The sequence below is a fragment of the Pristiophorus japonicus genome, chromosome 2 (genome assembly GCF_044704955.1).
Source record: "Pristiophorus japonicus isolate sPriJap1 chromosome 2, sPriJap1.hap1, whole genome shotgun sequence".
Classification (NCBI taxonomy): Eukaryota; Metazoa; Chordata; class Chondrichthyes; family Pristiophoridae; genus Pristiophorus; species Pristiophorus japonicus.
Window position 1 is genome coordinate 251920838 of NC_091978.1, and position 144179 is coordinate 252065016.

At 46.9% G+C, this 144179-nt stretch overlaps 1 protein-coding gene across 1 annotated transcript; it reads right to left on the bottom strand.

Annotated features, from left to right (window-relative positions):
- Positions 1–40615: 40615 nt before the first annotated feature.
- On the bottom strand, positions 40616–74147 carry LOC139230071 (uncharacterized). The gene is made up of 2 exons (XM_070861866.1): positions 74009–74147; positions 40616–41472 (listed from the first exon to the last, which is right to left on the bottom strand). Exon 2 carries the CDS (start codon positions 41402–41404, stop codon positions 40616–40618), a length of 789 nt encoding a protein of 262 aa, XP_070717967.1. The 5' UTR covers positions 41405–41472; positions 74009–74147.
- Positions 74148–144179: the final 70032 nt, after the last annotated feature.

Below are 144179 nucleotides of genomic sequence, written 5' to 3' on the forward strand. Positions count from 1 at the left end.
AATTCTGAAGGGATTGGACAGGTTATGTAAAGTGCTTACTCTACAGTATGAAACTACTTGAGGCATATTCTGGGGGCAAGGTCACTCTTTGACCTGAACTCCTTATTCACAGGACTCCAAAGACGATGACACTGCATGGCACCTCCCTTTTTATACCTGTGTGATCAGGTAAGGAGTGTCTCCCACAAGTTCACCCCTTGTGGTCAAGGTGTGCATCTAGTTTGAGTGTATACAGTAATACAGTGGTGTTACATTGTGGTTACATACACGACATCACCTCCACCCCCAAAGTCTTATGTCGGGCAATGACATCAACCATGTCAGGACTGCGCCGCTCAAGCCGGCCTCCAATGGCCAGGCTGAATGTGCGGTCCAAATTATTAAGCAAGATATGCTCAAGATTCATAGGTTTCGTCTTTCAGATGGTCTACGCTCCCTCGTGGAGAACCGCAGTTGAGGCTCTGGTTGTTGGACACTGACGTGAGTATCTGTCACCTGTGGTGATTCCGGCCTGTCCGGGCTGACCGCAGGGACTGTGCATTCTTCTGATTGCTCTTGTTGCTCGTTCACTTGCGGTGTTGTGAGCTCCATCTCATGGTCTTCTTCAAGTTCCTCCGTTTCAATGCTGAACCTTGTTTTTACTTGGTCCAGATGCTTACGGCATATCTGACCATTGTTGAGTTTCACCACGATGACCCTATTCCCCTCTTTGTCAATTACAGTGCCCTCAAGCCATTTGGGTCCCATGGGGTGATTGAGGACGAATACAGGATCATTTATTTCTATACATCTCCCCCTCAAATTACGGTCATGGTACTCGTTTTGTGACTTGTGCTTGCCCTCAACTATGTCGGTCAGGACTGGGTGAATGAGGGACAACCGAGTTTTGAGTGTCATTAGTAGCTCTGCGGGCGGGACCCCCGTGAGCGAGTGCGGTCGGGATCTATAGGCCAGCAGGAGACGCGATAGGCGGCATTGTAGGGAGGGTCCTTGAATCCTGAGCATACCTTGCTTAATGATTTGGACCGCACATTCAGCCTGGCCATTGAAGGCCGGCTTGAACGGCGCAGTCCTGACGTGGTAATGCCATTGCCCGACATAAACTCTCGGAATTCGTAGCTTGTGAAACCTGAGCCATTATCACTAACCAGGATGTCCGGCAAGGCATGGGTTGCAAAGATCGCACATAGGCTTTCCACGGTGGTGGATGACGTGCATGAATTCAGAATGATGCACTCGATCCATTTCGAGTACGCATCTACCACAATAAGGAACATCTTTCCATGAACGGGCCCGCGTAGTCAACATGAACACGTGACCATGGCCTGGTGGGTCAGGGCCACGGGCTGAGCAGGGCCTCCCTGGGGGCATTACCCAGCTGGGCACATGCCGTGCACCTGCGAACAGTGCTCCAGGTCTGAATCAATTCCGGGGCAATGGCCTTCATCAGCACAATGACTGGGTGCTCGCTGTGGAGTTCCCTGATGAATGCCTCCCTGCTCTTCTGGGACATAACTACCCGGCTGCCCCATAGTAGGCAGTCGGCTTGGATGGAGAGCTTATCCATCCGTCTGTGGAACGGTCTGACCTCCTCAGGGCATGCTCCGTGTGCGGCGCCCAATCCCCAGTCAGGATACATTTCTTAATCAGGGACAGGAGGGGATCTCTGTTTTTCCAGGTTTCGATCTGGCGGGTTGTGATGGGGGAGCCTGTGCTGTCAAAGGCATCGACAGCCATGACCATCTCAGCGCTTTGTTCCGCTGCCCCCTCAGCGGTGGCCAGTGGAAGCCGGCTGGGCATGTCAGCGCAATTTTCAGTGCCGGGCCGCTGCCGGATGGTGTCGTCATAAGCAGCCAGCGTGAGAGCCCATCGCTGTATGCGAGCTGATGCGTTGGCGTTGATAGCTTGCTGTCTGACAACAGGGATGTTAATGGCTTGTGGTCCTACCTCTAATTCAAACTTCCTACCAAAGAGGTACTGATGCATTTTATTTGCACCATAGACACATGCAAGCGCTTCCTTCTCGACCATCCCATATCCCCGTTCTGCTTGAGAGAGCGACCTGGAGGCATAAGCCACAGGTTGCAGTTAACCCTCAGCATTGCCTTGCTGCAACACGCACCCAACCCCATAGGACGATACATCACATGTCAGAACCAATTTTCGAGGGGTCGTACAGGGTCAACAACTTGTTTGAACAAAGTAGGTTACGCGCCCGATAAAAAGCCCATTCCTGACAGTCCCCACAAAACCAATCGCAACCCTTACACAGGAGCACGTGTAGCGGCTCCAACAATGTGCTCAAGTTCGGCAGAAAGTTCCCAAAATAGTTCAACAGTCCCAGGAATGAACGCAACTCCGATGTGTTGTAGGGCCTGGGTGCTCGTCGAATCACCTCTGTTTTGGATTCGGTGGGCCGAATCCCATCGACAGCAACCCTCCTGCCCAGAAACTCAACCTCAGGAGCTAAGAACACACTATTAGACTTCTTGAGTTGCAGGCCTACCTGGTCCAGTCAGCGTATCACCTCCTCCAGGTGGTGGAGGTGTTCCTCGGTGTCTCGACCCGTGATGAGGATGTCGTTCTGGAATGCGATCGTTCCAGGAATGGATTTAAGCAGGCTTTTCATGTTTCGTTGATAAATCGTGGCCGCTGATTGAATGCTAAACGGGCACCTGTTATAAAAGAATAGTCCCTTGTGCGAGGTGATGGTGGTCAGTAGTTTAGATTCGTCGGCCAGTTCCTGGTTCATGTAGGCTGAAGTGAGGTCCAACTTGGTGAACAGCTTGCCGCCTGCCAGCGTGGCGAAGAGGTCTTCCGCTCTCGGGAGCGGGTATTGATCTTGTAGGGACACCCGATTGATGGTGGCCTTGTAGTCGCCACAGATCCTGACAGAGCCATCCGCTTTTAGTACGGGAACGATGGGGCTTGCCCAGTTGCTGAATTCAACAGGTGAGATGATGCCCTCTCTCAACAGTCGGTCCAATTCGCTCTCGATCCTTTCCCGCAGCACATATGGCACCGCTCTGGCTTTGTGGTGCACTGGCCTGGCATCCGGGGTGATGTGTATCACTACTTTAGTGCCTTTGAAAGTCCCAACGCCAGGTTGGAATAGTGAATTGAATTGTTGTAGGACTGGAGCACGAACTTCGTTCCACAGATGACATTGCGTGAACATCCCTCCATTTCCAGTTCATCTCGGCTAACCAGCTCCTCCCCAACAGTGCGGGATCATTGCCCGGGACAATCCAGAGCGGCAGCCAATTCACAAACCCATTGTGTGTGACAACCAACATTGCACTGCCTAGCACCGGAATGATTTCTTTAGTGTAAGTCCGTAATTGTGTCTCAATACGTGCTAATTTGGGTCTACTGGCTTTAAGTGGCCATAGCTTCTCAAATTGCTGAACGCCCATGAGTGACTGGCTGGCCCCAGTGTCCAACTCCATGCATATTGGGATACCGTTAATAAAACCCTCATCATCATTGGTGGTGGCTTGGTGTATGAACGGTGAATATTCGCCACATGGACCCGCTGAACCTCGGCGTCCTTCGATTTGCCCCAAAAGTCATCCTGCCTCAAAGATCCCTCTTCTGGTCCATCCGCCTCATATTAGTCTGGTTGCAGACTTTCTGCGCATTCGAGCTAAGTGGCCACTGATATTTCAGTTCCTGCAGACAAACTGTTGAAATCTGCAAGATCTAGCTGAGTGTTTTCCCCCACACTTCCAGCATGAATTAAAGTTTCCATTGTTGGGAACAGAGGGACTATGGCCAGGCATTCCATGCTGACTGTCCCTTTGACTGCTCTTAAGTACCCTATTAGTGGGTGTCAATGGCCCCATCCCGGGCCGCATTGTCCACTGTGATGGCGTGAATGTCCGTTCAGCCTGCCATTGTCTCTGTTGAAGTCCTACTCGCTGGTTTGAGGTGCTCCCCGATCAATTTGCTAAGTTCTTCAAAGGTTTTTTCCACCGGCTTTTCGGGTGTAGTAAGTCCTTCATGAGCGCCTAAGTTTTTGGGCTGCAGCTGGTCAAAAGATGAGCCCTTCGCTTGTCGGCCGCTGCATCCCCAGCCATTCTTTCGTAACGAAGCTTTGCTGAAGCCTCTCGACAAAATCATCCCAGTCTTCCCCAACACAGTACCATTCCTCCGTGCTACCAGTGGCCATTCTCATGGGTTGGGAATTCCTGTTTCTCGCCGCCAATTTAAAGTGCTTACTCTACAGTATGAAACCACACGAGGCACATTCTGGGGACAAGGTCACTCTGTGACCTTAACTCTTTATTCACAGGACTCCAAAGACAATGACCCTGCGTGGGACATCCCTTTTTATACCTGTGTGATCAGGTAAGGAATATCTCCCACAAGTTCACCCTTGTGGTCAAGGTGTACATCTAGGTTGAGTGTATACAGTAATACAGTGGTGTTACATTGTGGTTACAAACATGACAGGTTAGATGCAGGAAGAATGTTCCCGATGTTGGGGAAGTCCAGAACCAGGGGTCACAGTCGAAGGATAAGGGGTAAGCCATTTAGGACCGAGATGAGGAGAAACTTCTTCATTCAGAGAGTTGTGAGCATGTGGAATTCTCTACCACAGAAAGTTGTTGAGGCCAGTTCGTTAGATATATTCAAAAGGGAGTTAGATGTGGCCCTTATGGCTAAAGGGATCAAGGGGTATGGAGAGAAAGCAGCAATGGGGTACTGAAGTGCATGATCAGCCATGATCATATTGAATGGTGGTGCAGGCTCGAAGGTCCGAATGGCCTACTCCTGCACCTATTTTCTATGTTTCTATAATGAATTTGGATTGTTAAATTGGCCAATTGAGGACCAATACAATGGGCATTAAGCGAAATGGGGAACAGAGGGTCACAACGGCTAGATGCTGAGGTGATCTTTATGGTACATATGATCGAGATAGTCAGACAATGAACCACGAGACGATGTGTGGTTTTCATGTTATCGATTGTCTAACAACAACCGACACACACTATCGGTATGCAGCGAGGGTGGCAACTGTTAACACATTTGACATAGCCAGTATAGACCAAGTTCAAGACTTAGCCCAACGTTTGAGAATCCTTTTACTAAAGGGAAACGATCGGACTTCACAGTTGTCAGAAACCGGTGATGAGGTCGCCAGACAAATGCTGTAAGTTGAGGAAATCCGAGAGCCACATGCCCAAACTATCAATAAGTTAAGTGTGCAACTAAATGATCTAAACCAAGAAACACATAACGAACTTGTATGTGCAATGTATGGCACATGGTTACTAGGGAACATCCGATTCTATGTAAACCAGATGAAATAGGAAAAAGATACACGATTGGATAAGTAATGATCAATTGTCCAAATGGACTAAGGACGGTATTACCCTCTGATGTTCGTGGGACAATACAACTGTTCTTGTCCCAAAGTAATTGTACTACCAGAGAATTGAAATATGTATGGTTCTAGCTGTCCCACAGATAGAGGGTACAGATGCCGAACCTCAGTGGACAGTACAGAACATAGGCAAGATACAGTGACAATCTCGGGTTCAGTTCCATAATATACCCCCTCATGCGGTAAAACTCAGTGACACATTACAAGGGGTGCATACCGATGGTTGCATGTAATATTTGGATGTGATAGTGTGCGCATACCCCATGGAAGGAGGGCAATGTATAGCGTGCGGGTTCACTCAGACGGTTAATCGCACGTTGGAAATCAGCCCATTAGTCAGGGAGGGACTGAGGTGGCAGCCCGGGATGATGGGATGTACTGCATATCTACCAAGGAAAATGAGTACAAGCATGGTCATGTCATATGTGCGATCCCACAACCTAATTTCTGTTTTACGCCTAAATATGTGGTCAAACTAGGCATTCAACACCTATTCCATGAAGAGAGGAACGCATCAAGAACATCACTTTAAACAACCCGAGATGGGATGATGAAATGGAACAATATGATATACCAAGTTGGCAAGACATTCCCGTCTCAAAGAACATTTGACGCAATTGAAAAAGGACACTGAGAAAAGCATACGTCGTTATCATGAAATTTTGGAAGATTTCATACAGCATTCAAAGGACATTATATAAACCTTGAAAGATGCTCAATAGTGGGAACATGTATGGAATTGGGGAATGAATGTGAATATCCCTCAGTGGATTCATATATTCTCTCACGTATTGGTGACCATACAGTTAGGGCTAGCTGTCAGATAGGGAACTGGGTTATGCATGGCATGCAGAAAGAGGCAACAGAGGAGGAAAGCAAAAGCTTTAATTATTGAACAGCGAAAGTTGTTAGCCGAGTAACCTGAAATAATTTGAGACATAGGTCACATCCCGAGACCCCCAAACCGCGTGGCTGATCACCACAGAATGGAGCAGGGGACATAGGATGAAGTACAATTAGGTTGGTAATCTTGGGCTGGGTAGCCAAGTACCAAAAGGGGGGACTGAAATGGGGCTATTGAGCTCTGTTATAATAAAAAGGGTCAAGAATGGATCTCGGAATTAAAACAAGCTAACATAGGCTTTTGTCGTGGTCAACTTTATAAGGGTGTTTAAAGAGAAATAACATATCAGAATGATTAATTGTTACAAGCTGTATAACCTGAGGACAATTACAGGAGGCCAAACTGTTGAACCACAGGAAACCCAGAGGGACAGATAAACAGGGCAAGGGGTCAAAAGTGGGAAAACTCCATCTGGTCAAGGCAAGAGAGATAAGATAACATTCCAATGTGCTAATTTTGGGACACAGTGAAGTTTATGGAAAAGTACTGGAGATAGGCATGGTCAGGATTGTACTTTTACTTTGAATGACAAGGGTTTTGACCATTCAAATCAATGTATGTCTCATGTATTGAATGTCCGGCCATTATATGCTGAGGAACTGTATAAAAACCCGGTGTTTTCTTTGTTAACTGAGAGCAAGTGAGGACAGGTCAGCAACAGCTTGACTGCAGACTTGACTCTCCCCTTGCAAGAAATTAAAGTCTACTTGAATCTTTGAATCCAGACCTGGTGTTGAGTGTTAATTTTAAATACTCCATTACAGCAACCCCAACACACCATGCAAGTGCCGACCACCTTATAAGAACATAGGAAATAGGAGTGGGAGTAGGCCATTTGGCCCTTCGAGCCTACTCCACTATTTTATAAGATCACGGCTGATCTGATCTTGAGCTCAGCTCCACTTCCCTGCCCACTCCCCAGAAGCCTTCATTCCCTTATCGTTCAAAAATCTGCTTATCTCCAACTTAAATATATTCAATGATCCAGCTTTCACAGCTCTCTAGGGCAGAGAATTCCACAGATCCTCAGAGAAAAAATTCCTCTTCATCTCAGTTCTAAATGGACGACCCCCTTATTCTGAAACTATGGCCCCTAGTTCTAGATTCCCCGACGCGTGAAATATCCTCTCTGCATCCACCTTGTTGAGCCCCCTCAGTATCTTATATGTTTCAATATGGTCACCTCTCATTCTTCTAAACTCCAATGAGTATAGGCCCAACCTGCTGAACCTTTCTTCATAAGTCAACCCCTTCATCTCAAGAATCAACCTAGTGAACCTTCTCTGAACAGCCACCAATGCAAGCATTTCCCTCCTTAAATAAGGAGACAACTGTATGCAGTACTCTAGGTGGGGTCTCACCAATACCCTCTACAGTTGTAGCAGGACATCCCTGCTTTTATACTCCATCCCCTTTGCAATAAAGGCCACCATTCCATTTGCCTTCCTGATTATTGCTGTACCTGCATACTAACTTTTCGTGTTTCATGCAGAAGGACCCCCAGGTCTTTCTATACTGTAGTATTTTGTAATATCTCTCCATTTAAATAATAATTTGCTATTTTATTTTTCCTGACAAAGTAGATAACCTCACACTTTCCCACATTATACTCCATCTGCCAAATGTTTGCCCACTCACTTAGCCTGTCTAGATCCTATTGCAGGTTCTTTGTATCCTCCTCACAACTTGTTTTCCCACCCATCTTTGTAACATCAGCAAACTTGGCTACATTATACTCGGTCCCTTCATCCAAGTCATTAATATAGATTGTAAATAGTTGAGGCCCCAGCACCGATCCCTGTGGCACCCCACTAGTTACTGTTTGCCAACTGGAAGCCTTGGGCCCGAACTTGATGAAATCTAAGGCCCGCCCAACTGCCATCCAAAGGACTGCTGAGACCTGGCGGTACTTTGCCAGGAAGATTCCTCTAAAAGATATGCCAATATTGCCCGGCGGCAAAAAAATGACTTACAGCGTGAATCTAGGCGGCAGAGGCGGGAGCTCCCAATCTCGACGGCAAATGCGATCCTCACCAAAGTGCCGCCAAGGATTGAGTCGAGCCCAGGGAGGGGGGAACAGCTAAAAATTAAAATTTACACACAAAAAAAACCCCACTGGAACACCTGCAGAGGATCCCATCCACATAAATTGCTGGAAAAAAAATAAAAGAAGTTCACTAACATTTTTTTGCCAGTCTGCTTACTTAGCATTGGGGTTAAACCTGCATTCACACAGCGGTCCGTTCCCCTGCTGCCGCCAATTCCCCCCACGCTCCAAAATGGCAGCTCGGCGGGCAGGAGGCCATTTACGTGCCTTGTGCGTGAGCGGCCTTCAGCGGGCGGTTCCCAGTGGTCCTCTCCTCCCGCCGACGGGAGGCCTAGAGGAAACTGTCACCGAAGGACACCGCCCAAAAAACCCCGGCGGCAGTGGGCGGTAAGGCCACCAGGTTCGGGCCCCTTATTTTTAGTGACAGATATCAAGTAGTCCGATTGTCCAATTGTGGAGAGGTGGGACACTTAATTAACATATTTCAATCTGGCTCATGCACTGCAATTGGGAGCCGGATTTAAAATTGACTGTTGCATGCTCGGGTTTCCCAGGGGTCAGGAACCTTGGTAGTGAAAGGGAGGAGAGGGCTGCTGGCTCCACAAAGTGCCTGAATCAGCATTCCATGTGGGCCGGGAGGTGCAGAAGTGCTCCCTTTGGTCCCTCAAGGAAGCCTTTGGCCTCCCCCAGCCCCAATCGCCAGCCTCACCATTCCAGCCCTGACGATTGCCAACTTCCCCCGGCCTTCTCGGTCACGAGCTAACTCCCCCCCTCCCAATCGTGGACTCTCTCCTCCCTCCCGATCGCAGTCTCTCTCCCCCCTCAGGGATCATGAGTTTGCTTTCCAATTCTGATTGCCAGGCCTCTTCTACCTCCTGCCACTGGTGCTCTCTCCCTCCCTCTGGCCAAGCTATCCAATTGGCCAGCTGCCATGCAGGAAACAGAGCTATAAAATGTTAATGATGTTCAGCAGGACCTCCGCGTCCCCAGCCTTGCTGGGTTCTTCAGCTGTTTAGGCCTTCCCGTAAATTTCGGGGCCCAAACTTCCCAAACTTGCTTTTTATTTGCTTCCTTGCTGATGAGTGTGGGAGCAAAGGATTATACTAACTGAGTACCTCAATGTTCTTTCTGGGCTGTCTGTGGGACCAATACACAATGAATTAAAACAGCTTTCTTCTGAACCTGGGATGAATTGTGTAAGGAGGCCCAACGCAAGGATATTTCCGCAGAAAAAGTGGATGGTGGAATGTGTGAAAGTTGCTCACTCCAAGCCTGTGATGGTCTGGAACATGTTAGCTAGGTCATTTGTGTTTATGAGAATGGAAAGGTTTTATGAGGGCAATCACATCACTTGTGGTCATAGTCATAAAATGATCGGTAGGACTATATAACCATGATAATAAAATAATAGAGGAGATTGAGAAGCATTAATTGCATGTTTGTCGGGTTTATGTTGTTATTCTGTTGTCATTTGTCTGTATCTTTTATGTACTATGATTTATTGGTGATTTGCATGGAATGTAGTGATCAAATGTAAAAATGGATAAGACATGTGACTGAACCGCTGTATAACATCTCCTACTGATTTTTAGATAGTATGATGTCTCAACAGCTCATACTGGTTTTGGATAGTATGATAAAGCTCTCATACTGGATTTGTGAAGTATAGGCCCAGAAATTGCGGTTGGAGGCTTCCCGTGGGTGGATGCCTCCGACCTGAAAAATTTCTACAAATCTACCTACTGGTCCAGGAGTTTCGGAGACTTGTAGTCCTGGACCTCTACGTGAAGACCTGTTTAGAGGCCCACGTATTCCAGGGACGTAAGGGTCCCTGGGAACATGTGGGCTGGTCCAACCAATCCAAGTAAGGGTATTCCCATTCATACTTGTGGTGATTAATCACCATAAGTAACAACGGGAATACCCCCAAAAACACACAAACAGTTAAAATAAATGTAAACAAAAACATCTCATATTTAAAATGGAATTCAATTAATTATTTAAAACAAAAATTACATTTTTTGAAACATACTTTTACAAATTTTAAGGGGTCTAAAATAAACTTACCTTATTTCAGCTGTTTAAATGATTGAAAAAATTGTCTTTCTGTCCTTTAAATGTCTTACACTGATAAAAGCAGTCAGTCATAAGAATTTCAAGGGCATTTTCTGGGCAGCGGTTCACTCTCCGCCCGCGGAGACCCTTTACTTTCGGAGGTGGTGATCTGTCAATTGACAGATCGCATGCCTAAACCCGAAACTTGCAGGGGCCCCTACAGGCGCATGCACACTTTGTACGTGCCCATAAGGGCCGCAAATTTAGGGCAATTATGTTTCAATAAAGACCTGATCCTGAATGGCTACAACTGAATGTGTGTGTAATCTGGCATTTAAAGTAATGAGATGAAAAGGAACAAAAAAGCAGTCCAATAGTGTGCCTCTGAGAATAATTGCCATTTAAATTATTCTTAATCCACGAGTGGTTCAAAATGGCCTGTACCACTTACTCAAAGTGCTGGTGTATTTGCCTAGATGTCTGGGGAGCCTGGAAAATTTCAACCCCCTCAGACATGCCCTTAAACTAATGTGTGATTTGAGGGAAGCAGGTGGAAGATTTAACATGGCAGTTGTCAAGGGGCAGTAATCCAGCAGAGACAGATTCTAACCCTGTCCAATATCCAACCCCGCCACTCCCAAAACTCTTGACTTCCGCCCCACAAAGGAGCATAAGTTTCAGTCTAGTTTTTCTTTTAGTGTTACCAAGGTGAAGCTGGAGCAGAGCGAGTTAAAATAAAGTCAAGCAAATTTAAAATTGGTTAAAATGTTTCCAGTGGAAGTCTGCTGTTATAAGAGAAAGGGGTGGTAATATCAAAAACCTTTCCACTGTATGCCCGTCAGTACCTGTTTCCAGTGGCATGTAGAGCCTATGGTCCCTAGCAAGTAAGATGATCCCAGCGTGGCCTGCCAGTAAGTAGTAAGAATAAAATGTCAGTTTAAATATGGCAATGGAAATAAAAAGTGAAGAATAGTGGATTCTGAAGAGAGAACAGTTGAGGATAAATGGGTGAATGATTATCTCTTTGTTCTCTTTATTCTTCCAGAAAAACCTTACACTAAATCAGAATGTGCTTGATTTGTCTTGTAATGATTGCAATGGTGAAGAGTGCAAATATCAAACACCTTATGAGTCAAATAATCTCCTGGTTCTGAAATCACAAAAGGAAAACTTGAAGCATTGAAATTTGCATGAGTATTCCAGCAATATTTTGAGTAACACAATGACCAACTGGGAAACAGTAATGGAAGCAGCTGTACAAGATGCTGAATGCTGGGATCAAGGAATGCATGTTGGAAATAGCAACGACAAGATCTGATAAGAGGACGGAGACATTCAATTGTCTGATTCAACATGTATTTGCTGCTTAGAAGTTTATTTGATGATGTTTTTCAACAAATGCTCCTGAGTATGAAAGGTGCACAGTACTTTGCTATCACAGTAAATCATGCATGCAATATGATTTGTATGGCACAATTGTCTGTTTTTGCTTGTTTTTACAATGGTAAAGCATCTGCTGACAAGCTATTAAGAACTGCTTTTGAAGAATAACACGGTGGAATTGAACTTTTTGAACAGTTGCAATTTTGGAACAGAGGGAAACTTCAACTGAAGGTTTTTCACCTGCATGCCAATAATACTTTAAAGCATGAAGAAAAAAGCATTGAAAATAAATTCTGGGGCAGCTGTTTGAAAAAAATATGTACTCAGCTCTTTAAGCTCTTTCCATTGCTTCATGCAAAACATTTGGCAAGTCAACATATATTAAATCTAATATAGGGCAGACAACACAGTCGTCAAGATGCCCATTGTAAGTGGTTTCTCTTAGGTGTTTTCGACGCACCCCCATGTTATACTAGTTCTAGACCTGGGAGTGATTACTGTACTGAACAGATGAATGAGTCACTGACAAATACCTCGGTCTCAACCGGCAATGCTTTATTAAAGCTAAACACACACCTGCACCCAGTAAAACCACACACACCCTGGTGTGTAAAATAAACAAAATGCAGTACAATACACAGTGTGACCTGTCTAACAGGCCCTTAATGTGAAGTACCCCAATGTTTAAAACTTCTCCCCTGTAAACCCTTAAGAATTTGGTTGGGAGAACGCACGATACCCCCTCACACCGTGGCTGTGATCTTAAAAGATGTGTGTGCAGAAATTCTCACCGATTTCACTGGCTTACTCGCTGCTTCTTCCGATGAAAAGGCGTCTCTTCTGGTTGCTTCTCTCCATCACAATACGGAGGGTTGGATTCTTGTAGGGGCGAAGCAGCAAGGCAAGAGAGAATGCTGTATCCACATGGCATGCTTTTATATCCCAAATGCGTTTGCCTTTTCAGGCTGAATAAAGTTTGTTTCGAGGCTTCCTGTGGGTGTGTCTTCTGCTTTTACCCAATAAAGTTCCTTGTTTTCGAGGCTTCCTGTGTTTGTGTCCAGTGATGGGTTTTCACTTCCAGGCAGTCTGGGTTTAATGGCTCTCTATTGTTCTGGTAGCTCATCCAGATAATTGATCCGATCGCTGATTGATGAGGTCACCTTGCCTAACAATGGACTCCATTAACCCACCTCCTGCCTTATTGCCATTCCAGACTCCCTGCTCATCATTCCAAGTCCAACATGGAGCCGCACCTGGGCCCCTCCCACAAACAGCTTCTCTTTCTGCGGTGAGAAAAATATGACCAGACAATGTCCAATAAATCCTTGGGGGTTCGATGATTCCTTACAGTCCCCCCATGATAGTTCAAGAGTCTTCTGGAACATATCAACGTCCAACCAATCCTATCCCTTTTTACTTTTAAAACACCCGAATATACGTCTCCGAAATACAACCGTGTATCGCACTGTTACCATGTAGATACAGAAAGTTCGGGGCCCAAAAGAGCCGAGGGCCCAGGGCAGCATGGGTCAGCCCACACTGCGATATGTGTGTGCACTAGGTCCGTGCAGCAGAGCAGGTCTCCAGTCGTCCTGGTTAATCCTTGCCACTGGATAAAGACACGTTAAAAAAAATCCACACACAGGCACCTTCCACCCCCTTAATTGGTGGTCAGGACTGGAACATCGGGTCCTTCATTGAAACATCTGCGAACCCATGGAAGCAAGGCATCCTCGTTCGAGGGACCGCCTATGATGATGATGACAGAAAGTTACATTCAAGGTTCGTTAACTCTGGCCTCCCTTTGACTCCGGAGCGCCTGACTTCTCTTTTTACAAGAAATACACAACAGGTATATCACAATCAAAAGCTGTACAATGATGAGAGCAATTGAGCATATCCGGATCCACGGAGGAACCTCCACACTTATACCAAGGTCCCACCAGGGCGGGGAATTTATCCCTTTAATTCTTTCCCCTGTGTCCCGGTTTATCTGTTCCAGTGTGAAATAATGTTTTTAGGATAGCTCAACGGCCTTTAATAATGTTGTTAGGTATTCTGGCAGAAAAGGAATCTGATACCCGAATTGGGTAATGTACTGTTGCAGGTTCTGGATCGTGTCAATTACCGTAATGTGCACTGTGGATGGTTCTGGGATTGGAATAATACATTCCTGTGCCACTTGAACTTCGGCGTGGGGTTTGAAGCAGAAAGTGCTGTCGGTGACCGGACACCAAGTGTCCCTGTGCACTCAATACTGGTCCACACTCGTGGTTACACAGTATGTCCCGTTGCCCACATATGCTACCTGAGGTGGAACGTGGCTCTGGGTCCTCACCTCCATGCTGCAATTGATGAGCTCTCGACTCTTAGATTCAAACCCGCACTCTGGATGATCGAACGCATTCAAATGCCGGGGACACAATATGATGTGTGCACCCCTGCTCTGGCACCCCTTGAGGTCAGTGCCGGTCATGGTGTGTTCCCACTTTATAACAAATAGTGGGACCGCATGATACCGCACAAGCATCCTTTCCCATATGACCCCAATGTTCCTCACCCTGTATACCGGCGCTGATTGTGATGTCCCACCCATTACCGGCATACGCAACACTAGCCCCACGATTGTGTGGCTGAACCGACCGCAATCCACTGGGACTGGGTAGGCTTCGGAGGCTAGACGGAACTGACATGGGTTCATCGAATTACTATACGGGCTGAGCGCTCCGAGGTGCCGGTTGTTGATATATGACGGGACGTGACCTTGTTGGAGGTCCTCTAAATTACTGCGTCCCTCGCTCAGCAACCAAGCACCGCACAACACGCACACTTCGTTTCGTGCTGCCTACACCGAGGCATTCCTTTCCTCCCGTATTAATGCATTTACAGTCTTTGTGCGTGTTTCCAGCTCTGCGATAACCTCCTTTAAATGGAAGGTCATTGTCTGGTCCTCCTCTAACTCCGACCCTACCACCGCGTTCCCTTCGCCCAGGATTTTCCACAGCTGGTCCTTTAAACCACTGATCTGCATCTGCAGCTGTACATCGTCCATACTATTGACGAGAGATGTACCCGCGCTAAACGTCGCAGTGACATCATTGAGCACCCCTTGCCTCCCCGGAGCAACATTATCCCTCACTCCCATATCGTACAATCTTTCCCGACTCACATCCCCGTAACTGAGTTCAAAGAACTGGCAGAACGTTTCTTTAATGAGCGCCTCATACAGCTGCTCAGTTTCTCTTGGACACCACTCGGGCAGGTGTACCCCAGTTAGGTTTAAAATGACTGACGCGACCGCGTAATGCACCCCCTGAAATAAAACCTTTCCAGTCGGAACTAAAACGAAACCATTCCCTGGGCCTGGTGTGGTGGTTGGTCACCTAACTTCCATCGTCTGTACCGGTGGGGCTGTGGACAGGGGTTCCTCTTGTGCGCTACAAGTTCAGTGGCACTTATTGTATTGGGAGGGTCTGGGATATTGCAGGAGTCCATACTCCGATCCCATCTGATCCCAGTCCCGGCATCCTGCCATTGCCTCGAAAAGGCAATCAACATACCTACTGGGCAGATCTGCTCTGACCCCGACATACACGCATAAGTTTCCTGTTCCTCCTTCCACCACTTCTCCCAGCACACTTCCACTCCCTCCTTTGACCCCGTGATCTGTCGGTACATATCTTTCCTCACAAAGTTCCCTGGCCACCAAACATGTGACCTGGCAATTGCCTTCATCATGACAATGCCCGGGTGCTCATTGTGGAGTTCTCGGATGAATGCCTCTCTGCCCATCTGGGGCATGACTTCTCGGTTTCCCCATAGTAGGCAATCGGCCTGAATCGAGAGTTCATCGTTGCGCCTGTGAAGTGGTTTAAATTACTCAGGGCATGCCCCGTACGTGGCTCCCCAGTCCCCATTCAGGACACATTTCTTGACTAAAGACAGTAGCGGGCCTCTATTTGTCCAGACTTTGAGCTGACGGGCTGTCACGGGTGAGCCTTCACTTTCGAAAACTTCAACAGCCATGAGCATCTCAGCAGCATGCTCGGTTGCCCCCTCGGTGGTGGCTAGTGGGAGCCTGCTGAGTGCATCGGCACAGTTTTCAGTGCCCAGTCTGTGCCGAATTGTATAGTCATAGGCGGCTAACGTGAGTGCCCACCTCTGTATGCGGGCCGACGCATTTGAATTTATGGCCTTATTGTCGGCCAAAAGGGACGTTAGGAATTTGTGATCTGTCTCCAGCTCAAATTTCCTGCCAAACAGGTACTGCCGTATTTTTTTTACTGCATATGCACATGCAAGCGCTTCCTTTTCTACCATCCCATAGCCCCTTTCTGCCTGGGACAGACTTCTGGAGGCATAAGCTACCGGCTGTAACTGACCCTTGGCATTAACATGCTGCAACACACACCTGACCCCACAGGATAACACATTGCACGTTAAAACAAGTTTCTTACATGGGTCATATAGCGTTAACAGATTGTTGGAGCATAACAAATTGCATGCTGTGTCAAAAGCCCTTTCCTGGCTGTCCCCCCCAGACCCATTCGCGACCTTCGACTGGGAGCGCATGTAGCGGCTCTCACAGCGTGCTCAATTTGGGAAGAAAATTACCAAAATAGTTCAGGAGCCCCAGGAATGAACACCGCTCAGTCATGTTACGGGGTCTGGGTGCTCTCTGGATCGCTTTCGTTTTACACGCAGTAGGGCTGATCCCGTCTGCTGCTACCCTCATCCCCAGGAATTCTACCTCTGGAGCTAGGAAGACACACTTCGCCTTTTTCAGTCGCAGACCTACCCGGTCCAGTCTGCGTAGCACCTCCTCCAGGTTGTGGAGGTGTTCTTCAGTATCGTAACCCGTGATGAGGATGTCGTCTTGAAAAACCACCGTCTTTGGAATCGACTTGAGGAGACTTTCCATGTTTCGTTGAAAGATCGCGGCAGCCAAGCGAATCCCAAAGGGACATTTGCTGTACTCAAACAACCCCTTGTGTGTCGTGATGGTGGTCAGCTTCTTCGACTCACTCGCCAGCTCCTGGGTCATGTAAGCAGAGGTCAGGTCCAATTTTGAAAAAGGTTTGCCACCGGATAGCGTCGCAAAGAGGTCCTCCGCTCTCGGTAGCAGGTACTGGTCTTGGAGTGACACCCGATTGATGGTGGCCTTGTAATCACCACATATCCTGACCGACCCATCCACCTTGAGCACCGACACAATCGGGCTCGCCCAGTTACTGAATTTGACTGGCGAGATGATGCCTTCCCTCAGCAGGCGGTCCAACTCGCCTTCTATCTTTTCCCGCATCACGTACGGCACCACTCTGGCCTTGTGGTGTACTGGCCTGGCGTCCGGAATTTTGTGAATCACTACCTTGGTCCCCATGAAAGTGCCAATGCCGGGTTGAAATAGTGAGTCAAATTTGTCCAGGATCTGTGAGCATGATATTCGCTGCATAGAGGAAATTGCATTGACATCGTCCCATTTCCAGTTCATGACAGCAAGCCAACTCCTCCCCAGCAGTGCGGGACCGTCCCCAGGGACAATCCAGAGTGGCAATCTGTTCTCCAAATCTTTGTGGGTCATGACTACCGTGGCGCTGCCTAGCACTGGAATGATCTCCTTTGTATATGTCCGTAGCAGTGTGTCAATCGGCAATAATTTTGGCCTCCTGTCCTTGGACACCCACAACTTGTCGAACTGTTTGCTGCTCATCAGGGACTGGCTGGCCCCTGTGTCTAACTCCATTGCTATTGGGATGCCATTGAGGAGCACTTTCATCATTATCGGTGGCGTCCTGGTGTATGAATTATATACGTGCTCCACATGAACTCGCTGAACTTCAGCTTCCAGCGATTTCCCCCAGTGTCCATTTGGCCTCATGGGGTTACATCGGGCCTGTCCTGCTCGTACATCAACCTGGCTGCAGGCTTCCTGCACATACGCACCAAGTGACCGCTGATGTTGCAATTTCTGCAGGTATATTGCTGATACCTGCAAGCTCTGGCTGTGTGTTTGCCTCCACACCTCCAACATGAGCCATTGTTGAAAACAAAAGGTCCATTACCAGGCGATCATCTCTGACTGTCTCTGTAACTGTCCTTAAACGCACCATTGACAGATGTTGATGGCCCCATTACTGGCCGCATTGTCCCTTGCGATGGCATAAATCATCGTTCAGCTAGCCATTGTCTCTGTTGAATTCCTCCTTTGGGTTCGACTACATGCTCGGGCATGTCTGATTGCCTCTATCTGCCTGGAGAACTGTGTGCCGCGTTAACAATGTTGACTCGCTGTCCATTTGCTGCATTTAAACCAAGATTTTTGTCCAACATCATTCTGGTCTCTTCCTCCCCTGAGATAAATGTCTGGGCCATCATCGCCGTCATTTCCAGGGTCAATTCTTCGGTCTCAATCAGTTTCCTGAAAACCCCAGCATGCCCGATGCCCTCAATAAAAAAAGTCTTGCAGCATTTCCGCTCTGCATGCATCTGGGAACTTACATAGGCTCGCCAGTCGCCGGAGGTCTGCCATAAAGTCTGGAACGCTTTGCCCTTCTCGCCGCCGGTGCATGTAAAACCGGTGTCTCGCCATGTGCATGCTGCTCGCCGGTTTAAAGTGTTCTCCGATCAACTTATCGAGCTCTTCAAAAGTCTTGTCCGCCAGCTTCTCCGGCGCTAGAAGGTCTTTCATCAGGGAGTATGTCCTGGATCCACAAACCGTCAGGAGATGAGCCCTGTGTTTGTCGGCCGATTCCTGTCCCAGCCATTCCTTAGTGACGAAACTTTGCTGTAGTCTCTCAATAAAATCGTCCCAATCATCACCAACACAGAACCTCTCATCTGTGCTGCTAGTGGCCATGCTCGCGTGGTTTAAATCCCAGTTTCTCTTCGCCAATGATATGTCCTTACTATACAATACAAATGCACACGAGGTCCATACTAGAGAGAAGGACATTCTGTGACCAGTCCTTTGTTAGCCAGCACTGAAGTGATGAAGGTGGGTGGAGCTTCCCCTTTTATACCTGAAAGTTCAGGTTAGGAGTGTCTCCCACAAGTTCACCACCTAGTGGTCAGTGTTCTCATGGTGTACAACTTAGGTCAGTTTATACATGGTTTACAATGACAGTAGGATACATGACACCATGGGACTGGCCTTATCTACGATGCTGTAGGGTCGAATGTACAAAGGCTCTAATGTGCCCACCCGAGCGTAATTGCCCATGACCTGATCCCTTACCTTCCACTCGAGGGTTCTCCGGGGCTCGAGCAGCAACCAATTGTGCCGGTGCTGCTTCCCTATGTTGCTGGCAACCTGCCAGTGAATCTGTTTCAAGTGCTCGAACAGATTCTTAACAAATTTGTCCCGGTTTACCTCTCTCACCTGCCCCGCTGTGAGAACCGGCGTCAGAACATGGCTGGGTGTGTACATGACCCTACCAGTCATGAGCTCATGCGGGGAATACCCTGTGCTTCTGGAGAGGCTGGCTCGGACCCCCGTCAGGACAAACGGCAGGACCTCAACCCACTTTTTCGGGGACTGTTTCTTTACGCAGCCTTTCTTTGACGGTCCAATTAAATCGCTCCACAACTCCCGACGACTGGGGGTTGTGAGCCACATGCCATTTCCCTTCTATCCCTAGCATTTTCAAGGTAGCCTGCATGACTTGCCCGTGAAGTGGCTCCCCTGGTCGGACTCCACGATCTGCAGCAGTCCCTACCCAGAGAACACTTCCCTCACCAAGATCCTTGGCGCCGCCAATGCTGTGGCTGATCGGCAAGGGAAGGCTTCAACCCACTTCGATAAAACGTCCATTAGGACCAAACAGTACTTGTAACGCCCCCCCTTTGCGGTGAGCAATGGCCCGATGTAATCGACCTGTACCGACTGCCATAGTCCCTCTACCCTTCTGGTGTGTCCCATGGGAACCTTTCTTTTCTGGGGATCGGGGTTGTTCGCTGCGCACTCCAGACAATCTGCGCAAAAATCACGGACATCCTCCACCAGTTGCGGCCACCACCCTGCCTGTTCTACCCTCTGCCAGGTAGGCTCCAGCCCTGGGTGTCCCGCTCCTGGGCCCCCGTGGGCTATCTGGAGGAATTCTCTTTGGTGCTGTTCTGGGACCACCCACTGATCTCCCCTGAAAAGCATTCCCTCCTTTAAAGTAATGCCTGCTACCCCGAACGGGCTTTCTACCTTTTCTCCCCTAGTCAGCTGCTCCAGGACAATCTTGAGGACAGAATCCTGTGCCTGGACTTTCCTCAAGTCCGGGACCAATGCTATCCCTACACTCCCTTGTGTCCCCCCTTTGTTCCGGATTGCTGCTACTGGGCTGGACCTGTATAGGTCCCAAAACTCTCCTGTTTTGACTCCCTCTTTGGCTAACTCATCGGCCTTTTGGTTGCCTTCCCCTCTGGGCTCTGTCTTGGAATGGGCCTTTACTTTATTCTGTGGGCTAATATAAAGTCAGCCCCGAGGACTCCTGACCCCAGCTGCTCCCATTTCAGCAGGACACACTTCCATTTTGCGTGGAGTGATCCTAAATCGATGGCTAGTGGCCTGGAGATTGACCCCGCCTGCTCGTTCCCTGTGAACCCCACCAGACTGTGTAGAACCTTGCTAGACAAAGGTGAGGTAGTTGGATTATTTGCGTGAATCACCGTGCTGGAAGCCCTGGTGTCCAACAAATATTTCCCCACTACCTTCTCCACCCCCATCCTCACGCATGGTCTACTCCACTCATTGTACGTGAGCGAACACTGGTACTCAGGCTGGGTGCGTGCTACTCAGAGTGGATTACTGGAGCGGTCGGGATTTCCCTGCTCACAGCAATGTCTACCCTTCCCTGCTCTGGCACAAAAGCTATCTGAAGGGCAGCCACCAGAACATCAAATTGTTCCGTGATTGGTCCCTTCGCCTTGACAGGTTTTGCCTTAGGCACTGGAGAATCTCCTTTGCCCTGCCCCCTCCTTGGGGCCGGGCAGCCTCTCCTTCAGTGTCCCGTCTTCCCACACCCAAAACACGTCCTAGCCCTCTCTGAGCTACCTCCTTCCTGGTGCCATTCCCTTTTACTACCTCACTAGCCTTTAACTCGTGAACCTTCCCTTTAACTGGTTTGACCTCCTTCTCCACGCCGGCCTTAAATGCTATACTCATGTGATGGAGCACATTGGCCTCCATGTTCTGGAGATTCTCAGGGTCAAACCAGTTCTCGGACTTTACCCTAATCCGGGGCAAACTCTGACACTAGGGTCCTGAGCCAATGGTTCCTTGGCTCCCCCTGCAACTGCGTTCGGTCCAGCACTCCATTACAGGCTTTATTATAGACCAGCCAGAGCCAGTCTGCAAAAGCCTGAGGTTCCTCCCCAGCCAGTTGCAGCATCCTCTTTACCCTGGAGAATGGAGTACCTTGGGTGTAAGCAATGGCTCTGAGGATTTCCTCCTTTAAGCCCTCTATGGTTCCCTGCCCCCTCTTGCTTTCGGCAGATACATCTTCCCCTCTAGGGAAAGTAATAGCAGCTCTGCTTCGTTACACCCATTAATTCCTCCCAACTGTTCCATCTCCGTGAAGTGGACCAGTGGGTCTCCTTCATTGGTAAGCTTGGGCACCCCTGAAATCATATTTTGCAGCTGTGGAGTTGTGTATGGGACCACAAAATCGCTTTCCAGCAGCCCCTGACCATGGCTATGGGCGCACCATATTTTTGCTGCCGTATGGGATGTATGGATCCCGTTGGCGCTTCAAGCGGTGGTCAGATGTCCTTACCCTGCTCCCAATCCTCGCTATCTTCTCCTTCCTCTTCCCAGTCCACCCGAGCTTCCCCCGGGGCCATCAGGCAAACCATACCTTTGGCTTTGGCAAGAGCTTGTGTCAAGCTTTGGATTTCCTCTTGGCAGGGCCCGTAATTTCTACTCTCAAAACCCTTATTGGTGGCTATCCTATACGCTGTCTTAATATCCTTCAGTTGCTCCTCCAGCCCGTTTAATTTTCCTGCTAAACGAGCAGTCTCCTCCCGTGCGACCTGCTCCTTGAGCTTGGCCTCTGTTACCTGACACTGCAGGTACTCCCTTTTGTTACGGGGAGGTTTCCTCCTGAGTGTGCCTCTCCTGCTTTTCTTTGCTCAACTCATCTAAAAGCCTCGTTCCTACCACGGCCCTTGTGGCTGACTGCTCCTCGGACTCCTTGAGCTCTGCCTTAAGTCTACAAACCTGCTCCCTAAGCAGTTGGACTTACTTCTGCAGATGCAGGAGCCAGATGGCCTTTTCTTTTGCCTTCTATGCCCCTTACTCCCCGTCCACTCAGCAGCTTTGTTCTCCGGACTCTCAGCCCACAAAAGGTCTAGTACCCACTGTTGTGTTACGTTAACTTTCCCAAAGATATATGAAGAAATCCTATTGCTGATCTCTTGGCCTTAATATCTTCCATAACTCTCTGTTCAGCACACCCAGGACTTCCTGCGGTCACCAATTCTCTAAGTGGTTTCTCTGAGGTGTTTTTGACGCAGCCCCACGTTACACTAGTTCTAGACCTGGGAGTGATTACTGTACTGAACAGATGAATCAGTCATGGACAAATACCTCGGTCTCAACCGGCAATGCTTTATTAAAGCTAAATATACACCTGCACCCAGTAAAACCACACACACCCTGGTGTGTAAAATAAACAAATGCAGTACAATACACAATGTGGCCTGTCTAACAGGCCCCTAACATGAAGTACCCCAATGTCTAAAACACCTCCCCTGTAAATCCCTAAGAATTTGGTTGAGAGAACGCACGATACCCCCTCACACCGTGTGTGCAGAAATGCTCACCGATTTCACTGGCTTGCACTCTGCTGCTTCCAATGAAAAGGTGTCTCTTCTGGTTTCTTCTCGCCGTCACAACACGGAGAGTTGGATTCTTGTAGGGGCGAAGCAGCGAGGCAAGAGAGCTGTGTCCACATTGTAGTGTCTCTGCACCTTGTTACAAACTCACACGAGGCATGGATATATCAGACATGGTCACTCTGTGACCTTCACTTTATTTCCAGAACTGAAGAGTCTTGATCCTGGATGGGACCTCCCCTTTTATACCTGGAAGCCCAGGTGAGGAGCTCACTCCCTGTGATCAGGGTGTGTATTACAAGGGTACAGGTACAGTATGCATGAGTTACAGTTACATACTTATAGTCATTGCAAGATGGTGAAATACATGACATCACCTCCCCCCTTCGGTCTTTTAGTTTCAGAGGTTAAGTCTATCGGGTGGTCAGCGCACTCTCGTGGAGCGCCGCAGTTGTGGCTCTGGTGGCTGAGCCTCAGCACTTGAGGTGATTCCGGCCTGTCCGGGCTGGCTGCAGAGACTGTGCATGCTGAGGGCTGTCTTTGTTGCTCGTGCGCTGGCAATGGTGTGGGTGTTATCTCATCATGCTCTTCTTCCGGTTCCTCCGTGTCTGCATTGAACCTTGTCTTTACTTGGTCCAAGTGTTTGCGGCATATCTGCCCATTGTTTAGTCTGACCACCATGACCCTGTTTCCTTCTTTGCCGATTATAGTGCCCTCAAGCCATTTGGATCCCAAAGCATGGTTAAGAACAAATACCGAGTCATCTATTTCTATACACCTCCCCCTTGAGCCTCGATCATGGAGCTCAGTTTGGGACTGGCGCTTGCCCTCAACAATGTCTGCCAGGGCTGGATAAATGAGTGACAGCTGTGTCATGAGGAGTTCCGCTGGCGGGACTCCCGTGAGCGAGTGCAGCCAGGACCTGTAGGCCAGCAGGAGGCGCGATAGGCGGTACTGAAGGGAAGGTCCTTGGATGCGTAGCATGCCCTGCTTTATGACTTGGACTGCCCATTCCGCCTGGCCATTGGGGGCCGGCTTGAACGGCGCTGTCCGAACGTGCTTGATCCCATTGCCTGACATAAACTCCTGGATTTTATGGCTGGTAAAACACGGACCATTATCGCTGACCAGTATGTCCGGCAAGCCGTGGGTCACGAAAACCGTACGCAGACTCTCCACACTGATGGATGTCGTGCACGAGTTCAATATGATGCACTCGATCCACTTCGAGTATGCATCGACAACGATCACAAACATTTTTCCCATGAATGGGCCCACATAGTCCACGTGAATACGTGACCATGGCCTGGTAGGCCAGGGCAACAGACTGAGTGGGGCCTCCCTGGGGGCATCGCCCAGCTGGGCACACGTCGTGCATCTGCAAACCCAGTGTTCCAGGTCTGAGTCAATTCTCGGCCACCGCACATGTGACCGGGCAATGGCTTTCATTAACACGATGCCAGGGTGCTCGCTGTGGAGTTCCCTGATGAATGTTTCCCTTCCTTTCTGGGGCATGACTACCCGGCTGCCCCATAACAGGCAGTCGGCTTGGACGGAGAGTTCATCCATCTGTCTCTGAAATGGCCTGACTTCCACGGGGCACGCCCTGTGTGCGGACGCCCAGTCCCCAGTCAGGACACATTTCTTTATCATGGATAGGAGGGGGTTCCTGTTGGTCCAGAGTTTGATCTTGCGGGCTGTGATGGGGGAGTCCGCAGTGTCAAAAGCCTCAACGGCCATGACCATCTCAGCGCTCTGCTCCAATGCCCCCTCGGTGGTGGCCAGTGGGAGTCTGCTGAGCGCGTCAGTGCAATTTTCGGTGCCTGGCCGGTGCCGTATGGTGTAGTCATATGCAGCAAGCATGAGGGCCCATCGCTGTATGCGAGCTATCGCATTAGCGTTGACAGCCTTGCTGTCTGACAACAGGGATGTTAACGGCTTGTGGTCCGTCTCTAGCTCGAACCGTCTACCGAAAAGGTACTGGTGCATCTTTTTCACACCGTACACACACGCGAGTGCCTCCTTCTCGACCATGCTGTATCCACGCTCTGCCTGGGAGAGCGACCTGGAGGCGTAAGCCATTGGTTGGAGTCGGCCATCATCGTTACCCTGCTGCAAAACACACCCAACCCCGTAGGATGACGCATTGCATGTTAAAACCAGTTTTTTACAGGGATCATACAAAGTCAACAGTTTGTTGCAACACAGCAGGTTCCTCGCCTTATTGAAAGCCCGTTCTTGACAATCCCCCCAAGACCATTCATAACCTTTACGGAAGAGCATGTGTAACGGCTCCAACAATGTGCTTAAGTTCGGCAGGAAGTTCACAAAATAGTTCAAGAGTCCCAGGAATGATCGCACTTCCAACGTGTTACTGGGCCTAGGCACCCGGCGAATCGCCTCAATTTTTGATTCAGTGGGCCGGATCCCATCTGCGGCAACCCTCCTGCCCAGGAACTCGACCTCTGGGGCCAAAAACACGCACTTGGCCTTTTTCAGCCGCAGGCCTACCCGTTTCAATCGGCGTAGCACCTCCTCCAGGTTGCAGAGGTGTTCCTCAGTATCTCGACCCATTATAACGATGTCGTCTTGGAACACGATCGTTCCAGGGATGGACTTGAGCAAGCTTTCCATGTTTCGCTGAAAGATAGCCGCTGCCGAACGAATGCCAAACGGGCACCTACTGTAAACAAATAATCCCTTGTGTGTCGTGATGGTGATCAGAAACTTGGATTCTTCAGCCAGTTCCTGAGTCATGTAGGCCGAAGTGAGGTCCAGCTTCATCAACAGCTTACCACCTGCCAGCATGGCAAAAAGGTCCTCCGCTCTCGGGAGCGGGTATTGGTCTTGCAGCAACACTCGGTTGATGGTGGCGTTTTAGTCGCCACAAATCCTGACCGAGCCATCTGCTTTGAGGACGGGAACAATGGGACTTGCCCAGTTGCTAAATTCAAAGGCCAAAATTATGCCCTCTGAGCAGCCTGTCCAGTTCACTTTCAATTTTTTCACGCATCACATACGGCACCGCTCTGACTTTGTGGTGCACTGGTCTGGCATCCGGAGTGATGTGTATCACTACTTTGGTGTCCTTGAACATTCCGACACTGGGTTGAAAGAGTGACTCAATTTTTGCAATACCTGCAAGCATGAACTTCGCTCCACGGATGAAATGGCGTGCACATTCCCCCCATTTCTAATTCATCTCAGCAGCCAACTCCTCCCCAAGAGCACAGGGCCATTTCCCGGAACAATCCAGAGTGGCAGCCAGTTCAGTGATCAATTATGCGTTACCACCAAGTTTGCATTGCCCGGCACTGGGATGATCTCTTTGGTGTACGTACGTAGCTGCATCTCAATGCGTTCCAATTTGGGCCTGCTAGCTCTGTGTGGCCATAGTCTCTCAAATTGTTGGGCACTCATGAGGGACTGGTTAGCTGCATGTGCACCGGGATGCCATTCATTAAGACTTTCATCATCATGGGTGGCGTTTTGGTGTATGAGCTGTGGACGTCAGCCACATGAACTCTCTGAACTTCAGCATCCATGGTTGTTTCCCAGGCCTCATCCTGCATTTCAGACTCCTCGTCTGGTTCGTCTGTCTCGCAGACTAGACTTGCTACTGCCTTTTTGCACATCCTGGCCAGGTGTCCCTTGACATTACAAATCCTACAGGTGTAAAGTTGGAACCTGCAGATTTTTGCAGTGTGCCTGCTCCCACACCTCCAGCATGAGCTGAGATTGCTGTTAACAAAAGGACTATTCCCAGGCATTCCTCTCTGATGGCCCTTTTGGCTGTTTCTAATCACTCTGATGGGGAGTGTTAATTGTCCCATCACAGGATGTATTGTTCCTCGTGATGGTGTGAATTGCTGATCCCCTTTCCATTGTCCCTGTTGCCAGGAGCTTGTTGCTGCCTGGCTGGTGTCGAATTGCCCTTGCCTGCCTGTGGAGTTCTGTGTCATTTTTATAACATAGAAACATAGAAACATAGAAAATAGGTGCAGGAGCAGGCCATTCAGCCCTTCTAGCCTGCACCGCCATTCAATGAGTTCATGGCTGAACATGAAACTTCAGTACCCCCTTCCTGCTTTCTCGCCATAACCCTTGATCCCCCGAGTAGTAAGGAGTTCATCTAACTCCCTTTTGAATATATTTAGTGAATTGGCCTCAACTACTTTCTGTGGTAGAGAATTCCACAGGTTCACCACTCTCTGGGTGAAGAAGTTTCTCCTCATCTCGGTCCTAAATGGCTTACCCCTTATCCTCAGACTGTGACCCCTGGTTCTGGACTTCCCCAACATTGGGAACATTCTTTCTGCATCTAACCTGTCTAAACCCGTCAGAATTTTAAACGTTTCTATGAGGTCCCCTCTCATTCTTCTGAACTCCAGTGAATACAATCCCAATTGATCCAATCTTTCTTGATAGGTCAGTCCCGCCATCCCGGGAATCAGTCTGGTCAACCTTCGCTGCACTCCCTCAATAGCAAGAATGTCCTTCCTCAAGTTAGGAGACCAAAACTGTACACAATACTCCAGGTGTGGCCTCACCAAGGCCCTGTACAACTGTAGCAACACCTCCCTGCCCCTGTATTCAAATCCCCTCGCTATGAAGGCCAACATGCCATTTGCTTTCTTAACCGCCTGCTGTACCTGCATGCCAACCTTCAATGACTGATGTACCATGACACCCAGGTCTCGTTGCACCTTCCCTTTTCCTAATCTGTCACCATTCAGATAATAGTCTGTCTCTCTGTTTTTACCACCAAAGTGGATAACCTCACATTTATCCACATTATACTTCATCTGCCATGCATTTGCCCACTCACCTAACCTATCCAAGTCACTCTGCAGCCTAATAGCATCCTCCTCGCAGCTCACACTGCCACCCAATTTAGTATCATCCGCAAATTTGGAGATACTGCATTTAATCCCCTCGTCTAAATCATTAATGTACAATGTAAACAGCTGGGGCCCCAGCACAGAACCTTGCGGCACTCCACTAGTCACTGCCTGCCATTCTGAAAAGTACCCGTTTACTCCTACTCTTTGCTTCCTGTCTGACAACCAGTTCTCAATCCACGTCAGCACACTACCCCCAATCCCATGTGCTTTAACTTTGCACATTAATCGCTTGTGTGGGACCTTGTCGAAAGCCTTCTGAAAGTCCAAATATACCACATCAACTTGTTCTCCTTTGTCCACTTTACTGGAAACATCCTCAAAAAATTCCAGAAGATTTGTCAAGCATGATTTCCCTTTCACAAATCCATGCTGACTTGGACCTATCATGTCACCATTTTCCAGATGCACTGCTATGACATCCTTAATAATTGATTCCATCATTTTACCCACTACTGAGGTCAGGCTGACCGGTCTATAATTCCCTGTTTTCTCTCTCCCTCCTTTTTTAAAAAGTGGGGTTACATTGATTCCCTGGTTCAACGCAACTTTAAAATCAGGGCTGTGTGCGTAGATTAGCTTGGTCTCCTCTTCCCCTGCCATAAAGGTCTGAGCTATCAATGCCGCCCCTTCTAAAGTCAAATCCTTAGTCTTTATGAGCTTCCTGAAAATGCCGGCATGATTAATGCCCTCGGTGAAAAAGTCCCTAAACATCTACCCCCTGCAGGCATCAGAGAACTTACAGAGACTGGCCACTCACTGCAGTTCCGCCACAAAGTCCGAGATGTTTTGACCCTCCCGACGCCGGTGAGAGTAGAACCAGTGCCGGGCCATGTGTACGCTACTTGCTGGCTTGAGATGCTCACTGATCAGCTGGCTGGGCTCTTCGAAGGACTTGTCTGCTGGCTTTTGGGGTGCGAGCAGGTCTTTCATCAGCACATACGTCTGTGGACCACAGCTGGTCAGTAGATGCGCCCTCCGCTTGTCAGCCGCTGCCTCTTCCAGCCAGTCCTTTGTGACAAAGCTCTGCTGGAGTCTTTCCACAAAGTCGTCCCAGTCCTCACCCATCCAGTAGCATTCCTCTGTGCCACCGGTGGCCATCCTCGTGATTCGGTGATTCCCGATTCTCGTCGCCAGATGTAGTGTCTCTGCACCTTGTTACAAACTCACACGAGGCATGGATATATCAGACACGGTCACTCTGTGACCTTCACTTTATTTCCAGGACTGAAGAGTCTTCATCCTGGGTGGGACCTCCCCTTTTATACCTGGAAGCCCAGGTGAGGCGCTCACTCCCTGTGGTCAGGGTGTGCATTACAAGGGTACAGATACAGTATGCATGAGTTACAGTTACATACTTATAGTCATTGCAAGATGGTGAAATACATGACACACACGGCATGCTTTCATATCCCAAGTTCGTTTGCCTTTTCAGGCTGAATAAAGTTTGTTTCGAGGTTTCCTGTGGGTGTGTTTTCTGCTTTTACCCAATAAAGTTCCTTGTTTTTGAGGCTTCCTGTGTTTGAGTCCAGTGATGGGTTTTCGCTTCCAGGCAGTCTAGACTTAATGGCTCTCTATTGTTCTGGTAACTCATCCAGGTAATCACTGATTGACGAGGTCACCTTGCCTAACAATGGACTCCATTAGCCCTCCTCCTGCCTTATTGTCATTCCAGACTCCCTGCCCATCATTCTAAGTTCAACATGGAGCCGCACCTGGGCCCCTCCCACAAACAGCTTCCAGTTTTCTTTCTGCGTTGAGAAAAATATTAAACGCGATGTCCAGACAATGTCCAATAAATCCTTGAGGTTCGATGCTTCCAGTTCTTACACCATCTTACAACACCACCTATTACTGCTAAATAATTGCATTATGTACCTAATTTCCAGTGCTTTCCAGTGTATCTGACAGGATGGCTGGAATTTTCCAATTGGCAAGCATGTGGGTTTGGGGATTTGGGGCCGGGTCAGCAGTTAAAAGCATAGAAATTGACCCATTGTCATCCCGCCAACTTCCGCATTTAACTCGGGCGTGGTTCGAGGTGCGCCACATACTCGCTTGAAAGAGGCGGGTGACAACATTGAGGCAGTTAACTATTTATGAAGAGAGCCTTAACTGCCTTTTTAACCTCTGGTTTTGGCTTTAACTTGTTGCGCACAGGATTCACACACCTCGGCAACCTCACATGTGAGAGGGAGATGGAAGCTCAGTGGCCATTGTGCGACTCCATCAAGTGACAGCTGGAAAAAAATCATAAATACTCCCAAATTACACGTGCATCCTTGCCTAAGGGAAAGGCTCTGGCTGACTCCATTTTGTGCAGAGATTTAGCTTTCAGGAGTTTGCAGTTCATTTCTGCAACCTCGGAAACCACTCTTACCACATTGCTAGTCACTATTAGAACATTGAAGGTTTGTGCCTCTGATCTCCATTTTAACTGCCATCTATTAGATCAGCATGGGTGCTGCTTATGCTGTTTCACCTTGGACCTCAGAATCAGACCAATATGAGCCCCAGCAGCAGCAGTAGCAGCAGCCACAACACCAGCAGCAATAACACCAGCAACCTTCTCCTCACTGACCTGAAGCTCCACAGGAGATAGGGGATCAGCACAGGGCTGCACCATGTCGGAGGCGATAGCCCCAACACAGAGTATACAGGTAGAGGATGAGCTTCCTCAACATGACTAAGCAGCAGTGCTTTAGGAGGCTCAGGCTATCGTGCCAGTATGCCACACACATTTGTAGCTTGGTGGAAAAGACCTGGTGGACATGCCTTATCAGTGGCTGTCAAAGTCGCCACCACCCTCATCTTCTTCACCTCTGGCTCCTTCCTGAGATCTGCAGCAGACATTTGCAGGATCTCGCATTCGGCTGCCCACAAATGCATCACTGAGGTGACTGATGCCATGTTTCACAAGTTAGACAATTATGTAAACTTTGCCACTGATGACGCCAGTGTTACTGAGCGGGCGCTCAACTTTGCGGCTCTGGCTGGCTTTCCACAGGTGCAGGGCGTCATCAACTGCACACATGTAGCCATCAAGATACCCCTCATTACCCAGGAGTGTTTGTGAGCTGCAAGGGCTTCTACTCCCTCAACGTGCTGCTCGTCTGCAACTATAAAAAGATCATCATGCATGTGTCTGTTTCTCAGGGACCTGTCATGTCTCTTTTGTGCTGCACCAGTCCACCCTCCCTCAGCTCTTCTCACCTCCAAACTGACTTACTGGCTGGCTGCCTGGAGACAAGGGCTATCCATTGAAGACATGGCTGATGACACCCTTGAGGAGGTCAAGCAATAAGGCCAAGGAGTATTATAATGACAGCCACATGTTGACCAGATGTGTCATAGTGCAAGCAATCGGCATGATGATGACGTACTTTAGATGCCTTGACAGATCTGGAGGAGCCCTTCAGTACACCTGCCAGGGTCTCCAGAATGATTGTGTACTGTGCTCTGCACAACATAATGCAGCAGCAAGGATTGGAGCTGCAGGAGGAGCAAGGCTCAGAGTGCACAGCCTCTTCAAAGGAGTAGGAGGATTCTGAGGTGGCATATGAGGGGGAGGAGGAGGAGGATTCTGAGGTGGAGATGGAGCAGCAGCGGTGCACATTGTTGCCTGGGATGCCCGGGCTGGCCTCATAATGGACAGATTTAAATAACTTGCACCAGTTCACCTATATGGCTCCCAGATGCTGTACTAACGTTCCCACCGCCAACCTACCTTGCAGGTCCACCCATCCCTCTCTGTCTATGCACCTACTCACATCCTCATCTGACTAACCACTCCTGACACTCGCCCTCATCCTAATGCAATCACTGGAAAGTAACATCACAGAAGGAAGACATTTAGCATGGCCACGCCACTCCCTCATAGTCATTCTCTACAGATGTAACCCATCCATTCCTTACACTCATTCCATCACTTTCACTCAAAGTTCTCTTATTTCCCTCCTTGCAGGAGAAGAGAGCCACATCAACAGGGAAAGGCAGAGAACCGAAGGTGGCTCTGCAATATCACAAATTTGACTCCAGCAGAGGAGGGAGCACTGGAGATCTTAGGAGTTGCAGATCTGCTGACGGTGGGAGAGGGAGATGGAAATGGAGAGAGGGGGACTCCCAGCAACCTGGTGACAGAATTAAATCTCATACAGCCACATGGCATACAACAGTCACTCATATGGAGCCGTGATGTGTGCGACTCTACAGACAATGGAGGAGTCCATCTCCAACATGCGATGGTGACAATGTGCTGTTCCATGGAAAGGAAGGCCACGGGACGGCCTCACAATGGCCAGATTTACTTAACTTGCGCCAGTGCACCCATATGGCTCCTAGATGCTGTACTAACTTCTCCCCTCCCACAACAACACAAAGCAGTCCTTCAATGACCAAGCCATTCCTGTCACCCAAACCCACATTGTTCGAAGTTAGATAATGTCCCACCATTCACTCCAAGTGACGAAGCCACTTCCCAGGTAGCAGACAAAAATGAACAAGATGGAAAGTTGTGAAAAGAAATACATTTATGTGCATCATAAATATAAATAAAACTTAATATAAACATATTTTTATACATCCCTATGCATCTATTTACAATCTACATTAACGACTTGGAAGAAGGGACTGAGTGTAACGTAGCCAAGTTTTCTGACGATACAAAGATGGGAGGAAAAGCAATGTGTGAGGAGGACACAAAACATCTGCAAAAGGACATAGACAGGCTAAGTGAGTGGGCAAAAATTTGGCAGATGGAGTATAATGTTGGAAAGTGTGAGGTCATGCACTTTGGCAGAAAAAATCAAAGAGCAAGTTATTATTTAAATGAAGAAAGATTGCAAAGTGCCGCAGTACAGCAGGACCTGGGGATACTTGTGCATGAAACACAAAAGGATAGTATGCAGGTACAGCAAGTGATCAGGAAGGCCATTGGTATCTTGGCCTTTATTGCAAAGGGGATGGAGTATAAAAGCAGGGAAGTCTTGCTACAGCTATACAAGGTATTGGTGAGGCCACACATGGAATACTGTGTGCAGTTATGGTTTCCATATTTACAAAAGGATATACTTGCTTTGGAGGCAGTTCAGAGAAGGTTCACTAGGTTGATTCTGGGGATGAGGGGGTTGACTTATGAGGAAAAGTTGAGTAGGTTTGGCCTCTACTCATTGGAATTCAGAAGAATGAGAGGTGATCTTATAGAAACGTATAAGATTATGAGGGGGCTTGACAAAGTGGATGCAGAGAGGATGTTTCCACTGATGGGGGAGACTAGAACTTAGAAACATAGAAACATAGAAAATAGTTGCAAAAGTAGGCTATTCAGCCCTTTGAGCCCGCACCACTATTCAATGAGAGCATGGCTGATCATTCCTTCGGTACCCCTTTCCTGCTTTCTCTCCATACCCCTTGATCCCTTTAGCCGTAAGGGCCATATCTAACTCCCTCTTGAATATATCCAACGAACTGGCATCAACAACTCTCTGCAGCAGGGAATTTCACAGGTTAACAACTCGCTGAGTGAAGAAGTTTCTCCTCATCTCAGTCCTAAATGGCCTGCCCCTTATCCTAAGACTGTGTCCCCTGGTTCTGGACTTCCCCACCATCGGGAACATTCTTCCCACATCTAACCTGTCCAGTCCTGTCAGAATTTTATATGTTTCTATGAGATCCCCTTTCATCCTTCTAAACTCCAGTGAATACAGGCCCAGTCGATCCAGTCTCTCCTCATATGTCAGTCCTGCCATCCTGGGGATCAGTCTGGTGAACCTTCGCTTCACTCCCTCAATAGCAAGAACGTCCTTCCTCAGATTAGGAGACCAAAACTGAACACAATATTCCAGGTGAGGCCTCACCAAGGCCCTGTACAACTGCATTAAGACTTACCTGCTCCTATACTCAAATCCCCTAGCTATGAAGGCCAAAATACCATTTGCCTTCTTCACTGCCTGCATGCCAACTTTCAATGATTGATGAACCATGACACCCAGGTCTCGCTGCACCTCCCCTTTTCCTAATTTGCCGCCATTCAGATAATATTCTGCCTTCATGTTTTTGCCCCCAAAGTGGATAAACTCACATTTATCCACATTATACTGCATCTGCCATGTATTTGCCCACTCACCTAACCTGTACAAATCACCTTGCAGCCTCTTAGCGTCCTCCTCACCGCTCACACCGCCACCCAGTTTAGTGTCATCCGCAAACTTGGAGATATTACACTCAATTCCATCATCTAAATCAGTAATGTATATTGTAAAGAGCTGGGGTCCCAGCACTGAGCCCTGCGGCACTCCACTAGTCACTGCCTGCCATTCTGAAAAGGACCAGTTTATCCCAACTCTCTGCTTCTTGTCTGCCAACCAGTTCTCTATCCACATCAGTACATTATCCCCAATACCATGTGCTTTGATTTTGCACACCAATCTCTTGTGTGGGACCTTGTCAAAAGCCTTTTGAAAGTCCAAATACACCACATCTACTGATTCCCCCTTGTCCCCCTCTACTAGTTACATCCTCAAAAAATTCCAGAAGATTTGTCAAGCATGATTTCCCTTTCATAAATCCATGCTGACTTGGACCAATCCTGTCACTGCTTTCCAAATGCGTTGCTATTTCATCCTTAATTATTGATTCCAACTAGAGGGCATGATCTTAGAATAAGGGGCCACCCATTTAAAACAGAGATGAGGAGGAATTTCTTCTCTCCGAGGGTTGTAAATCTGTGGAATTCACTGCCTCAGAAAGCTGTGGAAGCTGGGACATTGAATAAATTTAAGACAGAAATAGACATTGTCATAAACAATAAGGGGATAAGGGGTTATGGGGAATGGGCGGGGAAGTGGAGCTGAGTCCATGATCAGGTCAGCCATGATCTTATTGAATTGCGGAGCAGGCTTGAGGTGCCATATGGCCTACTCCTGTTCCTATTTCTTATGTTCTTATGTACCTTTGAGCATCTAGGATTGTGTCCTTTTTTCGTTTATATGTGGTTCTATGAGGTGAAACCCCTGTGGCTTCAGCAGAGGTAGAGGCAGCCTGAACACTACTCTGCTTTAACTGCTTTGACACTTTTGGCGACTTCCTCTAAGTTTTGGAGCCTGTGAGGACCCCGCCAAAGACTGCTCCTCCTGCAACTGTGCAGGGGCCGACTCAGCATCTGGGGCTCTGACTGAGGGGGAGGCAATGGGGGAGAAGTGGGATTGGATTGGATTGGATTTGTTTTGATTTAGACAGGATCGTTGTATTTGATTTGATTTGATTTTGTTTGTTTTCATTTTATTTTGTTTGAGTTGATTTGAATTGACTTGTATTGATTTGTTTGGACATCAGATGAGGAAAAACGTCTTCTGTGAAGCTGTCCATCTATAAGTCTCCTAAGATTCAGGTGGGAATTTTAACTGCCGGACAGGAAAGTAGCCTTGTGAGTGGCAGCCTGTCTGGGAGTGGCAGTAGGAGGCCCAACCAATATTAACGGCCGACCTCATTAACATGCCGCTGGCCAACTCCTTGTTCATTTTGGAGAAAGGAGCGGAAAGTCGGATCCAAGTTAAGTGCTGGGACATGGGTTTTGGGGTTGATATTGGGTTAGGGGTTCGCGAAGTGATGAGAGCCTGGGGCAGGTACCTTGTACTCTCCAAATAGGTTACATAGATCCAGAGTCACCTACCTCTAGTTCTCTGAGAAGCAAAGTATCGGAAGACTGTGCTTTCCCAGGGAAGTTGGCACAGACTGTCTCTTACCATAAAATTTTCAACCAACTGGCAATACATTGCTTGTGAAACAACATATTTTTAACCTCCAGTTCCTCCTAGGCTGCAACAGGGGCCATCAGCAATATCAGTCAATCTGCAGTTCTTGCATGTGTTAAGCAGATAATTGATACCATGTTTGCAAGAGCAATTAAGTTCCTCACATTCCTCATGGACAACCCCAAACAGTGGTATAGTTCTCTGGGCTTTTCACAGATTGCAGTGCTCCCCCAAGTTCATTGTCATTCACTGCTCTCAGATCATTATGAGGGCTCCTGCAAATGAGCCCACTGCCTTCATGAACCAGAAGGGATTCCATTCCTTAATTGTGCAGCTGGTATATGATCACCACTAGTGTATTATGCAGGAGTCTGCCAAGTTGCCTGGAAGTTTACATGATGCTTTCATACTGCACCGATCCTCCATCACCAGGGACGGATGGGGGGGGAGCAGATGGAACAGTCACCCGGGGCCCAAGCCTAGAGTGTGGCACATACAAGGTTGGATTAAGAGTAAGGGTAAACAGCATTGAAATAAGTGATGTAGCAAGAGCAGAGCGAAGTCGCGAGGACTCAGGAGCATGTTATTCTTGACTTGATGTAAACAGACTCTAGATACAATTTTCTGGAGATGCATTCTCTAGAAATCGCGGGCGAAAAAAAGGAAAGAGCACCAGCTACACGATTAGCTAAACTGCTTAAACAAACTCAAGATCGTGAAGATGAAGGCCAATACGACACTGTGCTGTCAACTTCAACAACGGAACCACTAGTGGCACCGGATCGGGAGTTGGCCGAGTTGGAGCTCCAAATCCAAAAAGTTGAAGAAGATGAAAACCAACTGGTGCACACTGAGCTGAAAGAGGCACAACTTATGAGTGACACTGGGCTGTGGGGAGACAATATCTCAGAGACAGGCAAAGCCATTGGATTGCAAAAGGTAGTGAGGAGTACCAAAACTGTGATAAAGACTTCCAAAACTCTGGCGTGATTTATGCCAAGGAAGGATATCGCTGATACTGCTCGAAGTCCTTCTTCACATGTGTGTACCCACTGACAGGGGAACATGTGGAGCAAACATGGCTCTGTTATTCACCTTCAAACAGTAGAGTGCTTGCAAGATCACAGCATGAACAAGTAACCAATTTACTCATGGGTTTAATGATTGGAAGCATGGAGTTGAGCGGATTTCATCTCACGAAAACAGCCACCAGCATAGAGAAGCCATGGTAGTAATGTGTACTTGTGTGGATGGTCATATTGTCATGAACGGCAGTACTGGTGGTGCAAGGTACTAGAGCGGGCTGTCTGTGTGATAACATTTCTCTGTGAACGAGGCAGAGACAAAAACGTTGGGTTTCCGAGTAATGGTAATTATCTGGGTGTGTTGGTGGTTCTCGGAAACTACAATGCATTTCTTGCTGAACACATCCAGCGGTCCGCCAACAAAGTCAAGGGGCATACATCATACTTGTCTTCCACCACTTGTGAAGAACTGATTAGTCTGATGGGTGGCAAAGTACTTGAGATTATTATCCAGTAATTGAATTCAGCGAAGTTCTATTCAATATCTGTTGATTCAATGCCAGATGCCACACACTCAGATCAGCTGACCTTTGTCGTTCGCTCTGTTCTACCGACTGGTCCTGAGGAAAGGTTCCTAAAGTTTTTGCCGAAAATCAGACAAGGAATAGCAGAAATAATACTGACCTTTCTGGTTAAGAACGGGATTGACATACAAAATTGTTGCAGGCAATCTTATGAAAATGCTTCAAATATTAGTGGGAAATACATTGGTGTCCAAACTATTATCAAAGAGCAATGCCCATATGCGATGTTTATACCATGCACAGTGCACTCACTCAACCTTGTTGGGAAAAACAGTGGCGCATGCAGCCCAGTGATCATCAGATTTTTTGACATTGTACAAAAGTTGAACGCTTTTCTCTCTGCATCGACGTATTGCTGGCGACTGTTTTATGAAAAACTAAGGCCTTTAGAGCTATCTGTCGTCAAACAACTTTCTGCTACTCAATGGTCGGCAAGGTATGAAGCAGCGTCAGCCCTGCTCAAAGGTTACACTCCCTATATGCGAAGTGTTGGAATCCCTGGTAACTGACGTGGAACAGAAAGTTGAATGCAGAAATTAAGCTCAGTTGATACAGTGTGACGTCAAACATCCGGAAACCTCTGGACCGAGGCCGTTCCGGATTCCAGATATTTCCAGATTTCTGAACATCTTTGCCTGGGTCGAGGGAGGTAGGTAGGGTAGGGGAGTGGGAGTCGGCCGGGCCACCGGAGGTGGGGGATTGGGGTGTCGGGCAGAGGCCAGGGGAGGTCGGGCCAAGGCCGGGGTAGGTCGGGCCAAGGCCGGGAGAGGTCGGGGGCGGGGCGGGGGGGGGGGTCAGGCCAAGGCTGGGGGAGGTCGGGCCTAGGCCGGGAGAGGTCAGGCCGAGGCCGGGGGAGGTCGGGTGGGGAGGTCGGTCCGAGGCTGGGGGAGATCGGTCGGGCCACCAGAAGTCGTTGGGGGAGGTCAAGCCGAGGCTGGGGAGATCGGTCTGGCCGCCGGAGGTCTGGGGGGTCGGTCGGGGGGAGTCGGTTGGGGGGTCGGTCGGGCCGCCAGAGGACGGGAGGGTCGGTCAGAGGGGTCGGTCGGACCGCCGGAGGTCGGGGGAGTCGGTTGGAGGGAGGTTGATCAAGGGGGTCGGTCGGGTCGAGGCTGGGAGAGAAGGTCGGACAAGGCCGGGGGGAGGGGAGGGATCGGCCGAGACCAAGGAAGGTTGATCGGGCCAAGGCCGGGAGGGCCGGTCGGGCCACCGGAGGTCAGGGGGGTCGGTCAGGCTGAGAATGGTGGGGGGAGGTCAGTCGAACAGCAGGTGGTCGAGGGAGTTCAGCCAGAGGTTGGGCCGAGGTGGGGGAAGGTTGGTCGAGCCGCAGGAGGTCGGGGGAGATCGGCCGGAGATCGGGGGGTGGCCAGAGGTTGGGCCGAGGCAGGGCGAGGTCAGGCCGGAGGCCAGGGGAGGTTGGGCTGAGGCCGGGGGCGGGGGGGAGATTGGTCTGAGGCTGGGGGAGATCGGTTGGGCCGCCAGAAGTCGGGGGGATTGGTCGGGCCGCCAGAGGTCAGGGGGGTGGGTCGGGTTGAGGCCGGGTGGGGTGGGTCGGGCCGCCAGAGGTCAGGGGGGTCGGTTGCGCTGAGGATGGGGTGGGGGTGGGTCAGTCGGGCCGCCGGAGGTTGGGGGGATCGGTTGGGCCGAGGCAGAGGGTGGATGGGGGAGAGGTCAGTGGGGCCGCAGGAGGTCGAGGGAGTTCGGCCAGAGGTCGGGTTGAGGCCGGGGGAGGTTGGGTGGCCGGAGGCCGGGGAGGTCGGACCGGAGGCCGGAGGAGGTTAGGTGGCAGGAGGCCAGAGGAGATCAGATGGCTGAAGGCAGGAGGAGGTCAGGGAGGTCGGGCCGAGGCAGGGTTCGGTCAGGGGGAGGAGGTCGGGCCAAGGCTGGGGGAGATCGGTCGGGCCGCCGGAGGTCGGGGGGATCGGTCGGACTGCCAGAGGTCGGAGGGGGGTCAGTCGCAGAGGTTGGCCAGGGGGGGTCGGTCGGGCATAGGCTGGAGAGGGCGGCGGGTGGTCGGCCGAGGCCAGGGGAGATTGATTGTGCCACCGCAGGTCGGAGGGGGGTCGGTTGGGTCGCCAGAAGTCGGGGGGTCGGTCATGGGGGTCAGTCGATCAAGGCTGGGTGGGGGGGAGAGGGAGTCAGCCGAGGCCAGGTGCGGTCGGTCGGGCCTCCGGAGGTCGGGGGGATCGGTTGGGCCAAGGCCGGGGAGGGTGGGGGGATGGTCAGTCAGGCCGCAGGAGGTCAGAGGAGATTGGCCAGAGGTCGGAGGGTGGCCAGAGGTCGGGCCAAGGCAGGGGGAGGTCGGGCGGCCGGAAGCTGGGGGAGGTCGGGCCGAGGCCGGGGGAGTTCAGGCCGGCGGCTGGAGGTGGTCAGGGGAGGCTGGGGGAGGTCTGACGTACAGAGGTGGGGCCGAGGCCGGGGGAGGTCGGATGGCCGGAGGTCGGGGGAGGTCGCGCCGGAGGCCGGGAGAGATTGGGCGGCCGGAGGCCAGGGAAGGTCGGGACGAGGCCGGGGGAGGTCGGGCGGCCGAGGTGGGGAACATTTTCCGGTTTCTGGAACTCCAGATTTTGGACGTCACACCTACACTTGACAAACTGCGTGAACTGGTTTCAGCTATTCTCACTGTTATTTGGAACACAGGGCCCAAACTTGTTGAAGTCCCGCCCACAGCCGCCGAGGTTCCGCCATAAATGAAGATTTTTTCGGCGATTCCTCTGGTGCTGCCCATCTGCGGCCCACGTTCTGCCCGCCGGTAGATTGGTCGCGGAGGTTCCACCGGCGCACCGTCCTGCCGCCCGTCCATGCCAGAAGCTGGAAATCCGGCATTTTCCTGAGCAATGACCGACCAAAATCGCCCTGCCGCCCACCAGAAGGACCGCTGGCAAAGAGCTGGTCTAAACTGGCTGAGAGTCGGGCGACAGGGAGAATCGCTCAGATTGCTGCAGCGCTGCACTTCGCAGATATTGTTCAGATGCAACAGCACTATCAGTGGGACATAAATAGTGAGGTGATGGACCTTAACCCGCACAGAGAAAGTTCAGATATGTAACTCCATATGACTCTGTTGAAGGGAAGGTGTGGTAGAGGAAGCGGCAATGAGTTGAGGAAGATGGTAAAGGCTCAATGGAGATGCCCTGCAAGAGTTTTGAGACCATTTCATGTGGAACCTATTTAGTGACTGATTGTGACTGTGCAGATGGCATGAGCTTATGTCAGTTATTAAGCGAAAGTTGTAAGATGTAAAGCTATGGCAGATTGCTGCTACTGATATTGAGAACATTACATGAGGTATGGAAGACAGTAAAATAAATATAATGGACTGTAATGTAACTGATGAACATGTCATCTCAGGGGCGTCATAAAATGTGGCTTGACCTGCAAGCATTAATGTGGGCCCTGAAAGTAGTTCAAGTGACTCTCATTGAATGGCAGCCTTTCTGCATTGGTGACCCTTATTTGTCGTGTTGCGATGGCCTGATGACAGGACCCATTATACAGTGGAATCATATGTGGAGGGCAATATATTCCTAATACATCAGAACACCTGTGTGACAGCTGTGTGTTTCCCACAAGGCACCACAGATTACGTGGAAATGAGACACTGATTACAAGAGGGTGAACATTGTGACTGTATTTAAAAGTGCATATTTACAAAAGTGACATAACATACTAACATTCACGAACATCTCCACCACCAACACCCACCCTCTAACTGCTACCAACATCTTTCTTTCCCCCCCCCCTTGATGTGAGGCTCATCGTCCTCTTCTTTGTCCCGCCTTCAAGATGGCTTCCCGCAACCCTGCCCCTCCCTGCCTCTGCTTGTGCAGGTTGTGCAGGAGGACAGCCAGATCAATGCAGATGTATCCATCTTGGTGAGAAGGTAGGGGCATAACTGAAGGCACCGGCATCTCTGGCTCCTCGGGATTTGTCTGTCTTGAAGGTGTGGGGTTGGGTGCTTGCACGACCTGCCCAGAAGCCATCGCTTGCCTCATCGCCTCAGCAGACTGGGTATTGTGCTCCACTGCACGAATGAGCCGGTCCATGCTGTCAGTATGGTGCTGAGCGAGGGTAGCGGTGCTGGCAGCTATCCCAGCCATGGTCTGCAGCAGATCCCGACCTAGATCGACACTCGTCCTCGATAGCTGGACTATCTTATGAATAGCTGTGAGCCATCCTGCATCCTCAGCAGCTTGTTCGGCCCTTGTGGGTTCATGCGTCTTGGTTGGTTCAGCTCCATGACATCTGTGCCTGGCAGCACTTGCACGTGTTGCATCCGATTCAAAGCCCATGAATTCAGAGCCCGACACCGAGATTCTCCGAACAGGTGGCGCATATGGCAGGAGGCTGGTGTCATCCTCTTCCAGCTCCTCGACGTCAAGGGGCTCAAACACAGGCCCTTCGCCCTCGTCTCTCTCCTGTTCTTCGTGACTCTGGGTGGCGAAATTGGATGCGATGGATATGGGTGATCGTGAGGGGGGCGGGGGGGGGTGGAGGAAGGAGCCACTGTCTTGGGCTGGAGACAACGTCAGGGTGGGAGACATTGGGGTCACACTACTTTGAGTGCTAGAGGTGGATGGTGTGCATTGATCGGTGCTGTTCAACTCACCACCTGCAAGTAGAGGACAACATTTCAGTCTATGGGCACACCAATAATGGCCGACAAACTGAACGTTAAAACGCATTTGCCTTAACATTGCATGACCTTTCATGTCATGAGCGTTACTCACACTGGAGATTATTATAACCTTACCATGCTCTACCACGGGATCTGCATCACTCTTTGTGCTTGCACAACGGCAGTCACCCACCAATACCAAGGCATGCTCCTCCAGGCTGCTCAACTCTATCACTTCTGCTGGGCCCCATCCCGTGGCACTGAGGCTTGCTGCCTTGGATGTATTTTTCTTCAGCAGAAAGAAACTTTGCAGCCTTTATCCCCTTTGTTCATGCCACACACACACTCCCACACACACACACATCTGGGGCATAACCTTTTGGAATTGTATGGGAGGGGTCCAATAAATGTTTACTCAGTATTGCTGATGCCACCACATCGGTCCAACGTTTCCTACACTGGTCTCCATCCTGCTCAGTGTTGCCCATTGAGGACACGGCCTCACCAATCTCCCTCCAAATGCATCTGTATTAGGGTGGTGGAGGTTTACCATGACCATCCCAGGTGAGGTCTTTATACCCATGTTCCACCTCTGATACAAGCTCCTCCAATTCCTCATCATTAAACCAGGGAGCTCTAGGTCTGGTCTTGACAGTCTTCTTTGATGCTTTTTTTCCACTCATATTAAATCACATAGGAATGGCTTCTGAAAAGTTTGCAGCTCTGTATGTCCAACACTCTCCCCTCTACAACTGGCAGGTGCAAGAGAGTGATCACCATTTAAGCACATGCGCAGATGTCCCAGCAGCCTCAATCACGGCAAAACTGACGTCAGGTTGATAATAGGACTACAAAACAAAAACCCAAATCTCACGCATGCGCGGTGCAGGGCTTCCGAAGTTTTCCGATCCGAGAGGCCCTGCACCTCTCGCCCACTGACGCCGCCGCCCGCTGACGCCCACTCCCGCCCGCCGACTCCCGCTGCCTGCCACTGCCGCCCACATTACCGTGGCGAAATGACTCCTGACTGGACCCAGCGGCAACTGGCGCCAAAAAGGTAGGTGCCACCCGAGGACCGCCCCTTACAGGTCAGCAAGTTCGGACCCACAGTCTTAAAGCACTTTCACCTGACCAATGTCTCGCTTCAAGAGACCGGCTTGAATCTAAATGTCATGGTGTCCTTAATCGAGTCCCTTGTTTATTTTGTCATGACCCAGCGGATAGAGTTTGAGAACTTCGAAGACCAAGGAATTAAACTGTGTGGCCACAGTGAGCACATTTCAGTTCAGAGGCGCGTCCAAGTACGCAACAGTCGCTATGACGATGGAGGTGCTGAAAACACTGTGCTGTCACCCAAAGGAGAAACTCAAAACTGAATTGTTACTTGTCATCATTGATCAACTAATCAGTACCTTGAAATGCCGCTTTGAAGCATATAAGGAAATCAACTGTAAGTTTGGATTCCTGTCCAAGTTAGCCATTCTCTCGACTCAAGAGATCAAGCAAGCCGCAGCAAATCTTGCCCGCTCCTATCCCAAAGATCTGGAATCTATGATTAAAAGTGAATTCATCCAGTTCTCTAGCTTGGTGAAATCCTTAACAGAGCTTCAAATCTCAATTTGTGTCAAACAAACTAAGTCAGCAGAGCTGAGAATGTACCACTTCCATGCCCTCACCCAAACCTTTTCTAACGTTGAAATAGCTATTCGGATATATCTGTCGATGATGGTATCAAATTGCAGTGGTGAGTGATCCTTCTCGAAACTAAAACGCATCAAAGATGAGGTCAGGAACCAAATGGTACAAGATCGACTTAATAGTCTTTCAATCATGAGCATCAAGAGCAAAGAACTTAGAGGACTTGACTTCTCGAAAATCATTGACGAGTTTAACTGACAAAAATCTAGGAAAAGACTAATGTAATGTTATACTTGTAGTTGCCTCTGTGGAGAAAATGGAATGCAAATGACAAATGATAGTTGTCTAAAAAAATTGTGCTGTCTTGTTCTAATTTGTTGTCATTGTCAATTTAATTTCAAAATGTAAGGAGTATTTTTTTATTAAAGCGTTGTTGTTTACTGTTTATACAGGGTTTCATCAAGGTATCGGTTTGATTGTTTGGAAACATAATAAAATATTAAATGAGTGTCGTCATAGTATCAATGATAACATAACCTGAGATGTAGTCCTGACCTGACCTTGACCTGATGCATAGTCAGTATAGTGCCCTGTGACTTAGTTCACTAATCTCATTTACTGCAGGATGTGAATGGGACTGGAGGCCAATGGCCAGGGTACTGCGTCTCTGTCCATCACCAACTCTTAGATCCTGCACAGTAAGTCAGAGACTGGTTTTTTGGTGACAAAGGGCTATTCCTTGCACAACTGGCTCATGAAATATCCAAGGAACCCATACTCACTGGCCAAACTGTGCTACAACCAGATTGACAGATTGGACAGAGCCATTATTGGGTATATTCATGTCAGAGATCAATAGGATTTTGGATACTAAGTGAAGCATGGGATATAATGATCGGGCAGGAAAGTGGAGTTGAGGTCGAAGATCAGCCATTATCTTAGTGAATGGCAGAGCAGGCTCGAAGGGCTGAATGGCCTACTCCTGCTCTTAATTCTTATGTTATTATAAAGCAGACCATTGAAGTGCTCAGTAAATGCTTCCACTGCCTGAACAGGTTAGGGTTCCTCCAATACAGCCCAAACAGAGAATGACATGTCATATTGGTTTTCTGCATGTTGCATGACTTTGCTCTGCAACAGGACAACATATGAAGGCATGAATGGATGAAGACCTTCAAACAGATGACAAAGCCAACACAGATGACATTGAGGACGGGTACCAACACCATCTAGCAGCTAGAGCTCTTCGGCAGCAACTCATTGAAGAGTACTGTATCTAAACATTCCCTTTCCCCTCCCCCTATTAACAATCCTGAACACCACCTCTCCAGTCCTTCCAATCTCCAATAAACTACTTCTGCCCAAAATAACCAACATTGATATTCAGGTCACCAGCTCATCCAGGAACATTATGGCTTACATAAATGCCATCAAATTAGTTAGCACCCAAGTTTTCGCTGATAATGGCTTTCTTAAGTGATCTTTTTCCTACTCTAGTGTTCCTACAAAATGCTTCCCTAGTGGCTCTCACACGAGAGCTGCAAGGGTGCTGTGGCTCAGATGAGGTTTCTTGAGATGCTCATGATTGCCGACTTCTAGGAGCTCAGGCCTTAGAGTGCCCAGCTGTAGACTGCAGCATCTCGATGGCTACTTTGGCAGTCTATCCCAGCTGGCTTCCTGGTACCAGAGGTGGTATTAATTGAAGGGGTGGTGAAGGGTATGAATATTGCTGTCATCCTGAGAGAGGGTAACATGTTCCATTCCTATTGCATTCCCTGCTATGGGGCTGTGGCTCAGAACTCCCACTGATCTGCAGGAGAGAAGACTATAGGTCATTCATAACATGAGTGAAGCCCCTATCTATTCAGTCCTATCTGTCTGATGTGGAGGAGATGTTAAAGCACAAAGCTTGCATGCTGCCAGGCTGAGCATCCCTGAGAGATGCAATGGCTGGTCTCAGAGATTCCTGCAAGGAAGTCCCAACTGCAGTGTCTGCTTGAATGCAATGTTGATATCATGCTCCAGAATCCCATTAACAGTCTGGTTGGTAGCGGACACACTCTCTGACATAATGTGCTAGCTCCCAGGCAGGTAGTCCAATACATTGACCAATTGCGAGTGCATATGAAACATTTTTCTTTTGAAGGCTGGGCCTCTTCAACAGAGCTAGGACCCAATCTTGCCCTCCTGCAAACCCTTTCTCGAACTGTCCTTCCCATTTTTACCTTCTCTTGCTCACTTATGCTGAATAAATTACCTTGTGCAGGCCCCTCCAATTCACTGTCGATACCACCTCAGGTACTGATCACTGATTGCGATTTTTTGAGGAAAGATAAAAGAAAAGGGCAATAGCCAAGCATTCTGCTGCACGTGGCCTTTAGCCTAGCCATCTCAAACATTTCATCTTCTCCCGCTACTAATTATGTTGATGACAGCATCTTTCATTGGAGTGAGGAATTTCAACATGGCTGCACCTCCCTGGTTCTTGCAGTATCTCTTTGCTTTCTTGCCAGCTTGTCCTGCAAGAGGAGCGGGAGTAGCTTTGTGTGAAAGGGTTCTGAAGACTAGACCAATTAGTAGTGACAGGTTCCTTGCTTGGAAGGACATTAGTGAACCAGTTGCATTGGGGTGGATTTTGCGATCTGCGGCGAACGAACGGTGACAGCCATTCATTACACTTACAGTTGCCCATAGATTTTTCAATGGGCTTTTTTAATGGAACTTGTAGTGAATAGAAAGCCACTTCAGCACAGTGCCCTCTATAGGGCATCTGGAACCAGTGTGAACAGGAAAAGCAACTGTGTAGCTCCTTAATCAATCAGATTGAAGAATTTTTATAGAGCTGTGCAGAGCCTGAACCAGGAAGTTTCAGTTAAGAATAGTTAATTCAATGTAAAATCATGTACAGAAGGCAAAATAAAGAGAGGGAAAGAAAGATAGGATTAAGAGAGAGAGATAAAAGAGAAAGAAAAAGCAAAAAAAGTATTAGCATATTTTTTACTTTTTAAAATCTCCAACAATAATTAAACCCTGAAGGAATGAGACTCTACACTTTAAAAGTTAATTTTCAGTGCCAGAGAGGTTGTTTTGGTAGTAATTAAGACATAGCATGCTGTTAAAAATTTATTTACACTGGCATGGACAAGCCCTAACTTTTTCTGACAAGTTTAGTGTGTATCTATCACATAAGTACAGCAACTTCATGCCATTCAATGCCAAGTCTCTTAGCGAGATATTGCTGTAGCAAAGCTTCTGGAGGAGTAGGGCAACTCGGGCAGCAACTTCCTGATTTCCATTTGTATGGTCTCCAGAAATTCCTGTCCGATTTACACTTTAATAACTGTGAGTGCTGATAGTCTCACCGTTGTATCTACTGTAAAATCAGTGCCAGTATTTTACTTTGATGCTATTGAGATAAAATGTGTATGCTGTCAATTGACAACAGTAAGTTTTTTTTTCAAAAGGTTCATGGAGTGGTGTGGGGAAGCTCATCATAGCATTATGAAGTGAAGCAGAGTACCGTTTAGCTCATCCCGCCCTGCTAGAATAATACAAGAGAAATGGCAGATATCCTTCATTCATTTCCTTCATACACATTTTTGTAATAGTTCTAAGAGTAGTGCCAAAGTAAGAGATACTGCAGGCAGAGATTTCTCATTATTTGAAGTTATTAATTTCACATTTTAAACAAGATTATGAGTAAATCTAACCATCATCATCAACGTTTTAAAATGGGATTTTGGCTCTTCAGGTATGAAAATGCAATAAATAGAAAAATATATCAATATAACTATAATTGCAGAAAAATATATCAACAAACAGACATTATTACAACAGAATTAGAGAACTGGACCACTGGAAATAAATGAATAGAAAAATCCTAAGATCTCTACACAATGGTGCAGATTTTTCCCATTTGGTTTGCCAGAAATACTCAGACCTGGACAAATGTAATAAACTAGACATCATTACTGAGTCCTTTCACTCAATTATTTCATGTTATAGTTTTGCTTCGGCAAAATAAATATTTACAGAAAGCTTTTCTTATGTTCGAGGATAGACTTGGTAACAAACATCTTGTGTGAGAGTGGAAATCTGGCCCGAAGCATCAGTCACCACACAATAGTAGGACCAGAAGTTTCTCAACAGCTGCATTTTTCCATATCAGTATAAAGCAAACGTTCAATTTTGTTCACAGTCGGATGAATAAGACCAGTTGGAACCAGTCATCTCTTGTTATCTCAGCTAATGTGGCAGAATAACAGAACTTAATTAGTGGCGTCAGTTGCTGCTGTAAGTGGACAAACTACACTACACAGTCTCTTTGTGATCAGTAGACCATACTCAAATAGTCTACAACAAAATTATAAGATAAGAGAGGTTTATGCCAACTATCAATTTTGTCCCTTTGCTATACAAATTGCATCGTTCAAATTCCTTAGGCAAGATTTTTATCTTGCTTTTACCATTAACTTTAAGTAGATTTTAAAAGACTCAAATAAATATTTCAATTATAATTTGACTCTGCTGGTGCACTTGTACTTGCCAATACTGATGCTTACTGGAATGAGAAGAATGATCACATATAACACTGGAGGTTTAAAGGGTCATTACATCCTTTCCCTTGCTATCATAACCACCGCTACCAACAAAAGCGAGTAAAAGGAAAAAAAGCACAATATGAGCGACAGGGAGGGTTGGGTTATTGGGTACTTATGTTTCAGCAGTATAAGAATAAATAACAACACAGAACACTCCACTTGGCTAAGGCCTGCATATTGCTGAAGATTTTTTTAAATGTGTCATTCACATATTGTATTTTGAGTGCCCATCCCAACTACAGTTGCAATACAAAGATTGTCCAATCCTACTGATCAGAAGATTAAAATTGTATTATTTGTTTGCATATCGTAAGTTGCATTTGCCTCATGCATTTTTAATGCGTTCTTGGAATGTGAGCATTAAGAGTCAACCAAGTAGTGTAAGATTGGAGTCACATGTATAAACCGTGGGCTGAGTCTCAAAAAAATGCTTTTCTGTACTCCCTTCTGTGGAAATACTTCATATTCACACCAATATTAATTTAGGGACCACTTATTAGAAAATAGGCGGGAATCTCATCAAAACCCAGAGTGATGACGTAATTGCGAGTTACTTAAATGACCAATCACAACTGCTGCATTTGTCAGTACCGTAAAATCAGCCAACCATAATCTCTGTACTAGACCAATTAGAGTCAGTGACTGCATGCACCAAAACAATGGCAGGAACCAAAGGCAACATCATTTGTTTTTCGGACTCTAGCTGGATAACATTTTTCATGAGTGTTCATCAATGGTAATTTACTGGAACTAGAGAAGCTAAAATTGCACAGAATGCCATCGAAAGTTTAGATCTGGAGCTGGTTATCGCACCAGAAAGACTCGCAACAATCCCACATTCGATTGGATATCATCAGCAGTGCTATATGCATTTCACTGATAAATTCAAGATCGACAGAGCCAAGTACAAGCAAGAAAGGGAAAATCAGAACTATGAACGTGAGTACACGTGATTTTACGGTATTTCCTATGAAACTGTGTCAGTCAACAAATGCTTATATCCAACTTTCGTTCCTTAGTTCAATGGTTATGCCATTTGACACGTTTCATTTCGTGGGCCTGCTTCAGCCCCATATACTTATTTCTGTGTAGACTGACTGACTCTAAACTTCCCACTCTGGTCAAAACATTACCTCACCATTATTTTGACAGCAAAATCTGGCCCATCAATTTTAAAGTGAATGGCAAATATATATTGTCACATGATGATATCAACGAATTAATAAAGAAGAAAGAAAGGCTTCAATTTATTTAGCACCTTATGATGTTGTCAAGGCAGCAAAAAGTGCTTCATACAATGCTTTTGCAGAGTGGAGTGACTGTTGTTATGCTGGCAAACATGGCATTAGGTTTGTATTTCCTTTCAAATCCATATCAAATTGCATCAGAATTTCTTCTGAGTGCAAACGCTTGTTTTCCCACAATAATTTTCCATGTTGTTCTTATTTCTCACAGGGATTCTCCTCAATACCCACATGCCTGCCGGCAACTCATTACAGTGATCCTGTTTCTCAAAGTGACTAACTGCAATGCACCTGTTTCTCCCAGTATCTCGCTGAGGCTCTTCTTTCATTCACCATGACATCCCTATTATTCACAGGGATGTGTTGTGGTGGTCTTCCTTCTCATTAAATTCCATTGAGAGTTCCAGCGATTCGGCAATCGCAAATTGTTCTTTTAGAATCAGAGATTTATTGCGATTCACTGAAACACACTTGTTTCTTATTGTGAGGCAATATGACTCTTGGCAGTACTCCCATTTGTTAGAGTAATTCTTTGTTCATTTGCATTGCGTGTTTTTCACACTGATTCTGACAGAGTGCTGTTGCCTCCAGCAACAACTCACTTCAATGTCTTTGTTTCCCACAATCCCTCAGGATACTATTTCCATTTCCTGCAGCATGCACTGTGCTCCTTCAGGTTCTCACAGTGATTAACCAAGATGTTCTGATTCCAAAAAGTGACTCACCACCTTCATGTTATGTATTTTGCCAATGTTAACAACATAAAAAGTTGAAAGCTTTGTACCAATTATCTCAATTATCAATCTCTATATAGTAGCATTTCTGTTTCTAATTCACTTTTCCTGTGTTAAAGAAGACATTTAGGTCAAATTACTTTGTGATAACATAATACACACATCAGGAGATTCTATTTAAAAAATTTAAATTATAGGGCTCAATTTTCCCCAAAGCTTTTTTTTGGCGTACTTGAAGAGTTACGCCCATTTTTTGGGGGCCCAAGTATACCCCAAAAGAATGTTTTAAGTTTCCCCGTTGAATTTCTTCATTTTGGCGCAGCCTAACCTGTTCTTTAGTTTTGGGGGTGAAGCCTTCATCTGTGCCAAAAAGATTGGGTTGCCACGGTGACCAGGGACACAATGCGAGCTGAAGCTGCAAAGTGAAACATACAGCCAGCTCCCAACACATTGAAACACCATGGCATCAACTTAAAAACACATTAAAACACATTGCATCAACTTATAAAAACACGTTAAAACACATTGCATCAACTTAAAAATACATTAAAACACATTGCATCAACTTAAAAACACATTAAAATATACTGCAGCAACTTACCTGCAATTATTAAAGCCAGTACCGCTCCCCGCTCCTAGCCCTGGCCGAAGGGCTTGCCGGTCTGCTTGCCTAGCCCGCCCCGAGCCCTTGCCAGTGCCGGTCCAGTTTCCCCCCCCACCCCAACTCCAGCCCCGAGTGCCTTCCCGGTCTCAGTCCTCCACCCCTAGCCCTGGCCGAAGGGCTTGCCAGTCCATTCCCCCGCCTGACCCTGGCCCCGAGTGCCTTGCCAGTCCGCTCACCTTCCCCTAGCCCAGGCCGAATGGCCTCCCGGTCCTCTCCCCCGCCCCATCCCAAGCCGAGTGGCCTCCCGTTCCACTCCCCCGTCCTTATCTCAGGCCAAATAGCTTCCTCCCGGTCCCCGCACTTAACTATACCCGAAAGGCTTCTCCCCATCCCCTCTCTCCTCCCCCCTACCCCACCTCTCTCTCCCACACCACCTCTCTCTCCCTCTTTCGCTTACCTTTCCTACTGCTGCTGTCCGGGCATCTGCTGCACTTACTTGCGCCGATTTCCTTACCTGCGCCGATTTCTTTAACTCTCCAGAAGGTTTTTCTACAGAGGCCACATACACTGGCCTAAGCAGAACTGGAGTAATTCTCAGCTGGCCAAACTTCCCTAAATGGCCAGAATTGGCGTGGGTGGCAGGTTACGCCAACTTTGGCTGAAAAAAAAACTTACCTAAAAAAATCGTAACTAACTGAGTTTAGCTGGTGCAAATTGATTGGGGAAACTGTGGTTTTCTAACTTAGGCCAAAAAAAGCAGCCTGCTCCAAAAAATGGCGCAAATCACTGGGGAAAATTGAGAACCATAGTTTCTTTAGACCAGTTTAATATGGGCCAGATTTTCGTCTTTCAGGTTTTTTTCGGCGAAAACGGTAGCGATATGTGAAAATTAACATTTACTTGCTTTACCGTTTTTAGGCCGAACTTTCAGGTTTTACATCTGCGCCATCGGTAAGGGGGGCGTTGCATAAGGAGTCACGGCGCAAAAACACGAGTTTCACCAAATTTAGTCCGGGGCCAGGAGTGCTGCGAGAGAGGCCTTGGGATGGGGGATGGGGGGTAAATAGCAAAAAAGATCCCAAAAACATTTGCGAAACCCTTAGCTAGCAAATTGCTGAAAAAGACTTTAAAAATATAAACTTTAACTTACTTTATTTTGCAGGTTTTCATACTTACTGCTGCTGGCAGGGCTGCACCAACGGGTTTGACCTCTCGGTATTCTGGGCGTGGCGTACGGGTTGGAAGAGAGCTGAAAGTCTGACGCAGACGCAATCCATGTTGTTGCACGCCCCTCTCCTCAGCGGTACTTGTAAATGCCGCCGCAAGCAGGTACCCGAGGATCCGCCTGGGCTTTGCAACTGGGTTTTCGCCGTGGAGGGTCAAATCGCGGTGAAAACCCGGTCGCAAACTTCTCCAAGATCTGGCCCTAAGGAGTGGAAATTAGCTCACGCCCATTTTGAGGTGTTAAGCCAGGCAGAGCGGTAATTTTAGAGCCTTGAAAAAGTTTGCGCCCCCCCACCGCTGAGGAATTGGAGCAGTTATCTTGGGCGAGCAGTTATCATGGGCAACTTTAATTTACATATAGATTGGGCTGACCAAACTGGTAACAATGCGGTGGAGGAGGATTTCCTGGAGTCTATTAGGGATGGTTTTCGAGACCAGTATGTCGAGGAACCACCTAGCGAGCTGGCCATCCTAGACTGGGTGATGTGTAATGAGAAGGGACTAATTAGCAATCTTGTTGTGCGAGGCCCCTTGGGGAAGAGTGACCATAATATGGTAGAATTCTTTATTAAGATGGAGAGTGACACAGTTAATTCGGAAACTAGGGTCCTGAACTTAAGGAAAGGTAACTTCGACGGTATGAGGCGTGAATTGGCTAGAATAGACTGGCAAAGAATACTTAAAGGGTTGATGGTGGATAAGCAATGGCAAACATTTAAAGATCACATCGATGAACTTCAACAATTATACATCCCTGTCTGGAGTAAAAATAAAACGGGGAAGGTGACTGAACCATGGCTAACAATGGAAATTAAGGATAGTGTTAAAGCCAAGGAAGAGGCATATAATTTGGCTAGAAAAAGCAACAAACCTGAAGACTGGAAGAAATTTAGAATTCAACAGAGGAAGACTAAGGGTTTAATTAAGAGGGGGGAAATAGAGTACGAGAGGAAGCTTGAAGGGAACATAAAAACTGACTGCAAAAGCTTCTATAAATATGTGAAGAGAAAAAGATTAGTGAAGACAAACGTAGGTCCCTTGCAGTCGGATTCAGGTGAATTTATAATGGAGAACAAAGAAATGGCAGACCAATTGAACAAATACTTCGGTTCTGACACAAATACCTTCTGATTGTACTAGGGGACAGTAGGTCTAGGGAGAAGGAGGAACTGAAGGAAATCCTTATTAGGCAGGAAATTGTGTTCGGGAAATTGATGGGATTGAAGGCCGATAAATCCCTGGGGCCTGATAGTCAGCATCCCAGAGTACTTAAGAAAGTGGCCCTAGAAATAGTGGATGCATTGGTGATCATTTTCCAACAGTCTATCGACTCTGGATCAGTTCCTATGGACTGGAGGGTAGCTAATGTAACCCCACTTTTTAAAAAAGGAGGGAGAAAGAAAACGGGTAATTATAGACCAGTTAGCCTGACATCATAGTGGGGAAAATATTAGAATCAATCATTAAGGATGAAATAGCAGCGCATTTGGAAAGCTGTGACAGGGTCATTCCAAGTCAGCATGGATTTATGAAAGGGAAATCATGCTTGACGAATCTTCTGTAATTTTTTGAGGATGTAACTAGCAGAGTGGACAAGGGAGAACCAATGGATGTGGTGTATTTGGACTTTCAAAAGGCTTTTGACAAGGTCCCGCACAAGAGATTGGTGTGCAAAATCAAAGCGCATGGTATTGGGGGTAATGTACTGATGTGGATAGAGAACTGGTTGGCAGACAGGAAGCAGAGAGTCGGGATAAATGGGTCCTTTTCAGAATGGCAGGCAGTGACTAGTGGAGTGCCACAGGGCTCAGTGCTGGGACCCCAGCTCTTCACAATATACATTAACGATTTAGATGAAGGAATTGAGTGTAATATCTCCAAGTTTGCGGATGACACTAAACTGGGTGGCGGTGTGAGCTGTGAAGAGGATGCTAAGAGGCTGCAGGGTGACTTGGACAGGTTAGGTGAGTGGGCAAATGCATGGCAGATGCAGTATAATGTGGATAAATGTGAGGTTATCCATTTTGGGGGGCAAAAACATGAAGGCAGAATATTATTTGAATGGCGGCAGATTAGGAAAAGGGGAGGTGCAACGAGACCTGGGTGTCATGGTACATCAGTCATTGAAAGTGGCATGCAGGTACAGCAGACGGTGAAGAAGGTAAATGGTATGTTGGCCTTCATAGCTAGGGGATTTGAGTATAGGAACAGGGAGGTCTTACTGCAGTTGTACAGAGCCTTAGTGAGGCCTCACCTGGAATATGGTGTACAGTTTTGGTCTCCTAATCTGAGGAAGGACGCTCTTGCTATTGAGGGAGTGCAGCGAAGGTTCACCAGACTGATTCCAGGGATGGCTGGACTGTCATATGAGGAGAGACTGGATCAACTGGGCCTTTATTCACTGGAGTTTTGAAGGATGAGAGGGGATCTCATAGAAACGTATAAGATTCTGACGGGACTGGACAGGTTAGATGCGGGAAGAATGTTCCCGATGTTGAGGAAGTCCAGAACTAGGGGACATAGTCTTAGGATAAGGGGTAGGCCATTTAGGACTGAGATGAGAAACTTCTTCACTCAGAGAGTTGTTAACCTGTGGAATTCCCTGCCGCAGAGAGTTGTTGATGCCAATTCATTGGATATATTCAAGAGGGAGTTAGATATGGCCCTTACGGCTAAGTGGATCAATAGGTATGGAGAGAAAGCAGGAAAGGGGTACTGAGGGAATGATCAGCCATGATCTTATTGAATGGCGGTGCAGGCTCGAAGGGCCGAATGGCCTACTCCTGCACCTATTTTCTATGTTTCTATGTTTCTATGTAAGAGCTGAAGGGGGCACTAAATCGGCCGTTACACACATGACCTGGGGGGGGGGGGGGCGCTAACGAAAATGCTAAATTTTTCCAAACCATTGCGCATGCTCCGAAGTTCGATTCACATCCCGGGAAAAGCCGAATCTTAAAGATGCGGCAAGGTAAGTATGCGCATGCACAGCTCCACCTCCTCACTGAGCTGAGAGTGGGAAAATGGAGGAACAGGGAGGAAGGTAGAGAGCGCACTGTTTCTTGTCCACGGCCCTTGAGGCCTTGCTTGAGGTTGTAGAGAGGCGCAACAATGCACTACATACTGGAGGGGAATGAAAGCCATCACTAAGTGTGTTCAGGAGGCTGTGGATGGAGGTAGCCCAGCACATCTCTGCCCATGACATGGTGGCCAGGAAAGCGACACAATGACTTAAAAAATTCAATGACCTCACTAGGATCATCAGGGTGAGTACCCTTTACATTAATCTTGCAATGTGTTCATGTGAGCCTCACTGTCTTAAACAATGTAAAGGCTTTACACTGCCCAACCCTTCTCTATGTGTACAAGGCCATGCTCCTTGAGTCAGGCCATTGAGGACCTGGATTTGGAGGCTATGTCCAGGGAGTCCATGCAAATGCACCGTAAGTTCATGGGTGCATTGGGGAGGGTGCCGTAGAGCGTGGATGCACTTACTGTGAGTGTGGTGGAGGCTGCCTCAAGAAATAACCAATCTCCTTGTAAAGGATCCCCTTGGAATGAGTAAACATAGCATGGTTGAATTTCAAATTCAGTTGGAGAGCGAGAAAGTTGGATCTCAAACAAATGGAATAAGCTTAAATAAAGGAGACTACAAAGGTACGAGGGCAGAGTTGGCTTAAGTGGACGAGGAAAATAGATTAAAGTGTAGGTCAGTTGATGAACAGTGGCGTACATTTAAGGAGATATTTCATAACTCTCAAGAAAAATATATTCCAGTGAGGAGGAAAGGGTGTAAAAGAAAAGATAGCCATCCGTGGCTAACTAAAGAAATAAAGGATGGTATCCAATTAAAAACAAGGGCATACAAAGTGGGCAAAACTAGTGGGAGGACAGAAGATTGGGAAGCTTTTAAAAGCGCAAAGAATGACTAAAAAAATGATTAAGAAAGGAAAGATAGACTATGAAATTAAATGAGAACAAAATATAAAAACAGATAGCAAGAGTTTCAACAGGTATATAAAAAGGAAAAGAGTGGCTAGAGCAAATGTTGGTCCCTTAGAGGATGAGACCAGGGAATTAGTGATGGGGAACATGGAGATGTCAGAAACTCTGAACAAATATTTTGTATCGGTCTTTATGCTAGAGGACACTAAAAATATCCCAACAGTGGATAGTCAAGAGGCTATGGGGAGGGGGGGGAGGAACTTAACACAATCACAATCACCAAGGAGGTGGTACTCAGTAAGGTAATGGGACTAAAGGTGAATAAATCCCCTGATGGCTTGCATCCTAGGGTCTTAAGAGAAGTAGCGGCAGGGATTGTGGATTCATTGGCTGTACTTTACCAAAATTCCCTGGATTCTGAGGAGGTCCCAGCAGATTGGAAAACTACAAATGTAACATCCCTAGTTAAAAAAGGAGGCAGTCAAAAAGCAGGAAACTATAGACCAGTTAGCCTAACATCTGTGGTTGGGAAAATGTTGAAATCCATTATTAAAGAAGCAGTAGCAGGACATTTGGAAAAGCATAATTTAGTCAGGCAGAGTCAGCATGGATTTATGAAGGGGATGTAACGTTTAACAAATTTGCTGGAATTCTTTGAGGATGTAACGAACAGGGTGGATAAAGGGGAACCAGTGGATGTGGTGTGGACTTCCAGAAGGCATTTGACAAGGTGCCACATAAAAGGTTACTGCACAAGATAAAAGTTCACGGGGTTGGGGGTAATATATTAGCATGGATAGAGGATTGGCTAACTAACAGAAAACAGAGAATCGGGATAAATGATTCATTCTTGGGTTGGCAATCAGTAACTAGTGGGGTGCTGCAGGGAGCGGTGCTGGGACCCCAACTATTTACAATCTATATTAATGACTTGGATGAAGGGACTGAGTGTAACATAGCCAAGTTTTCTGATGATACAAAGATGGGAGGAAAAGCAATGTGTGAGGAGGACACAAAAAACCTGCAAAAGCTCATAGACAGGCTAGTTGAGTGGGCAAAAATTTGGCAGAAGGAGTATAATGTTGGAAAGTGTAAGGTTATGCACCTTTACAGAAAAAAATCAAAGAGCAAGTCATTATTTAAATGGAGAAAAATTGCAAAGTGCTACAGTACAGCGGGACCTGGGGGTCCTGGTGCAAGAAACGCAAAAGGTTAGTATGCCGGTACAGCAAGTGATCAGGAAGGCCAATGGAATCTTGACCTTTATTGCAAAGGGGATGGAGAATTAAAGCAAGGAAGTCTTGCTACAGTTATACAGGGTGTTGGTGAGGCCACACCTAGAATACTGTGTGCAGTTTTGGTTTCCGTATTTAAGAAAGGATATACTTGCTTTGGAGGCAGTTCAAAGAAGGTTCACGAAGTTGATTCCGGAGATGAGGGGGTTGACTTACGAGGAAAGGTTGAGTAGTTTGGGTCTCTACTCATTGGAATTCAGAAGAATGAGAGGTGATCTTATCGAAATGTATAAGATTATGAGGGGGCTTGACAAGGTGGATGCAGAGAGGATATTTCCAGTGATAGCGGAGACTAGAATTAGGGGGCATAAACTTAGAATAAGGGGCCGCCATTTAAAACTGAGATGAGGAGGAATTTCTGCTCTCAGAAGGTTGTAAATCTGTGGAATTCGCTGCCTCAGAGATCTGTGGAAGCTGGGTCATTGAATAAATTTAAGACAGAGATAGATAGTTTCTTAACCGATAAGGGAATAAGGGGTTATGGGAAACGGGCAGGGAAGTGGACCTGAGTCCATGATCGGATCAGCCATGATCTTATTGAATAGTGGAGCAGGCTCGTGGGGCCTTATGGCCTACTCCTGCTCCTATTTCTTATGTTCTTATGTTCTTATAGTCACAGTGGAGGAGGCAGTAGAGAAATTTGATAGAATAAAAATCGATAAGGAGAGGATACTTATAAATTTGGCAGCGCTCAAAGTAGAAAAGTCACGCAGTCTGAATGGAATGTATCTTATGTTGCTGAGGGAAGTAAAGGTGGAAATTGCAGAGGATCAGGCCACAATCTTCCATTCGTCCTTAGACATGGGAGTGGTCCGAGAGAACTGTAGGATTTCAAATGTAACTAAAAGGGGAGAGGGATAAACCCAGCAACTGCAGGCCAGTCAACCTAATGGTGGGGAAACATTTAGGGGGGTCAGCGGCGCGATCGGTGATGGGTCGGGTGGGAAAGTGTTTTTGTTTGACAGCAGGTCGGCACCCCGCCATCACCCCACCACCACGCATCACTTTGAAATGTCGGTTCTGCTAGTGCTGAGCAGACCTGACACGCAGCTTGCATTGCTTGCAGCCACTTAACAATGCTTTTATCCCCAGCTTTTTGAAGTTGACAGGACAGCCACCATTTTACCTTTGTGCCTAGACCTTGTCTGTGAAGCCAAGGTGGGAAGTCACTAGCCATTTTTTCAGCTCATGAGTTGACAGCTTCAAATGTCAAGTCAAAGCTCCCAGCTGATTGAGAAATGTTCCCTTAATCATCAACTTCTCTAAACTGCATTTCCACTACAGATTCAGAATGCTGCAAATCTCCATCCATTCTGAGCTCATTATCTGTCCCACCATTGACAGATCGCTTCTGTCATCTCTACTTCACATGACTTCTATTCCATCAGCATACTCTCTCACCTTGGTCCTCATAATTCCACCACAATCAGCCTGAACACCAGTATCATTAAACCAGCCCTTAGCAACAATAATCCAGGACAAAGTTAATTAGCACTTGGAAAAATATGGGATAATAAAACAAAGCCAGCGCAGATTTGTTAAAGGCAAATCATGTTTGACTTTACTGCCTTCTGGACTCAACATCAAGTTCAACGATTTCAGACCATAATCTCTGTCCCCATTATTTCATTGCACCTGTTGTTGATTCTGCCATTCCCATTTTGCACCTCTTCTAGAACAATCTTTTATTTCTTTACTTGTCCCATTACCATCTTCTTTTGCTTTGTACAATCATATATTGTGTAATTTAAGGGGAGAAATTTGGTACGGTGCCATTTGGGGCGTTAACATTTTATATTTCGAAAATTTAGCACTAGGCGTAAAGGATTCTGAAATTGGGCTCCCCAGGAAGGAAGGGGGCAGCAAATCAAGCACTAATGGCCCCAGTGGCATGTTGCAGGGGTGCTATCATCAGAGCGCTATCGAATTTCAGGTGACTTGCATTCAGCAATCATCCTTGAATCCTTCACACTGGCTCATTCCAGCTCTTAAAGGAGAGGTTCTATAAATCTGCAGCTGATCATTATCAGCATTCCTGCAACTGAGGTCAACCTGAGACCAACTGAAATATCTAATGGCTATGGCTGCTCCCAATCCAAATCCAAGGGAGAGAGCTAGTCAATTCAATGACGGTGCATTGGAGATTTTGGTGGCGGCAGTGGAACAAAGGAGGGAAGCGCTGTTCCCGGAAAGTGGAAGAAGGCCATTGGCTTCAGGACAATGTGGAGGCAAGTGGCACAGGAGGTCTCAGCTAGTAGTGTCATGGAACGCAGCCTGACACAACGCCGTAAAAAGTTCAACGACCTCAATTGGGTGGGCAAGATGAGTAAATGCTTCAACAGGTCCTACATACTAGCATCTGAACATCTGTCTGTGCACACTGCACAAAGCACCACTCCCCCACCACTCGCCCGCCAAACATCTGCAACTACTCAAACTCGTAGCCTCATTTCACACCTTATCTACATTCACAGGTATTCAACGATGGCATGCTTATCTCCCAGACACATAGCTGGACTCTGACTTACACACATTCCTTTCATTTGCAGGCCACGATGGCATACAATAGGAGGGAGAGCAGAAGACAGGCGGGGTGAAACTCAGCTCCAGCAGCTCTCAGACCTGGAGGAGTAAGTGCTGCGGTTCATTGGGCAGCAGGTCGTGGCCGTCGGTGATGTCAGCCCCACTGGGGGCAACAAAAGTATCTTCAACCCCTCTTCTTTTCTCATTCCACTTCCCCTTCACATCCGAAGGCGTTTTCACTTTCCAGCTCCTGATATAGTCTACATTCCTTGCTCCATTCCTGCATTCACCTTAACGCGAGTCTTGTGTCTTTATGTCAGAGACTGGCACTACGCGTTCATTAGCTTAGTAGAGGGGTCTGCACTGGGTAATGCACTAGGAATGAGTATTCCTGATCCCACCACTGCCACTCCACTATTGCACCTGTTGCTGCCTGTCATCCAGTCAGCCCAGACTGCCGCTGCCCAGCCTGAAGTGGTACAGTCTACAGCCGGACCTTCCAGGCCCAGAGCTGGTCGAGGGTATTCTGCAAGGCCATCTGTAATCTCTGGCACTAACACTCAGCAGCTGTCCACCAGTCGTGCTGCACCCATTGGGGGGGACACTACGTATGAGCAATAGAATAGATAAAGGCAGTGTTAAGAGGGATATAAGTTTTTGCACAAGGGTGAAAAGTAAGTTTAATTGTATATATATAGATATATATAGATATATGTGGTTAATGTTTTCTGATAAAAATGTAATTGGAATGTTGCATATTTGGTGCTGTCTCTTATTTCAGTTTTGAGGCTCTGGTATGGAATGAGAAATTGATGTACTGATGGGGAACAGAAGACAAACCAGGAATTAGAGTGAAAATCTATGGAACCAAAGTCTGATGAAGCGGTCGCGGACTGCCTTTGCAGAAATCCGATTGAATGCCTGTCTCCTCCGTCGTTGCTGCTGCAACTCCTGTTCCTCCTCCTCATCATCTTCGTCCTCCTCCTCTTCTTGCTCCTCCTCCTCTTCCTGAGGTGGTGGAGCTATGCCCATCAATTGCTGTGTCCTCATGATGGCCAAGTTGTGCAGCATGCAGCAGACAATGACGAAAAGGTACACCTGCTCAGCCGAGTACTGGAGGGCTCCTCCCGAGCGGTCAAGGCAGTGGAACCATTGCTTGAGCACTCCGATGGTCTGCTCAATGTTGTCCCTGGTGGCAGCATGGCTCTCATTATATGAGTGCTGGGCACGAGTGTTGGGGTTACGGAGGAGAGTCATGAGCTAGGTGAAGAGCAGATAGCCCTTGTATCCGAGCAGCCAGCCGCGAGCTTCATGTGGTGGCTGGAAGAGAGCTAGCACAGCAGTCTGGCGCAGGATGAATGCATAGTGGCTGCTGCCAGGATAGCGGGCATTGACGGTGAGGATTTGGCAAGTGTGGTCGCACACCAACTGTACATTCAGTGAGTGGTAGAATTTGCAGTTACGGAATACCTCAGGATTGTTATGCGGTGCCCGCAAAGCGACATGGATGCAATCAATGGCGCCCTGCACCATGGGGAAGCCCATTATCTTGGCAAAGCCACATGCATGCTCGTGCTGCTTCTATCTGGTCATGGGGAAGGAAATGTAGTCCCTCCTCCTTCAGTAGAGAGCATCTGTGACTTTGCAGATGCAGCAATGGAGGGCAAAGTGGGAGATATTAGAGATGTCTCCTGTTGCACACTGGAAGGATCCACTGACATAGAAATTGAATGCGATTGGTGATTTTGACAGCCGTCCTCACCCTGGTCTGAGGCTCGAGGTCTGGTTGCAGGAGGTGGCAGAGCTCTGTGAACACGTCCTTGCTGAAGCGCAACCTTCGAACACACTGCTCCTCAGTAAAATTGATGTCAGAGAACTGCTGCTGGAATACCCTGGGAGGGTAAAGCCTCCTGTTGAGAGCCCTGTTGGCCCTCCTCCATCTGGCCACATTTGCTGTCTTTCTCTGTGGCTCAGTTGCTTCCGATGGTGCCAGCACAGCCCTATGAAATCATATAAATGTTGAAGTTTCAAATCTGCCCTCAATGCAAGTCACGAATCTTTATGAGCTATAACACTCCTTCAACTGTAAATAGCTCAAATCGGTTGAAACGCCTGTCTGCCTATTTGAAACTAAGAAGGAAATATTATTGCAGACTAAAACATCACCAGATGCTGGTGCCTTTAAATAGCACTCCTCCAGCCGACATCCGACTGAAGCCCGACAGCTGAAGCTGCTGTTGTCAGTCCCAGCCACTAAACCAGGTGACAAGGGCCGATATTTGTTCCGGGGTGATACCATGGTGCTGCGCACGGTGATGATGTCAACATTGTTACACCGCCGCAAAAACCCGCCGAACTTAGCGGGAGGCACTGTTCTCAAACTCATTTGTGTCCCGTTGGAGGGCGCTAACGGGAGGCAACAGTAGCCCAATTTTTCCCCCTTAATCTCTCCTGCCCTCCACCCTATCACACAGAAACAAAGAAACATAGAAAATAGGTGCAGGAGTAGGCCAATTGGCCCTTCAAGCCTGCACCACCATTCAATAAGATCATGGCTGATCATTCAACCTCAGTACCCCTTTCCTGCTTTCTCTCCATACCCCTCGATCCCTTTAGCCATAAGGGCCATATCTAACTCACTTTTGAATATATCCAATGAACTGGCATCAACAATTCTCTGCAGTAGGGAAGTCCACAGGTTAGCAGCTCTCTGAGTGAAGAAATTTCTCCTCATCTCAGTCCTAAATGGCTTACCCCTTATCCTTCGACTGTGTCCCCTGGTTCTGGACTTCCCCAATATCGGGAACATTCTTTCAGCATCTAACCTGTCCAGTCCGGTCAGAATTTCATATAGTTCTATGAGATCCCCTCTCATCCTTCTAAACTCCAGTGAATACAGGCCCAGTCGATCCAATCTCTCCTCATATGTCAGGCTTGCCATCCTGGAATTAGTCTGATGAACCTTCGGTGCACTCACTCAATAGCAAGAACGTCCTTCTTCAGATTAGGAGAGCAAAACGCAACACAATATTCCAGGTGAGGCCTCACCAAGGCCCTGTACACCTGCAGTAAGACCTCCCTGCACCTATACTCAAATAGCCATGAAGACCAAAATACCATTTGCCTTATTCACCGCTTGCTGTGCCTGCAAGCCAACTTTCAATGACTGATGTACCATGACACCCAGGTCTCGTTGCACCTCCTCTGTTCCTAATCTGCCGCCATTCAGATAATATTCTGCCTTCGTGTTTTTGCCGCCAAAGTGGATAACCTCACATTTATCCACATTATACTGCATCTGCCATGCATTTGCCCACTCACCTAACCTGTCGCATCTGAGCATCCTCCTCACAGTTCATACCGCCACCCAGCTTAGTGTCATACGCAAACTTGGAGATGTTACACTCAATTCCTTCATCTAAATCATTAATGTATTTTGTAAATAGCTGGGGTCCCAGCACTGAGCCCTGCGGCACCCCACTAGTCACTGCCTGCCATTCTGAAAAGGACCCATTTACCCCAATTCTCTGCTTCCTGCCTGCCAAACAGTTCTCTATCCACGTCAGTACATTACCCCCAATACTATGTGCTTTAATTTTGCACACCAATTTCTTGTGTGGGACCTTGTCAAAAACCTTTTGAAAGTCCAAAGACACCACATCCACTGGTTCTCCCTTGTCCACTCTACTAGTTACATTCTCAAAACATTCTAGAAGATTTGTCAAGCATGATTTCCCTTTCATACATCCATGCTGACTTGGACTGATCCTGTCACTGTTTTCCAAATACGTTGTTATTTCATCTTTAATCACTGATTCCAACATTTTCCCCACTACTGATGTCAGGCTCACTGGTCTATAATTACCCATTTTCTTTCTCCCTCCTTTTTTAAAAAGTGGGGTTACATTAGCTACCCTCCAGTCCATAGGAACTGATCCAGAGTCAATAGACTGTTGGAAAATGATCATCAATGTATCCACTATTTCTAGTGCCACCTCCTTACGTACTCTGGGATACAGACCATCAGGCCCCGGGGATTTATCGGCCTTCAATCCCATCAATTTCCCTAACACAATTTCCCGCCTAATAAGGATTTCCTTCAGTTCCTCTTTCTCACTAGCCCCTCGGTCCCCTAGTATTTCCGGAAGATTATTTGTGTCTTCCTTCGTGAAGACAGAACCAAAGTATTTGTTCAACTGGTATGCCATTTCTTTGTTCCCCATTATAAATTCACCTGATTCTGACTGCAAAGGACCTACCTTTGTCTTCACTAATCTTTTTCTCTTCACACATCCATAGAAGCTTTTGCAGTCAGTTTTTATGTTCCCAGCAAGCTTCCTGTCATACTCTATTTTCCTATATACACCCTTTGTCCTCTGCTGAATTCTAAATTTCTCCCAGCACTCAGGTTTGCTGCTTTTTCTGGCCAATTTATATGCCAATATAAATAGCCACTGAAACTGCAGAACCATATTAGGTGAAACTGATTGGTGATAATTACTTTAAATATCACTGCTGCAGCCTGCTTCCTGCTGGTAGATGACTGCTCTCCCTGTCGTTGTACTGTGCTGATGGTAAGTACAATGGCTAAATCCAAAATGTCCGATGGATTTTCTATGTTTCTCCTATTTTCTCCTATTTTCTATGTTTCTATCAGAAGAATGAGAGGGGACCTCATGGAAACGTTTAAAATTCTGACGGGTTTAGACAGGTTAGATGCAGGAAGAATGTTCCCAATGTTGGGGAAGTCCAGAACCAGGGGTCACAGTCTGAGGATAAGGGGTAAGCCATTTAGGACCGAGATGAGGAGAAACTTCTTCACCCAGAGAGTGGTGAACCTGTGGAATTCTCTACCACAGAAAGTAGTTGAGGCCAATTCACTAAATATATTCAAAAGGGAGTTAGATGAAGTCCTTACTACTCGGGGGATCAAGGGTTATGGCGAGAAAGCAGGAAGGGGGTACTGAAGTTTCATGTTCAGCCATGAACTCATTGAATGGCGGTGCAGGCTAGAAGGGCTGAATGGCCTGCTCCTGCACCTATTTTCTATGTTTCTATGTTTCTATGATCCACCACCAGCTGATGGAAAAGCGCCGGCCGCTATCTTTTCATCATTTCATGGCAGTAGCGGCTGATGCTAAAGCTTCCAATTTCTCTCCTCCCCCCATGTAACAAATTCACCCTGTAGAAACTGAAGTAATTAATCATTTTGTTTCATGCCAATATAATAAATAAAAAATAACGTGATTACCATTGTAGTATCTAAAAGAAGAAAACAATCCCCTTTACTATTTCAAAATAAATGCCTCCTCGTCTCCAGATTAATCTTAATGATTTTCAAAGAAAAAACATCAAATGTATTCATCTAAATAATATCAATGTTATTTAATAACTCAAATTTATGGTAAACTTTAGACACCATGAGAACATCAATGATGGTGTGGATTTTCATCTTGATCTGAGAGAGCAGATCACCAGTTCGATTTTCAACCGAAATCAATGGAATGAAAATCGGGCGGATTCTATAAAGGATGGACGATCTGCTCCACCAGATTACTGCCCAGGTAGTGAAGACAAAAATCCACCCTGACGTGTGTTACATTCAAGAGTTAACACTGAATTGTAACATTTTTAACGTGAACTGTGTTGAGATGTAACACTTGGCTCCTAGTTTGTGGATTTTCAAGGTTAGTACGCTAAAAATAATCAGTCAACTCAGTGACAAAGTGTTTGTTTCACACTTGGATTGAATATAATTCAGACACTGATGGAAGAATTCATAGATGCAGCAATGTGGTAAAATCATGCACAGTTAAATGTGGAAATCCAGAAATTGCTGTCAGTGACACCCTGCTGCTCCACAGGGTGCGCTGTTGCAGTCTTCACAGTTGCAATCAACACTGAATCAGTAATTTGATGTGAACTTCAACTTTTTACGCACTATTCGTGATAAAAAATCATTGAAAAATTAAGCCTTGTTGAATGAAGTGTATCTCAGTTTACTGCTGAACAACCTCTCTGGCCCTGAAAAACTAATTTTAAGCATAGAGTGTCATTCTCTCCATTCCATGATAAAAACATTTCCATAGATTTTTAAAATAATAAAAGTTAGTTTTTTTTAAGTTTGTTTATGATACTTCAGCATCTACCTTAATCCCATTTGTATATCCCAATCGTTATTTCACTTTCTGTAAAATAATTTAAACGTGCATGATAAAACCCATGTTTTACTCCTGGTTTGCTGTCTTTGAGAATTGTTCAATCTGATTGGCTGCTCAGCCTGCTTGATGACTTCATTGTTGCCAGATGCCACAGATAGATGGTGCTCGACGGAAAGTCACATCAGAAAAGGGGAAACAGATGCCACAGAGCCTGCTAAAACTTTGTGGGCAGCATTCTTCAAGGTCAGCCGCGAGTACGTCACTTCGCCACTGATTGCAAAATCTTGATCAATATTGATTACACTGAGAACTTTTGCAAAGTTAGGAGAAAATTGTTTGCTGGGCATATGTTGAACATGAATTTAATACAGTCTGCCTGTGACAACAGAACTAACAATGAAACTCAACAAAACTAAAGCTCCTATAGGTATGTAAAAAGGAAAAGATTAGCGAAAGTAAATGTGGGTCCCTTACAAGAGAAATTATAATGGGGAATAAGGAAATGGCAGAGAAATTAAATAAATACCTTGTGTTTATTTTCATAGAAGAAGACACAAAAAACTTGCCGGGATAGTGGAGAACCAAGGGTCTAGCAAGAATGAGGAACTGAAATAAATTAGTATGAATAAAAAAATGGCACTAGAGAAATTAATGGGACTGAAAGCCGATAAATCCCCTGGACCTGATAGCCTACATCCTAGGGTTTTGAAAGAGGTGGCTATAGAATTAGTGGATTCATTGGTTGTCATCTTACAAAATTCCATAGATTCTAGAATGGTTCCCACAGATTGGAAGGTAGCAAATGTAACCCCACTATTTAAGAAAGGAGGGAGAGAGAAAATGGAAGACTACAGACCAGTTAAACTGACATCGGTAGAAGGGTAAATGTTGGAATCTATTACCAAGGACGTGGTAACAGGGCACTTAGAAAATAATAATAAGATTGGGCAGAGTCAACATGGATTTATGAAAGGGAAATCATGTGTGACAAATCTGTTATTTTGAGATTGTAACTAGCAGAATAGATAAGGGGTAACCAGTGGATGTGGTGTATTTGAATTTTCAGAAGGCATTCAATAAGGTGCCACACAAGAGGTTATTATACAAAATTAGGGCTCATGTGATTGGGGGTAATATAGCATGGATTAAGGATTGGTTAACAGACAGAAAACAAAGAGTAGGAATAAACAGGTCATTTTTGGGTTGGCAGGCTGTAACTAGTGGGGTCAGCTGGGCCTCAGCATTTCACAATCTCTACATCAATGATTTGGATGAGGGACCAAATATAATATATCCAAGTTTGCTGATGATACAAAGCTAGGTGGGAATGTAAGTTGTGAGGAGGATGCAAACAGGCGTCAAGGGGATATAGACAGGATACGTGAGTGGGCAAAAACATGGCAAATGGAATATAATGTGGAGAAATGTGAAGTTATCCACTTTGGTAGAAAAAATAAAAAAGCAGGGTATTTTTTAAATGGTGGTGTTCAGAGGGACCTGGGTGTCCTTGTACATGAATTACTGAAAGTTAACATGCAGGTTAAGAAAGGAAATAGTATGTTGGCCTTTATTACAAGAGGATTTGAGTATAAGAGTAAAGACACCTTACTGCAATTATATACGCCTCTGAAGAGACCTCACCTGGAATATTGTGTACAGTTTTGGTCTCCTTAGCTAAGGAAGGATATATTTGCCATACAGGGAGTGCAACAAAAGTTCACCAGACTGATTCTTGGGTGGGGGGATTGTCCTATGAGGAGAGATTGCGTAGATTAGGCCTATATTCCCTAGAGTTTAGAAGAAGGAGAGATGATTTCATTGAAATACTAAATTATTATGGGACTTGACAGCGTAGATGCAGGGAGGATGTTTCCCTTGGTTAGAGAGTCTATAACCAGGGGTCACAGTCTCAAAATAAGGGATTGGCCATTTAGGACTGGGATGAGGAGAAATTTCTTCACTCAGAGGGTTCTGAATCTTTGGAATTCTTTACCTCAGAGGACTGTGGCGGCTCAGTCGTTGAGTATATTCATGACAGAGAGCGATAGATTTTTGGATATTAAGGGAATCAAGGGATATTGGGATGGTGCAGGCAAGTGGACTTGAGGTAGAAGATCAGCCATGATCTTATTGAATGGGAGGCTCGAGGGGCCAAATGGCCTATTCCTGCTCCTATTTCTTATGTTCTTAAAGCAAACAACAAACATTGGCCTGGAATTTATCAGAGCTGCTACCGTGATTTCACCGACACTGCAGCAGAAATCTCATTTGTGCACATAAATGGTTTTTGCAGCACATTTCCATCATAGTCACAGTGCTAGTCAATTTGACTTTGAGAGATAGTGTAAAATGAGCGATATTGATTCAGCTGCCCACTGAGAATATTAAACCCAAAACAAACCAGTCATCAAATCCAGAAACTTTATGGGTCCCATATGGCTCAGTACCACATTACGAAAGTGATTCCGTGATCAAATACTCCCAGCGGGAAGTGTCACTCATTGATGGGAATGCCAGGTTGCTGAATCACCATTCAAGTGATGTGTTTACCCACTGAACCACTAGGGATCCCAAAAAATGTATCCTTATTTGAATATTTCCAAATAAGGTGACCTAACTAGCACAGAGATTAGAAACCACTTCATAGCTGAATATGAAGTAAAAATGGTCTCAACTTATTCTCATGTTTTCTGACTATTTATTATTCATGGCTGATTAACGGGAGAGATTACAGGACAAAAGGGACAAGATCAATGACGATAGAGGGCAAGTTACAGTTGGGTGAAAGTTAATTTATAGTTGGTCTATTTGCTCCATTAATGCGATGGAAAGAAATTGGGTAATTGTGTTCAGAGACATATCTTTTTCTAACTAACCCTTAAATGGAGTAGTCTGTGCTTTTAGATCATTCAGTGGAGTCATTATTAGCTATTTAACTATTAAACTGATATTTCAGTAAGGAAGAACACAGAAGTACTCACTTCAATCAACATCACACTTACTGTGTAAGTCTTACTGGAACACATATAGCTTGTTCTTCATAATGGAGGTCTATAAATTGGCTTAATTGAAGGGAAGTAGCGACAAATTTGATGCCTTGGTTTAACAAAAGGGGTAAGGTCAGTAAAAGTCATGCATTGACCTTTTAACAAAGAGAGCTTTTAAAATAGCAACTTGCTCCCCATTAAAGAATACTTACTCAAATTTTATGTTACATGCACCATTCTGAATGCCATGTCTCTTTTAGTAATATTATAAAATTACTGTTTCAAGTTTGACAGGAATTTCCTCGAGAGACTAGGCCTCCATAGTACTGTTAGTAGAGTGGAAGTGAAAACATAGTTAATTTATCCTCAATTAAAAACCGAGGAAGTAGAAGGTTTTTATTTCAGTGGTTGACCACCAATAGCCGAAGAAACAAAATAACAGCTGGACTAATTACTTTGTTTTACTCCTTGACTGTGTCATTCTACAATATGCCTAAGAGAATCTGTAATCACAGAAACAAAATAGCACTGCACCATGGGGTGTAATGTTAAAGAACTACTCACAGAAAAAAAATCCCAAAAAAGGTCAAAGTTAAGACAATAGGTCAGTAGTAACCTCGCTTTTACAAACTCATTATTGTGAGCTGCAGTTTGATCATGCATTTGTGTGCATTCAATAACTCTTAGTAATTGCCTAAACACATTTTTTTATTCATGAAACTAAAAGAGAGATTTATTGGACTCACCTAAAATAAGGGGCCTGAATTTGCTGGAAAATTATGCCACAGTAATGATGCATTAACACATGTGTCACTGGCACATATTTTGCTGAATTGAGGCATCTCGCCGTGTGCCCTGCTCATTAGATGTTTTCTCATACCCTTCACCTTGAAAACGTTTTGCTCTACAAGTTTCTGCAAGTGCAAGCTAATAACGGCACAGCAAGGGGAATAGGGCACCTGGGACCTTGATGAACGATGGAACCAATCATTTATCTCCTTAGCCAATCAGATTTATGGATTGAGAAAGAGACAGAGGAATGACAGAGAAGGCAATAGGATGAGTTAGAGTCAAATCAGATGCAGAAAGAGAAATAAAGAGAGGGAAGAACGATTAGATTAGAAGAGAGAGAAAAATAAGACATAAAGGAAAAGTAAAAAAAATTAAATCTTTTACCTTTATAAATTTTAAAATCTCTACAACAATTTCCCACCTGTAGGAATGAGAATCTACAATTTTAATTGTTCCCTTTCATGTCCGGAGGTCCGGAGAGGTTGAGTGGCATTGCAGGACATAAATCTTATCATTAATAAGTTACTTATGCTGTTAAATTCCAGTCCTTCAGTTCTGCGGTGAGTTTAATTGGCAATTAATGTGAAAATGCAGTAGTTTCATGAAACTCATTGGACAGTTGAAGGTGAACTGCCATTTTCATGAGGCTAATGATGGAGCCACGCAAATCATTCAGCAACTTGTGGAGATTTGCAATTCACAGGTGTAATGTATATATGCCTGGGTTTACCTGTCACCAGGGGGAGCGACCATCGGAGGTCATTGGGCCACAGACACACACGTACAGCTTGTATATAAAGAAAGCCTCCATGTTTAATCCTCATTTTGAGAGCTAATAAAGTAGAGTCAGGTCACGATTGAGTTCACGGTACTAAGCCTATTGAGTTATTGCACATGCAAAAACACCACAAGTTGCTGGATGATTTACACATTAATAACGACAAGCACATTAAACTCGCTGTCATTTTGGCAGCAAAATCTGGGCCATTATTGAAAGTTCCAGTAAACAACGGAGTAAGTGAATTATGCTATTAGTTACATTGGCCATCATTTGCTGGTACATTTGCACTGCTCCTCCAATAGCCTCGCCTAAGCCGATGAAAGTTAATTCTCGTCTATCAGCTCACCATTGCAGTCAATGGCAATCACTGATTTGCTGGATTTATGCTTGTTTTCACACCAGCTGCCACTTAGACGGGGAAATAATGGTCTAAGTGGCCTGCAGCAGCGGGATTATAGAGTGACTTCTCTGACTTCATTTAAAAAAGAATGACTTGCATTTATATGATGCCTTTCATGACCTCAGGATGTCCCAAACCATTTTACAGCCAATGAAGTTCGTTTGAAGTGTAATCACTGTTGTATTGTAGGAAACGCGGCAGCCAATTTGCATACAACAAGCTCCCACAAACAGCAATGAGATAATGACCAGATAATCTGTTTTAGTGATGTCAGTTGAGGGATAAATATTGGCCAGCACACTGGGGATATCTCCCCTGCTCTTCATCGAAAAAGTGCCATGGGATCTTTTACGTCCACCTGTGAGAGCAGACGGGGCCTCAGTTTAATGTCTCATTCGAAAGACAGCACCTCCGACAGTGCGGCACTCCCTCAGCACTGCACTGGAGGTTCTTTTGTACTCAAACCTCTGCTGTGAGACTCGATCCCACAACCTTTTGACTCAGAGGTGAGAGTACTACCAACTGAGCCACGGCTGAATGACATGGAAAAATGTGATTGCTGATCAGGACATTGATTGGATCAATAATTTTGCAGCATCTAACTAATAAGAGAAACATAATTGTATTTTATTTTTTGAAAGCAATAGATTCATTCCTGGGATTCGTGTAGGTAAATATATCACAAATGCTTCACTCATCTGTTCAAACTCCTGTAATTATTTCACCCACACCATCCAGATGTGTATTTTTGTTCCATTGTGATAATATGATCACTCAATTGACAATTGTTTCAGTAATTTCAAAAGCAATAAATTCACCATTTAAAAATCATTTGATTGTCATTGTTGCCAACTATTGCTGCCTATAAACAAGCCTTAAATTGAATGCAAGGGTTGAGAAACTAGGAAGGAGAGATGGAAATGGAGAGAGACAATACAATGGAATTATTATTGTCAAATGCAACAATTGAACATTCAAAGAAAAATACAGCAATATAAACATTTACAATTGACAAGTCCCAAAATAAAGATATGGATACATGAGATATTGATGCATGCAAGGTTCCTTATTGAGATGTATAACAGAAAAGGATATTTCATATGAAATCCATTGCCATTTCTTTTTTTGAATGTGAGCAAGATTTGACCAATTTGAATAGTTTGCAGCCCAAAGAAAACAAAGTTTAGGAAAATTCAAATTCCAACCATGTAAGAAGCCCTGTGAAGGGAGTGCGAGCATGGAAATGAAGCAAGAGAACCATCTAAAAGAATCACTGTTTCAGTGGACAACAGTATTCAGCATCTGGGGAAGTTTTCGTTTCCCATATGGGCCACAACCATTAATCTATCAGAGGTGACAGGCTGTAAGAAAGTGAAGCCACAGAACGCAACTACAGAAACAAAATAAATAAATGAACTGATAAGTCCACAAGAGCCTTCCGCAGCAGGAAAGGAGCAGGTATTTTCGGCCAATTGCTCCATGCAAAGGTTCTAACAATACACACTTGTGGAAATCCCCAAATATTTCATTAAAACAAAGTTCCTATTTAAGCGCCCTGTTCAAATTAACCCGGACTGTACAAAGGCGCTATCGACCCCCTCCTTTCAACCATGCAAATATGTCAGCAAAAGGAACACGCTTTTACTCATAGCCATGGTTATCCAATCTGTTTTTCTTTCGAAGTATTAGTGGCCTTAAAAAATTGAAAATAACTCCAACATTTTTTTTCAAAATGTTTCTTTTGGCCCATCAGAATCCAGAAGTGTGGCCACCCCTCCCGACCCTCCGTTCTGCTCGCTGCGACATCCCAAAGATATTTTCTGCAGATTGTGACGTGAATTTGGGGAGCATAGCAGTCTTACTTATGGCCTTCACCAATATCGCCATTGTAGCGAATTTCAGACCAAAGTCTCAATTTCTCAATTTCCTTAATTTACAGTTTAGATGATTCCCATTAGACCTACTATGAATAAATAGTTTTATGTTTGCGAAGTGTTCATCATTCTCTATTTCTCCAGAATCCATTGATTATTATGAAGCTATTTCCAGATTTATATAAGAATTTGGGAGTATCAGTTCGGGAATGTAGGTCTATTGGGGAAAGGCTGGGTGATGTGGAAGAGCAGAGACTTCAGGGTGCAGGCTAACAAGACATCAAAACAGCACCTCAAATGGATAAGGTTATTAAAAAAATCTAATGGAATAATGGATTTTATGGTGGGAGGTACAGAATATAAAAGCCGAGATGTATTTGTTGAATCTATATAAAACCTTAGTATGTCCAGAGATGGGGTACTGTGCAGTGGTTTCCACACTATAGGCAGGAAGTTGATGCAATAGAGAGGTAACAACACAGATTCATTTGGATGCTACCTGCTCTGAGACTGTATAAATTTTAAAAAGACTTGAAATACACTGGCTGTCTTCATTAGAAGAGAGGAATTTATGGAGTGATTTGATAGAGGTGTTTAAAATTTTAATGGGGTAGGACAGGGTACTGTTTCCAGTGATTCATGGGTCTAGAATGTGGCACATTGATATAGGATTAAATATAACAACAACAACTTCCATTTAACAAGCACCTTTCAGGCAGTAAAACATCCCAAGGCACTTCACAGAAGCGTTATAAGAGATTTAAGACAGGGAGCAGGAGAAACCTTTTTACACAGAGTGTTACGCAAAGACCATGGCAAGATTTAAGACTAGATTAGTTAGGTGGCTGAAATAAAGGGAATAAAGGGATATGGGAACCGGGTGGGCACATGGATTAGAATTATTGCTCATGTGGAGGATAAACATCAGCATGTTCTGCTTGGGTCAAAAAAGTTGCTATGTAACAATTTCAAAATTGTCGGCAATGACAAAGGAGAAGCAATTTTGGATATAAAATTGTAGTTAGATGGGTAGTTTACATGTGAGCGTACGTATTTAATTTATATCCATACCATACAAACCCAGATACCTTTGATTCCAAATAAATAACTACTCTGCTGTTGATCAATTGAGCTGGAAGGATACAAAATAATTTATGCTCTTTGAGTGCACTGAAATGGCATCCAAATCCCAATTTAATAAGAAAATATATCGATGTTTAAGGGGTTTTGTTTTCTTTCCAGGATTCTGGATCCGATGGGATTGTTAGAGCAAGCCTGGGCCTCTTTGTACCGAACATTAGCTAGATCACACTATAATTAAGACGAGATCTAATACAACAGCCCATTGCTGTTGCTGAGTGAATAACTACTCAAATGTCCTGAAATTTGATCCACTCTTCTGTCTCTGGGGGAAGTTGATCATTTCTAGTTGAGCAACATATTTTTCTTAGTGGTAATCACGTTATAGGGGTAATTTAACAAAATTGTATTCCCCGTAGGGAGCCTCACCTTCCAGGGCACATGATGTGTGCCTCGATGACTATCTGTCCCTTAGTTATGTCTGTCAACTTGTCAGGCAATTGTCCATAGGAGGACAGAACACCCAGAAGAGAAGGGAGGGACTGAATGTGTGAAACAACACCAGCAATGATGCAGCTTGCTTCTTAAAATTGTGATTGGAAATAGAGGGCTCAATTTTGGCCGAGCCCGTTTTTTAGCGTACTTACCCGAGTTGTGCCACTTAAGTATATCCGGAGATGCTCCAGAAAAAAATGTTGCAACTTTCGCCGCTGTCTGGCCTCTTCTCTGCAGCCGCGCATCGTGGTCAGTCGCCTCGGGAGGGTGGAGCCTGCATTCTGCGCTGGAGCATGTGCTGGGACGTCTGTGGAGAATAGTGATGGCTGCGCATGCGCAGTAGCGTTCCGAGTCTGCGTGCCTTCCGTGCTGCAGATATGAGGAGCCCTCGCATGAAGTGCAGTCTTCAGGCTCGGTTCCACGGGCCTCTGTTTGCAGTGTGATAAGCCAGGACGGTCATACTGAGCTGGGCTGCACTGAAGAAATCTCAGCCATGCACCCGAGTCTTATCCAGTCTGCCTCTGAGCTGAGGGCAGTCTCTCGGTGCTGGGCATGACGGGCAAGGAAACCAGACTTCAAAAGCAACGAACTAACTATTTTATTCTGAAGATTCTTAATCAGAGTTGCTTTTAATTGTGATCAGTCTGGTGCTGCATGTCCTGATAGCTCTGCTGCCAATACTGGAGCTGAGTGTGCAGGGAAGGTGTGATCGCCACACTCAGGCTGCAGACCACAGAGTTCCTCTTCTCCCAAACCAGCCTCTCTGTTGAATTGCTCCCTCCCAACCCTAGCTCTGGCCGACTGGCCTCCCAGTGCCACACAAAAGGTTACTGCAGAAGATAGAGGTACGCGGAGTCAGAGGAAATGTATTAGCATGGATAGAGAATTGGCTGGCGAACAGAAAGCAGAGAGTCGGGATAAATGGATCCTTTTCGGGTTGGAAATCGGTGGTTAGTGGTGTGCCACAGGGATCGGTGCTGGGACCACAACTGTTTACAATATACATAGATGACCTGGAAGAGGGGACAGAGTGTAGTGTAACAAAATTTGCAGATGACACTAAGATTAGTGGGAAAGCGAGTTGTGTAGAGGACACAGAAAGGCTGCAAAGAGATTTGGATAGGTTAAGCGAATGGGCGAAGGTTTGGCAGATGGAATACAATGTCGGAAAGTGTGAGGTCATCCAGCTTGGGAAAAAAAACAGTAAAAGGAATATTATTTGAATGGGGAGAAATTACAACATGCTGAGGTGCAGAGGGACCTGGGGGTCCTTGTGCATGAAACTCTTTTAGGATCCTTGTGCATGAATCTCAAAAAAAAAAGTTTGCAGGTGCAGCAGGTAATCAGGAAGGCGAATGAAATGTTGGCCTTCATTGCGAGAGGGATAGAGTACAAAAGCAGGGAGGTCCTGCTGCAACTGTATAGGGTATTGGTAAGGCCGCACCTGGAGTACTGCGTGCAGTTTTGGTCACCTTACTTAAGGAAGGGTATACTAGCTTTGGAGTGGGTACAGAAACGATTCACTAGGCTGATTCCGGAGATGAGGGGGTTACCTTATGATGATAGATTGAGTAGACTGGGTCTTTACTCGTTGGAGTTCAGAAGGATGAGGGGTGATCTTATAGAAACATTTAAAATCATGAAAGGGATAGACAAGATAGAGGCAGAGAGGTTGTTTCCACTGGTCGGGGAGACTAGAACTAGGGGGCACAGCCTCAAAATACGGGGGAGCCAATTTAAAACCGAGTTGAGAAGGAATTTCTTCTCCCAGAGGGTTGTGAATCTGTGGAATTCTCTGCCCAAGGAAGCAGTTGAGGCTAGCTCATTGAATGTATTCAAGTCACAGATAGATAGATTTTTAACCAATAAGGGAATTAAGGGTTACGGGGAGCGGGCGGGTAAGTGGAGCTGAGTCCACGGCCAGATCAGCCATGATCTTATTGAATGATGGAGCAGGCTCGAGGGGCTAGATGGGCTACTCCTGTTCCTAATTCTTATGTTCTTATGTTCTTATGTTTCCGCCCCTGGCCCTGGCCGATGGCCTCTCGGTGCATTCTCCTGCCCCTATCCCAGGTCGAGTGGCCTCCCACACTGGCCCGCTGCCTTTTTGGGTTAAGTGCAGAAAGCTGAATTGCAGTGTGATGCTGAAGGCAGGACTTTAATTTTTTATTTCTTATTATTTTAATTGTGTGAAGGAAGGATGGTTTTGAAAGTCTGTTCCCGAAGACTTGGTTGGTTCAGGTCTATGTCCTCTCCGCTTCCTGCCCCTATCCCAGGTCAAATGGCCTCCGATTTCCTTACCTGCGCCGATTTCTTTAACTCTCCGCAAGGGTTTTCTCGAGTGGCCACATATGCTGGCCTAAGTAGAAATGGAGTAACTATTAGCTGGCCAAAATTGCCTAAATGGACAGAACTGGCGTAGGTGGCTGGTAACGCCCCCTTTTGAGAAAAAAAAACGAACCTAAAAAAAACGTAACTAATTGAGTTACGCTGGTGCAAATTGATTGGAGAAACTGGGGATTTTTAAATTAGGCCAGAAAAAGCAGCCGACTCCAAATAAAATGGAGCAACTCCTGGTGAAAATTGAGCCCAAAAAAACTGATACGTCCTTACTATACAGTATAAATGCACACAAGGCCCATGCTTGAGAGAAGGTCAGTCTGTGACCTGTGCTTTATTCCTTAGCACTCAAGTGATGGAAGTGGGTGGAGCTTCCCCTTTTATACCTGAAGGTCCAGGTTAGGAGTGTCTCCCACAAGTTCACCACCTAGTGGTCATTGTTCTCACAGTGCACAACTTAGATCAGATTATACATGGGTTACAATGCTGGTTGAATACATGACATCACCTCCCCCCCCAAAGTCTTGTTGGGATCACAGGTTGAGTTTCTCTGGTGGTTTACGCTCTCTTGTAGAGCGCCTGAGTTGGGGCTCCGGTTGTTGGCCTGAGTGTCTGCTGTTTGCGGTGCCTCAGACCTATCCGGACTGCCCGCAGTGACTGGGCTCTCCTCCCTTTGGTTCCGGTGTTCGGTCACCTGTGGTGGAGTGAACTCTATATCGTGTTCTTCCTCTGCTTCTTCTATGGGGTTGCTGAACCTTCTTTTTGTTTGATCCATGTGTTTGTGGCAGATTTGTCCATTGGTAAGTTTAACTACCAGAATCCTATTTCCCTCTTTGGCAATCACAGTGCCTGCGAGCCATTTGGGCCCTGCAGCTTAGTTGAGGACAAAAACAGGGTCATTTACATCAATACATCGCACCCTCGCATTCCTGTCTTGGTAGTCATATTGTGACTGGCGCCTGCTCTCGTCAATTTCTTTCATGGTGGGGTGTATAAGGGATAACCGGGTTTTGAGCATCCTTTTCATTCGCAGCTCTGCGGATGGAACCCCTGTGAGCGAGTGTGGTCGGGATCTGTAGGCCAACAGGAAGCGTGATAAGCGGCTTTGTAGGGAACCCCCTTGGATTCTGAGCATCCCCTGTTTGATTATCTGCACTGCTCGTTCCGCCTGGCCGTTTGAGGCCAGCTTGAACGGTGCCGTTTTGACATGGTTAATTCCATTGCCTGCCATGAAGTCCTGGAATTCAGTGCTTGTGAAGCACGGGCCACTGTCGCTGACCAAGATGTCCGGTAGACTGTAGGCAGCGAACATTGCTCGTAGACTTTCTACTGTGGCAGAGGATGTGCTTGAATTTAAAATGTCACACTCGATCCATTTGGAGTAGGCGTCTACTACAACCAAAAACATTTTTCCCATGAAAGGACCTGCGCAGTCCACATGGATGCGTGACCAAAGCTTGGCGGGCCATGGCCAGGGACTAAGGGGAGGTTACCTGGGCGCATTGCCCAGCTGGGCACACGTGTTGCACCTGCGAACACAAAGTTCCAGATCTGCGTCTATCCCTGGCCACCAAATGTGTGACCTGGTAATTGCCTTCATCATGACAATGACCGGGTGTTCATTGTGGAGTTCTCTGATGAACACACCTCTGCCTATCTGGGGCATGACTACACAGTTTCCCCAAAGTAGGCAATCAGCCTGAATCGAGAGTTCATCCCTGTGCCTGTGAAATGGTTTAAATTCCTCAGGGCATGCCCTGTACGTGGCTGCCCAGTCCCCATTCAAGACACATTTCTTGACTAGAGACAATAGCGGGTCTCTATTTATCCAGACTTTAATCTGACGGGCTGTCACGGGTGAGCCGTCGCTTCCAAAAGCTTCAACAGCCATGACCATCTCAGCAGCATGCTCGGTAGCCCCCTCAGTAGTGGCTAGTGGGAGCCTGCTGAGTGCATCGGCGCAGTTTTCGGTGTCCGGTCTGTGCCGAATTGTATAGTCATAGGCGGCTAACGTGAGTGCCATATGCGGGCCGATGCGTTTGCATTTATGGCCTTGTTGTCGGCCAAAAGGGACGTTAGGGGTTTGTGATCTGTCTCCAGCTCAAATTTCCTGCCAAACAGGTACTGGTGCATTTTCTTTACCGCATATACACATGCGAGCGCCTCCTTTTCTACCATCCCGTAGTCCCTTTCTGCCTGGGACAGACTTCTGGAGGCATAAGCTACCGGCTGTAACTGACCCTTGGCATTGACATGCTGCAACACACACCCGACACCATAGGACGACGCATCGCACGTTAACACAGGTTTCTTACATGGGTCATATAGTGTTAACAGATCGTTGGAACATAACAAATTGCGTGCTCTATTAAAAGCCCTTTCCTGGCTGTCCCCTCAGACCCATTCGCGACCTTTGCGTAGGAGCATGTGTAGCGGCTCTAGCAGCGTGCTCAATTTGGGAAGAAAGTTACCAAAATAGTTCAGGAGCCCCAGGAACGAACGCAGCTCCGTCGTGTTACGGGGTCTGGGTGCTCTCTGGATCGCTTCCATCTTGGACGCAGTAGGGCTGATCCCGTCTGCTGATACCCTCATCCCCAGGAATTCTACCTCTGGAGCTAGGAAGACACACTTCGCCTTTTTCAGTCGCAGCCCTACCCGGTCCAGTCTGCGTAGCACCTCCTCCAGGTTGTGGAGATGTTCTTCAGTTTCGTGACCCGTGATGAGGATGTTGTCCTGAAAAACAACCGTCCCTGGAATCGACTTGAGGAGGCTTTCTATATTTCGTTGGAAGATCGCGGCGGCCGAGGGAATCCCGAACGGACATCTGTTGGACACAAACAACCCCTTGTGTGTCGTGATGGTGGTCAGCTTCTTCGACTCACTCGCCAGCTCCTGGGTCATGTAAGCTGAGGTCAGGTCCAATTTTGAAAAAAGTTTGCCACCGGATAGCGTCGCAAAGAGGTCCTCCGCTCTCGGTAACGGGTACTGATCTTGGAGTGACACCCGATTGATGGTGGCCTTGTAATCACCACATATCCTGACCGACCCATCCACCTTGAGCACCGGCACAATCGGGCTCGCCCAGTCACTGAATTCGACTGGCGAGATGATGCCTTCCCTCAGCAGGTGGTCCAATTCACCTTCTATCTTTTCCCGCATCACGTACGGCACCGCTCTGGCCTTGTAGTGTACTGGCCTGGCGTCCGGGTTTATGTGAATCACTACCTTGGCCCCCATGAAAGTGCCAATGCCGGGTTAAAATAATGAGTCAAATTTGTCCAGGATCTGTGAGCATAATACTCGCGCCACAGAGGAAATTGTATTGACATCGCCCCATTTCCAGTCCATGACAGCAAGCCAACTCCTCCCCAGTAGTGCGGGACCATCCCCCGGGACAACCCAGAGTGGCAACCTGTTCTCCGAATCTTTGTGGGTCACGACTACCGTGGCGCTGCCTAGCACCGGAATGATCTCCTTTGTGTATGTCCGTAGCTGTGCGTCAATCGGCGATAATTTTGGCCTCCTGGCCTTAAATGCCCACAACTTTTCGAAATGTTTGATACCCATCAGGGACTGGCTGGCCACGTGTCTAGCTCCATTGACACTGGGATGCCATTGAGGAGCACTTTCATCATTATCGGTGGCGTCCTGGTGTATGAACTGTATACGTGCTCCACATGAACCCGCTGAACTTCAGCTTCCAGTGATTTCCCCCAGCGTTCATTTCTGCAGGTATTTTGCTAATCTCTGCAAACTCCGGCTGAGTGTGTGCCTCCACGCCTCCAACATGAGCTGTTGTTGGAAACAAAAGGTCCCTTGCCAGTCGATCGTCCCTGACTGCCCCTGTGACTGTCCTTGAGTGCGCCATTAACAGGTGTTGATGGCCCCATTACTGGCCGCATTGTCCCTTGCAATGGCGTGAATCGCCGTTCAGTTTGCCATTTTCTCTGTCGAACTCCCCCTCTGGGTTCAACTACATGTTGGGGCATGCCCGATTGTCCTTGTCTGCCTGGTGAACTGTGTGCTGCTTTAACAATGTTGAATCTCTGTCCCAACCATTCCTTAACACAGTACCTCTCATCTATTCTGCTAGTGGCCATGCTCACGTGGTTTAAATCCCAGTTTCTCGTCACCATTGATACATCCTTACTATACGGTATAAATGTACACGAGGCCCATGCTTGAGAGAAGATCAGTCTGTGACCTGCCCTTTGTTCCTTCGCACTCAAGTGCTGGAAGTGGGTGGAGCTTCCCCTTTTATACCTGAAGGTCCAGGTTAAGAGTGTCTCCCACAAGTTCACCACCTAGTGGTCATTGTTGTCACAGTGTACAACTTAGTTCAGAATATACATGGGTTACAATGCTGGTTGAATACATGACAGAAACCAGATGGAAATAGATGCCTTACTCCTGACCACACTTATAGCAGCTTATCGTGATGAAGAGAATTACTAGAGCTTGGTTTAACTAGAGTAACATGCTATATATTTATGTGCTAAACTGAATTAGAGCTCAATAAAGTTACCATAAATGAATGCTTGATGCACTTTGATCTACAGCAGCTTTCTTCCATCCTCATCAGTGAACTTCCCAGGTAAAAGGGATATAAACACATGCAAATGATGGGCAGAAAAAGACCAGCTGGTCCATGGAGTCTGTCCCATTCAGTTGTGTTACAACTAGACAACAGGACCCCAGTGCTCCCCACCCACCCCCAATCATGTAAATTCTTGGAAGATAAAAATGCGACCAAAAAGAAAAACCGTCGACCAATTCAAGGAAGTAAAAATTCTGGGAAATCCCTTTCCGATCCCCAAAGGTAATGAAAAATGATTTCCAGGAGATATCAGTGACTGAAAGGTACATCACCTGATATCCCACCTACCTTTTGTACACAGTAACATAAGTCTCCTCCAGGAACCCATCCAGCTCTCTTTTGAATGTTTTCAGTGAATCTGCAATCACTGCACAAGATGGCAACTTTTTCAAAGGTCAGTGACTCCTGTGAAAAGATAAACCCCTTGACATCTAATTCTATGTTTAAATATCTTATATGCATGTGCCCCTCGTTATCTCTAACATATCTCATTCAAATAATCTGCTGACATGGACATAGCCTAGTCGCTTTATCATTGATCCAGGTCCAACATCTTAGAACAAGGAAAGTTAAGGAGAGACCTAATAGAGATATTCAAAATGATGAGGGGTTTTTATAGAGCAAGTAGAGAGAAACTATTTCCTCTGGCAAGTGGGTCAGTAACCAGACGTCATGGATTTAAAATAATTGGCTAGAGGGGAAATAAGGAGACATTTCTCCACACAGAGTGTTGTTAAGATCTGGAAGGCCCTACCTGAAAGAAGGGTGGAATCTGATTCCATAGGAACTTTAAAGGCAATTGGACATGTACTTGAAGAGAACTAATTTGCAGGATTATGGGGAAATAGCTGGAGTGTGGGACAAAACTGGACCCTCTTTGAAAGAGCCAGCACATGCGTGACCAATGTTTCCCCTAATTTTTGGGAGGTTTAACGGGCCATTCAAACTTCCGCGAATGCAAGTTTTTTGCATTGGGAAGCCGACTCACCAGCTGCGTGGGATCTCAAGTCAGCTCCACGGCTGCTCAGCTGCTCAGCTTAAAGGGAACATTGGGCGTGACGTGTCGAATGGCCTACTTCTGTATGATTCTATGGCTAGAATTTTCTTTACCAGGGCCGATCGGGACCCCATTCCTCATTTCATGCCACTCCTCAGAACGACTTTTCCTTAATGGCAGATGTAATCCTTCCATTACTTACATTTATTCTATAATTCTCACTCAAACTACTCTTCTTTCCCTCCTGGCGATCCTGGAGGTGCAGGAAGAAATGCAGGAGGTTCTGACAGATTCTGCAAATGTTCAGAGAATGGAGGAGTCCATCTTCAACATGAGCATCACCGTGTCATAGGCACTGGCAAGTGTGGGCCCTTCCATGGAAAGGATGGCCACCTGCATGGGACATCTAATGCATCACTCACATTAACACATGCTATCTATGGAAACAGATGGCAGAGGCTCATAGACTCCTCACTAGGATGGATGTCAACATAGACTGGCCCAACTGCTGTGCAGCAAGGTGCTCTCTAGCTCCTTGCTAGTGGCAAAGTGTGGGTGGCCCATGAAAGGGATGATGGTGTGAGGGGACGTAGAAGTGGGGGCTCCTCTCAAAGTGCTCACACTTCTCCCCCATTGTCTACTCCTCAGTCAGAGCCCCAGATGTCACCTGGGATCATGATGGCTGAGTCTGCTCCTGCACTGTCACAGGAGGAGCGGACATTTGCGGGACCATCAGAGGCTCCAAAACCAAGAGGACATCCACCAAAAGTGTCTACGCAGTTGCAGCAGGGAGGTGAGCAGACTGCCTTCACTTCTGCTGAAGCCACGGGGGTAGCACCTTGTATGCACTACAATTACTTGAATTTTAAATGTGATTACCTGTGTGTGCCACGACAGCAGAAGGCCCCTCTCTTAAAAATTTCTATTGCCATTTTTGCAGAAGAAGTTGTTCGACAACCACCGAGAGCGGACGAAAACTGGTAGAGGTCCGACAAGACTGCAGCCACTAACAGCCCTGGAAATGAGGGTCGAGGTATTATTGGTATCGCCAGAAGATTGGCCACCCTTGCAGAAGCTGGGCCCAGGTTACAGCGAGAGGGTAAGTCCTGCAAAATCCACAGGCTGGGTTGGCTCAATGTTAAGTACTGCTACGATTCGGTTTATGCGATGTACTGTCCATCAGCTACGCTTTGGTTTATGCGATGTACTATTAGTCAAATGAGCCTGCGCTCTGTGAGCCTACTCATGTCACCCTGCCCCCTCCCCTGCTGCTAACTATTCATCTGTTCTGTTATATTTTGCAGATGTTGCACAGGCATCCAATAATGAAGCAGAAGGCCCTGCCACCCTGACACAACCAGAATTGGATGAGCTTGCCGAACTCAGCTACACTGAAGAAGTTATAGAGGTGGTTAATCAAATCGTGGACCAGAATTAAGAGGAGCAGGAAGACGAGGATATTTTTATTCCGGGGGCGGGGGGATGGCGGTTGGGGAGTGAGGAAGATTTTGGGGACGAGACGATGACATTTCAATTGGAGGTGGTGCACGACACGCATGTGCCAAGTGCTTCTGGCAGTTCTACGCTCGAGGGGACATTTCATGGCTGTATACTCTCCGAGATCATGGCAGGTCCCAGTGGATTGCAACACAGCACACCCAGGGTGGCATCAGCAGGCCCATCTGCACGGGTGAGGAGGAGGAGGAGACCTGCACAGCGCTCTCCTGAAATGGAGCCAACACGAGAGGTGTTAGAGCTCATGGTAATGAGTGGGGAGAGCGTTGAGCTAATCAAATCGCTCTTGGAGGCCATGGGTGGGATCAAGGGAGAAATAGGAGCACTGTCTGGAGGAATGGCAGCAAACTCTGCTGACATTAGGGAGTGCATGTCGGAGGGAATGGCAGCAATATCTGTACAGATTAGGGAGGGCATGTCGGAGATAGCTGCTGCAATGCGGGAGCACACTCAGGCTGTCATTGCCCAGTGTCAATTGACGGTATCAAATGATGTCACTCCCACTCCAATCCCCAGACTAACCTCAACAGTCAGTGTCAGTGTGCAGGTTGATCTACAGGCTGAGGAGTCCCAAGCCGGGCCTTCCGCAGCCACAGGTTTTCAAGGGCTTCCATTGCCGTCTCCTGAGTCTGTTTCCCACCCACCCGCAACAAGCGCAGCGTCATACCCGAGACTCTATCAAAAACCTGAGGCTCATCGGGAATAGGGATAAGGGCAAGGTCAAGGGTGGGCGGGGCACAGCGGTGTTTAAATAAGGGGAGGGAGAGATGACTGCAGCTGAAGTTTGTTTGCTGCTCTTGTTGTTCTTGTTGTTGTTTTGCTGTTCTTTTGTTCTTTTATTGTTATTTAAATTATGTTAATTGAAAAGGTTAAAGTTTAATATAATTTTTTTAATTAAAGTTAAGTGCCAAGTGTACAAATAAACTGCAAATAATTTTTTCAACGAAAACAACATTATTTGCATTATTTTTTCAACTAAACCAAACTTAGGTAGTGTCTCATTTCATTCACAGAATTTGAAATAGTCAACATGGTGGGGATACACAATGATCAAACATGCCATTCAACCTTCATACAAAGCAGTGAATTATAAGATGCTGACACAAGGCTGCTGCAATGGCGTATAGTGTACAAGGCCTCCTCTCCATCCTTCTGCAGGTTGTAGTGGTTCCTCATCCTTGTCCTCCTCTCTCTCACCCCCCGCCGCCCCTCTCTCGCCTGAGCTGGTTCTGTAATGTCCTCCAGTAGGAATATCTGTTCCCTCATAATGGCTAAGTTGTGTATCATGCAGCACACCACAGTGAACTCACCGACCTGCTGAGGAGAGTATTGCAGGTAGCCACCAGAGTAATACAGGCATCAGAAACACTGTATTGCATGGGGTTAATCACATACTGTTAATTATGATATTTAGACATTTACAGTGTGTTTCTGTCCCATGCCCCGTGGAATGTTGTTGCTATCGAGAGAGAGAGAGAGAGAGAGAGAGGGAAAGCAACCCTGAGACACACACCAGCTTGTTATGAGACGGTCGGCGCCTCGAGATCTCATGCTTTGTGGATGAGCAGCTGGGGCCTTACAGATTAGGAGTTGGCCATAAGCCACATGCACCCATGTTTTGTTCAATAGTATGTTTGTTTGATAGTATAAAGGAACAGCACTGTCCAGTAGCTCTTTGAACTTCATCTTGGACCGTCATTCGCGAGCGTTGCCGGGACCCCCAAGGCTCCAGACCAACCGTCGTTGCGGAGTTCCCGACGGGCTGACGGCCGTGAGCTTTGTTGCATCTTATTATACTTCTCTTTTCTTCGTAAACTGTATTATTAATGTTTCTTTTCTCTCAGTAAACGGTATTTTATCTTTACTTCATTTGTCTTGTCTCTTATTTAACATTCATCCAGATCCCGAACCTCGGTTTATTATTATCGATCCAAAACATTTTGGCGTCACGAACAGGATCTGGTAAAATGTTTAAGAGAAAAGACAAGAAGCAGTATCCTCCTGCGGGAGAGAAGTATAGAATACCAAGGTGGGGCACGAGGGATGAGGGTTTTGGCTCTCTTGTCAATGTACTAGCCCGGTTTGGACCTCCGCAACATGGGGATACGCCGTTATTGGAACAGAACAAAGATAGAGCCGTACCCCACGTGGTACTGTCTCTCCTGGAGGAAGCGGGCTTCTCACAGGAGAAAAATAGTCCCCCACAAATGGGGTGGATTTTGTTGACAGCCTTAAGGGCGATGTGTAAACAACTAAAGGAAAGTGAGGCAGAAAACCTACAGTTAAAAACAGCTGTTAAGGTTTTGGAAAGTCAAAACTCGACCCTGACTGAAGCGGTCCGCACTGCACATGAACGGGCTAACAAGGTCAATGAACAATCAGAAACTTTAATATGCCGTCTGGCGACAGTACAAAATAAAAAGAAAGCCAGACGACGGAAATTACAGATGGATTTGAAATATATTCTTTGTACTGCATTGATTTGCTGCTGCATGTGGTATGGACTTGCTCAATTAGACCCCAGTGAGTGTTTAAAAGCCAATGCAAAATCATGTGGGGAATGTATACAAGCTGGAAGAGATGGAGAGGGGGGGAACGGGAGTAAATTAAAAACCCTCCCCCATACGCTCCGGGCACAGAAGCTAGATCCCTTATGACAAATAAGACAAAACAGCAAGATGGGGAACAGCCGGTAACCACTAGAGGGGTGCTTGACTTCACCACTAGTGAGTTACAAGAAATAGGGTCTCGATTTCGTCAAAAACCCAGGGAATCATTGTCAGAATGGCTAATCCAGATTTGAGACCAGGGAACATCAGGCGTAATACTTAACCCTGAAGAGTTAACAAAAACGGGGACTATGACTACGGACCACCATATCACAGCAGTGCTACGGAATGTCCAGGGCACAAGTTCACTATAGGACGTGGTTACTATAGGGGTCCGGCAAAAATATCCCTCTGCCGTTGATTGGGAAGGGGAGGTAAAACCTTGGAATACTATGGCGGAGCATGCGATACAGTTGCGCAACATGGCAACACAGGGAGGAATATATCACCAACAATATGGGGGGGCCAGATCAGGAGCTCTTTACGGCAGGAATGCGGAGCAGGCTGATGAAGAGTGGCCCTCCTATGATGAGGGGTGCGCTACTCGCAATATTGAGACCAGCCCAAGGGCAGCGGGTGGGGCATGCTTGCCTATTGTTAGGACAGTTAGAGGATGCAGAAGATAGTGTGCGAGAGTCAAGAATGGCTAATGTAGAAGGGGATCGGACAAGATTCGACCTCTGGGAAAGGTACAGGGTCAGGAAAGACAAAGAAAAGAATTACGCGGAGAGACATGTTCGCGGCTTTACTGAAGGCAGGGGTCCCCAAGGGAAAAATTGATGCAATCCCAACAGGAGCGATGTATTCTATGTGGAAGCAACACTGCGTCCCGGGAACAGGGAAGGGTGAAAGGAGGGAGGTAAGGGAGACTAAGTCGGATAGCGATAAGTCTGCGGATGCGGAGAAACCACCTCCCGCTAGCCTATACCTCAACGGAGAAGAGCTATGGAAGGCTAGTAATCCCCTCGACTAGGGATGTGGCCGGGATCTGGGAGTACCCCCCCTTAGAACCACATCAACCCAAGCTCCCGGGGATCTGAGGCCACACATTCCGATTATGATACATTGGCGGGGGGGGAACATACAAAGAGATGTGGCTTTACTAGACACAGGGGCAGAAGTTACTATTATCCATGGAAATCCTAGGAAACACAAAAGGACCCGTATGATGATTAATGGGTTCAGAGGGGCAGAAACGCCCGTTGTCCGAACAATTGGGAAATGGGCCTCCGCGCTGGATAACGGTCTTAATATCGGCAGTAAAGGAACATATTATTGGGATGGACCTTTTAAAGGGAACCACACACAACACATCGTTCGGGCGATTCTCATTTGGGATACGGGCGATCACTGTGATTGCAGGGGAAGCAAAGTGGGAACCAGTGGTAATACCACGGCCATCGCGTATAGTGACTATGAAACAGTGCCGAATACCTGGGGGAACACAAAGAAATAGGGAAAACCATACAAGGGCTCTTGGAGGCGGGTATCATTAGACATGCGGTGTCCCCCTACAATAGCCCTGTTTGGCCTGTGCAGAAACCCGACAAAAGTTGGAGGATGACTGTGGACTACCGACAACTGAACAAATTTTCCCCTCCCCTGGCAACCATTGTCCCAGATGTAGTAACTATAACAGAGCGGCTGTCTGAAGAAGGTGCGGAGTGGTATGCAGTAATCGACCTGGCCAATGCCTTTTTCTCCATTCCAATAGCGGAAGAATCCCAGGACCAGTTTGCATTCACTTGGGAAGGGAGGCAATACATATTTAAATGCCTACCTCAAGGTTACCTATATAGCCCTATCCTATGCCACGGATTGGTGGCCCGGGACCTGGACATGTGCACGTTGACTCCTAATGTCTCACTGGCACACTACATCGATGATGTACTAATAAGGGCTCCCACCGAGGCAGTGGTGTCAGAAGCCCTAGCTACTTTAGTCCAACACATGCGAGACAGGGGCTGGGAGATAAATCCAAAGAAGATGCAGGGCCCTAGCCAGACTGTCCAGTTTCTGGGGATCCAATGGTCTCGGGGTGAGCACATCATACCCGAGCCTGTGAAGAATAAAATTCAAGAAATGGCCACCCCCACAAGTAAAACTGAGACACAACGGGTCGTGGGACTATTGGGTTACTGGAGGAGACATATACCTCACCTCACGATGTTATTAAAACCGCTGTATGCCGTAACACGAAAAAAGGCCCACTTCGAGTGGGGAAAGGAACAACAGGTGGCTTTTGATGCAGCCAAAGAAGCCATAGCTCAAGCTTTACCCCTAGCCCCGCGAGTGCCTGGGCAGCCTTTTGAGTTACAGGTATCCGTTACCAATGATACTGCAGTATGGAGTTTGTGGCAGGTTCAACATGGCACTTGTATACCATTAGGGTTCTGGTCTAGAAAATTGACAGATGTTGTTACTCATTATACTCCATTTGAGAAACAGTTATTAGCATGTTATTGGGCCCTAACAGAAACAGAAGGACAGACAGGGGACGACAAAGTCAGCTTAAGACCAGGCCTACCCATATTATCCTGGGTTCTCTCAGAAAATGAGACACACAAGGTCGGGCGAGCGCAGCAAAGCTCCATAGTGCGCTGGAAATGGTATATCACAGACAGAACAAGTAAAGGAAAAGAAGGAATCACCCAACTACATGAGCATGTGGCTGAATACCCACAAACAGCTGAGAGTGAACTTACGCAGTCGTCTGTCAGTTTAACCCAAGAGTCACCGATCTGGCTCAGCTGTCTGGCGAAACGGCCTTCGGCGATGGCGAGCCGCTGCCTTCAATCCAAAAACCCAGACAATTGTGCATGATGAGGGCATGAGAGGCTCCAGCCAGCTAGCAGAACTAGCAGCTGTAGTCCTTGCATTGGAAGAGGAACAGCAACAAGTACACATATATACTGACTCATGGGCGGTAGCCAATGGCCTGGCTAGCTGGATGCGAAACTGGCATGAACATAACTGGCAAATAACTGGGAAAAGACTTGTGGGGAAAGCACCTAAAGAAACAAATATGGTCCAAAGCCCAGAAGATGAAAATAACTGTATATCTTGTGGACGCTCACATGAAAAACACTTCAAAGACCTCTGAATATAATAACACCGTTGGTAATACAGCCCGGGTACGGGCTGTCAAAGAGGCGGAAGAGGAAGAATATGGCATAGGCAAGTGGGCCCACCACAAATCTGGACATTTGGGCATTCAGGGTACGATACAATGGGCACGAAACAGGGGGTTAGATTTGACTACGGACGGTGTTAAACGGATCATAAACATCTGCGAAATTTGTCAAAAGGTGAAGCATTTTCCCCTACAATGACAACCCGGTGCCCATGTTAAGAGAGGGACTCAACCAGCACAAATATGGCAAGTTGATTATGAAGGACCTTAACCATTGCAACAATGGTTCCAATATTTGCTCACTGTTGTTGATACCTATTCTGGACTTTTGATAGCTTATCCAGTGACAAAAGCGAATCAACAAAGTACGATTAAAGGACTGGAGAGTTTAATCACATACTACGGTGAGCCAGCAGAAGTACAGTCCGATAATGGGTCGCACTTCACAGGTCAAACAGTGCAACAGTGGGCGGTAGACAACGGGATCTATTGGATGTTTCACATACCTTACTATCCGCAAGCTGCAGGGTTAATAGAATGTATGAATGGACTACTTAAGCAACAGATTAAAATATTAACTCGCACTAACACATTGCAAGGGTGGTTAAAGGTCTTACCACAAGCAGTGCGCAATCTGAATCACCGACCATTGTGGGGGGAACTCCCATAAGCCACATGTTAGGCAAAGTTAGTGTCCCTAAAATTGAAAAAGAAAATCAGACTCAGGACACAGTTTGTGAAGGAGGAAAAGTGTGGGTACAGTACCCCCAGAAACCCATACAAGCAGGGGAAATCTTAGCGAAAGGAGAAGGAAACATTTATTGGGTGCTCCTGACTGGTCAAGATATTCCACTTTGTGTTGACAAGGGTAAATTGATTAAATGAGGCTGAAATTAATATACTTATGCTTCCTCCCACAGGAATTCTGCCAAAAATGGCGACTCACCAATTCGTGCTGGCAAGTCTCTGTGTCTCGTTATCTGTGACTGTGCTACTTTCATCCTCAAACACAGCATGGGATGGCCGTACAGGGTGGCGGTTAGCTAACACTGATCGTACGCGAGATAATCAAGGGTGGATTGTATTGATGGGACATCTTTTACGGATGGTCCCCAAAAACATCTGCCGCTTTGAAGCCGTTAATACATCCTATCGTTGTTTTACTCGTCACGTCATTACTGTTATTACTGCTTGTATGTATTCTTAGGTGTAGATTGTGGCCGCTGCTTGCGCATACTCAACGTGTAACTGATGCATTACGCCTTTAACTTGATTATATTACTTAGAATGTCTAAATATCAAGGGTGGATTGTATTGTATGGGGTTAATCACAGACTGTTAATTATGACATTTACAGTATGTTTCTGTCCCATGCCCCGTGGAATGTTGTTGCTATAGAGAGAGAGAGAGAGGGAAAGCAACCTTGAGACGCACACCAGCTTGTTATGAGACGGTCGGCGCCTCGTGATCTCATGCTTTGTGGACGAGCAGCTAGGGCCTTACAGATTAGGAGTTGACCATAAGCCACATGCACCCATGTTTTGTTCAATAAAAACATAGAAAACATAGAAACATAGAAAATAGGTGCAGGAGTAGGCAATTCAGCCCTTCTAGCCTGCACCGCCATTCAATGAGTTCATGGCTGAACATGCAACTTCAGTACCCCATTCCTGCTTTCTCGTCATACCCCTTGATCCTCCTAGTAGAAAGGACTTCATCTAACTCCTTTTTGAATATATTTAGTGAATTGGCCTCAACAACTTTCTGTGGTAGAGAATTCCACAGATTCACCACTCTCTGGGTGAAGAAATTCCTCCTCATCTCGGTCCTAAATGGCTTACCCCTTATCCTTAGACTGTGTCCCCTGGTTCTGGACTTCCCCAACATTGGGAATATTCTTCCTGCATCTAACCTGTCTAACCCCGTCAGAATTTTAAACGTTTCTGTGAGGCCCCCTCTCATTCTTCTGAACTCCAGTGAATACAAGCCCAGTTGATCCAGTCTTTCTTGATAGGTCAGTCCCGCCATCCCGGGAATCAGTCTGGTGAACCTTCGCTGCACTCCCTCAATAGCAAGAATGTCCTTCCTCAGGTTAGGAGACCAAAACTGTACACAATACTCCAGGTGTGGCTTCACCAAGGGCCTGTACAACTGTAGCAACACCTCCCTGCCCCTGTACTCAAATCCCTTCGCTATGAAGCCCAACATGCCATTTGCTTTCTTAACCGCCTGCTGTACTTGCATGCCAACCTTCAATGACTGATGTACCATGACACCCAGGTCTCTTTGCACCTCCCCTTTTCCTAATCTGTCACCATTCAGATAATAGTCTGTCGCTCTGTTTTTACCACCAAAGTGGATAACCTCACATTTATCCACATTATACTTCATCTGCCATGCATTTGCCCACTCACCTAACCTATCCAAGTCGCTCTGCAGCCTCATAGCATCCTCCTCGCAGCTCACACTGCCACCCAACTTAGTGTCATCCGCAAATTTGGAGATACTGCATTTAATCCCCTCGTCTAAATCATTAATGTACAGTGTAAACAGCTGGGGCCCCAGCACAGAACCTTGCGGTACCCCACTAGTCACTGCCTGCCATTCTGAAAAGTCCCCATTTAATCCTACTCTTTGCTTCCTGTCTGACAACCAGTTCTCAATCCATGTCAGCACACTACCCCCAATCCCATGTGCTTTAACTTTGCACATTAATCTCTTGTGTTGGACCTTGTCGAAAGCCTTCTGAAAGTCCAAATATACCACATCAACTGGTTCTCCCTTGTCCACTCTACTGGAAACATCCTCAAAAAATTCCAGAAGATTTGTCAAGCATGATTTCCCTTTCACAAATCCATGCTGACTTGGACCTATCATGTCACCTCTTTCCAAATGCACTGCTATGACATCCTTAATAATTGATTCCATCATTTTACCCACTGCCGATGTCAAGCTGACCGGTCTATAATTCCCTGTTATCTCTCTCCCTCCTTTTTTAAAAAGTGGGGTTACATTGGCTACACTCCACTCCATAGGAACTGATCCAGAGTCAATGGAATGTTGGAAAATGACTGTCAATGCATCCACTATTTCCAAGGCCACCTCCTTAAGTACTCTGGGATGCAGTCCATCAGGCCCTGGGGATTTATCGGCCTTCAATCCCATCAATTTCCCCAACACAATTTCCTGGCTAATAAGGATTTCCCTCAGTTCCTCCTCCTTACTAGACCCTCCGACCCCTTTTATATCCGGAAGGTTGTTTGTGTCCTCCTTAGTGAATATCGAACCAAAGTACTTGTTCAATTGGTCCGCCATTTCTTTGTTCCCCGTTATGACTTCCCCTGATTCTGACTGCAGGGGACCTACGTTTGTCTTTACTAATCTTTTTCTCTTTACATATCTATAAAATTTTTGCAATCCGTCTTAATGTTCCCTGCAAGCTGCTTCTCGTACTCCATTTTCCCTGCCCTAATCAAAACCTTTGTCCTCCTCTGCTGAGTTCTAAATTTCTCCCAGTCCCCGGGTTCGCTGCTATTTCTGGCCAATTTGTATGCCACTTCCTTGGCTTTAATACTATCCCTGATTTCCCTTGATAGCCACGGTTGAGCCACTTTCCCTTTTTTATTTTTACGCCAGACAGGAATGTACAATTGTTGTAGTTCACCCACGCGGTCTCTAAATGTCTGCCATTGCCCATCCACAGTCAACCCCTTAAGTATCATTCGCCAATCTATCCTAGCCAATTCACGCCTCATACCTTCAAAGTTAGCCTTCTTTAAGTTCTGGACCATGGTCTCTGAATTAACTGTTTCATTCTCCATCCTAATGCAGAATTCCACCATATTATGGTCACTCTTCCCCAAGGAGCCTCGCACAACGAGATTGCTAATTAATCCTCTCTCATTACACAACACCCAGTCTAAGATGGCCTCCCCCCTAGTTGGTTCCTCGACATATTGGTCAAGAAAACCATCCCTTATGCACTCCAGGAAATCCTCCTCCACCGTATTGCTTCCAGTTTGGTTAGCCTAATCTATGTGCATATTAAAGTCATCCATTATAACTGCTGCACCTTTATTGCATGCACTCCTAATTTCATGTTTGATGCCATCCCCAACATCACTACTACTGTTTGGAGGTCTGTACACAACTCCCAGTAACGTTTTTTGCCCTTTGGTGTTCTGCAGCTCTACCCATATAGATTCCACATCATCCAAGCTAATGTCCTTCTGAACTATTGCCTCAATTTCCTCCTTAACCAGCAATGCTACCCCACCTCCTTTTCCTTTTATTCTATCTTTCCTGAATGTTGAATACCCCTGGATGTTGAGTTCCCAGCCCTGATCATCCTGGAGCCACGTCTCCGTAATCCCAATCACATCATATTTGTTAACATCTATTTGCACAGTTAATTCATCCACTTTATTACGGATACTCCTTGCATTAAGACACAAAGCCTTCAGGCTTGTTTTTTTAACACCCTTTGTCCTTTTAGAATTTTGCTGTACAATGGCCCTTTTTGTTCTTTGCCTTGGGTTTCTCTGCCCTCCACTTTTCCTCATCACCTTTCTGTCTTTTGCTTTTGCCTCCTTTTTGTTTCCCTCTGTCTCCCTGCATTGGTTCCCATCCCCCTGCCATATTAGTTTAACTCCTCCCCAACAGCACTAGCAAACACTCCCCCTAGGACATTGGTTCCGGTCCTGCCCAGGTGCAGACCGTCCGGTTTGTACTGGTCCCACCTCCCCCAGAACCGGTTCCAATGCCCCAGGAATTTCAATCCCTCCCTGCTGTACCACTGCTCAAGCCACGCATTCATCTGCATTATCCTGCGATTCCTACTCTGACTAGCACATGGCACTGGTAGCAATCCCGAGATTACTACTTTTGAGGTCCTACTTTTTAATTTAGCTCCTAGCTCCTTAAATTCGTTTCGTCGGACCTTATCCCTTTTTTTACCTATGTCGTTGGTACCAATGTGTACCACGACAACTGGCTGATCTCCCTCCCTTTTTAGAATGTCCTGCACCCGCTCCGAGACATCCTTGACCCTTGCACCAGGGAGGCAACATACCATCCTGGAGTCTCGGTTGCGGCCGCAGAAACGCCTATCTATTCCCCTTACAATTGAATCCCCTATCACTATCGCTCTCTCACTTTTTTTCCTGCCCTCCTGTGCAACAGAGCCAGCCACGGTTCCATGAACTTGGCTGCTGCTGCCCTCCCCTGATGAGTCATCCCCCTCAACAGTACCCAAAGCAGTGTATCTGTTTTGCAGGGGGATGACCACAGGGGACCCCTGCACTACCTTCCTTGCACTGCTCTTCCTGCTGGTCTGCCATTCCCTATCTGGCTGTGGACCCTTTCCCTGCGGTACGACCAACTCGCTACACGTGATACTCACGTCATTCTCAGCATCGTGGATGCTCCAGAGTGAATCCACCCTCAGCTCCAACTCCACAACGCGGACCGTCAGGAGCTGGAGGTGGATACACTTCCTGCACACATAGTCGTCAGGGACACTGGAGTCGTCCCTGAGTTCCCACATGGTGCAGGAGGAGCATAACACCCGACCGAGCTCTCCTGCCATGACTTAACCCTTAGATACACTTAAATTGGCAACAACAATGTTAACGTTTACTCACTGTTATAGAAGAGAAAAAAGAAAAACTACTCACCAATCACCAGCCAATCACTTACCCCCCTTGGCTGTGACGTCACCTTCTGATTTCTTTCTACTTCTTTTTTGCCTTCTCTCCCCGCTGCAGCTGCACAGGTACGCCTCTCAGACTGCCGCCGCCTCTCGCTGCCGCTGGGCCTTTTATAGGCCGCTCCGACACCACGCACTCCTGCCTCTCGGACTGCCGCCGCCTCTCATTGCCGCTGAGCCTTTATAGGCCTCACCAACGCCAGGAACTCTCGCCTCTCGGACTGCCGCCGCCTCTCGCTGCCGCTGGGCCTTTATAGGCCTCACCAACGCCAGGAACTCCCGCCTCTCGGACTGCCGCCGCCTCTCGCTGCCGCTGGGCCTTTATAGGCCTCACCAACGCCAGGGACTCCCGCCTGTCGGACTGTTTGTTTGTTTAATAGTATAAAGGAACAGCACTGTCCCGGAGCTCTTTGAACTTCACCTTGGACCGTGATTCACGAGCGGTGCCGGGACCCCCAAGACTCCAGACCAGCCGTTGTTGCGGAGTTCCCGACGGGCTGACGGCCGTGAGCTTTGTTGCATCTTATCATACTTCTCTTTTCTTCGTAAACTGTATTATTATGTTTCCTTTCTCTCAGTAAATGGTATTTTATCTTTACTTCATTTGTCTTGTCTCTTATTTAACATTCATCCAGATCCCAAACCTCGATCTATTATTATCGATCCAAAACAAACGCTGCTTTAGTTTTCCAATTGTCTTCTCCACGATGTCTCATATGGCTATATGGCCTTCGTTATAGCGACACTCAGGTTCTGTCTTAGGGTTCTGGATGGGGGCCATGAGCCAGGTGGCGAGCCCATAATCTTTGTCCCCCAGCATCCAGCTCTGCCTTTCTAGCTGCTGCTGAAACATCTGTGACACACTGCTCTCTCGGAGGATCAAAGCATCCTTATGCTCCCTGCATGTCTAGCATCTACTGCCATGATGCGCCGCATATGGTCGCAGATGATCATCAAGTTGAGCGAGTGGAATCCACTTGGGTTTCGGTATAGCTCCTGATCATCGAAAGGTGCCCGCAGGATGATGTGTGTACCATCAATGGCTGCCTGCACCTTAGGGAAGCCAGCAATTCTAGCAAAGCTTGAAGCCCTCTCTTGTTGTGCCTCCCTTGACATTGGGAAGTTTATAAACTCCATCCTGCATGCGTTCAGGGCAGCAGTCACTTGTCGAATGCAGTCTAAGTCCCGGAATGATGGCTGAAATGAGCCGGAGGCATAGAAGGAAAGTGCCACAGTTGCCTTCACTTTGATAGGCAGTGAAGTCCTCCCGCTTTGAGGCTGTATGTCCACCCTTATGAGGTCGCATATTTCTGTGACCACCTCTTTTCTAAAGCCCAGGCTCCTAACACACTGTCCCTCAGTCAGGTGCAGGTATGAGCACCTCTCTCTGTAACCTCGTTCGGGCCTCCTCCTCATTCTGCGAGCTCTTCGCAGATAATGTCGCCAAATAAGCCTCCCTCGATGATAGGAGAGGACAGCATAAGCACGCTTCACATATGACAAAGATAGAATTCCCCCCATTCTTTAAATGTCGCAAAATGGCCATAAAATGTCCTTAATAATGATATATAGACTCACAAAAAGCTCAATTATTAAACACAGCCTTCCCTCCAAAAGCTTTCACTCAGCTTCGTTTTCCAAGATGGCGGCATTGATGTTTTACAACTTTAAAACATTTTCAGAAAACACCTGTTTTAACACCCAATCTGCAAAAGATACATCTATATTGAATTTCTTATTTCACAGTTGTTTCTGTTCTTTTTTATAACAGCCCAGTGTTTTAAAAGAGGAACATTGATGTGTCAAAATTGCAGAGAAACAAAAATAGTTTCCCATAAAATAATGTTATCAATTTCTTCAAAGTGACAATTAGAAAAAACCCAGGTAATTCGGAGTAATTTGATGCGATTTAGTTTCAGCAGGACCATTGCAAAGGAGCCAGTGAGTGCAGTTATATTGAAGATAACCCAAGATGGCGCCGTTAGAGCATATTTCCATCCGATTCCACCAGGTAAGGCAAGCTTTTTCAAATCGGTCTTTAGCACTGGCCTTAAAAATATCCTTATTGGCCAAGCTCACAAAAAATGGTGTTATCAGTGGGTTTGCCCCCGAGTGACGTCAGAAAATCCTTACTGGAAAAAATTGGCCTTTATTTTTTTAAGGATGGCGTTAGACCACTGGCAAAACTAGCAAAATGACCCTAAATTCATTTAGCTCCAATAAAAACCTTTAGCTCCAAAAAATGGAATTTAAGAACTCACAATCATTTGAATCCAATTGACAAGGCACCAAAATCATTTCACTTAAGACTTTTACAGCTTAAAGCGATTTTCACCCTGCCAGTTAAGATTCAACAACATTGAAAAGACAGCAGGACTGATTCCACGATTGGCCCCTCAGCAATAGTGCATAAAACCATGGAGCTGGGAAGGTCGGCTTCAGCACACTTAGTGCTGAATGTCCGATTCCGTGGAGGATTATTTTACTTTTTGAGGTCACACTATTTATGTGTATAGGCCTCTTTCGCTGCTACAAATTGTTTAAATTTCCCATGATGTTATGCAGCGTTCCTCCTGATTTGCTGAGCACCCATATAATGCAGCCTGCTTGTTGAAGAATTATAGCAATTAAAGCTAACTTGCCATATTTGTGAGATTTGCATTTTGACTGTTGTTTGTGACTTGTCAAACTGAATTTTGTGCAATATAGCGAGTGCATTTAATTTATCTTCTCTTGGGTGCCCAAAGCTCATATTACAATGAAGCCTGAGGATGAATATAGAATGGTCCTCAGGCCCACGAGTGCAGTGCACTGAGCATTTCAGATTCTGTTACCAGGCCCCATTAACTACTTGGTGAATTATAATTCCATACAGGGTGAGTACTCTACAGTCCCTTGCCGAAGTGGCCATTCATCATGCTTGAGCCTAGACAGTGAATGCTTTGACGGCAGGGGAGTCACAGTCAAGCCTGATGCTATCCTCGCCTGACATCCACACACGCACTTCTAGTAGGGATTGCTAGATAATGGTCAGGAGAAGGAACTCTGGCCAATGTGCCTGTCCTTAACCAAGAGATGCTGAAGTCAATTGGAATGAGCCCAATTGAAATCAGATAGCCTATTCTACATGCGTGAGTTCCTCAATAGTTTAGCCAGCTAATCCATTGATTTACATTGCATAATAAGTACGATGATGTAACTTTTCAAGCAATTTATTTAATGGTGCACTTAATTATAACAAGAACTAATGTCTGCCAGTTGGGGAGTGTGAGGCATTCCTTATTTCTGCTCAAATCTGAATTATTCATTTGGATAATCTGACCTTTCCTTTAGGAATTGGTTGCTCACATTTTGAAACAAGAGAGCCTCCATTAACAATGCAAAAAGTAGAGAACTTTTTCTGCTAAGAACCATAGTTTGGATTTCCATATATCATGGTTCAAGACATGTGTTGAGAGCAATATGTCAGACATTAGAACATGATCTGAAATTAACCGCACGCACACAGATCAGGCAAAAAAGAAGTTCTGAGACTGTGGAATTGAATAAAAAAGTAGTCCTCCTTCCAGAGATAGACTGCTGTTCACACAGTTTTGATACCCATCTCACATCACATCAGTCTCTAATAAATCTTTTAGAAGAGCTGGCTCATCATTCGCTCAGGGGGGAAATCCAGCCAAACCATTATTCAGTATGCAATCAAAATATTCAATCTGCAACACTGTGTCAACAGTTGTCCTTTAAATCTGTGGGCCTGCAATGCTTGCAATTATGTCGGAATCCCACACATCAGAAACCTCTGCCACTGATCCCGGTGCACTTTTTGTTGTTTGGGAAAGCTTCCCTCTTTGGCATGCTAAAGGTGGCCACCTGTGCCTTCCTGCCGCAATGTTCAACTTTCTGTGCCCAGTCCAAGGAGAATGTCAGAGGCCCCACCCCACCCCCTCAGATAGAAGTTTAAAGTGCCCCTGTGGCCCTCTTGGGATCCAGTCCCAAGCCTAATTTCCAGCCCTTCTGTCACACTCCAGCTACAAATAGCAGCAAGAATGCACCAAAATGGCCAAGGATTTTCTGAGATTTCAGTGCGCTTTTAGTGTTGGAGGGAGGAGGACAAACATCCAGCAGTGATCTCTGTTTGTGTTTTTAATAAAAATAAATCTGTCCCGATTCTGCCAAAAGAATAGGAATTTTCTCATGAAAGAGATTAACTGCCTTTTGGTCCCTAGATGAGTGAAAGGTAAATAGTTCATCTCACCCAGTCCTTTATGACCTTAGAATGCTTTTCTTACAAAAGTATTATGGTATTAATTTTATGAAACAATTTTAGGATTTTGTTTTTCCAAAAAATTAGTTGATTCCCATTGTGCAATTTAAATTCAAAATAGCCTTTGTTACTTTTAGAGCACATTGTACATACGAGAAACAAACCTTATTTGAAGAGCACTTGGTCCATTTTGAATATCCTGTTTGAGTATCTCTTTCATTCTTTATTTCTCTGTCCATTTCCCCACCAACAAACAGAGCTAAAACAACCAAACAAGAAAAAAAGGGTCAAAATATAAAACTTGATCTGCAGCCAGACTTACAGTGTGGAGAAACAAACTAAAAGTAACAACAACTTATATTTATGTCCCCTTTAACATAAGAGTTATCCCAAGGCGCTTCACAGATAGAGATAGATAAGGGAGTGGAAAACAAGCCACGGAGGGTGAGATTAAGAGGGGACAGAGTCAATGGCAAGAGAGTGGAGTTTGTGATGGGGACTGACATCAATTACATATGTCTATCTGATGCTGAGCTGGAAGAATTGTCTCATCCATGATTTGGTGTCAGACAAGTGATCTGACAGCATGGATGTGGTTGTGGCTTGCAGAGATGTGGTCAAGGGATAGAGCTGGGTTTCATCAATATATACATGGAAGCTGATTCTGTGCCTGCCAATGGAGTCACCAAAGTGCAGCATATGGATGAGGAAGAGGAGGGTTCTAAAGATAGACCTTGGAGAACTCCAGAGGTGACAGAATGAGGGAGGTAGAGTTACATTCTCCTCGTTGAGACAGGTAGGAATGGCACCACACAAGAGCAGTCCCATGGAGCTGAACAACAAGGAGAGGCTATGGAGGAAAGGTGGCATGGTGAACTGTGTCAAATGCCATGGAGAGGTCAACATAGAAACATAGAAACATAGAAAATAGCAGCTGGAGAAATGCCATACAAATACTTTGGGATAGAGTTTCCGCTTTGGGCACAATCGGTGAAACGGGCGCAAATTGCGCTCAAAATTGTGCTCATTTTGAAAAGTGCTTGCTCTCTTGAGTTTATGTTCAAACTCACTTGCATATCACCAGATACAAAATCTGCCATGAACCCGCACGATGGGCAGTGTTTTAGAATGTAATTGTATTGTTTTTTAATTTGCTTCAAAAAATATTCCTTGATATATTTAAAAGCAGCAAACTTGGTGCAGCTTTATTAATACATCTGAAATTGGGTTTATCACAAAAAATCTGTATTTTTAATCACAGAATCAATCTACCACCTGTGACTAACTTGATTTTAAATAACTGAAAATGACTTTTAAACAAATGTACAGAATCATTTGCTGGTTATATTGGAGTACAGTAGTCATAGAAACATAGAAACATAGAAAATAGGTGCAGGAGTAGGCCATTCGGCCCTTCTAGCCTGCACCGCCATTCAATGAGTTCATGGCTGAACATTCAACTTCAGTACCCCATTCCTGCTTTCTCGCCATACCCCTTGATCCCCCTAGCAGTAAGGACCTCATCTAACTCCTTTTTGAATATATTTGGTGAATTGGCCTCAACAACTTTCTGTGGTAGAGAATTCCACAGGTTCACCACTCTCTGGGTGAAGAAGTTCCTCCGCATCTCGGTCCTAAATGGCTTACCCCTTATCCTTAGACTGTGACCCCTGGTTCTGGACTTCCCCAACATTGGGAACATTCTTCCTGCATCTAACCTGTCTAACCCTGTCAGAATTTTATATGTTTCTATGAGGTCCCCTCTCATTCTTCTGAACTCCAGTGAATACAAGCCCAGTTGATCCAGTCTTTCTTGATAGGTCAGTCCCGCCATCCCGGGAATCAGTCTGGTGAACCTTCGCTGCACTCCCTCAATAGCAAGAATGTCCTTCCTCAGGTTAGGAGACCAAAACTGTACACAATACTCCAGGTGTGGCCTCACCAATGCCCTGTACAACTGTAGCAACACCTCCCTGCCCCTGTACTCAAATCCCCTTGCTATGAAGGCCAACATGCCATTTGCTTTCTTAACCGCCTGCTGCACCTGCATGCCAACCTTCAATGACTGATGTACCATGACACCCAGGTCTCTTTGCACCTCCCCTTTTCCTAATCTGTCACCATTCAGATAATAGTCTGTCTCTCTGTTTTTACCACCAAAGTGGATAACCTCACATTTATCCACATTATACTTCATCTGCCATGCATTTGCCCACTCACCTAACCTATCCAAGTCGCTCTGCAGCCTCACAGCATCCTCCTCGCAGCTCACACTGCCACCCAACTTAGTGTCATCCGCAAATTTGGAGATACTACATTTAATCCCCTCATCTAAATCATTAATGTACAGTGTAAACAGCTGGGGCCCCAGCACAGAACCTTGCGGTACCCCACTAGTCACTGCCTGCCATTCTGAAAAGTACCCATTTACTCCTACTCTTTGCTTCCTGTCTGACAACCAGTTCTCAATCCATGTCAGTACACTACCCCCAATCCCATGTGCTCTAACTTTGCACATCAATCTCTTGTGTGGGACCTTGTCGAACGCCTTCTGAAAGTCCAAATATACCACATCAACTGGTTCTCCCTTATCCACTCTACTGGAAACATCCTCAAAAAATTCCAGAAGATTTGTCAAGCATGATTTCCCTTTCACAAATCCATGCTGACTTGGACCTATCATGTCACCTCTTTCCAAATGCACTGCTATGACATCCTTAATAATTGATTCCATCATTTTACCCACTACCGATGTCAGGCTGACCGGTCTATAATTCCCTGTTTTCTCTCTCCCTCCTTTTTTAAAAAGTGGGGTTACATTGGCTACACTCCACTCCATAGGAACTGATCCAGAGTCAATGGAATGTTGGAAAATGACTGTCAACGCATCCACTATTTCCAAGGCCACCTCCTTAAGTACTCTGGGATGCAGTCCATCAGGCCCTGGGGATTTATCGGCCTTCAATCCCATCAATTTCCCCAACACAATTTCCCGGCTAATAAGGATTTCCCTCAGTTCCTCCTCCTTACTAGACCCCCCGACCCCTTTTATAACCGGAAGGTTGTTCGTGTCCTCCTTCGTGAATACCGAACCAAAGTACTTGTTCAATTGGTCCGCCATTTCTTTGTTCCCCGTTATGACTTCGCCTGATTCTGACTGCAGGGGACCTACGTTTGTCTTTACTAACCTTTTTCTCTTTACATATCTATAGAAACTTTTGCAATCCGTCTTAATGTTCCCTGCAAGCTTCTTCTCATACTCCATTTTCCCTGCCCTAATCAAACCCTTTGTCCTCCTCTGCTGAGTTCTAAATTTCTCCCAGTCCCCAGGTTCGCTGCTATTTCTGGCCAATTTGTATGCCACTTCCTTGGCTTTAATACTATCCCTGATTTCTCTTGATAGCCACGGTTGAGCCACCTTCCCTTTTTTATTTCTATGCCAGACAGGAATGTACAATTGTTGTAGTTCATCCATGCGGTCTCTAAATGTCTGCCATTGCCCATCCACAGTCAACCCCTTAAGTATCATTCGCCAATCCATCTCAGCCAATTCACGCCTCATACCTTCAAAGTTAGCCTTCTTTAAGTTCTGGACCATGGTCTCTGAATTAACTGTTTCATTCTCCATCCTAATGCAGAATTCCACCATATTATGGTCACTCTTCCCCAAGGGGCCTCGCACAACGAGATTGCTAATTAATCCTTTCTCATTACATAACACCCAGTCTAAGATGGCCTCCCCCCTAGTTGGTTCCTCGACATATTGGTCTAAAAAACCATCCCTTATGCACTCCAGAAAATCCTCCTCCACCGTATTGCTTCCAGTTTGGTTAGCCCAATCTATGTGCATATTAAAGTCACCCATTATAACTGCTGCACCTTTATTGCACGCACCCCTAATTTCCTGTTTGATGCCCTCCCCAACATCACTACTACTGTTTGGAGGTCTGTACACAACTCCCACTAACGTTTTTTGCCCTTTGGTGTTCTGCAGCTCTACCCATATAGATTCCACATCATCCAAGCTAATGTCCTTCCTAACTAGTCAGTTTCTTAGTAAATCAAAAACATATATATTCGAAAGCTTTAAAAACGTGCCTATTAGTGTCATTGCGCCCAAAAGAACAACTTAATTTTTAGAGCCTCCTCAAAGGCCCACAAACAAGCATAATTAGCAGAAACTCATTATAGTGATTAATTCGATCTGGGGACGTGGCCAGTTTTGTGGGCGGGGTCTGCTCCGAGCACGATGTTTTTTAAACCAGTGCAAAATAAATTTGATTTGCCTTGAACTTAATATGCGCTTAAAATTCCGCAACCAATTGGATACTCCAGTCCATAAAGTGTTCTCTATTATCATAGTCGTTTCTAGCGTCATGTGTTTTAAGGCTTTAATAACTGAAAATGTTTGATATACACTACAGGTTGATCAACATATAAAGGATACAAAGTTAGATTAATGTTTCAGTGTGACCCTGGATCAGTTCTATGGTTTGTTTTGATGATATTGATTCTTATCTCTCTAGAATCTACTTAAAAATAAAAATTGTTTATTTAAAATAAGTAATCCAGCCTTTGGGCTGCCTTGTGATCTGGGGTCAGATTCCCACTGAAAGGAATGGCCCTGTAAAGTGTCTGTACAACTACTCCAGGTGAAGCAAGTTTTAACCTGAAAGGCAGAATTACAGTGGGCTCCAAAATGCCAGAAAACACAGCAAATAAATGTCAAAAATCCAAATTTTTTGAGAAGTTCGGGATATACTCTCAGATTTCCCACTACAAAATAAATATCTTGTCTTTAGTTAGCACTGCTGTGTGTTGTGTGGCCCGATATTAACACGGAGATGGAACAGAGCAATAGCTGATGGAGAACATGAAACATCGAGGGCCGGGCAGGAATTTCCATTTTCAATTGGGATGCATCATTATTACTTCCCTGTTTTGCCGCTCCAATGCACATGAGCGGGCGTGATGCGGACCCGCATGACACAATTTCCCCTTGACTGTTTAAAGGCCAAGTTCAGAGATGAAATGGAGGAGGTGGGTTGGAGCGTTAAATTGGCAAAGAAGAAATAGGAAGTAAAACCATGAGTAGAAGAAGAGAAAAGGCTGCCCAAAATTTTTAGATGCATCCTTTGATGCACTGCTGGGGCAATAAGGAGCAGGAGGGAGCTGCTATTCCCAACTAGTAGGAAGAATGATGCCACCAACAAGAATGCCTGACTGAAGGTAGCAGAGGAGGTGAGCAATAGTAATGTGATCCAGGGGTCATGAATTCAGTACCGCAAGCAGCTCAATGACCTGACTAAGTCAGGAAAGGTGAGCATATGGCCATATTAACCCAGATCCTGCACTGTTAGTCCTACCCCCTTCACACCACTCCTCACCCCCACATCACTCTCATCACGATCAATCAGATGGAATTGATGCACCACCTCTCATCCTCCATGCCTTGGCATGTTCACCTCCAGTTTCCTCCCTCCACCACTGCCAGTGAGTGCAATCCTTGTCTCATCTCATACGGCCTCACTAACCTCCAACCACTCTCACCACACAAGAGACAGCTAATGAGATTACGCGTAGGACAGCACTGTTCACTCCACACTCTGCTGGTTAGGACAGAGATACAGAACCTCTGGGGCCAGCATTGAAGAAGAGAATGCTGGAGGCAATTGTGTGAGGTATTGACAAGCCAGCCAGGCACACTGTCCACAGTGGAAGAGAGGATGGACGAGTCCAACTCGAGCCGATGTGGGGTGATGTCACAGGGTTCTGCAATCCACCATGGAGCAGGTGGCAAGCTTGATGGAAATTGTAGCAGCCACTCATATGAGTCAATGCTGACAGCCGTTGTGTCCTGTATGCAGGCTCAGATAGTGGCTTTGCAGACTCTAGGCGCAAACATCTCTACTGGACTTGATGACATCGTGGACAGACTAGATCAGGGCTTCCAAGACGTCACTGATCTCCACTCTGCTCTCTCACAGGCAGGTAGGACTGATGTCGCGCTGCCCCAGGGGTAGGACATTGATGGAATGGGCGAGACAAGTGCAGATGATTCTCAGAATGTCTGCATGTCTCATCCAGTGCCTCCACTCCAATTGGCCCACATTGCCCCTGCAAAAGTACAGGAGCAGCAGCCAGTGGCAAGGCCCTGATGGGCTCCAAAACCCAGAAATCATCAGCCACGAACAACTCATGAGACTGAGAAAGGTGAGCAGCGGTCTTCCACCAACTCTGCTGAAGCCACAGAGGCAGCATTACGTACAAGTGGTAGGCATAGAAAGATAAAGAATATATAGATCACAGAGGGTTAACAAATGAGTGTCATTTTTTTTTGGTCTTAATCCAATTAATCTTTTACTTATACTATTGCCATGTGTCCCATTATTGAATGCAGAGTTCAGTCAGGTTTGAATTTAATGGGTGTGAAAGGTGAAGAGATGTTTTGAATTTCACATGTTGGGGAATGTTGGACATATTGAGGGTCACATGCCTACTTGTGCGAGGGGATATGGTTGGTCGGGTGAAAATGGTGCAGTTGCCATTGATCTAACTGAACCTACGTGTTAGTAAAGCATCCCTTGCGTCACGGGCAGAAATATGATCCGGTGGGCATGAGTCCAGGTCACCATCTTCTCTATTAACATAATTCTCCTCATCCGATGAGAAGTCATGAGTGCCTTCTTCATCCTACACCTCCAGAACTTGCATCTGCATTACGTTGTGTAGGACATAGCATGCAACAATAATCTGCGACATACTGGCTGGCGAACACTGTAGAGAACCTCCAGACCTGTCAAGGCACCTGGAACTTAATTTCAGCATTCCTACAGCTTGCTCGATAATATATTGCGTGGTGATATAGCTGGCATTGTAGCTCTTCTGCGGTTGTGTAGAGGTTCCTCAGGAATGTCATCAGCCACGGTTGAAGGGGGTATCTCTTGTCCCCAAGCAGCCATCCTGTCAGGTTGGTCCCAGATAGAAACATTGTGGGGCTATTTAACTACTGGAGTATGAAGGATTCTTGACAGGTCCCAGAGAATCATGCACAGATCTGCAGGAACCTCTTTTTATGGTTGCAGACGAACTGAACATTGATGGAGTGGAAGACCTTGAGCTTTCAAATGCTCCTGGCTGGTTGGAGGTTGCTCTGATTGCCACGTGCATGCACTCTATGGCGCTTTGCACCTGTGGGAAGCATCCCAGAGATGCAAACCCAAAGCTCGCTCTGTAGGACTGCCTTCATCACACAGAAACATTATATATCTGGGCCTTAAAAATAATCTATCCATCACCTGCCTGATGCAATTGTGTGCTGCTGATTGTGATACCCTTGATATGTCTTTTGTTGCAGCCTGGAATGAGCTGGAAGCAAAGAAATTCAGGGTGGCGGTTACTTTAACTGATACTGGTATGGCCCGGCTGGTCCAGCTGGCAGAAGATCTTTCTCCAGAAGGCTGCAGAGGTCACCGACCACCTGCCATGTCATCCGATATGCAAAGAGCAAAATTCACCAGAACCCACCCCCACCCCCACCCTGTGTTTGGGCTCATTCTAAAGGAAATTTAATTTGGGACTATCTACCGAAAAGTTTGGAACTCTAAAGTCCTTATGGAAGAAACTACAAACTTTAATGGAATTATGAACTTTTACAAGACAAATTCAAGCATTTTGGCAGACATAGGGAACAAAATAAGCCCACTTGATTATTGGAACTGTCTGGGGGTGAGGACTGAGTTAACCTGTCTGGAAGAATGAGTATTTGAAAATCTTCCTCCACAAGAGACATTACCACCAGCAGGGAGGTCTTACTGCAGTTGTACATGTGTCTAGACAAACCATTTCAGCATATACATCACAAAGAGGCTGAATCAAGCCTGTACGCGAAAGACTAAGCACAAAAGGACATTGCAATTACCAAACTAATATTTCCATCAGGAAACAGTTTTTCGAACATCAACCCACCCAAGACAAATCAACTTTAACGAGACCGACAAAATATTACAAAGAAGAACCAAGCCCGCCAAAATTATACAAAGGATTGTGAACAGATTGGGCGGCAAGATTAGAACACTGAAATCGTATAACTGGCCACTGTTTTCAACAAAGAGAGAGAAGAGAGAGAGAAGAGAGACAGGAGAGAGAAAGGAGAGAGAGGGAAGAGACTCTCCTGTCTCGAAGTCTTGAAGTCCTGAAGGAAGGAAGAACACCACCATCTACCATTAACTATCAAAAGGATTGGTAAGCATAAGTCCCTGCCTACCCTGGAGTCTAACCTAGCTAGAATTAGGTATTGGGAGGTGGGAGGTATAATTTTACTGCAACCCACTTTGAATGTGTAGTGTATAGTACTTTATTTGAGTGATTATAAATTTGACCTTATAACTTTCCTTGTACTGTTCTTTATTAGTGTGATTTTAAGTTTGACCTTGTACCTTTTCTTGTATTGTTCTTTATTAGAGTGATTGTAAGTTTGGCCGTGTATTTTCTTATGAGAATAATAGGCCTGTATTACCCTGACTGTAATAAAACCAAAGTTCTTTGCATCAAACCAGTGTCCTCTGCACTTTTGTCACCCCCCCCCCCCCCGAAATAAATCCAAAGTACAGAGCCCTGGCTCCTTATCTTTGATCAACATGAATCACTATATTAAATACCAGTTCACATTCATCTTACAATATATACCCATATGGTTTTAAAATTTAACAAACATCCATGCCATCTCCACTGACTCAAATATGCTAACAACAAAATTAAAATAATACTTTTGGTGAAACAGAAAAAAAAACAAAGAAGGAATTGAGAGTAATATCTCCAAGTTTGCAGATGACACTAAACTGGGTGGCAGAGTGAGCTGTGAGGAGAATGCTAAGAGGCTGTAGGGTGACTTGGACAGGTTAGGTAAGTGGGCAAATGCATGGCAGATGCAGTATAATGTGGATAAATGTGAGGTTATCCACTTTGGTGGCAAAAACGTGAAGGCAGAATATTATCTGAATGGCAGGAGATTAGGAAAAGGGGAGGTGCAACGAGACCTGGATGTCATGGTACATCAGTCACTGAAAGTTGGCATGCAGGTACAGCAGGCAGTGAAGAAGGCAAATGGCATGTTGGTCTTCATAGCTAAGGGATTTGTGTTTAGGAGCAGGGAGGTCTTACTGCAGTTGTACAGGGCCTTGGTGAGGCCTCACCTGGAATATTGTGTTCAGTTTTAGTCTCCTAATCTGAGGAAGGACATTCTTGCTATTGAGGGAGTGCAGTGAACGTTCACCAGACTAATTCCCGGGATGGCAGGACTGACATATGAGGAGAGACTGGATCAACTGGGCCTGTATTCACTGGAGTTTAGAAGAATGAGAGGGGATCTCATAGAAATATATAAAATACTGAAGGGACTGGACAGGTTAGATGCAGGAAGAATGTTCCCGATGTTGGGGAAGTCCAGATCCAGGGGACACAGTCTAAGGATAAGGGATAAGCCATTTAGGACCGAGATGAGGAGAAACTTCTTCACTCAGAGAGTTGTGAACCTGTGGAATTCTCTACTGCAGAGAGTTGTTGATGCCAGTTAGTTAGATATATTCAAGAGGGAGTTAGATATGGCCCTTATGACTAAAGGGATCAAGGGGTATGGAGAGAAAGCAGGAAAGGGGTACTGAGGTGAATGATCAGTCATGATCTTATTGAATGGCGGTGCAGGCTCGAAGGGCCGAATGGCCTATTCCTGCACCTATTTTCTATGTTTCTATGTTTCTATGTTTCTAACTCATATTTAAGCACCAAAATAAACATCCTTCCAATCTCGCCTCTATTTCCGTGGCAATCTTGCCACTGGTGGGAACGCCATAGTCCAATACTTAATTTCAATTGGGGGTTCTTGTTACGTCATAAGACTCCGATTTAAATATGTTTCTGAGTCTCCCACCTTTCCATAACAGGACACTGGCTGCACCCACTGACAGCCACCATGAGAATTTCGGCAGCCGCATCAGTGTCGGGTTGGATGATGTTTACATTGTAACTGCCCACCATACCTGTTATATATGTAAACCTGTAAATACCATGTTTAACCACCAGAGGGCTCATGCCCTGGAGTCCCAAGGGATCCCACAATCGCTTGGGAGCACCCGTACATAAGGAGGCCTCACAGGCTGGAGAGGCACTCTGGAGACCTGTAATAAAGGACTACGGTCACACGTTACTTTGAGCTTATAGTATCTGGTCAGATTCTTTATTCAGGACAACTAGCGACGAGATACAGATAATGAACGCCACCGCAACAATGCAGAGAATCGTGGGCATCCTGGAGAAATTTTCGGAGGGAGATGATTGGGATACCTTCGTGGAGCGACTTGACCAATACTTCGTGGCCAACGAGCTGGAAGGAGAAGCGAACACTGCCAAACGAAGGGCGATCCTCCTCACCGTTTGTGGGGCACCAACGTATGGCCTCCTGAAAAATCTGCTTGCTCCAGCGAAACCCACAGAGGAATCGCTTGATGATTTGTGCACACTGGTCCACGAGCATCTAAACCCGAAGGAAAGTGTGCTGATGGCCAGGTACCAGTTCTACACGTACAAGAGGTCTGAAGGCCATGAAGTGGCGAGCTACGTCGCCGAGCTAAGGTGCCTTGCAGGACATTGCGAATTTGAAGGACACTTGGAGAACATGCTCAGGGATTTCTGTGTACTTGGCATTAGCCATGAAGTAATACTTTGCAAACTTTTGACTGTAGAGACCCTAACCTTGAGTAAAGCCATAGCGAAAGCCCAGGCGTTCATCGCCACTAGTGACAATACCAAACAAATCTCTCAGCACGCGAATGTCACAGCTAGTACTGTGAACAATGTAATGTTGTTTTCAAATCGTAATGTACATGGCAGCACTCACATGCCTGCAGCTGCATGTCCGTAGATGTCTCAGAGTCCACCATCAAGGGTGATGAATGCAAGGCCATTAATACCTTGTTGGCACTGCGGAGGTGATCATTGCTTCCATTCATGCCGCTTCAAAGGATACGTTTGCAAGGGCTGTGGAACAATGGAACACCTCCAACATATGTGCAGGCGAGCTGCAAGCCCTACTAATCCTGCAAACCATCATGTTACAGAGGAGTACAGATCCACGGTGGATCACGATGAACCAGAGCCTCAGACTGAGGAGGCAGAGGTATATGGGGTGCACACATTTACTACTAAGTTTCCCCCGATAATGCTGAAAGTTAAATTAAATGGACTTCCGATGTCAATGGAGCTGAACACGGGCACGAGCCAGTCCATAATGAGCAAAAGACTTTCGATAAACTGTGGTGCAGCAAGGCCTCAAGGCCAGTCCTGACTCCCATTCGTACTAAACTGAGAATGTACACAAAGGAACTGATTCCCGTAATCGGCAGTGCTGCCGTAAAGGTCTTCTACAATGGAACGGTGCACAAATTACCACTCTGGGTGGTACTAGGCGATGGCCCCATGCTGGTCGGCAGGAGCTGGCTGGGAAAGATACACTGGAACTGGGACGACGTCCGAGCGCTCTCGTCCATTGACGACACTTCATGTGCCCAGGTCTTAAACAAGTTCCCCTTGCTGTTTGAACTGGACATCAGGCAGTTCCAAGGAGCAAAAGTGCAGATACATTTGATTCCGGGGGCGCGATCCATCCATCACAAGGTGAGAGCGGTACCGTACATGGTGAGAGAGAGGGTGGAGATCGAGCTGAACAGGCTGCAACGAGAGGGCATCATTTCGCCAATCGAATTCAACGAGTGGGCCAGTCCGATTGTTCCAGTCCTCAAGGAAGACGGCACTGTCGGAATCTGTGGTGATTACAAAGTAACTATAAATCGTTTCTTCCTGCAGGATCAATACCCGCTACCAAAAGCAGACGACCTATTTGCGACACTGGCGGGAGGAAAAATGTTCACGAAGCTGGACTTGACCTCGGCCTACATGACGCAGGAGCTGGAGGAATAATCGAAGGGCCTCACCTATATCAACACATACAAAGGTCTCTTCATTTACAATAGATGCCCATTTGGGAAGTTGGTCCCGTGCCGCGTGGTCTTCCAGGACGACATCTTGTTTACAGGTCGGGACACTGTCGAGCACCTGCAGAACCTGGAGGACGTTCTTAGTCGGCCCAATCTTGTGGGACTCAGGTTAAAATGCTTGAAGTGCGTTTTCCTGGCGCCTGAAGTGAAGTTCCTGGGGAGAAGAATCGCGACGGACGGCATCAGGCCCACCGATTCGAAGATGGAGACAATCAAGAACGCACCGAGACCACAGAACGTGACGGAGCTGCGGTCGTTTCTAGGACTTCTGACTACTTTGGTAACTTCTTACCGAGTCTCAGCACACTGTTAGAAGCACTGCACACCTTACTGCGTAAAGCAGATGAATGGGATGAGATTAAAGCCAAGAAAATGCCTTTGAGAAAGCTAGAAAACTGTTATGCTCAAACAAATTGCTTGTGTTGTATGATCCATGTAAGCGTTTGGTACCAGCATACGGGGTCGGACGTATATTGCAACAAGCTAATGAATCTGGGAAATTGCAACCGGTTCCTTATGCATCCAGAAGTCTGTCTAAGGCTGAGAGGGCCTACAGCATGATCGAAAAAGAAGTGTTAACGTGTGTTTATGGGGTAAAGAAAATGCATCAATATCTGTTTGGGCTCAAATTTGAATTGGAAACGGACCATAAGCCACTTATATCTCTCTTTTCTGAAAGTAAGGGGATAAATGCAAATGCATCGGCCCGCATCCAGAGATGGGCATTCACGTTGTCCACATACAACTATGCCATCTGCCACAGGCCAGGCAAAGAAAACTGTGAGGATGCTCTCAGTAGACTGCCATTGCCCACCACAGGGGTGGAGATGGCATAGCCTGCAGATTTAGTTATGGTAATGGAAGCATTTGAGAGTGAGCAATCACCTGTTACCACCCGACAGATTAGAAACTGGACAAGCCAGGTCCCCTTACTGTCCCTAGTAAAAAACTGTGTGCTCCACAGGAGTTAGTCTAGTGTCCCATTAGAGATGCAGGAAGAAATAAAGCCGTACCAGCGGTGCAGGGATGAAATATCCATACAGGCAGACTGCCTCCTATGGGGTAATCGGGTAGTGGTGCCAAAAAAGGGCATGGACACTTTCATTAGTGACCTCCACAGTACCCACCCAGGCATTGTAATGATGAAAGCGATAGCCACATCCCACATGTGGTGTGCGTGCACAAATGTAACACATGTTCTCAGTTAAGCAATGCACCCAGGGAGGCGCCACTAAGTTTATGGTCCTGGCCCTCCAAACCGTGGTCCAGGGTCCATTTTGACTATGCAGGCCCATTCTTGGGAAAAATGTTCCTTGTGGTTGTAAATGCGTACTCCAAATGGATTGAATGTGAGATAATGTCGGCAAGCACATCCGCTGCCACCACTAAAAGCCTGCGGGCCATGTTGGCCAAGCACAGCCTGCCTGATATCCTTGTGAGTGACAATGGGCCGTGCTTCACCAGTGCCGAGTTCAAAGAGTTCATGACCCGCAATGGGATCAAACATGTCACTTCTGCCCTGTTCGAACCAGCGTCCAATGGTCAGGCAGAGCGAGCAGTGCAAACAATCAAGCAGAGCTTGAAACGGGTAACTGAAGGCTCACTGCAGACTCGCCTATCCCAAGTCCTGCTTAGTAACCGCACAAGACCCCACTCACTCACTGTGGTTCTCCCCGCTGCACTGCTGATGAAAAGGGCACTTAAGACAAGGCTCTCGTTAGTCCACCCTGATCTACACCAACAGGTAGAGAGCAGGCGGCTTCAACAGAATGCATATCTTGATCGCGCAAATGTGTCATGCGAAATCGAGATTAATGATCCTGTATTTGTGTTAAACTATGGACAAGGTCCCAAGTGGCTTCCCGGCACTGTCGTGGCCAAAGAGGGGAGTAGGGTGTTTCAGGTCAAGCTTTCAAATGGACTCACCTGTAGGAAACACTTTGACCAAACAAAATTCAGATTCACGGACTATCCAGAACAACCCACAATAGACTCTACCTTTTTCGATCCTCCCACACATACACAAGTGGCAACCGACCCAGCGGTTGACCACGAAGCAGAACCCATCGCCCACAGCAGCCCAGCAGGACTCACCACACCAGGCAGCCCAGCAAGGCCAGCTGCGCAGCAGCCCAGCGAGGGCCCAACAAACGACTCACCAAAATCAGCATTTGCACCAAGATGATCAACCAGGGAAAGGAAGGCCGCAGATTGACTCACATTGTAAATAGTTACACAATTGACTTTGGTGGGGGGGGAGTGTTGTTGTATATTAAACCTGTAAATACCATGTTTAACCACCAGAGGGCTCATCCCCTGGAGTCCCAAGGGATCCCACAATCCCTTGGGAGCACCTGTACATAAGGAGGCCTCACAGGCTGGAGAGACACTCTGGAGACCTGTATTAAAGGACTACGGTCACACATTACTTTGAGCTTACAGTATCTGGTCAGTTTCTTTATTCAGGATATAACAATACCCTCTCCCGTCTGTCCGGTGGATGCAATTGCGGGTGGGTGGGTTAATAACGAGGCCTGCTTTTCTGTACTTTTACTTCTTTATGTAGCAACAAAAGTCATCATATGTTGAGCGCACATGCAATCCAAGGTTTGACAAGCACATTTCCCACTTCACTTTAAGATTAACTCATTAGCTGGGATTTTCCACTTTTGTGGAATCTTTGACAGGGCCGAGGCTTCTGCCCACAACAAAGCCGCGATCTCACCAACCGTGGCGAGTCCAGGGCGGCCGGGGTCGGTGGCAGGTAGCGACCCCGCTCCTGGCTCCAACCCGCACTGTGTGAAGAATCTTCCATTGATGGGGCTTGTTAAGCCCGCCCTGTGAGTTTCCAGGCGAGTTGAAGGAAGCAGGTCCGATTATATCATTTGATGATGCGTCATCAGCCAGTTTCCTTAAAGGGATCATGCCCACATTGATTTTGGCAGTTGTTCTGTCAGTGTTCTGCAGCATTGGAGTGCTGCAAACACTGACAAACACTGCACAAAGGTACACGGCTGCACCCAGGCTTTTCCATGACTCCAAGTTCTCTTCCCTTCCAATAGGTGGAAGAGATCTCCCCAGGATACCAATGCAGTCTAGTTGCACATTGCACAGGAAGGCACAAGCATGGATGTCGTCTGGAGAAGCTGGCTGCAGTGGCGCAAACCTTTCAAAGATCTCAGTAGATCATGAAAAGTTACTGCAAAGCCACACTCAACCTCATCCTGCTGTGCCACTCATCACATCCCCATCACTCTACCCTACCTTACTCCTGCACATCCTTACTTGCACCAACTGATCTTGCACCACCACCCATCCCTCTACCTATCTACATTATCACATCCCCATGTCACTAGCCACACCTCCCAATCACCTCCATCCTTGTTCAATCATATCAACTAACAGCAAATAAGGGTAGGCATTTGGGTCTTTTAGCCAATGTTCATGTAGAGTTTCTGTTAATGTGTTTTCAAACATTGAAATCTTTATTTTGATCACTTTGTGTTCTTGGACAGATTTGTGTGAACCTTTTGGAAGTGGAACCTCCATGGAGTTGGCTTCACTTTCAAGAATGAGCTGGTGGGCCATTTCAAAGACTCCCCTTGCGGAAAAGCGAAGGTCTCATGACCCTCTGGCTCACCCTAGCCTGGAACCAGTGCGCCACAGTCATCAGTGCGTACGCCCCAACACTCGATGCAACAGATGAAAGCAAAGAAGAGTTCTACTCCAGCCTCGAACAATCCCTGTCCCGAATCTCTACGGACAACAAACTGATCCTCCTTGGAGACTTCAACGTCAGAGTCGGTAAGGACACAGAACTCTGGGGAAGTGTGATGAGCACAGAGGGGGTAGGGAAAACCCACTCCAGCGGTACTCTGCTCCTGACAAAATGCCTAGAACACGATCTTGTCATCACCAACACCTTGTTCCATCAGAGGGATAAGTTCAAGGCATCATGGCAACACCCTCGCTTCAAGCACTGGCATCTGCCCAACTACGTCATCATCTGAGCGAGGGACCGCAAGGATGTGCGCATCACCCGCGCCATGACAGGAGCCGACAACTGCTGGGTGGACCAATGCCTAATCCACTCCATCACTAACATCAATATAGCCCCAAAGCAGTGATGGCAACAGAGACAATGCCGCAGAAAAATCAACGCCGGGGCACTCAAAGACCCAGTTAAGAAAGTGCTATAGAGCCAGCGCCTCACTACCAACTTGGCGACCCTCGATGACCCCGAGACACAGAGTGCCCATTGCACCTGGTCTGCCCTCAAGGCTATCCTAACCAGCGCCTGCGAAGAGACACTCGGTCACTCAACCAGGAAACACTAGTTTGATGAGAACGACCAGGAAATAAGCCACAAGCGCAAGGCATTTCTGAAGTTAAAGCAGCAACCCAATTCCCGAGCAGCAAAGCAGCTCTACAGGCGTCAGAAGGCTGAGGTCCAACAAAAAACCTGTGACCTACAGAATAGATGGTGGGTGGAGAAAGCACAGGAGATCCAGCAGCTGGCCGACAGCCATGACATGAGAGGATAATTCAGCGCAGTCAAGGCCACCTACGGCCCAAGCACCCAAGGGTCTACCCCACTGCTGGCCAAGAACGGAGAGGCATAGAAACATAAAAAATAGGTGCAGGAGTAGGCCATTCGGCCCTTCGAGCCTGCACCACCATTCAATAAGATCATGGCTGATCATTCCCTCAGTACCCCTTTCCTGCTTTCTCTCCATACCCTTTGATCCCCTTAGCCGTAAGGGCCATATCTAACTCCCTCTTGAATATATCCAATGAACTGGCATCAACAACTCTCTGCGGCAGGGAATTCCATAGGTTAACAACTCTCTGAGTGAAGAAGTTTCTCCTCATCTCAGTCCTAAATGGCCTACCCCTTATCCCACATCTAACCTATCCAGTCCCGTCAGAATCTTAAACGTTTCTATGAGATCCCCTCTCATCCTTCTAAACTCCAGTGAATAAAGACCTAGTTGATCCAGTCTCTCCTCATGTGACAGTCCCGCCATCCTGGGAATCAGCTTGGTGAACGTTCGCTGCACTCCCTCCATAGCAAGAACGTCCTTCCTCAGATTATGAGACCAAAACTGTACATAATATTCCAGGTGAGGCCTCACTAAGGCCCTGTACAACTGCAGTAAGACCTCCCTGCTCCTATACTCAAATCCCCTAGCTATGAAGGCCAACATACCATTTGCCTTCTTCACCGCCTGCTGTACCTGCATGCCCATTTTTAGTGACTCATGAACCATGACACCCAGGTCTCGTTGCACCTCCCCTTTTCCTAATCTGCCACCATCCAGATAATATTCTGCCTTTGTGTTTTTGCCCCCAAAATGGATAACCTCACATTTATCCACATTATACCGCATCTGCCATGCATTTGCCTACTCACCTAACCTGTCCAAGTCACGCTGCAGCCTCTTAGCGTCCTCCTCATAGCTCACACCGCCACCCAGTTTAGTGTCATCCACAAACTTGGAGATATTACACTCAATTCCTTCATCTAAATCATTAATGTATATTGTAAAATGCTGGGGTCCCAGCACTGAGTCCTGCGGCACTCCACTAGTCACTGCCTGACATTCTGAAAAGGACCCGTTTATCCCGACTGTCTGCTTCCAGTCTACCAACCAGTTCTCTATCTACGTCACTACATTACCCCCAATACCAGGCGCTTTTATTTTGCACACCAATCTCTTGTGCGGGACTTTGTCAAAAGCCTTTAGAAAGTCTAAATACACCACATCCACTGGTTCTCCCTTGTCCACTCTGCTACTTACATCCTTAACAAATTCCAGAAGATTCGTCAAGCATGATTTCCCTTTCGTAAATCCATGCTGACTTGGTCCGATCCTGTCACTGCTATCCAAATGCACTGCTGTTTCATCCTTAATGATTGATTCCAACATTTTCCCCACTATTGATGTCAGGCTAATCGGTCTATAATTATCCATTTTCGCTCTCCCTCCCTTTTTAAAAAGTGGTGTTACATTAGCTACCCTCCAGTCTATAGGAACTGATCCAGAGTCGATAGACTGTTGGAAAATGATCACCAATGCATCCACTATTTCTAGGGCCACTTCCTTAAGCACTCTGGGATGCAGACTATTCGGCCCCAGGGATGTATCGGCCTTCAATCCCATCAGTTTCCCTAACACAATTTCCCGCCTAATAAGGATATCCTTCAGTTCCTCCTTCTCACTAGACCTACTGTCCCCGAGTACAATCGGAAGGTTATTTGTGTCTTCCTTCGTGAAGACAGAACCAAAGTATTTATTCAATTGGTCTGCCATTTTTTTATTCCCCATTATAAATTCACCCGAATCCGACTGCAAGGAACCTACATTTGTCTTTACTAATCTTTTTCTCTTCACATATTTATAGAAGCTTTTGCAGTCAGCTTTTATGTTCCCTACAAGCTTCCTCTCGTACTCTATTTTCTCCCTCTTAATTAAACCCTTAGTCTTCCTCTGTTGAATTCTAAATTTCTCCAAGTTCTCAGGTTTGTTGCTTTTTCTAGCCAAATTATGTGCCTCTTCCTTGGCTTTAACACTATCCTTAATTTCCCTTGTTAGCCATGGTTGAGCCACCTTTCCCATTTTATTTTTACTCCAGACAGGGATGTACAATTGCTGAAGTTCATCCATGTGATCTTTAAATGTTTGCTATTGCTTATCCACCGTCAACCCTTTAAGTATCCTTTGCCAGTCTATTCTAGCCAATTCACGCCTCACACTGTCGAAGTTACCTTTCCTTAAGTTCAGGACTCTAGTTTCTGAATTAACTGTGTCATTCTCCATCTTAATAAAGAATTCTACCATATTATGGTCACTCTTCCCCAAGGGGCCTCGCACAAGATTGCTAATTAGTCCCTTCTCATTACACATCACCCAGTCTAGGATGGCCAGCCCTCTAGTTGGTCCCTTGACATACTGGTCGAGAAAACCATCCCGAATACACTCCAGGAAATCCTCCTCCATCGCATTGCTACCGGGTGTTTCGTTAGCCCAATCAATATGTAGATTAAAGTCGACCATGATAACTGCTGAACCTTTATCGCACACATCCCTTATTTCTTGTTTGATGCTGTCCCCAACCTCACTACTACTGTTTGGTGATCTGTACATAACTGCCCTTTGGAATTCCGCAGCTCCACCCATACCGATTCCACATCATCCAGGCTAATGTCCCTCCTTACTATTGCATTAATTTCCTCTTTAACCAGCAACGCCACCTCGCCTCCTTTTCCTTTCTGTCTATCCTTCCTAAATGCTGAATACCCCTGGATGTTGAGTTCCCAGCCTTGGTCACCCTGGAGCCATGTCTCCGTAATGCCAATTACATCAAACCTGTTAACTGCTATCTGCGCAGTTAATTCATCCACCTTATTCCGAATACTCCTCGCATTGAGGCACAGAGCCTTCAGGCTTGTCTTTTTAGCACACTTTGCCCCTTTAGAATTTTGCTGTAATGTGGCCCTTTTTGTTTTTTGCCTTGGGTTTCTCTGCCCTCTACTTTTACTATTCTCCTTTCTATCTTTTGCTTCACTCCATTTTATTTCCCTCTGTCTCCCTGCATAGGTTCCCATCCCTCTGCCATATTAGTTTAACTCTTCCCCAACAGCACTAGCAAACACTCCCCCGTGGACATTGCTTCCGGTCCTGCCCAGGTGCAGACCGTCCGGTTTGCACTGGTCCCACACCCCCCCAGAACTGGTTCCATTGCCCCAGGAATTTGAATCCCTCCCTTCTGCACCACTCCTCAAGCCATGTATTCATCTGAGCTATCCTGCGACTCCTACTCTGACTAGTACGTGGCACTGGTAGCAATCCCGAGATTACTACTTTTGAGGTCCTACTTTTTAATTTAACTCCTAGCTCCCTAAATTCGTCTCGTAGGACCTTGTCCCGTTTTTTACCTATATCATTGGTACCTATATGCACCACGACAACTGGCTGTTCACCCTCCCTTTTCAGAATGTCCTGCACCCGCTCCGACACATCCTTGACCCTTGCACCAGGGAGGCAACATACCATCCTGGAGTCTCGGTTGCAGCCACAGAAACGCCTATCTATCCCCGTTACAATTGAATCCCCCACTCTCCCACTCTTTTTCCTGCCCTCCTGTGCAGCAGAGCCCGCCACGGTGCCATGAACTTGGCTGCTGCTGCCCTCCCCTGATGAGTCACCCCCTCAACAGTACCCAAAGCAGTGTATCTGTTTTGCAGGGGGATGACCGCAGGGGATCCCTGCACTACCATCCTTGCATTGCTCTTCCTGTTGGTCTTCCATTCCCTATCAGGCTGTGTACCTTTTACCTGCGGTAAGACCAGCTCACTCAATGTGCTATTCACATCATTCTCAGCATCGTGCATGCTCCAGAGTGAATCCACCCGCAGCTCCAGTTCCACAATGCGGACCATCAGGAGCTGGAGGCGGATACACTTCCCGCACGCATTGTTGTCAGGGACACCGGAAGCATCCCCGAGTTCCCACATGGTACAGGAGGAGCATAACACGTGTCCGAGCTCTCCTGCCATGACTTAACCCCTAGATAAACTTAAATTGGCAACAACAATGCTGAAGGTTACTTACTGATATAAAAAAGAAAAAAGAAAAGCTACTTACCAATCACCAGCCAATCACTTACCCCCTTGGCTGTGACGTCATCTTTCAATTTCTTTCTACTTCTTTTTTGCCTCCCTGCTGCAGCTGTACAAACTGGGTCTTTATAGGCCTCCCCACGCTCCCCTCACCGACACTGCTCGCACTGCCGCCTCCCGCAAACGTTGGGCCTTTATAGGCCTCCCCACGCTCCCCTCACCGACGCTGCTCGCACTGCCGCCTCCCGCAAACGTTGGGCCTTTATAGGCCTCCCCACGCTCCCCTCACCGACGCTGCTCGCACTGCCGCCTCCCGCAAACGTTGGGCCTTTATAGGCCTCCCCACGCTCCCCTCACCGACGCTCCTCGCACTGCCGCCTCCCGCAAACGTTGGGCCTTTTTCGGCCTCCCCACGCTCGCCTTACCCATGCTGCTCGCACTGCCGCCTCCTGCCGACATTGGGCCTTTATAGGCCTCCCCACGCTCGCCTCACCGACGCTGCTCGCACTCATTAAGGACACCGAGGCAGTCAGGAGGGGAAGAGGTAGAGGTGGGGAGGAGAGGGGGGAGGGAAGGAGGGGAAGGGTTGGTTTGTACAAAAATACTGATGATTTCAGACAAATGTTCGTATTAAATGTTTTTTATTTAACAAAACCTTGCAGCACATTGGCTCAAATAGCTGCACCATTACATGTTGGTGAATCCTTAACATCAAAGGATATAATGATACTTAACTTCAATCAACTTAAACTTTAACTGTCACCAAGGTGATGCCCACCATTGACGATGACCTGCACACCCAGCAGTGTGTCAGCCTTGTAAATAACACCAACATTCTTTCAGGCAAAGCGATCATTGGTGAGCTCCTGACGTAAGGCTCTTACAGCTATCATGCCACCATGGGCCCTTTCATGCGGTCCACAGGGGAGCGGGGGCATGGCTTCAGCACCAGCCTGATTATATGGCCCGATGTCAGCGTCCGCCTCCTCGTCCTCCTCTTCCTCTCTCTGGTGAGATGGACTGTCAGGCTCATCAGACAATTCTTGTCCCCTCCTGATAGCCAAGTTGTGTAACATGGAGCAGACCACCACGAACTGAGCTACCTGCTCAGGGTGGTATTGGAGCTCGCCTCCTGAGTGGTCCAGGCATCTGAAGCGCTGCTTCAGCACTCCAATGGTTTCCTCAACAATATTGCGAATTACGCTGTGGCTCTCGTTGTATCGCCTTTCGGCGTCGGTGTGGGTGTCACACAGTGGGGTCATCAGTCAGGTGGCAAGACGATATCCTTTGAACCCAAGCATCCAGCATTGACCTTGTGGCTGATTGCTAAACAAGTCAGATACAATGCTCTCACGCAGGATGTGCACATTGTGGATGCTGCCCGGAAATTGAGCATTCACAGCCAGTATAATTTGCTGGTGGTCGACAACCAGTTGGACATTCAGGGAATCCCTTGCGGTTCCTGAAAACCTCAGCATATTGAAAAGGTGCCCGCGTCGTGACGTGCGTACAGTCTATTGCTCCCTGTACCTTGGGGAAGTTTGCAATTCTGGAGAAACCTAGAGCCCTTTCACTCTGTGCCTCCCTGGTCATAGGGAAACTGATCAAGTCCATCCTGTGTGCGTACAGGGCTTCAGTGACCTGGCTAATGCAGCGATGTGTGGCATGCTGAGAAAGTCTGCAAATGTCGCCAGCTGTGGCCTGAAAAGAACCCGAGGCATAGAATGACAGTGCCACGGTGACTTTGACCTCGACGGGCAGTACAGTTCTGATGGGGCTGGCAGGCTGCAGATCTGCCCTTATCAGCTGGCATACCTCAGTGATAACCTCCTTGTGGAAGCGCAGTCTCTGATGGCAGGTGGTATCGGGCAAGTCGAGGTAAGAATGCTTCATGTACTTGCGGAGTTGTAACGTCTGGTCCTCCTCATCTGTCTGTCACTTCGTTCATTGGGCATATAATCAGTGCAGCATTCCTTCGGCAATGTTGAGTCTGCTGCATGTATTTGGTCACCAGGAGAGGGTAAGAAAGGATAGGCCCCATTGCAGTAATTCTCTGTTTTCCACCGATTGCACACAAACAAGGAATGTCTCGACGCACACACCTCTTCAATTCCAATCGGTCACAGTGTGGTCAAGATGTTTTTAGAGATGTTCGCATCAACTCCAACGACCTGCAGAGTACATCCAAACTCCACCGAGGTTGAAGCACAGCAGCCTTTTAAAAGACACGTAGAATTTACCAATATTTCGCAAAGATTCCTTGTACCTTTCCCCTGCAGAGGAGAAGAATCCCTTTTTGGACTTTTAAAATGAGTTTAAACGGCAGACAAGGCCTGCAGGGGTTAAAAGGGAATGCATTCATGGAGACCCCTCCCCGCCATCCAGTGTTTGGACTCATAGGAAAGGGAATTTAATTTAGAACTCGATGAACATTTTGGTATCCTAAGGAAAAACGCTGAGGAAGATACCTAAGAGCCTTACAAGTTTAAGATCTCTAAAGGAGCAGGTTGGAAGAGACTGCCAGAACAGAGAGTGGGACTTCAATCAGGAATTGGGTATTGGAGCTAATTCAATTTGTCTGGGAGAATGAGTCAATCGATAACTAACAAGAACTGTGAGGCATAAAAATTCGCTCCCTAGGACATAAACGCATCAAGAGCTATCAGGCTAATCACCGGAAATCATTATTGGCATGCATGTGCAAATAGACCTCTAGAAATCACGGGCCCAGCCAAATGGCCCAAGAGTTTAAACATTGCTTCAACAATGCCAACCAGTGATTTTCCACATTACCACATCATAATCAAATTGCTGCTGAATGAGCCTGCCAAATTCTGACAAAGAAGAGAGCGCAAAACTAATGAGCAGCTCCCTTGAAACAAAGAGCTGGGCCAGATTTGGTGGGAGATCGGGAAGCCTTTTTGGAGTATATCTATTCCCAGTTTTACAAGGAAAAGAACACAAGCAGCCGGAAGTGGGGAGTGAAGAAATGGAGTAGTGGAGAAAACTACAAGGAATCATCAAGGACCGACCGAGCACAAGGCCCACGAAATGAAAGGTTGTCAGCAACCAAATTGACAACCCGGGCCACCACAACCGGCGAAACGACCAACCGAAACCAACTCAGCAAAAACTGAAGAATCGACATTTATCTCCACTCAACAATCTACTTCTGAATAACCAATGGGTGAGAAATTACCTAAAAGGACTAACTAAAACTATTCCTAACCAAAGAAAGTAGGTACTTACCCCATACATCCAAAACACGACTTACCGCATCAACGGAATCACCCCAACTGAAGACTACGCAGTCCGAAGTCCTCTTCTCCGTCCGGGGTACGGCTCACCTAGAAGGCAAAGTGCAGCGAACCCCGAAACCGCGATTCACCGGCAACTGTCAAAAGGGATGGGTGAGCATAACCCCTTGAACCCCCAGAGCTATAACTTAGTTAGTTAGGGGAATTGGGAGGGGGAGCCTGGGATAACTTTTGTAAATGTATCTGCATTCTCCTCTTTACCCCATTTAGAGTTTAAGCTGTATTCTTTGCCCCACAGGCTGTATTTTGACATTTTATTCAATGTGTTGTACCCCTCAGTGTGTATTGATATCATTATTCTGTGTGTGTTATTAAAGGTGTGCCTTTTACTTCTTTTTAATCACAATAAAGCCATACCTGCTTCCTACCTTGAAACCGATTGTCTGTCCAAGTCTGTCACAGTCCCTTCATAATTCCAGAGTCTAGAAACAAGGGTGTGGGAGTGATTCGAAACTGCTCATATAAGGTCAGAAGGGAAAGCTGACCCCCTGAAAACCACCCCTTACAAGTAATGGTGACCATGAAGTGACTCTGGGGCAAGGGACATGATAAGAGAGAGACTGGTTTCAGGAAAAGAAGCAAAATGGAAGAGGGGATTTCCTCGTATGTGTTTAAGAGGGTAAATGTGACTAAGGAGTGGGTACTCGATCTGTTGTATGCTGAGCATCCAGAAGATGCTGCAGCTCAATGGACCGAGAGCAAGGACCATAAAAGGTCGATAGAGAAGGCCATTTGGCTAGTTTGCCTTCAGCGACAGATCAGTTTCTAGATGAGGAGAATGAGAAATTAAAGGGAGTATTGAGACAGGCAGAAGAGAGGTCCAGTGCAAGGGCCACAGTCGGGGAAAGGCTGTGGACAGAGGTGGGACAGTTGAAGGAAAGTAGAGAGCTCACTAAAAAAAGGCACAAAACCCAACTGGACCTTTTACAGTGCCAAATTATTGAGGCCAAAAATAGCGAACTGACGTTGCAGGAAGAGAATTCCTGCCTGGCCAAGCAAGTTAAAGAGTATGGGGAGAGGGTGAGAGACATTCAGGTAGCCTATAAGGTAGCCAGGACCAGGGAATTTGAGGCAGGAGACCACGGCCCCTGCCAGCAGCAGATCCAAAGCCCCTTGCTCCAGGGCTAAAGGCATGGTGTGCCTGATAAACCCAGGTTTAGCCCAGGAACACCTGGTAAAGCAAGGAGAAACCCCTCAGTCACTGCCTGCAACTCCCAGGAACGGCCCGGAGCAACAGGGGTGTCAGCCAGAGTGCGGGGCAGGCAAGGATTGCAAACTACCAACACCAGCGGCCCCGAGTTTTAACTCGGCTTGGCAGCAGGGGGAAGCTGGCGAGCCAATACAAGAAGGGCCGGAACCAGGGCCAATGCACCCGGTCCGGCAGCAAAAGTTTGGTCCGCCTGGTGCTGATGGGGCAGCAGGACCCCGAGAAAGCAACTTCGTAGTCCCCCACGACCCCCAAAAACTGAGGGCTATGATAGGCCACATAAGTAAGCTCACCTAACAGGGGAATCCCTCGGCACACTTCCTGGAAGTGGAACACACAGGGGATATTAACGGGTGCGATGATTCGGAGCAGGCTAAGCTTCTCGCTAGACACGAAACTGTGCCATTTCCTCTCTGCAGACAGCAGAAAGGAGCGAAACACGTATGCTGCGGTTAAGGAGGAGGTTCTAGAGGCCATGGGTATGAACGATGGGAGTCCTTTCTCCCGAGTGGAGAAGACAGTGCAGCTCTATGGGAAGACTCCACAGGCTTTTGCCAACAGGTTGTGGCCATTTTACGAAAGGGCCTGTAGTGGGGTTCTTGACCGGACCCACCTGGCTCCTATTGAGCTGGCTCACTGGCTCTGCAGTCTGGTGGCAAACAGCTTACCTGGAGTAAAGGCACAAGCTGAGGTCTGGTTCGATCCAAGAGATCCCAGAACAACGGAGGAGACAGTGGTCAGACAGTTGAGCCTGGCTTCACAGAACGGTAGAGGGACAGAGCAGCCCTCCTCTAAAGGGAAGGTCCATGAGATTAAACCCAGCCAAGGCAAGAGAGAGTGGCATCAGGAAGGTGGGAACCCTCCCCACAAAAGGGGGCAAGTGTTTTGGGTGTGGAAAAAGTGGGCACTGAAGGAAGGACTGTAGGAACCCCTGGAAAGAGACTAAGGGAAAGGCCCCTCCAGCCCCAGCCCGTAAGGCTGGGGCAGGAACACCCGACTCATATGAGACACTCGTAGCCACCCTACAGACACTTATAAACGGACAGGGAGCAGCAGCTACCGCAATCGGTACAGTAGCCGGTACGGTAAAACCCTCTGCTCCAACCCACCAGATGCATGACTAGAGCCAGCGCAGCCTGTGTACCTGTGTTCCCTAGAGTACGATGTCTGGAAGAGACCGTGTGTTACGATGGAGGTGGAGAAAGTGAAAGGGACCTACCTGCTAGATACTGGTGCTTCCAGCACCCTTGTATATGCAGATAACCCACCTACCTCAGCTCTATCGAACGGGGTCCCATACAGTCTAGTGGGGTTCACAGGCAATAAGCAAACTGGTTCATTTTCCATCCCGCTCACCATTCAGTTAGGGACACTCAAAACCAAATGGAAGTGTGTCCTGATGAAATGGGAGCAGAAGCGAAAAGGGATTCTGGGGGCTGATTTTATCATTAGCCGCCAGATCCTAGTGGATCTCAGGAACCACTGTCTATGGGGAGCCATAGGGACAGACAGGGAAAGTGAGGTGGTGGTGATCCCAGAAAAAGAGACCAAGGGAACGTTGTGCACCGTGAAGCCAAAGGAGGATTACGACATGGAATTACTGGTCAGTAACACCCCAGTGGAGTATCAGGCATATGTACAGGCACACCTTGCAGAATTCGCCACCCACAAACATGACTGTGGTAGGGTAACGGGGGTGGAAGTTAGTATAGAAGGGGACCCCATGACCCGACCACAAAAGCAATATAAATTCCCCAGGGAGGCAGAGGCAGACCTGACAACGGTGCTGGGATCACTGGTAGAGCAAGAGGTGTTAAGACCGATAGCTACCCATGTGGCCAGTTAAGAAACCAGACAACTCATGGAGGGCCACTGTGGACTAGCGAGTACTAAATAAGAATATCCCTGCCTGTGCACCCACTGTAGCAGCTGTCGCGGACCTCATAGGGAGTATTCCAGCATCCGCGACCACTTTCACGGTGCTGGACATTTCAAACGGGTTCTGGTCCATTCCTTTAAAACAGGAGGACCAGTACAAGTTCGCCTTTACCTTGAAGGGCCAACAATACACGTGGAACTGTCTTCCCCAAGGCTTCCACAACAGCCCCAGCATTTTTCACCAATGCATGGCGAACTATTTAAAGGGCTTTAGCAGACCCCAGCAGTTGGTGCAGTATGTGGATGACCTGCTCCTGTTTACCGATCAGGGGGAGGAGCATGGCCCACTGCTGGCCGAGCTGCTGGAGCTGCTAAAAGAAGAAGGGTTTAAAGTAAGCCCCAAGAAGGCACAGATCAGCCAGAAGGAAGTCAAATTCCTGGGGCTGACTGTGCGCGCTGGGGAAAGGGCCATAGACAAGGCTAGAAGGGAGGCAGTACAGAAGTTACCGGCCCCCAACACAGTGACAGGGGTAAGATCCTTTCTAGGACTCACCGGGTACTGCAGAGATTTTATTGAGGATTATGCAGCCACCGCAGCCCCTCTGCTCAGGCTCCTACACAAGGGTGTAGAGTGGGGCTGGGATGAGGGTTGCGAAGCAGCATTTAATCAGCTCAAGAAGGATTTGCAGACCGCGCCAGCCTTAGGAGCTATAGATGAGGGAAAGGAGTTTTTCCTGGAGGTGGCAGCCAGCAGGGACAGTCTGAGCTCAGTGTTGCTTCAAGAGCGGCACGGCCAGCTGAGACCGGTGGTTTACTCTTCTAGGATCCTCACAGATGTGGAGAAGGGGTACTCCAACTGTGAGAGACACCTCCTAGCCACACATTGGACAGTGAAAAGATCCTTGATCTTCACGGGAGGGTCTCCTCTAACACTCCTAACCCACCACACACCTACTCAGATGCTCTTGGATGGGAGGATTAAGGACGGGATGGTGAGCAGTGCCCGCATTGCTCGCTGGACCCTGCTCCTCTCCCAGATGGACCTCAGAGTAGAAGGTCCCCGCGAGACAAGGCTCGCAACCAACCTAATCTATCCAAGGAAAGCCCACAGGTGCTCCATAGAAGGGGTATGGGAGGTGAACATTGGCCTTCGGTCTGTGTTACACCCTACAGGCCGGGACATCTACGTGGACAGGTCTAGCATGGTATCTGCTGGCGAGCGACTCACTGGGTGTGGAGTCTATGACCTAAGGGCAGGTATTGCCCTGGAAATAAATCTCCCCAGCACCATGAGCGCCCAGCATGCTGAACTGTCCACCGTAATGTACGTGGTGACCCACCCCAAGGAATTCCCTACCCCGTACAAGATTTGCTCGGACAGTATGTTCACCTGCAATTCGTGTATGGAGTACCTGGCTATCTGGTCCCGTCGCGGATACACGTCCGCTGACGGGAGACCTCTGGCAATCAAGCCCCTGCTGGATAAAATCAAGACAGCGGTGGGGGAAGAAGGAAAGGTCTACATACATAAGGTGAAGGCCCATTCAAAAACCGAACCCCGTTGCAGAGGGAAACCAACAGGCTGACAAACTGGCCAAAGAAGGTGCCCGCAGGGGAAAGTTCTGGGACCCCTATGACACCGGCTGCATAGCAGCGGTCAAGAATAAGAACAGGGCAGCAGAGAGTACAGGGATAGATTTGGCCCCGGACTTAAAAACAGTTCAGGCACTGGACCTGGTCCTGAAAGCTGTCCTGAATGCGCTAGCTAGAGGAGAGAGAGTAGAAGGTGCGGACGGCACAGCAGCCATTACCGTTAAGGAAGGCATGCTGTTTAAAGAGGGACAATGGGTCGTGCCGCAACAGCACCAGAGGGAATTCCTAAAACTGGCCCATGAGGGTCCAGGAGCGGGACACCCCGGGCCTGAGACCACCAGGCAACGGGTGGAACTGGCAGGATGGTGGCCGGGACTCAGGGAGGACGTCCGCGAGTTCTGTGCGAACTGCCTGGTGTGTGCTGTGAACAACCCTGACCCCCAGAAAAGGAAGGTGTCCCTAGGACATGGCAGGAGGGTAGAGGGACCATGGCAGTCAATCCAAATTGACTACATTGGGCCCCTACCCACCGCCCAGGGAGGCTACAAATACTGCCTAGTCCTGGTGGACGTGTTCTCAAAATGGGTTGAAGCCTTCCCCTGCCGAACAGCCACCGCATTAGGGACAGCTAAGATTCTAGTGAGGGAAGTGTTCTCCCAGTGGGGACTCCCACAGTATGTGGAGTCGGACCAGGGGAGCCATTTCACCGGGCAGGTAATGCAGGCATCCCTTAAGGTGCTCGGCATTGAGGGGAAATGGCACGTTGCCCACAACCCACAGTCATCGGGCATTGTGGAGCGTTTAAACCGCACCATTAAAGAAAGGCTGCAGAAGGAGATGGGAGACTCACCCCAAAAGTGGGTGGAAGTCTTACCGTTGGTCCTAATGGGGATCCGAGCCAGCCAGTCAAAGAGCACGGGGTATTCCCCATATGAGCTCATGATTGGCCGGATCATGCGGACCCCCACCCATGTCCTAGCCCCGGTGCTCACAGAAGGTCAGCTCAGAGAGGTGAACCGGGACCGGTTTGTCAGGAACCTGTGTGAACACCTCAAACAGATTCACTGGCAGGCTGCTAGTAACATGGGCAGACAGCATCGGAGTAACCGATTGCTGCTAGAACCCAGCAAACACCACGAATGGGAGATAGGGGACCAGGTCAGGGTGAGGAATTATGCTTGGGTAGGGGTTTTTGAAGCATTATATATGGAGCCATACAGCATTGTCGACAAGGCAAGCCCAATGGTCTATGCCATAAAACTGCCCCACCATACTAAGTGGTTCCACATCAACCAGTGCAAGCTGTACAACCCAGAGTCAGCCAAGCACAGAGAGCAGCCGGGAGGGGTGAACCAGCCTCAGGACGGGGAGGGCCCACAGGGAATGTGGCAGGCTCAGAAACCGTGCCTATAGGGGCAGTGAATTGCACTACTGGAGGGGCTATCCCACCCATCGTTTGAGATTCGGACGCACCCCCAGTAACCAAAGCCCTGAGAAGGACCCCCGTACACCATGGCCAAAGATACCGTGGTCACCGGCATCTGAACCTCAGCGATTCTACCCGAGGAGAAGGGCAGCCCGACAGGAAAGGCCGAAGTTCAGAAGTACAAAGGTCGCTCAGAGTAGGGACCCCCAGCCAGCTGCCTCCAGTGGTGAGGGACTCACAGGAGCAGAAGCTGTCCCAGAGACAAGGGTCTCCAGCTCACCGGCTGCGGGGAAACCCTAGCATCCAGGCGGCTATCAGGCCGCACAAGGCATGGGCCCGACAGGGATTAACCAGGCCACCCGGAGACGGGTGGCAGTTGTACATAGCTCTAATTTTTAGTTTAAGGCAGCTGACTGCACTGTTTTACATTTTAAGTTTAGTTTAGAATTAAGGTTAATGTTGCAGTAATGTTTAGGTGATTGTTTTGAGTTTGTCTTGTGTGTCAGCCAGCCCGAGAGCAGTTCTCAAGGGCAAGGCGGTGTATTCTGTGTGTTTTACAGGAGTGAAAAGGAGGGAAAGAACCAAGATGAGAAGGATCCTGTGTCTGCTCACCCTGGCAGGGGTAAGCATTGTGGACCGAGGTGACGTGGAGGAATCCCGCATTTATGGGTGCTCGGGAGGGAGAGCACCAATGGTGACTACCGGAGGTGGCACACAGGAGGTGGAGGAGATTGCTGTTTATTCCCACGAGGGATGGTGGCCAGGGTGGCTGGGGTCTAACTCCACCCGATACTCCAGCCAGCACGGGTTCACCTATGGGGGGGCTTCCATCCCATGCCCCAGGGTACAGGTCGTTGCGGCGCGGTTTAGTGTGACCGAGGGAAAACGGGTATGCCTTACCTGTAAAGGGCAGATTCCTCTGGATAGGTGGTGGTGGCTCAGAAAACTGAGCAGTGACATGGGAGACTTCACAGCTGATTGGGAACGGCTGGGGAACGATACCTACCGGACTATCACGGGAACACAGAGGGAAGTAAGCGTGTGTTGGGATAAGTGGTGGGAATCGGAACAAGGGATCTATGTCTGCATGTGGGGGTCAGAGAGGGTCTGTCCCGCAGTCATGTCGATCGCCTTTGCCAGAAGATGGCAAGATAACGGGGAAGGGATAGGATAGAAACATAGAAACATAGAAAATAGGTGTAGGAGTAGGCCATTCGGCCCTTCGAGCCTGCACCGCCATTCAATAAGATCATGGCTGATCATTCCCTCAGTACCCCTTTCCTGTTTTCTCTCCATACCCCTTGATCTCTTTAGCCATAAAGGCCATATCTAATTCCCTCTTGAATATATCCAATGAACTGGCATCAACAACTCTCTGCAGCAGGGAATTCCACAGGCTGACAACTCTCTGAATGAAGAAGTTTCAACTCATCTCAGTCCTAAATGGCCTACCCCTTATCCTAAGACTATGTCCCCTGGTTCTGGACTTCCCCAACATCGGGAACATTTTTCCCGCATCTAACCTGTCCAGTCCCGTCAGAATCTTATACGTTTCTATGAGATCCCCTCTCATCTTACATAGAAACATAGAAAATAGGTGCAGGAGTAGGCCATTCTGCCCTTCTAGCCTGCACCGCCATTCAATGAGTTCATGGTTGAACATGCAACTTCAGTACCCCATTCCTGCTTTCTCACCATACCCCTTGATTCCCCTAGTAGTAAGGACTTCATCTAACTCCTTTTTGAATATATTTAGTGAATTGGCCTCAACAACTTTCTGTGGTAGAGAATTTCACAGGTTCACCACTCTCTGGGTGAAGAAATTCCTCCTCATCTCGGTCCTAAATGGCTTACCCCTTATCCTTAGACTGTGTCCCCTGGTTCTGGACTTCCCAACATTGGGAACATTCTTCCTGCATCTAACCTGCCTAACCCCGTCAGAATTTTAAACGTTTCTATGAGGTCCCCTCTCATTCTTCTGAACTCCAGTGAATACAAGCCCAGTTGATCCAGTCTTTCTTGATAGGTCAGTCCCGCCATCCCGGGAATCAGTCTGGTGAACCTTCGCTGCACTCCCTCAATAGCAAGAATGTCCTTCCTCAGGTTAGGAGACCAAAACTGTACACAATACTCCAGGTGTGGCCTCACCAAGGCCCTGTACAATTGTAGCAACACCTCCCTGCCCCTGTACTCAAATCCCCTCGCTATGAAGGCCAACATGCCATTTGCTTTCTTAACCGCCTGCTGTACCTGCATGCCAACCTTCAATGACTGATGTACCATGACACCCAGGTCTCTTTGCACCTCCCCTTTTCCTAATCTGTCACCATTCAGATAATAGTCTGCGTCTCTGTTTTTACCACCAAAGTGGATAACCTCACATTTATCCATATTATACTTCATCTGCCATGCATTTGCCCACTCACCTAACCTATCCAAGTCGCTCTGCAGCCTCATAGCATCCTCCTCGCAGCTCACACTGCCACCCAACTTAGTGTCATCCGCAAATTTGGAGATACTACATTTAATCCCCTCGTCTAAATCATTAATGTACAGTGTAAACAGCTGGGGCCCCAGCACAGAACCTTGCGGTACCCCACTAGTCACTGCCTGCCATTCTGAAAAGTCCCCATTTACTCCTACTCTTTGCTTCCTGTCTGACAACCAGTTCTCAATCCATGTCAGCACACTACCCCCAATCCCATGTGCTTTAACTTTGCACATTAATCTCTTGTGTGGGACCTTGTCGAAAGCCTTCTGAAAGTCCAAATATACCACATCAACTGGTTCTCCCTTGTCCACTCTACTGGAAACATCCTCAAAAAATGCCAGAAGATTTGTCAAGCATGATTTCCCTTTCACAAATCCATGCTGACTTGGACCTATCATGTCACCTCTTTCCAAATGCACTGCTATGACATCCTTAATAATTGATTCCATCATTTTACCCACTACCGATGTCAGGCTGACCGGTCTATAATTCCCTGTTTTCTCTCTCACTCCTTTTTTAAAAAGTGGGGTTACATTGGCTACCCTCCACTCCATAGGAACTGATCCAGAGTCAATGGAATGTTGGAAAATGACTGTCAATGCATCCACTATTTCCAAGGCCACCTCCTTAAGTACTCTGGGATGCAGTCCATCAGGCCCTGGGGATTTATCGGCCTTCAATCCCATCAATTTCCCCAACACAATTTCCCGACGAATAAGGATTCCCCTCAGTTCCTCCTCCTTACTAGACCCTCCGACCCCTTTTATATCCGGAAGGTTGTTTGTGTCCTCCTCAGTGAATACCGAACCAAAGTACTTGTTCAATTGGTCCGCCATTTCTTTGTTCCCCGTTATGACTTCCCCTGATTCTGACTGCAGGGGACCTACGTTTGTCTTTACTAACCTTTTTCTCTTTACATATCTATAGAAACTTTTGCAATCCGTCTTAATGTTCCCTGCAAGCTTCTTCTCGTACTCCATTTTCCCTGCCCTAATCAAACCCTTTGTCCTCCTCTGCTGAGTTCTAAATTTCTCCCAGTCCCCGGGTTCGCTGCTATTTCTGGCCAATTTGTATGCCACTTCCTTGGCTTTAATGCTATCCCTGATTTCCCTTGATAGCCACGGTTGAGCCACCTTCCCTTTTTTATTTTTACGCCAGACAGGAATGTACAATTGTTGTAGTTCATCCATGCGGTCTCTAAATGTCTGCCATTGCCCATCCACAGTCAACCCCTTCAGTATCATTCGCCAATCTATCCTAGCCAATTCACGCCTCATACCTTCAAAGTTACCCTTCTTTAAGTTCTGGACCATGGTCTCTGAATTAACTGTTTCATTCTCCATCCTAATGCAGAATTCCACCATATTATGGTCACTCTTCCCCAAGGGACCTCGCACAACGAGATTGCTAATTAATCCTCTCTCATTACACAACACCGAGTCTAAGATGGCCTCCCCCCTCGTTGGTTCCTCGACATATTGGTCTAAAAAACCATCCCTTATGCACTCCAGGAAATCCTCCTCCACCATATTGCTTCCAGTTTGGTTAACCCAATCTATGTGCATATTAAAGTCACCCATTATAACTGCTGCACCTTTATTGCATGCACCCCTAATTTCATGTTTGATGCCCTCCCCAACATCACTACTACTGTTTGGAGGTCTGTACACAACTCCCACTAACGTTTTTTGCCCTTTGGTGTTCTGCAGCTCTACCCATATAGATTCCACATCATCCAAGCTAATGTCCTTCCGAACTATTGCCTTAATTTGCTCCTTAACCAGCAATGCTACCCCACCTTCTTTTCCTTTTATTCTATCTTTCCTGAATGTTGAATACCTCTGGATGTTGAGTTCCCAGCCCTGATCATCCTGGAGCCACGTCTCCGTAATCGCAATCACATCATATTTGTTAACATCTATTTGCACAGTTAATTCATCCACCTTATTGCGGATACTCCTTGCATTAAGACACAAAGCCTTCAGGCTTGTTTTTTTAACACCCTTTGTCCTTTTAGAATTTTGCTGTACAATGGCCCTTTTTGTTCTTTGCCTTGGGTTTCTCTGCCCTCCACTTTTCCTCATCTCCTTTCTGTCTTTTGCTTTTGCCTCCTTTTTGTTTCCCTCTGTCTCCCTGCATTGGTTCCCATCCCCCTGCCATATTAGTTTAAATCCTCCCCAACAACACTAGCAAACACTCCCCCTAGGACATTGGTTTCGGTCCTGCCCAGGTGCAGACCGTCCGGTTTGTACTGATCCCACCTCCCCCAGAACCGGTTCCAATGCCCCAGGAATTTGAATCCCTCCCTGCTGCACCACTGCTCAAGCCACGTATTCATCTGCACTATCCTGCGATTCCTACTCTGACTATCACGTGGCACTGGTAGCAATCCCGAGATTACTACTTTTGAAGTCCTACTTTTTAATTTAGCTCCTAGATGGGACACAAGTCTGCTTGCATGTGAGGTCCGATACGCCCCGGTCCCAGTTAACGCCACTGAACTGCACGCACGCCCCAAAAAAACCCTGCCTACAACCCCGACTGGACGTACAGTAACTGATAGGTGTCCTACCACCACCGAGGGACCAGGGAATGGGCTAGTCCTCATACCAACCGACAAGGTACTCTACCAGGCGGTACACTACGCCGTAGCTTCAGTCATCCTAAACCTAACTATGGTGCACTTACCTGGATGGTGCCCCAAGGAAACAGAACTATTATACCAAGTATTGCTACGAGACATGTTTAAAAAGTTTTATGAGTTAGAATTTGGTAACGTAGACAAAGCAGACTTATATACATTCTACGCCAAAACCAACAAGGGTACCGGGAGACACAGGAAGGGAACCTGGAATGACATTTTCACAGCATACAACACGGGATCCTCTGTGGTGAATAGTCTAGATGGCATGGAACTACAACTACAAATAAATACTCTAAAGAACCAGCTACGTAAAATCCTAAAAGATGAAAACACAGTGGTGGGCTCGGAACTACATGAAGATCAGGCCATGACAGTTCATTTAAAAGAAATCATAGAAGAATTAGAAAGACACGCTAAAACGGTGAATGCACTCATACGGGAGGACAGGAATGCTTCAGATCAGGCTGCACAGAACGAGGTGTGCGTGCTGTACGGGACATGGTTGCTGGGTAATCACACTATCATGGGGATAGTACTGAGGATGCCGGTCATGAGTGGGACAGCCCGACCCACAGGTTGGAGAATATTGGGGTCATTCAAGGGGGTGCACATGTCCGTTACTCAGCGGGCCCACCTTATGTCATAAAGTGGGAGCATGCTATGACAGGTACTGACCTCTCTGGATGCCGGAGCCGGGGCACACACATAGTGCTGTGTCCCCAGCACTTGAATGCCTACTTGAGACCATAGTGCGGGTTAAAAGCTGCTGGTGCACAACCTATCAACTGTACCATGGAGGTAATGGTACAGGACCATGTTCCCCCACAGGTAGCATACATAGTGGGTGGGACATATTGTGTCACCACCAGTGCACCCCACTACCAGCATGGACAACACATATGGTGTCCGGTGAGTGAAAGCAGGTTTTGCTTTAAACCTGAGGCAGAAGTTTGAGTGGCCCAAGAACGGATTGTGCCCATTCCTGAAACCTCCACTATTCACCTCACTGTAACAGAAAACTTTACCAACTTACAAAACTATGTCACACATTTCGGTTATGTAATTCCTACTCTACCCGATTATCTTACCTCTTTGTTGAAATCTGTGGAAGTATCGCAAAAACATTTCTACACACTAGAGCAAAAGACAACCGTAATAATGAGCGAGATTTCAGACATCACAGTTCCACCCTGGTGTGACATTCTCAACAATATAGAAGTCCTTCCTTGGATTAGGACAGTCTCCCATTTTTTAGTGGCTTGCCAGCTTGGAATAATTCTGTATTTATAGTGTTCTAAGTGTAAGGGGAGAAAACATAAGCGCCGATCCAGACATTATCGCGTGGTGGACAAACCTCAGGAGACCAATTGATGTTGTTTAATTTTAATCTATGTTCTTCCTTCTGGAATGTGGTTGTACGTTGCCTACATGCTGGTGACTATAATGAAATTGAAATGAAATGTAACTGTGCTGAAATGCAATTGTAGTGATTGAACTACCTCCAAGCTGGGAGGGTGTAAATGTAAAAGGTTTGTACCTGCAAAGGGAAAAGTGTGTATCTATGGTGATGTTGCATAAGTGTAATGCATATTTTGGGTATTAGTTTAGTTAATTTACGGGGAAGGTTATCTCGTGGGAATCAGGAATTTTGCTCGCCTGGAAGATGATACCATAAGTGGTATGGTATCACAGGAGGGACTGTAGAATTTACCAATATTTCGCAAAGATTCCTTGTACCTTTCCCCTGCAGAGGAGAAGAATCCCTTTTTGGACTTTTAAAATGAGCTTAAAGGGCAGACGAGGCCTGCAGGGGATAAAAGGGGATGCATTCATGGAGACAGCCCCACCCCCCGCCACCCAGTGTTTGGACTCATAGGAAAGGGAATTTAATTTGGAACTCGATGAACATTTTGGTATCCTAAGGAAAAACGCTGAGGAAGATACCTAAGAGCTTTACAAGTTTAAGATCTCTAAAGGAGCATGTTGGAAGAGACTGCCAGAACAGAGGGTGGGACTTCACTCAGGAATTGGGTATTGGAGCTAATTCAATCTGTCTGGGAGAATGAGTCAATCGATAACTAACAAGAACTGTGAGGCATAAAAATTCGCTCCCTAGGACATAAACGCATCAAGAGCTATCAGGCTAATCACCGGAGATCATTATTGGCATGCATGTGCAAATAGACCTCTAGAAATCACGGGCCCAGCCAAACGGCCCAAGAGTTTAAACACTGCTTCAACAATGCCAACCAGTGATTTTCCACATTACCACATCATAATCAAATTACTGCTGAATGAGCCTGCCAAATTCTGACAAAGAAGAGAGCTCAAAACTAATGAGCAGCTCCCTTGAAACAAAGAGCTGGGCCAGATTTGGAGGGAGATAACGAAGCCTTTTTGGGGTATATCTATTCCCAGTTCAACAAGCAGCAGGAGCTGGGGAGTGAAGAAATGGAGTAGTGGAGAAAACTACAAGAAACCATCAAGGACCAACCGAGCACGCCGACAGCAAGAGGCCCATGAAACGGAAGGTTGTCAGCAACCAAATTGACAACCCGGGCCACCACAACCAGCGAAACGACCAACCGAAACCAACTCAGCAAAAACCGAAGAATCGACATTTATTTCCACTCTACAATCTACTTCTGAACGACCAACAGGTGAGAAATTACCTAAAAGGACTAACTAAAATTATTCCTAACCAAAGAAAGTGGGTACTTAACGCATACATCCAAAACGCGACTTACCACATCAGCGGACTCACCCCAACTGAAGACTATGCAGTCCGAAGTCCTTTTCTCCGTCCGGGGTACGGCTCACCTAGAAGGCAAAGTGCAGTGAACCCCGAAACCACGATTCACCAGCAACTGTCAAAAGGAATGGGTGAGCATAACCCCCTGAGCCCCCAGAGCTATAACTTAGTTAGTTAGGGGAATTGGGAGGGGGGAGGCTGGGATAATTTGTGTAAATGTATCTGCATTCTCCTCTTTACCCTATTTAGAGTTTAAGCTGTATTCTTTTCCCCACAGGCTGTATTTTGACATTTTATTCAATGTGTTGTACCCCTCAGTGTGTATTGGTATCACTATTCTGTGTGTGTTATTAAAGGTGTGCCTTTTACTTCTTTTTAAACACAATAAAGCCATACCTGATTCCTACCTTGAAACCGATTGTCTGTCCAAGTCTGTCACAGTCCCTTCGTAATTCTAGAGTCTAGAACCAAAGGTGTGGGAGCGATTCGAAACCGCTCATATAAGGTTCAGAAGGGAAAGCTGACCCCCTGAAAACCACCCCTTACAGACGTGACATGTGATCTACAACATGGCGTCCATAATGCTGTGATTTGTCCTGGTTAGTTCCACTTTTTATGGGCGTTTTTTTGAGCGAGCGATATTGTGGGCGATATGTGTGCGAGGTGGTGAAATTGACGATGGGCGATCTCCATGGCCGCTAGTTTGGGTAAATATGCTTTTTATGACAAAAAACAGTCGCTGTGCATTAATATTGAATCTCGGCGTTAATTCCGCGTGGAAAGTAACGCTGGTCAATATTATGGGCGTTGAAGTCGCCCATTCTGCTGATTCCACCCCAAAAAAGTGGGCGGCCGGTAATATTTTTTCTCTGCGTTAAACACATGGGGAAAGTAACACTCGGCGATAAGTTTCCGAAAAATGCCCGCCAGTTTCCATTTTGTGCCAATATGGGTGATATATGGGCATTATACATCATTTCAACAGTAAAATGGGCGTTAAGTGGCCATTAAACAGGCAAAAAAAGTGGAGGTTCTAGCCCTATGTCCCCTAGTTTCAGTTTCCCCTGCGTGGAAATATCCTCTCTGTATCCACTTTGTCGAGCTCCCTCACTATCTTATATGTTTCGATAAGATCACCTCTCATTCTTCTGAACTCCAAGAGTATAAGCCCAACCTACTCAACCTATCCTCATAAGTCAACCCGCTCATCTCCAGAATCAACCTCGTGAACCTTCTCTGAACAGCCTCCAATGCAAGTATATCCGTTCTTAAATATGGAAACCAAAACTGTATGCAGTACTCCAGGTGTGGCCTCACCAATACCCAGTACAGTTGTAGCAGGACTTCTCTGCTTTTATACTCCATCCCCCTTGCAATAAAGGCCAACATTCCATTTGCCTTCCTGATTACTTGCTGTACCTGCATACTAACCTTTTGTGCTTCATGCACAAGGACCCCCAGGTCAATCTGTACTGCAGCACTTTGCAATTTTTCTCCGTTTAAATTAGAATCTTCTTTTCTGTTTTTTCTGCCAAAGTGGATCACCTCACATTTTCCCACATTATACTCCGTCTGCCAAAATTTTGCCCACTCATTAGCCTGTCTATATCCCTTTGCAGATTTTTTGTGTCCTCCTCATAATTTACTTTCCCATCCATCTTTGTATCATCAGCAAACTTGGCTACATACACTCAGTGCCTTCATCCAAGTCATTAATATAGATTGGAAATAGTTGAGGACCCAGCACCAATCCCTGTGGCACCCTACTAGTTACTTATTGCCAACCGGAAAATGACCCATTTATCCCGACTCTTTGTTTTCTGTTAGTTAGCCAATCTTCTATCCATGCTAATATATTACCCCCAACCCCGTGAACTTTTATCTTCTGCAGTAACCTTTAATGTGGTTCCTTATTGAATGTCTTCAGGAAATCCAAATACACCATACCCACTGGTTCCCCCTTATCCATCCTGCTCGTTACATCCTCAAAGAACTCCAGCAAATTGGTCAAACATGATTTCCCTTTCATAAAACCATGCTGACTCTGCCTGATTGAATTATGTTTTTCCAAATGTCCTGCTACTGCTTCCTTAATAATGGACTCCACCATTGTTCCAACGACAAATGTTAGGTTAACTGGTCTAGTGTTTCATGCTTTCTGTCTGCCTTCTTTTTTAAATAGGGGTGTTAAATTTGCAGTTTTCCAATCCACTAGGACCTCCCTACATTCAACTGTACAGCCACCTGAGAACTCACTTTTAGAGTGGAAGCAAGTCTTCCTCGATTTTGAGGCACTGCCTATGATGATGATGATAATGATGATGATATGATGAACATTGTCTACCCCATGTTGTTTCTGGTGGGAAATTCTGGAAGTGGCAAGGAAAGGAGAGAGCCAACAATGCAACACCAAAACACGTTTCCACCTCTCTTTGCTGGTTTGCGCCAGGGTTCTGGCATAGCTCAACTGGAAAATCTAGGCTGTCTTCACATGTAATAATGTCCATATTAAGGGCTGTTGTTGAACTGTCAGATATAACCACCTGTGAACAGGAAAAGCAGCTGTGTATCTCCTTAACCAATCCAATTGAAGAATAGTTATTGAGCAGCACAGAGTCTGAACCAGGAGGTGTCAGAATATTTAATTCAACGTCAAATCTGGTATAGAAAGTGAAATCGAGAAAGGGAAAGGAAGATTTGAATAAGAGAGACAGAAAGAAAAGTAAATTATTTAAAATACAAAGGGCCAGCGGCCGATTGCGGGCCAAAAGACCGCCATAATTGGGAAGGTTATTGCCGGCGAAAACTTCCCCTCAAAAATGTTTTTAATCCGCCGAGCATAAAACATAGGCGTTGCACCCCCATTCTGGGTGGAAAAGTGCAATTTAGGATCGACTGGGCGGTTCCTAAACAAAATTTTAAAAATCATCAAAAATTTACCCCGCGGCTGCGGTTTGGGCCCAGCAGCAGAAAAACAATAAAAATAATTTTTCAAAAAACATCACCTAAAAAAATCAAAAAACATTCCCAAGACCCATTAAAATTAAATAACCATGACATATTTTTTAAATAATGACTAGAAAATCAATTACTAACCTTTTTTTATTTAACGGTAATCACCTACCGCCCAGCTCCGCTGATCCTCGTGGGCGCTTTTTTTCATTCTCACCTACGGGTCACTGCTGACCCAAATATCGCGCCAGGGCGATTTCAGAATGGTCTGCTCCCCAGTGGTACCTTGAAACCACCGGCGTAACTCAGTTAGGGAATTTTCCGCTTATCTGATTAGTGCCCACAATGACCAATACCACCCAGAAACCGGGCAGTAAGCCATTGGAAATTCCAGTCCATATACTTTTTAATCTTTTTCAGACTGGAGGGAGGTATACAGTGGTGTTCTCCAAGGTTCAGTGCTCGGACTACTATTGTTTCTGATATACATTAACGACTTGGGGCTAGATTTTATACTTTTGTGCAGATCGCCCAAAAATGGGCTGTATTTACAGCGTGGGCAGTAAAAATGGGTTTTCAAATCTCTGGCTTGTAGCCTATTCTCAAAGCCCCCAGTCTCCATTTTTAAAATTGGGCGTTACCACAAGTGACCTGAAATGGGCGTTAGTGTTAAATCTCTCTGACCTTCTGCCGTAAAGTGTCGCCGTTCTTAGCAACGGCATGGCATCGCTTGTTTCCCGCGATTCAGGAGGTCAGGGGTCATCATCACAGGCGCAAAAGAGGAGTCAGAGAGAGAGGGAGCAGAGAGGGACTGAAAGCGTGTGGGGTGTTGTCATGTATGTAATTTTCATGTAACAACATTGCAATACTGTATATACTTGAGCAATGCACACATTGACCACAGGGCGTGAACTTGTGGGAGAAACTCCTCACCTGGTCATCCAGGTATATAAAGGGAAGTCCCACGCAGGGTCATCACTTCTTGGTCCTGTGAATAAAGGTACAGGTCACAGAGTGACCTTGTCCATAGAATTTGCCTCGTGTGGATTTGTGGTATTGTGTAAGGACTTTACAGTGGCGACGAGAAATGGGAATCAACGACCCACGAGAATGGCCACAGGTTGCACAGAGGAATGGTACTGTGTTGGTGAGGACTGGGACGATTTCATTGAGAGGCTTCAGCAGAGCTTTGTCACGAAGGACTGGCTGGGAGATGCAGCGGCCGACAAGCGATGGGCTCATCTACTGACCAGCTGTGGATATAAGACTTACGCGCTCATGAAAGACCTGCTAGCACCCGAGAAGCTGATGGACAAAACCTTTGAAGAGCTCAGCAAGCTAATCAGTGAGCATCTCAAACCGGCGAGCAGCATACACATGGCCCGACACAGATTGTATACCCACCGATGTCGAGAAGGACAGAGCATACCGGACTTCGTTGCAGACCTCCAGCGCTTGGCCAGCCTCTGTAAGTTCACAGATACCTGCAGGGGGGAGATGCTAAGAGATTTCTTTATTGAGGGCATCGGTCATGCCGGAATTTTCAGAAAGTTAATCGAGACAAGGACTTGACCTTGGAAGCGGCGGCATTGCTGGCTCAGACTTTTATGGCGGGGAAGGAGGAAAGCAAGAAAATATACGCACGCAACCCTGACTCCAACGTGGCGATGGATCAGGGGGTCAATATCATAAATGCGACTCAGAGCCCAGCAGGCAGGCACGGGCAGTTCGACACACCCCAGGCAGCAATAGACCCCAGAACAGGTTTTCAACACAGACAATGGCAGGCTGAACGGACATTTACGCCATCCCAGTGGACAATGCGTTCTGGGATGTGGCCATTGACACCCACTAACAGGGTGCTCAAGAGCAGTCAAAGGGACAATCAGCGAGGAATGCCTGGTAACAACAATGGGAATCTGAGTTCATGTAAGAGGTGTGGGGGCAGACATGCTGCTAGGACTTGCAGGTTTAAAAAGTTCGCCTGCAGAAATTGTAAACTCTCTGGCCATTTAGCTAGAATGTGCAGGAAGCCTGCGACCAGGCTAATTTACGAGGCGGATGGACCAGAAGAGGGGTCTGCAAGGCAGGATGACGTGTGGGGCAAATCAATGGACGCTAAAGTTCAGCGGGTTCATGTGGCAAACATTCACAGCTCATATACCAAAACGCCATCTATGATGATGAAGGTCCTATTAAATGGCATCTCGGTACGCATGGAGCTGGACACGGGGGCCAGCCAGTCACTCATGAGCATTCAACAATTCGAAAAGCTATGGCCACTCAAAGCTAGCAGACCCAAACTAGAACGCATTGAGACTCAATTACAGACATACACCAAATAAATCATTCCAGTGCTAGGCAGTGCAATGTTGGCTGTCACACACAATGGATCAGTGAACCGGCTGCCGCTCTGGATTATCCCGGGCAATGGTCCCGCACTGTTGGGGAGGAGCTGTTTAGCTGAGATGAACTTGACATGGGGAAATGTGCACGCAGTGTCATCTGTAGAACGAAGTTCATGCTCACAGGTCCTACAGCAATTTTAGTCGCTATTCCAACCTGGCGCCGGGACATTCAAAGGTACCAAAGTAGTGATTCACATCATCCCAGACGCCAGACCAGTGCACCACAAAGCCAGAGCTGTGCCATATGTGATGCGGGAGAAAATTGAAAGCAAATTGGACCGTTTGCTGAGAGAGGGCATCATCTCGCCCGTTGAATTCAGCGACTGGGCGAGCCCCATTATTCCCGTCCTAAAAACGGATAGCTCGGTCAGGATCTGTGGCGACTATCAACTGGGTGTCCCTACAAGGCCAATACCCGCTTCCGAGAGCGGAGGATCTTTTTGCCATGCTGGCAGGCGGCAAGCTGTTCACCAAGTTGGATCTCACTTCAGCCTACATGACCCAAGAACTGGCCAACGAATCCAAACTACTGACCACAATCACCACACACAAAGGACTGTTTGTTTACAATAGGTGCCCATTTGGCATTCGATCAGCGGCCACGATCTTTCAAAGAAACATGGAAAGCCTGCTCAAATCCATTCCTGGAATGATCGTATTCCAGGACGATATCCTCATCACGGGTCGGGACACCGAGGAACACCTCCACAACCTGGAAGAGGTGCTACGCCGACTGGACCGGGTAGGCCTGCGACTCAAGAAACCTAAGTGTGTGTTTTTGGCTCCCGAAGTCGAGTTTCTGGGCAGGAGGGTTGCTGCAGATAGAATTCGACCTACCGAATCTAAAACAGAGGTGATTCGACGAGCGCCCAGGCCCTGCAACACATCGGAGTTGCACTCATTTCTGGGACTCTTGAACTATTTCGGGAACTTTCTGCCGAACTTAAGCACATTGTTGGAGCCGCTACACGTGCTCCTTTGTAAGGGTTGCGATTGGTTTTGGGGGGACTGTCAAGAACGGGCTTTCAATCGGGCGCGTAACCTACTCTGTTCAAATAAGTTGTTGACCCTGTACAACCACTGTAAGAAATTGGTTCTGACATGTGATGCATCGTCCTATGGGGTTGGGTGCGTGTTGCAGCAGTACAATGCTGAGGGGCAACTCCAACCTGTGGCTTATGCCTCCAGATCGCTCTCTCAAGCAGAACGTGGATATGGGATGGTTGAGAAGGAAGCACTCGCATGTGTCTATGGGGTGAAAAAGATGCACCAGTACCTTTTTGGCAGGTGGTTCGAATTAGAAACAGACCACAAGCCGTTAACATCCCTGTTGTCAGACAGCAAGGCTGTCAATGCCAATGCGTCAGCTCACATACAGCGATGGGCTCTCACGCTCGCTGCGTATGACTACACCATCCAGCACCGGCCGGGCACTGAAAATTGCACTGACACGCTCAGCAGGCTTCTACTGGCCACCACTGAGGGGGCAGCAGAGCAAAGTGCTGAGATGGTTATGGCCGTTGATGCTTTTGACAGCGCAGGCTCCCCCATCACAGACCGCCAGATCAAAATCTGGACCAACAGAGATCTCCTATCTTTGATTAAGAAATGTGTCCTGACTGGGGATTGGGCGCCCGCACATGGAGCATGCCCTGAGGAGGTCAGACCATTTCACAGGCGGATGGATGAGCTCTCCATCCAAGCCGACTGCCTACTATGGGGCAGCCGGGTAGTCATGCCCCAGAGGGTCAGGGAGGGAACTCCACAGTGAGCACCCAGGCATCGTGCTGATGAAGACCATTGCCCGGTCACACGTTTGG

Bases quoted from the DNA above. Each gene is read 5' to 3' on its own strand.
- LOC139230071 (XM_070861866.1), bottom strand. From the start codon at position 41,404: ATGTCTCCCACCCTGACGTTGTCTCCAGCCCAAGACAGTGGCTCCTTC.